The sequence below is a fragment of the Anguilla rostrata genome, chromosome 11 (assembly GCF_018555375.3).
Source record: "Anguilla rostrata isolate EN2019 chromosome 11, ASM1855537v3, whole genome shotgun sequence".
Classification (NCBI taxonomy): domain Eukaryota; kingdom Metazoa; phylum Chordata; class Actinopteri; order Anguilliformes; family Anguillidae; genus Anguilla; species Anguilla rostrata.
This window is the reverse complement of record NC_057943.1, coordinates 13,310,624-13,451,885: the sequence shown is the minus strand read 5'-3', so window position 1 is coordinate 13,451,885 and position 141,262 is coordinate 13,310,624. Positions and strand designations below refer to the sequence as shown.

General features: G+C 41.8%; 9 protein-coding genes, 2 long non-coding RNA genes and 1 other non-coding gene across 37 annotated transcripts in view; 8 read left to right on the top strand and 4 right to left on the bottom strand.

The window, feature by feature from the left end:
• Positions 1-28,711, top strand: part of nol4lb (nucleolar protein 4-like b) — a 104,146-nt gene extending 75,435 nt beyond the window's left edge. The window contains exons 6-11 of one of the 2 annotated variants that reach the window (XM_064298037.1): positions 15,880-16,217; positions 18,311-18,490; positions 18,654-18,842; positions 20,219-20,338; positions 20,854-21,058; positions 22,730-28,711. In XM_064298037.1, the coding sequence (XP_064154107.1) occupies positions 15,880-16,217; positions 18,311-18,490; positions 18,654-18,842; positions 20,219-20,338; positions 20,854-21,058; positions 22,730-22,947 (1,250 nt within the window). In that variant the 3' untranslated portion in view covers positions 22,948-28,711. The remainder of the gene's footprint in view (positions 1-15,879; positions 16,218-18,310; positions 18,491-18,653; positions 18,843-20,218; positions 20,339-20,853; positions 21,059-22,729) is intronic. The other variant, XM_064298038.1, reaches the window with a different exon arrangement.
• Positions 28,712-30,826: 2,115 nt separating this feature from the next.
• srms (src-related kinase lacking C-terminal regulatory tyrosine and N-terminal myristylation sites) lies at positions 30,827-42,122 on the top strand. 2 transcript variants are annotated; one of them, XM_064298035.1, is made up of 9 exons: positions 30,827-31,508; positions 32,849-32,970; positions 34,072-34,238; positions 37,409-37,556; positions 39,730-39,888; positions 40,311-40,492; positions 40,624-40,780; positions 41,266-41,325; positions 41,414-42,122. In XM_064298035.1, the coding sequence occupies exons 1-9, from the start codon at positions 31,162-31,164 to the stop codon at positions 41,590-41,592; spliced, it is 1,521 nt and encodes a 506-aa protein (XP_064154105.1). In that variant the 5' UTR covers positions 30,827-31,161; the 3' UTR covers positions 41,593-42,122. The 2 variants fall into 2 exon arrangements, with proteins under 2 accessions (XP_064154105.1, XP_064154106.1); XM_064298036.1 differs by having other exon boundaries at positions 30,835-31,508; positions 41,266-41,599.
• Positions 42,123-42,258: 136 nt separating this feature from the next.
• Positions 42,259-55,918, top strand: ptk6b (PTK6 protein tyrosine kinase 6b). 2 transcript variants are annotated; one of them, XM_064298033.1, is made up of 8 exons: positions 42,259-42,820; positions 45,563-45,684; positions 47,378-47,541; positions 47,876-48,044; positions 51,720-51,878; positions 52,415-52,596; positions 54,016-54,169; positions 54,712-55,918. In XM_064298033.1, the coding sequence occupies exons 1-8, from the start codon at positions 42,411-42,413 to the stop codon at positions 54,888-54,890; spliced, it is 1,539 nt and encodes a 512-aa protein (XP_064154103.1). In that variant the 5' UTR covers positions 42,259-42,410; the 3' UTR covers positions 54,891-55,918. The 2 variants fall into 2 exon arrangements, with proteins under 2 accessions (XP_064154103.1, XP_064154104.1); XM_064298034.1 differs by lacking the exon at positions 42,259-42,820 and adding an exon at positions 43,010-43,028.
• Positions 55,919-60,186: 4,268 nt separating this feature from the next.
• On the top strand, positions 60,187-65,037 carry LOC135233980 (uncharacterized). Its single transcript, XR_010324002.1, has 4 exons — positions 60,187-60,433; positions 63,269-63,364; positions 63,737-63,838; positions 64,176-65,037. It is a non-coding gene; the product is annotated as an uncharacterized LOC135233980 (long non-coding RNA).
• Positions 65,038-66,368: 1,331 nt separating this feature from the next.
• Positions 66,369-71,517, bottom strand: ppdpfb (pancreatic progenitor cell differentiation and proliferation factor b). Of its 2 annotated transcripts, none has more exons than XM_064298032.1 (5): positions 71,338-71,517; positions 69,403-69,499; positions 69,064-69,141; positions 67,013-67,109; positions 66,369-66,753 (listed from the first exon to the last, which is right to left on the bottom strand). In XM_064298032.1, the coding sequence occupies exons 2-5, from the start codon at positions 69,455-69,457 to the stop codon at positions 66,627-66,629; spliced, it is 357 nt and encodes a 118-aa protein (XP_064154102.1). In that variant the 5' UTR covers positions 69,458-69,499; positions 71,338-71,517; the 3' UTR covers positions 66,369-66,626. The 2 variants fall into 2 exon arrangements, with proteins under 2 accessions (XP_064154102.1, XP_064154101.1); XM_064298031.1 differs by having other exon boundaries at positions 71,342-71,516.
• A 248-nt stretch (positions 71,518-71,765) lies between these two features.
• Positions 71,766-71,837, top strand: trnae-cuc (transfer RNA glutamic acid (anticodon CUC)). Its single transcript has one exon. It is a non-coding gene; the product is annotated as a tRNA-Glu (tRNA).
• Positions 71,838-72,730: 893 nt separating this feature from the next.
• Positions 72,731-85,099, bottom strand: tpd52l2b (tpd52 like 2b). 17 transcript variants are annotated; one of them, XM_064298020.1, is made up of 10 exons: positions 84,903-85,099; positions 82,666-82,823; positions 82,214-82,362; positions 81,615-81,674; positions 79,676-79,723; positions 76,970-77,071; positions 75,357-75,383; positions 74,797-74,841; positions 74,462-74,516; positions 72,731-74,315 (listed from the first exon to the last, which is right to left on the bottom strand). In XM_064298020.1, the coding sequence occupies exons 1-10, from the start codon at positions 84,919-84,921 to the stop codon at positions 74,310-74,312; spliced, it is 669 nt and encodes a 222-aa protein (XP_064154090.1). In that variant the 5' UTR covers positions 84,922-85,099; the 3' UTR covers positions 72,731-74,309. The 17 variants fall into 17 exon arrangements, with proteins under 17 accessions (XP_064154090.1, XP_064154080.1, XP_064154081.1 ...); XM_064298010.1 differs by having other exon boundaries at positions 72,731-74,309; positions 74,468-74,516; positions 84,903-85,098; XM_064298011.1 differs by having other exon boundaries at positions 72,731-74,309; positions 74,468-74,516; positions 74,797-74,838; positions 84,903-85,098.
• Positions 85,100-85,149: 50 nt separating this feature from the next.
• Positions 85,150-87,426, top strand: LOC135233981 (uncharacterized). The gene is made up of 3 exons (XR_010324003.1): positions 85,150-85,266; positions 85,985-86,115; positions 86,345-87,426. It is a non-coding gene; the product is annotated as an uncharacterized LOC135233981 (long non-coding RNA).
• A 1,467-nt stretch (positions 87,427-88,893) lies between these two features.
• Positions 88,894-99,951, bottom strand: trim101 (tripartite motif containing 101). 4 transcript variants are annotated; one of them, XM_064298006.1, is made up of 11 exons: positions 99,459-99,820; positions 97,088-97,251; positions 96,687-96,861; positions 95,661-95,756; positions 95,172-95,405; positions 94,744-94,766; positions 94,505-94,629; positions 93,758-94,008; positions 93,017-93,382; positions 89,992-90,110; positions 88,894-89,298 (listed from the first exon to the last, which is right to left on the bottom strand). In XM_064298006.1, the coding sequence occupies exons 1-10, from the start codon at positions 99,801-99,803 to the stop codon at positions 90,006-90,008; spliced, it is 1,884 nt and encodes a 627-aa protein (XP_064154076.1). In that variant the 5' UTR covers positions 99,804-99,820; the 3' UTR covers positions 88,894-89,298; positions 89,992-90,005. The 4 variants fall into 4 exon arrangements, with proteins under 4 accessions (XP_064154076.1, XP_064154078.1, XP_064154075.1 ...); XM_064298008.1 differs by lacking the exon at positions 89,992-90,110 and having other exon boundaries at positions 88,894-89,302; positions 97,088-97,236; positions 99,459-99,951; XM_064298005.1 differs by lacking the exon at positions 89,992-90,110 and having other exon boundaries at positions 88,894-89,302; positions 99,459-99,816.
• A 1,321-nt stretch (positions 99,952-101,272) lies between these two features.
• Positions 101,273-122,649, bottom strand: LOC135233978 (dnaJ homolog subfamily C member 5-like). Of its 2 annotated transcripts, XM_064298030.1 has the most exons (6): positions 122,450-122,649; positions 121,610-121,637; positions 109,490-109,621; positions 108,345-108,558; positions 107,284-107,455; positions 101,273-106,074 (listed from the first exon to the last, which is right to left on the bottom strand). In XM_064298030.1, the coding sequence occupies exons 3-6, from the start codon at positions 109,597-109,599 to the stop codon at positions 105,971-105,973; spliced, it is 600 nt and encodes a 199-aa protein (XP_064154100.1). In that variant the 5' UTR covers positions 109,600-109,621; positions 121,610-121,637; positions 122,450-122,649; the 3' UTR covers positions 101,273-105,970. The 2 variants fall into 2 exon arrangements, with proteins under 2 accessions (XP_064154100.1, XP_064154099.1); XM_064298029.1 differs by lacking the exon at positions 121,610-121,637 and having other exon boundaries at positions 122,450-122,646.
• A 1,550-nt stretch (positions 122,650-124,199) lies between these two features.
• gid8b (GID complex subunit 8 homolog b (S. cerevisiae)) lies at positions 124,200-128,666 on the top strand. Of its 2 annotated transcripts, none has more exons than XM_064298002.1 (5): positions 124,200-124,333; positions 125,072-125,199; positions 125,367-125,563; positions 125,827-126,024; positions 127,683-128,666. In XM_064298002.1, exons 2-5 carry the CDS (start codon positions 125,082-125,084, stop codon positions 127,854-127,856), a joined length of 687 nt encoding a protein of 228 aa, XP_064154072.1. In that variant the 5' UTR covers positions 124,200-124,333; positions 125,072-125,081; the 3' UTR covers positions 127,857-128,666. The 2 variants fall into 2 exon arrangements, with proteins under 2 accessions (XP_064154072.1, XP_064154073.1); XM_064298003.1 differs by lacking the exon at positions 124,200-124,333 and adding an exon at positions 124,444-124,596.
• Positions 128,667-128,829: 163 nt separating this feature from the next.
• slc17a9b (solute carrier family 17 member 9b) lies at positions 128,830-140,716 on the top strand. The gene is made up of 13 exons (XM_064298004.1): positions 128,830-129,724; positions 131,163-131,360; positions 132,124-132,263; positions 133,088-133,187; positions 133,314-133,444; positions 133,775-133,871; positions 134,594-134,690; positions 135,398-135,485; positions 135,592-135,626; positions 135,856-135,971; positions 136,439-136,494; positions 137,101-137,130; positions 137,535-140,716. The coding sequence occupies exons 1-13, from the start codon at positions 129,594-129,596 to the stop codon at positions 137,708-137,710; spliced, it is 1,395 nt and encodes a 464-aa protein (XP_064154074.1). The 5' UTR covers positions 128,830-129,593; the 3' UTR covers positions 137,711-140,716.
• The last annotated feature ends 546 nt before the right edge of the window (positions 140,717-141,262 follow it).

Sequence of the window (141,262 nt, the reverse complement as noted above, 5' to 3'; positions counted from 1 at the left end):
TGTGTGGGTGCATGTGCATGTGTGCTTGTGAGTGTGTGCGTGTGTGCTTGTGAGTGTGTGCGTGTGCGTGTGTGCTTCTGAGTGTGTGTGTGTGTGCTTGTGAGTGTGTGCGTGTGTGCTTGCGAGTGTGTGCGCGTGTGCTTCTGAGTGTGTGTGTGTGTGCGTGTGTGCTTGTGAGTGTGTGCGTGTGCGTGTGTGCTTGTGAGTGTGTGCGTGTGTGCTTGTGAGTGTGTGCGTGTGTGCTTGCGAGTGTGTGCGTGTGTGCTTCTGAGTGTGTGTGTGTGTGCTTGCGGTGTGTGCGTGTGTGCTTGCGAGTGTGTGCGTGTGTGCTTGCGAGTGTGTGCGTGTGTGCTTGTGAGTGTGTGCGTGTGTGCTTGCGAGTGTGTGCGTGTGTGCTTCTGAGTGTGTGCGTGTGTGCTTGCGAGTGTGTGCGTGTGTGCTTCTGAGTGTGTGCGTGTGTGTTTATGACTCTGGCATTGAATCTCTTGTATGAGGCTTTTAGCTGTGAAAGATTTGGCATCTGCTGACAGAAAAGAGATTCGCCTTGTTCCCCCACCCCCTCCCTCTCTCCCCCTCCCTTCTCTTCTGTTCCTCTTCTCTTCTTTGTCCACCCTCTCTCTCTCTCTCCCTCCCTCCCTCTCTCTCTCTCCGTCTCACTCCCTTCTCACTGTGAGAGGAAGATGGTCCCTTTAACACTGCACATGTACTCATAGGCCCTTCCCCCACCCCTCCGCCCTCTCCCGCTCCCTCTCTCTCCATCTCCCATTCCCTCCCACTCCCTCTCCCCCTCTCAAACGATCAGTCCAGGAGGAGCGGCCCATTGTTAAAGCCCCCTCTCTCTCGCCCTCACCCATCTCTCTCTCTCTCTCTCTCTCCCTCACTGTCTGCCTCCCTCTGGTCAGATGCCAGGGAGCGTGCTGCGTTGTACTGTACACTGCTGACACCCAGTCTGTCCCGCTGTAGCTAACCCCTGTGCTGAGGGAGGTGCAGCTGAACGTACGGGGAAATAGACGGATCTTTAATGATGGTCCCTTACCCAGTGCTTCCCACTTCACCCTGGGTTGCCCATTTCATGATTATTGGAAATCATTGGCAGTCTAGAAAAATGACAACAAAAAGCAGAGAATGAATTGCTATGTGATTACACTGACTGGGGTTAGTGTCTTCTGAGTTATACTAGTACACCGTTCACCCCCCTCCCCCCCCCCCCCCCCAAGCCGTGCCTGATGCAATATTAATTTAGCTTGATCAAAGCGGAGTAAAATGTGAGGCAGTGTGTGTTTAGAGGAGATGCTGTTCCTTCCCCCTTCCCTCTCCTCGTTAGAGAAAGCCTGGCAGCGCGGGATGAGTGGCAGTGAGTGGCGGAGCTGTGGCGTAGCAAAGGAGCATGGGTAATTAACGCTTGGTTCTCTTTAGCGCAGAGGAGGGGGCGAGCTGCTCAGAGGCGATGGTACAGTCTTCTCCTCCATTTTAAGCGATCCTGTACCAGACGAGGAACGAGCAGAAGACCGGCTTTGAGCTGTTCCAGTCCGGCATTTTAACAGCCATTAGCTCTTACCCATGTACACTGATACTTGACCTTTGCCACATGCTTCATTAGACTGTTTGCTTGGATGTTTTTTTGTTTATTTTGAAGTGCAGATAAATGTGCGTTTCACCAAATTCCAGTTGAGATGAAAAGACAAAAGCAAAAAACAGTCGTATTTTGTTCTTCACAATAGTAAGAACAAAATCTAGTGGGAGTGACCACTGTAATTTTAAGTTGCAGTGTTTGCTTTGTGAATGATTTTGACTTATGTAGTAACCCAGGATGTAAAATATTTCTCTGCAAGCAGTCAGTTGGTGATAGTGTGATATTTAGTGATATTTCATGTTTCATAGTTAATGGGTGCCCTGTAGTTTCATGCTTTTGGGACCGTGTAAGCTTTGCTAGTCCCTTCATAATTCTTAAGTTTCTCATTAAAATTTGGCACATGGTTATGCATTGCCTTATTGGATGTCTGTTGTTATTAAGGGAACCTTTTGACCTGGTTGTGTAGAGTCATTTCAAAGCAAGATGTGGGCCCTAGATAACGTATGAACATATAGGCCAAGCCTTTTCTGAAAAAGAAATGCTTACTTGTCCACGGAAAACAAAAAAATCAAATCATGAGGATTTTTTTATTGACTTTACATTCATTGCTGTCAGGTTGAGGTGAATCTCTATATTTGTTCTTTTAAAATGCTGGAAAAAAAACTCCTTATGACAGGTAGCTGCACAATGTAGTCCAGACCCCTCTGACTGTGATCCTGGGCATGAATCACAGCTGATGGAGGCTCAATCAGCACATGGTTATGCTTTGCTTTTATTGCACTTCCTGATGGATGTTCACTTGGAGGTTATGGCACTCAAAAAAGCAGGGCTTCGTGATTGTGTGCGTATACTGTACAGTGTGTGTGTGTGTGTGTGTGTGTGTGTGTGTGCGTGTGTGTGTGTGTGTGTGCGTGCGTGCATGTGTTGTGTTTCACCCAGAAAATTAGAAAATGTTTTAGGATAGGTGCTGACAGGGGGGTGGGGTTGCTGAAAAAAAGGAAGTGCTTTTCTTATGGGGGGAGAAGAGCCATGCTCAAGAGGAGATACCTGTTTTATTGCTTACATACATACTGAAGTTACCCAACATCTGTGCATTTCACAGCATGTTCCAAACTGCCCGGTGTCCTTTATCAACATTCTGTGTAAAGGTGTTGTCTATAAAGTTAGCATTTTAGATTGGTAGCTACAATATCGGCTTGTTGCGAAAGGGTTTAGCTGAAGCAGGATACGTGATGCTAGTCTCACCCAGGAACCATCTGAAGGTGGCATCAAAGGCTGCTGTATTTGAGGGACTGGAGTCGTACAAAACACTAAGGAAACCTATTTTTCCTTAATACCCATTTATTTATACACATTTAGGTCACTTGTTTAATTTGACTTACACAGAAGACTGTGGCATAGTACTATGTTATTCAAAAGGTCATTTTTTTGTCTTACGTTAGCCATGTTACTCCATTAAAATTTAAGAGTGTCCCCCCCCCTCATTTGAGTCTAAATAATTATTTTCTTGTTCATGTAACTGATGTGGTCTTCTTAAATATTTTCACCAAAAGACAGAGGTGGAAAACATTTAGGCAGGTATTATTGCATCATGTTAAAAATGTTCAGTCCTTAACATTCTAATCCCGTGTGTGACAGTGTGCTGCAGGCACCTTATGCGCTGCTATGTTAGATTCTGGTTTCTAGTGCAGTAATTAGGCTAGCGATTGGTAACACCATTAAGCGTTTTTAAAAGATGAGTCAGGTTATCGCAAATTTAAACATAAGCCCGTTTTCTTTTATGACAGAATGCAGTGAGCACCTATTTCTGTGTTACCCCCTTAACGTTAGGGGTGGCGCTGGGTAGATTAGAGGAGGTGCAGCCCCTCTCCTATAAAGCAGTGGAAGAAACCCTGCTGCATGCGTATGTGTGCTCATGAGCGTGTCTTTGTTGCTTAGCCAGTGTATGTGTGGCTATCAGTCAGAGTACTGCAGTTAATGCGCGCTGTGTGTGTCTGAGTGCCTGTGTCGGTGTGTGTGTGCGCTTGTGTACTGTATGTACTGTATGTGTGTGAGCATGTTAATGAGTGCATGTCGGGGTGTGCAGTGTGGGTACAGACAGACCCTCTCTGTGAGGCTGAATGAGCGCTCTCACGGCCGGGAGGCATGTGGCCGCAGAGCTTGTGATTTGTCATCCCCTCCTCTCTCATTACCGATTTTCCTCTCCTCCGCCGCTGTGCCGTCACTTCACCAGACCATTAAATGGCCTTTTTGTCTTTTCCCGTTTTTAAAGGACAATAATGTCTATTCAGTTGGGAGAATTAGAACCCCCCTCTCCTCTCCTCTCCTCCCGTCCTGTCCCGTCGCGCAGCTCCAAACGGGCTCGGATTCGGGCCCCCGTCTCCAGCGCCGCTGCGGGCCCCGATCAGCCGCCCGCGCCGCGGGGCAGCTCAGCCGGGGGCCGCACGGCGAATTAGGAGGAGAAAGGGCCCGAGCGCGTGTGCTGGCGGGCGGGGAGGGGAGCCGAAGGGAATTGGGTTAAAGGCTGGCGGGAGAGCCGCTCCCCCCCGCGGCCCGCCCGGGTCAGCCCGCCCGCCCGCCCCATTGTCTCCCGCTCCGCGCCTGCCCCAGTATCCCATTAGGAGTTGAACGGCTGCCCGGTTTCCGCATTTGCGGCGTCTGGCCGGGCTGGAGTGTGTAATGCCGCACGGCGTGTCGTTGTTCTGTTGGTGGTTTTTCTCCCCGTCGCCGTGTGCACCGCTCCGCTCCTGTGCCGGGCCGTGGGGGGGGTGGGGGGGGCGAGGCCGGCAGACGACGGGCACGGTTGTGGTTGCGGTCAGGGCTCTGTGCCGCCATTTTTTCCAAGCAGCGCATGCTCTTCTAAGTTTAAAATTTTTTGAAGCAGGTTAATGCATCCCTGTTGTTAGATGTGGTCCTAAATGATTTTTCCAGATAGCTCATGATTTTCAGGAGCAAATGCTCCTAAACTGGGAGCGCTGTAGAGCCCCCACACTGCGCTGGTTGGCGCCTGCAGTGGATCGCCGCACCCCTGCCTCCTCCTCCTCCTCCTCCTCCTGCTCCTCCTTCGGCCCCCCCCCCCAGTGCGGGACACGGCGAGTGGGGTACTCGGCCGTCCCCAGCGCGTCTGGCCCGCGCGTCTCTAGGAACAATGGCGCGCTTTCTGCCGCTCTCTGAGCTGCTTTTGAGCGATGTGCGGAGAATGGCGAGCCTTACACAGCTGCGCCACACAGAACTCCTGTCTTTTATCACTTTGGAGGGCTTTGTCTCCTTGCTGGAGGTTACTGTCGCGCCTGCAGCACTAGGGCCCCCTCTTTAGGCAGGGAAAAGAGGGACCGGGCCACCCCACGCAGGGGCACGTACCAGGGGCCCTGTGGGGGCCCTGTTTCACCACACTCTCGGTGCGGGCCCTTACTGTGGGGGGCCAATTAGAGTAAATGAGGAGAGCCTTGTTCGATGTGAAATCACACTTTTCAAAGAGGCTGGTTTCTAGAAGCAGTGGTGAGAGGATTGTTAATAAATTGCTTTTTTCTTTATTAAAAATCTCACTGGGAGATGTTCCTCCCTCTAATTACCCTGCTTTCCTTTCAACCTTCCCTTTCCCCTCCTTCCTTATCCCAAACTGGGGGACATCCTTTTTAATGTGCTTGACTGCAGTCTCTGTGAACAGAGATGTATTAACTTTTTTAAGAGTAGCTCAAATAACTAGGGAGTATCCACTCTGAGTTCAGCAGTGCCATTAAAACTGTGAGCGTGTGTGTGTGTGTGTGTGTGTGTGTGTGTGTACGTGCCCACGTGTGTGTGTGCGTGTGTGTGTGCGTATGTATGTGAGAGTGTGTGTATGGGTGTGCCTGTGCCTGTGTGTGAGAGTGTGTGTGTGTGTGTGCCTGTGCCTGTGAGTGAGTGTCTCTGTGTGTGTGTGTGTGTGTGTGTGTGTGTGTGTGTGAGACTGTGTGTGGGCGTGTGTGTATACAGTATGTTTCTGTGCAGATGGGACCGTCTCCTTGCAGGTCTGCTGGTGTACAGCAGGTGTCAGGAGTGAATATTATTGGCCCTGTCAGTGGGTCTGAGACAGTAGAGGACAAACTCAACAGGAGGTCTCCACCTCTCCCCCTGTCTCCTCTGCGCCTCCTCTCTCCCACTCAGCACCCCGGCCCCCTCCCCCCCCACACCCTCGGCAGCGTGGCGGTGCCCGTGCTCTCGCTGTCAGCGGGGGACAGCTGTCATTGGTTCACAGGGAGGGGGCTGAGGATTGGCTGCGTGGGGGAGAGAGAGGGGCAGCAGGGGAACGGCTTGTTGCTATGGGGATGCCATCCCTCTCGCAGGCATGGGGAGCAGCTCGTGCCGCTTCTTAGCGGGATAATCCATTGTAATCCCGCGGAGGGGAGCGAGCGCCAGCCCCCCACCCTGCCCCCACCCCCTGCCTCCCCCGGGGGAGATTGGGGAAGTGGGAGTGAAGGAATTAGCATCTGTTACTGCTCGCGCTCAGGTCAGCTCCACTGAGGGGGAAAAAAAACCCTCTTCAAGCTGTCAGAACGCACTTGAGCCGCAAATGAAAAATGACAGAGCTGCCCCGTCCACCCGCCGCACCTCACCCCCCCCCCAACGCCTGCCGCCCGCACCTCTACAGCCACCACCACGGCCCTCCGCGATCGCTCTTTAAGCGATGCTTACCGTCACTTTATTAAAGGCGACCATTTTTGGAAAGTAGCGGATAGCATAGCGAACGCTGCAGTGGCTGTGTGGAGGTCAGTGATCCGATATTGACTGGTAATGCCTTGCTTCGCTGTGGCTTGGCTGTCAGATGTCGCGGGGTGTGTTTGAGAAGGTCTGTCACTCAATCAGCGTGAGACGCTCTGGAGAATTGTTTCACACCTGGTTGGGGGGCGGGGTGGGTAAGGAACTTCCAGAGCTTCGCTCGCCTTCATCAGCGATAGAGATAGAGAGAGAGAAAGAGAGAGAGCAGAAAATGAATCCTTGAAAAGAAAGAGAAACTTGTACGTGTTCATCTCAGCCCCTGGCCAGAGTGTGGGGTTGACCAACTCCCGATTCCTGTGGCTCTTATTTATTTAGTGAGGAAATGCTTGAGGTCACTCATGGAGACTAAATCCAGCTTGTGTAAAGGGGTCACAGCTTCTTACCTGCTGACAAGTGCAACACCCCACAAGCACACGCGCGCACACACACACACACACACACACACACACACATACACAAACACACGCGCACCAGTACTATAAACACGCAACTCTCTCCCATACACATGGGAAAGAATAAGCACACAGATCACAGTAAGTCACCCCCCATTGTCACAGATACAGCACACCTGTGATTTGTGCTTTGGCAAAAATACCAAACACCCCCACCGTACACTCCACAACCCCCCCCCCATATAGCCACAAATAATATCTGATGAAGTCGGGTAGTCTGGCCACTCTGCTCCCTGCTCTTACTAGTCACATCATGTCAGCCTGTGTTTTTCCCGCTTTAAGCAAATATTCCCTGTGTGTGTGTGTGCGTGCGTGCGTGCGTGCGTGCGTGCGTGTGTGTGTGCGTGCATGCGAGTGTGAGTGCGTGTATGTTAGCTCGGACACATGCAGTTGAGCAGTATTTTTGCGTCAGAGTGTTCATACCTCAGTCTGTCTGATGCTCTTGGACGGAAACTGCTTTAGGCTGCTTTGCTTTGTTTACATGGCAAAGCGGCATTTAATTTATTGCCCCGTTGCTACATTAAAGAAACAATCCCCTTAATTAATGCCAGGGTTTAATCTGCCCAGTTTATTTAAATCAATGAACAAGAGCCAAACTACAATGGAGGCATCGATTTATTCCGGGTTCCCTGTTCAGATTAGATCATATTGATGAAAATATATTCATTTGTTCATGGAGCAGGGCGAGTCGATGTATTGCTCAGCTCTTAATTTATGCATTGTTGTTTTCATCCCTGTCGCTGGTGTTAATGCAGAGGGCATTCCTCACATTCAGTTAAATCTCAGCAGATGATGTGAGATGAAGGAGGACTGGAGTACGCACCTCTGTCGCCGGAACGCCCTGGGACTCGTTCTCCCGGCTGGCAGAATGAAAGAGGCTGTGTCATACCTGCTCGTGCTCAGGGTGCTACGGTGCGTTCCTGCTGGGCAGACTGTGTTATAAACTCAGTGATTCAGCAGTGAGAACGAGCTCTTCTTCAGTGGAACAGAGCTGGCATCTGTTGCTCTTGGCACAGATTCATTATAAGAGAAAAGCGTGTGTGTGTGTGTGTGCGTGCGTATGGATGAGTTAGGATGCACTCCGCTGTGTGTGTGTGCGTGCGTGCGTGCGTGTGTGTGTGCGTGCGTGTGTGTGTGTGGTTGAGTTAAGATGCACTCCGCTGTGTGTGTGTGCGTGCGTGTGTGTGTGTGTGTGTGCGTGCGTGCGTGTGTGTGTGTGTGTGTGTGTGTGTGTGGTTGAGTTAGGATGCACCCGCTGGGGTGTGTGGCGTGTGTGTGTGTGGTGTGTGTGTGTGTGTGTGCGTGTGTGGTTGAGTTAGGATGCACTCCGCTGTGTGTGTGAGGGGGTGTCAGTAAAGCACCCGATGCAGTGGTCTCCTCCCTCTGTCAGTGGCGTGCTGCGCCGGGTAAAATATTGATGCACCCACCCAGCCGTGTCCCATGAGCCTCTGCTCCCAGCTCCTGCGCCAGCGTAAAAGGCACAGGCGGTTTTTTAGGATGTGACGGATTGTGTGTGCGCACGTGTCTCTTTCTGGCTCTGCAGTAAGTTCAGCTGGGGGGGGGGGTGAGGGGGGGGGGGCGTGTGAACCCACCCTACCTTCACCCCCCCCCGCGCTGACAGAGACACTCTGCGCTCTCCCCAGCGTTCCCAGCCTGCTAAACACTCCCATGTATCAAAGTGACAGTCACGTTCCGCAGGAGCCCAGCCCACACTGTCAGCTCCAGGGAGGGGGTTTGATGGGTAATTCAGGGATGGAGGGGGGGAAGGAGGGACATTTTGGGGCGGAGAGTAAAGGGGTGGGACGCGAGAGGGGAAAGATGGCGGACGTGGCGTTTGGAGGGAGGGAGAGGACTCTGTGAGACTGAGAGCAGGGAGGACTGCAGGAACGGGAAGCAGCTGGACCTGCAAATGAGTGTGAAAATCAGCCCGGTCCCCATGGAAGCTCTGCTTAATTTGAGGTCACAGTCATGAATTAAAAATCAGCCTGTTACTCGGCTCTCTGTATGGTCTTTGATTCCATCGGCAAATTGCGGCACTTTATGGTAATGATTGGTTAACCAGCAAGGAGTGCATCACGCTACCTTACGCTAAACTGAAAAGAACATCCCATTCCTCCTCACAGTAAGACACACATGTATGTACATGCACACATGCACGCACGTACACACACACACGTACACACAAGCGCACACTCACACACACGCACGCATGCACACAGATACACACATAAACACACACGCATACACACGCACGCACACATACACGCACACGCATGCACACACACACACACACACACACACACACACACACACACGCACACACACATACACGCACACGCATGCACACAGATACACACATAAACACACACGCACGCACACATACACGCACACGCATGCACACACACACACACACACACACACACGCACACACACGGAGCTGGACAGTGCAGGGATGGCAGGCACACAGCTCCCTGTCTCCCACCTGAGAGAAGAGCCCTGCCAGTGCCTGTGTACTGTGATCAGTCATCCACAAAGAGTTTTTTCTCTGAAGAGTAAGATTCCAGCGCGAACGTAATAGAAAGGACTACAGCAACAAGAAATCACAGTTTTACAAGTTTTCTAATTGGATCAATGTTGGACACACTGCCAGTGGATAAAAGGTGATGGCACTGTGATTTATACTCCTTTATGTCTGTAAAAAGCTGCTGTTAATTGGTATTGATGGCTTCCATCTGCAGTGCAGGCAGCATCAAACGGGGGAAAGTGTGTGCTGTTATGGGAGTCTCACAGCTTCTCTCAGCTGCCCCGCGCGTCACATCGTTTCAGCGTCATCAGGAGGAGCTGAGAGGGTTTGACTGGGAGCACGAGACTGCGCGGCAGGGAAGCGCGGGTCCACCGAACGGCGAAACGAACACAGGCCGCTCGACCACACGCCGCTCGAGCGCGCGTGAGCCAGGGCCAGCTTCGAATGTTGGGCTGGGACTGTTCCCCGTTTCTGCAGCGTGACGCAGTTTGATGATCAAGATGGTAGTCGCCCGAGGGACAGGGGGCTGCCATTTTTAACCAGGAAGTGAACCCAGAGGCCTTTTGTTGTCAGGGCAGCCGCGCAGAGCACAGGGTGACTAAACCCCTGCGTCATTTTCAGGGGCCCTGATTAAAGCTGCCTCCTCACCGCAGAGGTCGAGAAATTACCAGGGGCCCGTGAAATCTCGAAAATTCCAAATACAAGCATAACATGAGAGCGGGGAAAATGACTTTCATTTCCATGCAGAGCAAAATAGTAAACACGGACTTGCTTGATGGTGACTAATTCTGCTTCTCACAATTGTAAAATCCATGGAAGATAATTGTAAATGTGTAGTTGTATCTCTAGAAATATGTGTTTTTAGGCTTTTCTGTATTTTCTCTGGGATTGGCTTGTTTGTTTTCACAATGCGATTATCACCATATCAGATTAGTGGACGGACAGTACCACAGTAATTAGGACAATGCGGAAAGCGCAGTGTGTTAGAGGAAGTCCTTTATGGATAGAGCACTGTTTGTCAGTGGTTTGCAGGGGGAAAATGGCCACAGAAATTTCCATGTGCCCACCAAGTGTCAGAGGGAGCATTTATTTATCACAATGGTCTGTATACCCACCAGCCAATAGAGCAGCAGTCATTTTAGCTGATTGGGGGTTTGACTTCATACATATTCAATCTGGCCATTGTTATGTGTTCTGGGAAGGGCTTATGCAAATGAGTTCTGTGGGTCTACCTTATCAGATCTATCAGAGCGGCCTTCATCGCGCGGGGCGGCGTCGGGCCGCTGAGGAAGAGCGCCCAAAAGCAGGCGTGAGGTTTGCAACGAGGCGTGAGGACGGCGGGCGCGGTCAAGCGGTCCAGCGGCTGCTCCCGCCGTCTCAGTGAGGGGAAGGAACGAGAGAAAAAAGAGTTTGTTTCCGTGTTCTTCTTCCTGGATGACACTCTTCCAAATGTCACAGGAACACGCGACTGCGGCTAGCAGGCTCTCAGGTCTGGAGAGGCCGGGCCTTGGAGAGGAGCTCCACACCGGCAGCCCCCTGCTGTCACTGTGGCTCTCAGCTTCATTCAGAGCGCTGCCTGCGGTTCACACGCATTCACTTCCCTAACGTAACTTTCTTACTGATACTGAAACCCGCATCGTTTTCCACCGCACGGTTCCCCAGTGTACTGAGCCACCAGTCCCCATCGAACCATGGCCATTTGTGAATCATGTGTTCAAGAACAGCCGAATCTTTGTGAAGATAAATATTATTATAAAATGTTAAAACCCTCCACTTAATTAGAACCTGTGAGTCATTGTGTTATCACTACCGCAAAGGTTGTTGTCACCATTAGCATGTCAGTGCGTAACTTATTTTTAGGTGTTCTGAGGATTTGAAGTATGGATGAGTTTGACATGTTTCTTCCATTTGACAGCATCAACAACAGCATTTAAGTCATTTTCTCTCTTCCTTCGAACTTCTATATCAGTCCTCATTGTCGGTTCTTCTGCACTTGTATTTTTAACTCAGTTAACTCTGCCTCGTCCCCCATTTAATTTCAACATTAAACAGACAACAGACATATTCCTGTGTGTGTCCTCAGTGAGGACCTCCAGCTCCAAAGGGTTTTTTCCTCCCCCTTTGCATTAATGCCCCTCGCCTGTTTGGTTGTGGTTCATTGGCTGTTTCCATTCACATGGTCGCAGCATATGCAAATTGTGTGTTTTATTGAGGGCGGTGTCGAACTGAATCGCGGTGAGGGATATTTAAATTGGCTGTCGGCGGCTGACATCATTAACATAATTGTTGATAAATATGCGGCAGTCGGGCGGATGGCTGGGCAGGCTAGTCTCTGTCATTGAAAGCCAGGCTGCGTTCTTTGATGTTTCTATCTCTTAGGCAATTAACAGAAGCATATTTCTTGTCACACTCACAGTTATTTTCATATTTTTGGAGGAAAAAGTGTCAACCTGTCGGCATAGATGACAGTGTGTCCTGTGCGGTGTTTATTCGAATAACAGAAACGCTGCCAGTTAGATACCTGGCTACCACACTATTTAACGCTTGTGATGTGCAGCCTTGCTGAAAGACTAAATATACGCTGAAAACGTGTAGTTTGTGAAGTAAATGTGTAATTTTACTAATAATATGCATTATGTTGTCAACAGGGTGGTGTGAAAGTGGTTTTTGGATTCTCTCCAAACCAATATTTGATATACAAACTTGTTTCTAATCAAATGGTCTTGTACCCTGCTCAGTGAAACATAACAATAGTATGAATGTATAGGTTTATATTTCGGCTCTCAGGCACCAATTTCCTGCTTTCGGTAAGTGATTTTGTCAAACACATCTGTGCTAAAACCTAAGCGCCTACTTACTATATCCAAACTAAGACGGTTTATAAAAAACAGTTGAGGCCATCTCAAAACCTGTACTGAGTTTGCTCATGTTTGTCCACAGGCTTAAATTTTCAAGGAAATGCTTGGCCTTTGTTATTTGTGAGAGCCTCTTTAGTCCTGAAGGGCAACAGGGGTCTGTTTGTTGTTTGGCCCGATGCTGAGACGCTGGAGACACACAAGGACAGTGTGGGCTTTGTCCTGCTCCTCTGTCCCAGATACAGCCCGTGCCAACCCCCTGCCCGGCTCTGGGTCTCCAGGCGAACTCAAGGCCGCCGTGTCTGAGTGTGTGCCTGTGTTGTTGTTGGGAGAGAGAGGCAGAGGCACGAGCACAGAGCGCATGAGCTTCCCCGAGACGGCGCTCCGCTTTCTCCCAGCGGCAGCGGGTGGAAGCTGTGCCCTGACGAGGCTGCTGCAGCCCCAGGAACACGAGACGCCCCTATGCTGGAGGAACTTGAAAGGTTTTGGGTGGAGTGGAGGGAAGGGGGCGGGGGGGGACCCTGTCCCCTGTCAGCCCGCATGTGAGGAGCCGGTTGTGGGAAGCGCTGGCCTCCGCTCTGGCTGCTGGAGCAGGTTGCTGATTCAGTCGCGGCTGTATGCGGGGCATGTCAGGGAGCGTGAGCCTGTGAGCGCGCTCTCCTGCCAAGTGACACTGTGCCCCCCGATGTCCCTGTCCTTGCCGGGTCTTCACAGAGACGCTGAATATGGATGACTCCCGCGAACGAAGCACTCGCTGGAGAGCAGGCGCCCTCAGTGCCAGGCTGGAACATTAGGCTACATGCTCCTTATCTCTGTTTCCTGTGAAGGTGGGCAGGCATAACAGGAAGTGCAGGCCTCTCCACACCTACATGGGAAATTGTCTCTGATTTTCACTCACAGAGGGGACCCTTTCTCTCGCTGTGATGGCTGGTTTATGTGGAAGCCTTTGGGCTTTGAGTTTAAGTGTGGAGAGGGTGAGGGTGTATGTGCGGCCGGTTCCACTGCGCACCTCTCGCCTCTCTTTCCTGCTCCCTTCCTCTCCTCCCTCTCCCCCCGCTCTGCCAGCGGTGACCCTTCCCCCTTCCCCCCCGCCGGCGCTCTGGAGCAGTGGGCCGGTGTTCCTTTAAGAATAAGAATAAGAGAGAAGGGTGCCTGATCCCACACAGACCACGGTGCTGTTCCTGAGGGGGATTTGTGTAGAGCTGGCAGGAATTAGGCTAGCCTTGCTCTGCGCGCATGAATACTTTTTATACTCTAATAAATAAACGGCTGCCTCCACTGCTGTTGTTCCCCAAAGGCCGATTGCTCTCTCTCTCTCTCTCTCTCTCTCTCTCTCTCTCTTTCTCTATCCTGCTCTCCCTCCCAATCCTTCTTCCTCTGCATCTCCATCTCTCTGTCCTCCTTCCCATTTTTCTCTCCAGCCCCCTCCCTTTCCGTCTCCGTCTCCCGCTCCTTCTATCTCTCCCTCGCTCTTCGCTTCCCTCTCTCTCTCTGACCTCTTCTGCGTCTCCCCCCCCTCTGACCTGCTTCCTGCCTCTCTCTCCTCCCCATTCTCTCTCTCTGACCTCCTCTCTGCCTCTCTCTCTCTTTCAATCTGCCTCCCTGTCTCTCTCCACTCCTCTATCTCTCTCCCACTGACCAGCTCACGGCCCCCCTCCCTCACTCTCTCAAACTCGCTCTTTTCCTCCCCTCTCTCCCTCAGTCTTCTTTCCTCTCAGCTCTCTCCCTCTCTCTCTCTCCCTCTTCCTCTCAGCTCTCTCTCTATCTCCCTCTTCCTCTCAGCTCTCTCTCTCTCCCTCTTCCTCTCAGCTCTCTCTCTCCCTCTTCCTCTCAGCTCTCTCTCTATCTCTCTCTTCCTCTCAGCTCTCTCTCTCTCTGTATTCATGTCAGCTCTCTCTCTCTCTTCCTCTCAACTCTCTCTCTATCTCTCTCTTCCTCTTAGCTCTCTCTCTATCTCTCTCTCTCTCTTCCTCTTAACTCTCTCTCTATCTCTCTCTTCCTCTTAGCTCTCTCTCTATCTCTCTCTCTCTTCCTCTCAGCTCTCTCTCTCTCTCTCTCATCCATTGATCTGCTCTCTGGCTCTCTCCTCCCCTCCCTCAGGGCTTTGTAGGGCTGACCCCAATACTGCCCTCGCCGCACGCGCTCAGAGGACAGCACGTAGCCCTGAGCCCAAATCTGCACACCCAGCCAGCGCCGCACGCGCGCTCTGTCGTTAGAGAGAGAGAGAGAGAGAGAGCGGTCCCGCCCGGCCAGCCGGCCCAGCCCACATCTGTCAGCCTGAGGAGGGTCCGAGAGAGAGAGAGAGAGAGGGTCCGAAACCCCTCCCCCAAGCGCTGCCCGATTGCAGAGGAGACTGCGGCCCCCGGCCGGGCTCCCCTCCACGGGAGCGGAAGGCAATGACCACAGCCATCCATCAGCTGGGCGCACTGGCAAAGCAATGCAGTAAATGATCACTTCTTTAGTAGCTGCCTCTCCTCAGGTTGAGGCCCTGGCCACGCGTTGATGGATGGGGAGGAGAGCGCGCGTTTCTCCGGAGGAGGGGATGGAGATGGACGGGGGCGTGCGGAGGGAGACGGACGGCCTCTTCTCTCTGTCTAGACGCGCTGGTCTTGGGTTTCTGCGTGAAATCTCTGCCTTCGCGCTTGTGATCAGAACAGGCGATACTGTGCACATTCCGTCCACGCTGGGAGTTAGCGGCCGAGCCGCGGACACGCTCCCCTCGCTGACGCTCGTGCTGCTCGGAGTGCTGACACACTTTTAATGAAGTCACGCTGCATTATTTACTCGCTTAACTAACGACCTTCTTCATCGGGTTTGTAAGCCACTTATACGGTCGGGTTCTTAGTAGGTTCTGTTTTACCGTGAGGCTTCGAGGTAGAGCAACAGTGCCCTCCGTTTGCCACGGGAACCTCCAGGTCTTCTTCGCAAGCGCACCGCTGCGGTGAGCGGCCGCTGCTTCCCGCCTTGCGCTCGGCGTCAGTCACTGTGCTTCTCGGCGGCCGCGCGGCGGCTGCCATGTCCTGGAGAGACGTGTGGGGATTGTGTGTCGCGCTCTCTGTACTTTAATCAGCGCGCTGTGTGCTCATGAATAAGCACCCTATTATTGGGGGCTGGCCCCGCTCCAGGCTGGATCTGTTTAATAAACTAATTCACAGTAACTCTTCCCGCAGCATGGCGGACCTGCTCTCCGCATCACGCCTTTAACACTTCACTGAACCCAGTGTGTCATTCACCGGGCCCCTGCTGCAACCGTAGAGCACGCAGCGCCCTCTGCTGCCCCCCTGTAGCAACTGCATTTTTTTTTCCTTTTTTCCAGTGTGGGGTCCAGGGCGGGCTGTGAGTTGCTTGAAAGCACGTCCCATAAATAAGCCAGCAGTCTGATGCCCCGTGCTCAGTGAGCTCTGGAAGGCCCAGGGCTTTTGTGTGTTGCCGTCCTTGAGACCGTGTGTGCGTGTTATCGCTGAACAGACTGCTTGTGTTGTTTCTCTGTCTCACTGTGTGTTTTGTGCCTCAGTAGGACTTATGTAAGTGTGTGCGCATGTTAGCCTTGGTAATCAGTTACTGTTGAAACATTTCAATGAGAAGGGTTTTGTATTTTTCGCACTGCCACTTACTGTACAGTTGATGGTGTCATGGTTCGCTCATCCGGTAGGAGAGATATCTGTTCTTCATCGGTCGTTTCCCCTGCTAACCCCCGCTCTCTCTGTTTCCCTCTCTCAGACGACTCCTCTTCAGAGAGCGGCAGTGGGAATGGAATGCACACCCTGACCCCTCCCTCAGCGGGCGGGGCAGCTCCGCCCGAGAGCGCTGGGGCGGGGCCTTACAGCGAGGTGAACGGGAACGGGGCGGCGGGGCCCCTGGATTTCAGCACCACCTCCTCCTCGTCCTCCTCCGAGGACCAGCAGCCAATCAACCTCAGCGAGCGGCTGCCCGCCGGGCCGATGCTGGGCCCCTTCCAGCCCGACCCCCCCGACGGCTTGCGCAGGAAGTACCCCGGAAAACCTGGCCAGCCCGCAGACCTGCGCCACGACCGCGACGTCAGAGACTACGGCAACAAGGTAGGGCCAAAGCACACACCCTGACAGAAGATTAGAGTCTGTGTGGTGCACTGTCAATGTGAGATTATTGGGGGAAATTATGAGGTCATCATACAAATGATACAATACTGCAGATCTTAGTTCAGACATATTCAGATAGATGCAGCATTCAGGTGTAGTGTTCATGATATTTAGGTGAAAAGCATTAGAGTTGTGTCCTAAAAAAAGGTTCATCTTATTTTTAAATATGTACTAGCTTCTCCCATGGTGTTTTCACTGTTTTTTTATTTTTATATCAAATGAATCTAAGCAAACGGTGTCAACTGTACGGCTGAGATATTCATGTCTTGCGCAAAAATATAACTGCCACACTCACTCACTGTCTTACTCTGTGTCTCCCCCTGGTGTTACTGAGAAATGAATGTGGAGGACTGATTAACTCCCTTGCTTTATAATTACAATAATGCTGTAGCTGCAGAGGTTTATAGTCTGAAGGACATTTCAAGACGTTTTATCTCTCAGTGCTCTGTGTACCAAATGAGCCATAGGCCATTTTGATTCACCGTGCTGATGTCCGAATAGCTAGCATGCAAGCTGCTCCTGCCAATAATAACTTATACCTCTGATCTGTGTTAAGTGGAACTTCACAGAAGGCTGATAACTGACTATAACATTCAGTATAGGTGTCTCGCTAGCATTTGCTATAGTAGACTCGCAGCTCAAACTAGCGGTATTTTCTTCAGGCAATGGGAAAACCCGCTGGGAAAAGTCTTCGGTCAGGTCTGGACATTGTGGACAGAAAAAAAAGTTTTATTTTTGACTGAACTGCAGTAAGGATGTTGAAGTAAAAGCTCACTTTCTGGAGTTTTTGATATTATTTCAGTTTTACTATATATTTTAGTGGCAGTTCTTTTCTCTCGCAGAAAGTTTCTCACGACCTGGCAGTGACACAATGGCTTTAATAGGGGCTTCAAATGGATTTGTCATTTAAAGCAAGAAAATACACTTTAAGTAACTCTAAAGCAGCTAGTGCAGTGACATTTATGCCTCCAGAGCTTGTATGCGTGTATATTACCTGATTAATATAAAAATACATTTAATCTTACATTTGGTTTGAACTATTTCCTATGAAGCATGCAGCCAGAGAGCACTGCACTCAGGAAAGAAGTGGTATGGCTTCCTGTGTCAACAGTACTACACATGAGAGAAGTGCTTCAGAGCAGCAGCAAATGGTACTGAAGTGTATTTTCTTGCTTTAAACCGCAAACTCGTCATTGTCCCAATATGAATTGTTGTAAAGCTGGGAGGTCGTTCAAGAATTCTATAAGCAGCTAAAATATCCTGCATACAGTACAAATACTGATTTAGCCAGTCAGAAAATAGTATAAAATAATATGAAAAACTCCACTCTAAAGCAGTGCGAGTTTGAATGCATTTCTGTGCTGTGCACTGGCACTCTTATAATGGTTTACTTCCTCAGGTTTATAAACCGTTGAAGTCCCCTCAGACGTAATTGTGTTTTCCTTTCTGTTTGGATTAAGTTTACAGCCTTATTAAGATCCACTTAAATTTGTGACACTTTATTGTGATCTCGAAACAGCTCACATTAGTAGAGGCGAAAAAATTCTTGTTGGGAAATTTCCTCAATTTGACAAAAACTGTTTCTAGAAGCATTTCTAAAATCAAGTTAGTTGTGCTTATCAATTCAACATCCCTGAGAAAAATAGAACAAACATGAAGGAGCTGGAAAGCCTTTCTGACATGTCTGGATTTTGAAAAGAAGATGGAGGAGCGGGCAGTGAAAGGAAGTGTGTTTGTATGAAGCAGCTGATGAGCAGGCAGGAGTCTGCATCTGTTGAAAGAGGAAAATTTGAAAAGACTTCATTGAAAGTGAGGCCTTTGAACACAAGCTCATAATGCTACCTGTCCTTGAGGATTTCTTTCTCCAGGACAGTCTGAGGAAATGAAAATGGTCAATCCAAAAAAGCTTTCATTTTGGATTTAGATACTCTCTTGTGGATCTTGTCGATGTGATTATTGTTGACGCTCATGAGTAAACAGAAATGTAATTTGTGTGTGTGTGTGTGTGTGTGTGTGTGCGTGCACGCGTGCAGTCTCCTCAGTACAGCTCAGGGAGCTATGACTCAGTGAAGATGGAGACTTTTCCAGAGGACCTGACCGTGAACCGGGCACAGGCTGCAGATGATGATGATGATGACCATGATGACCACGATGACAGCGACAAGATGAATGACACGGAGGGCGTGGACCCCGAGCGGCTAAAGGCTTTCAATGTAAGAGTCCTGTAGGACCACACTGGCCCTTCCTGTCATCTTAAATCAGAACGCTCAGCTGGTGTTTGCTGAGGGTTCAATATTTTTTTTAAACTCTTGCTATCTCTCTCTCCTCTCTCTCGCTCTGTCTCACTCTATGTCACTCTCTCTCTCTCTGTGAAAGATGTTTGTGAGGTTGTTTGTGGATGAGAACCTGGACCGCATGGTGCCCATCTCCAAGCAGCCCAAGGAGAAGATCCAGGCCATCATCGAGTCCTGCAGCCGCCAGTTCCCCGAGTTCCAGGAGCGCGCTCGCAAGCGCATACGCACCTACCTCAAGTCCTGCCGTCGCATGAAGAAGAATGGCATGGAGGTACGGTGAAGGAGCTCTGAATCGCATCTTACCCCGGCCATTGGTTTCAATTGAGCCATGCGTCTAAATCAAGGCAGATATCACTGCTAGCCAGCCAATGAACACATTACAGTGCACTTGTTGGCTTAAGCCTGAAAACCTGGGCCCAAAGTCATTGGTCACAATTATGGTCTCCTCTCTAAAATGAAAGCAAAAGTGCCACTGGGACCAATGTGAGTGCTGCTGCTGTAATTCTGAGACGTGCTTCTCTCATATACTCAACTTCAGCAAATTTTCTCTAACACAGATGAGTGAGGAGACATTTTACTCGCACTTTGCCTTCCCCAGTGGTAAAAGACTCAGTCCCTTCACACGGTTTATAATGAGGATGGAGTTGCAGGCCTCCGCACTGTCCCATTCCCTGTTATCTAGCATCACAAGTCCACTAAGCTGTTCATAAAACAATCCAGTCTTGTCATCCTCACCCTAAAGATCACATACTGCAACCCGGAGCTGTTACCCAAATTCTCCTGTGAACTTTTGTAGGATGACAGACATTAGAATTCAGTTCTGGGAACTGCTGTGCCACAAATGGTCCAAACACTTATTTGATGTGCTGACTGAAGGTATACATTAACAATAGGATACCAAATTCAAGTAGCCTTTTCAGTCCATGTGGACAGCTGATAATCAAGTGCAGGGTCCATCCAGCTCCAGTATGTACTGTGCTGTAGATAATAAATATGCTCAGGAGTGCTATGCTATGAATTTAGTCATTTTAGGACAAGCTTTATTGTGGGTGATTCCAGACTGAAGGGAAGGTATATTCCTATGAGAAATCATTGCGATGGAGGGCTAAGGCTATGTAGCACATGTCCTGTCATCAAAATGTAATTCATATCTAAATAAAAATGTCATTATCGCCCAGCTACAGAGTTCATTTAGAAATGTATTCCCAAATTCACAGTGACTGCCTTGCGTTGCATTTACTGAGAACAAAGAAATGAGCTGAAACTAGCATCTGCTGCGGCTGAAAATTGTTCATCAGTGGCCCCTCGTGGCTAGCTCATTATTACAATCAGCAAGCGAATATGAGGAAATGATCTTTGGGAAAAGTAGTTTTTTTTTTTGAAGAAGGGCTAGCTCTTACTGCAGTCATTCCAAGTATCGGTTTCTGACAGCCCTCAAGTTGACGCAGCGTTACACAGGCATTACAATCACCGAGCGGCTTCACTGAACGTGCCCCTGCAAACGCTTACAGGGAGAACCCACTTGTGCCCTGATGGTTATTCCTCGTTGAACCCACTCCTGTGAGCACGCTGTAGAGTGAACACACTCCGCACTCCACGCTGCGGGCTGCCGGTGCGTGCGGCTCACTTGTGCTCCTCTCCCGTCAGACACGACCCACGCCGCCTCACCTCACCTCCGCCATGGCCGAGAACATCCTGGCGGCCGCCTGCGAGAGCGAATCACGCAAGGCCGCCAAGCGGATGCGCCTAGACGTGTACCAGACCCACGTAAGGCACTGTGGGTGTGCGTGTTTGTGTGTGTGTGTGTGTGTGTGTGTGTGTGTGCATGTGTGTGCGTGTGTGTGCGCGTGTGTACGTGTGTGTGTGTGTATGTGTGTGCACGCGTGTGTGTGTGTGCGCGTGTGTGTGCGTGCGTGCGTGTGTGTGTGCATATGTGCGTGCGTGTGTGTGTACGTGTGTGAGTGTGTGTGACTGCGTGCGTACTCAGCTGTGTGAGTTTAGCTATTTTTTTAATCACATATAGCAGCGAATCTAGTACAATGTGATGCGCTTGTCCTAAAATCTGTGTTTTGTATGTGATGTGCATTTTGCATATTCTGATTTGTGTAAAGTCACAGCAGATGCATTCTATATACAGGGTGCAGATTTTAGGAAGGGTAAGTCTCCCTGGGTACACACAAACCTGTGATGCCTGGAGCACGGGGAGAGCAAGTGTAGCAGTGTGGGTTTGACTCTCCCCCTGCCCTCCCCTCCCCTCCGCTCCCCTCCCCTCCCCTCCCCAGGACGAGCAGATTTCACTGGACAAGCCGAGCTCGCGGGAGCCGGTCACCCTGGCGCACTCTGCGTACTCCCTGGCTGCCTCGGCCTACAACCAGGATCAGCTCTACATCAACGGTGGGCTCAACTACAGTTACCGTGGTTACGGAGGCCTAGGTGCCAGTATGCAACACCCTGTCTCCCTGACAACCGGCACTGCACAGAGCAATGGTGATTGCATGTTTCTTTATTTGGCAAGCAAAGTAATGCAAACAACACACCAAGGCTTTCCCCAACTCTGCCCTGACAGCTGCCTGTGTATGGTAGTTTATGCTTAAGTCAGGCCTCTGGATTAATTAATGGTGTTGGAAACATGCAGTCTTTGCCAATTTTGTCTTCAAACTAGTTTTAATAGAATACAGATTTGGCTCGTTACCAATTGCAGTGTGTCCGATTTCTTTGCTGTCCACAGTCATGTGGTTAGTTCACCCAGGTATCCATACTTTTAGTCATTCAGCCACAGTATAACCTCATTGTCATAGACCGTATTACAGAAACAGAAAATTGTGGTTGTCTGACTGGATATCCAACTGAGTAGATGGTCCTCAAGTTAATTTAAAGTATGAATTTCTGATGGAATGCTTGATTCTGACAGAATGGGGCCAATTAAAGGGCAATTAACAGTTAATTGCAGCGTTGACAGGAAGGAAAACTATGATGCACAGGGCAGCATCAGGATTGAGTTTAGTAATGCCTGAAGTGGATTTTTTATTTTTTTTTTATTTTTTCATATTCACGAAAAAAGAAACCAACTGTATTTTTTTTTAGTTCTTATACAGTGTGAAGAAATGATGCTTACTTTGTGCCTGAACATGACTGAATGGTTCCCTGGGCGGTATTTAATGAGTCAATTCAGAACTTCTCCCCTCCAGAGTATTTCTGGTATTGTGCAGGATTATATAGAATATACTATTCCATATAGGAAGGCGTGTATAGTAGGGGTTTCAGTAATCATTTCTGACAGGGGTAAAACTCATAATGCTAATAATTAAAGTTCAGTTTGGTAATAAGAAACATTTTTTATCTTAAAACCTACTTTGTTATGAGTACTGTTGAGTTTATCAGCCTAATATCACTACTGTAGCTTGCTTGGTTCTGTAATTAACTGCGGGTGATAAGTGGCTAATGCTGAAATTCCCCAGTGACATGTTTCTGTTGCCTGTGATTATATTAACATCAAAGTAACATCATTTTGATAGTGTAGCATAACGTTTTACGAGGCTATTAAAGGCATTCAATAACCAAAATATAATGTGCAGTTTCAGTCAAATTAGAGCTTCTTTTTAAAATCAGAATTAAATAAACTGGTGACAACCATGTACTGGCTGTTGTACATTATGCTATATCATCAAACATGCACATTTCAGAATAAACAGTAAAGTGAATGCTTGTGAGATGTGAAGTGGACCAGCATGAATGAGAATGTTTCATTCCAGCACATTCATTGATCAGGGTATGGTACTCCAAACGTTAACATTTTTATATGTTTAACCTAAAAGCCTATATGGTGACGGTCTGTATATTTAATATTTATATTAATCAATAAGGAATTATTCTAAAGATCCTGTTCTTAAGTCAGTTGTAACCAGCAAACCCTTTAAATACTGGCATATTGGATCAATTGTGTTTTTAATGGGAGATGAAGATCAATGCGTTTTTTTGTGTTGGCGGAACTTTTTATATAAGAGGGGTTGTGCAGAGAGGCGTTATGTTTTCACTTAGAGGCAGACGAGTATGTGCCATTGTTTTAGACACTCTCCCTCAGTTTGTGAGGGGTAGTGGTGTTCTACTGGTCACACTGTTGGATCCCTCTCTACATCTCTATGTGATCTCTCCCTCCAGGACCCACTGACCTCAGCATGAAGTCTCTTGCGTCGAACTCCTCTTCGTCCAGCTCCAACAGCCACGGGCGGGGCGGGGGCAGCGGCGGCGCCTCGGCGCAGCTCAGCCCCACCGAGATCACCGCCGTGCGCCAGCTGATCGCCGGCTACCGCGAATCGGCCGCCTTCCTGCTGCGCTCGGCCGACGAGCTGGAGAGCCTGATCCTGCAGCAGAACTGAGCTGCGCCCCCCCCCCTTCCTCCTCCTCCTCCTCCTCCTCCTCCCCTCTCTCTCTCCTGCCAGACCGCCCCCATACCCTACCCCCACCCCGGGACTACCTCCCATCCTCTTCGTCCTCTTCTTCCTCAGCGCCCGCCCCTAGAGAGAAGGTGCACCTACCCCCCATCCCCCCGCCCTTTGATGTAGGCGCAGAGGGAGAGAGAGCGCCGCGGCGTAAGAACTGGGCCCCTTCTGCTCTTCAAGGTGGGAGCGCGGGGGGATTGCGCGTTTCTCCATCACTGTAAAAAAAAATAGAGGAAAGGAAAAAGAGATGAAAGAGGAGGCGCGGGAGCTGAGCTGAATCTACCTAAAGGAGGCGTGGGGGTGCTGAACGCTGGATGCCGCTGGACTGGGCCAGGGCCACAACCCCGCCCCCTTCCCCTCTGTCTCCTGACACTCTACGGTGCACAGCGCTAGTGAGGTTTAAAAAGTCCCCTTCACCAATCACCCAAACCCCGTCCCCAAAGCAAAACACAGACTGTCCTTCATTTCCAACTAAAACTTTCCTTAATGACACATATTTTTAATTTAAGTTAATTTGTTTGTTTTAAAGGCCATTGAATTGAATTTTGTTTGTTTGTTCCTAAGCCACTGAAAAGGGTGTGACTTATCTTAAAGATAGCACTAACTACATGAAGACACTTTGAACAGAGGCTAAGGAGATGAAAGAAAAGAGAAAAGACAAAGAAAGAGTGAAAGAAGAGAGGAACCTCTTGCTCGCTGTAAATAAGCGCTCTCTGTGTTCTGAAGCACTTTCCCGTCACACAAACCTCACCTCCCCATTGAGTAATAAAGACTTTCCCGCCGGGAATAACACTTAACTTATGCATATTGAAACGCCATTTTTTCACATGGAAATACCTCAAATGTACTTACTGTCCCTGTAAACCTACTTTATCCCAGCTGGTGTTAGAAAGCAAGAGTTTTGTTGTTTTAAGAAGCCCGCTAAAAAAAAAAGCAGCTCAGTAGAGATTAAAAAAATAAATATTGTTTCTGTAGTTCAAGTTTAATCTTAAAAAGTCTTGTTTGTTCAGATTATATATGTATATATTCAAACCGTACACAACGGCAGAATTACATGGATAAAGATATGAATATTGAAATTGAAGGGCTGGGTGTTAAGACATGTTTTCTGTTGGAAACTGACTTTTCCCTGCTGAGAATTGAGACTTTTTAGGTCTCTTTGTTTGTCGTCTCTCTAGTGACACGGTGGCCTCCCCAATCCCGCAAGGCCAAATTTAACCCCGCCCCCCAGCCCCCCAACGCACCGCACTCCGTGTCACCCTGTCCCTCTCGGAGTCTTTCTTCCCCCTCTCTATCTCCCCGCCCCTTCCTCTTTTTGTCCTCAGTTCAGTTCAGTTCAGTTCACTTGTGGAATTTACGGGGAAGATACTGTACATCTTTGTGTTCTGACTCTGAGATGGCCATTAACCCATGTTGCTGCTATGGACCGGACTGTTGCCACAGACCTGTAACCTCAAGCCAGGACACCAGCCTCCGGCTGAACCAGAGCACCTCAGACCCATGCAAAAATGCAAAATGGACAAAAACAAAGACAAAAAAAGAAACTAAAAACTTATCATCCCAGGCTTTTGTTTCTCACTGCTTTGCACTCTAGGTTTCCTCTAGCCTTTTGTTGATTTCTAGGGCTGTGTTGTGATTTGTCTTTTGTTTTTATATTTTTGTGGGAGGGCTTGAATATCTTCTCTGTTCTAATCCTCAGGCACCTCGTGCAGCCTCACATAAGCACTGGCCTGGGCCTCCTCCTCAACTGGGGTTGGACTGTGCCTCCCTCTGCTTTTACACTGTAGTATGGCCCAGGCCTCCTCCTCATCTGCAGTCACTCCTGGGATTGGGCTGTGCCTCCCTCTCACCTGCACAGTCACATTATAGGGTTGGACTGTGCCTCCCTCACCTGCACATTCATTATAGTGTTGGACTGTGTCTCCCTCTCACCTGCACAGTCACATTATAGGGTTTGACTGTGCCTCCCTCACCTGCACAGTCAAGTTATAGTGTTGGACTGTGCCTCCTTCTCACCTGCACAGTCACATTATAGGGTTGGACTGTGCCTCCCTCTCACCTGCACAGTCACATTATAGGGTTTGACTGTGCCTCCCTCATGCCTGCACAGTCACATTATAGGGTTGGACTGTGCCTCCCTCATGCCTGCACAGTCACATTATAGGGTTGGACTGTGCCTCCCTCATGCCTGCACAGTCACACAGGCATCATCCAGCCCTCCTGCTCATCTGCAGTCACACTCCAAGCTTCTCAGATTCCACTGGTGACGGTTTTATCTTTGAAAGAAAGGAAAGAGTCAGTGTTTCTCTGGAAGGTAGGCTCATTGGGCTCACTTAAGTGTCACTGTAATTTGCTCCCTTTTGCACACTGAAGCAGCAGCTCTGTGATGGGAGACTGTTTCAGGGCCAAATCTTGCACTGGTGAGGGATGTCCTACTGTAATGAGCAAGAGTATCGCAATGCAGTTGATAATCATAGCATTCATGGTCACCTGCAACATATTAACCAAGATAGGCTACGAGACGTTAACGTCCTGTGGAGGTTGGTTTGTAAGTAATCATTATTACTGCTGGCAACTTGAAAAAAAAGCCCTGGTGTGAATTAAAGCCATTTTGGGGATTCTGCAATTGGTAAGGGAATGTAGGTAGGCTGTGAGCTAGCAGGTCAGTGGACCAGAGAGATGCCTGCTCACAGACCCTAAGTCACAGTCACCACCTCTGTCCTGCAGATATGTGCAATTCCAAACCTCCACTTTGAATTCAAGTTGATGCGTTATGATATGTATTAAATATCTATGTAGAAAGGACCTGAATAGAAGTAGAATTCCCGAATCTTTAGGTTGCACGATTGCGAGCCGTTGACTTTAAGACGCTGTTGCTGATGGCACACACAAAAGAAATATGCAAAATGAGCGCTCAGAGGCTAACCCTCTCTGTGTTTTGTTATTGCTGTGATTATATCCAGAACGAGCAGACTCGCCCGAGTGCACCTTTCGGAACGGGAGCGGTTTCGACAGAGCCCGTTCTCAGTGCGACCCCCCCTCCCCCCATCGCAGCAGTGCATTTTGGGAAGTCTGAGTCGGGTAGACTGACGTGGAAAAAGAATGGACTTGTACATTTTCCAGGCTTCATTCAAACTCATCAAATGTACCACTAAACGATATGAACGGGTACTCTGGTGGAGGATACCATGCCCTTCACCAGCCTTTTACTGCCTTTATATTACTGTACGCAAGGCCTCTGAGGCTCGTGTGGAGCTCAAATACTGCTGACTTTAGGGGGTTCGCAGTTTATTTACTGTGTATTCTGAAATAAGCTCACATTGGCATTTTTCAGGCTCAATACATTCCTAGGCAACTCGTCTTCGTCTCTTTTTCCCTCTCCCTCGGCTCCCCCGTCGTCCTCTGTCCCCGTTTTGCGTCCTGCCAAACTAGACGGCGGTGTTAGGGGAGATGGGAAGTCCTCTGTAGTGAGTGTGACCCCCGCTCTGTTCCGCAGAACTGCACTGTGGGTGCACTGGAGCAACAGAGAGACAGATCCTGCGCTTTTACAACAAACGGCTGTCAAGCACTGCTGATTGATCTAACCTCACACATCACAAAGCCCTGTTAAGGTTTAAAAAAAACAAAAAAAAAACAGAAAAAAGGATTGTGATAGATATGCATTTGTAAAATAGACAAGGGACAATGAAATGTATCTGTGGAAAGATCTTTATATGTTAAACGGTTTACAGGCTGTTGCAAAAATAGCCTGCCCCCACCCCCTCCTGAAAAAAACATCCTCTGGTGTTTGCTTTTCTGTTTTTCATCAACTTTAAGAAAACAAACTGTAAAAAAAAAAATAGGCAAAAGACAATCTTGGAAAGGTGTAATTTGTTCACTGTTTGATTTCAGTTCCTTTTCTGTGTGCAGCTATTGTATACAGTGTGTCTTGGAGACCACAGAGTATTTTAGCCATAATCAGAGCATTCTTACTGGACTTCTGACTCTTTGGGATCGGTAGAGCACTCACACTGGCTCACCGTTTACACATTTTTATCTGATTTCTATTTTTATTATTATTACTATTATTTTATATATTTTTTGTAGTGCAAGTAAGTGGTCTTTTCAGAAATATTTTGTACAATACCAACGTCACAAGAGAAGTTAACTGTCAGCCTAAACATTCCAAACAAGGATGTCGACACATTTAGCAACCAACCTGACTGGCATCATTTAGGAATGTGGGGTTACCCAGCATGCAGTTTTAGCATTTCTCAGGATGGAGAGGACCTGCTACTGCAGGACAGTGCCACCACTTAGACCACACACATTGTAGTGCGGTGTGGGCCTGAGTGCAGCCAACAAAAAAAAGATCCTCGCCCTCATCCAATCAGAAGGCTTGGGCTCTCCAGCTTTGGTGGCTATTGGCTGTTGGCTCCTTGAGTGGACATAATCAAGTGCACAAAGGGCAGCCCTTGACACTGAGAGACTATTCCACAGGAGCACAGGCCACACATGCAGGTGTATTGCTGGTCAGGGTTCTTGCTAATGAACACATACTTTATCTGCTTTGGTCAGATGTATAGCTCAGCAAAAAGAAAAAAGAAAAAAAATTAAAAATGACCTATCTTTTTATTTTTCTATTGGGGCAGTGTACAGCTACAGTCTAATCAAAATGGTTTCCGACCATAGTCTGTTTCATTTTATAATTTGGTGGTGCTTTAGATTTTTCTGTCTCTGTTTTTAGGTTTTCCTCTTTACCTACCAGGAGCTGACGTTCTTATCGCAGTTTCTGTTTGTTCCTAATTCCAATGTGAAACTGTATTTTTTCCTCCTGATTTTGGACTCAGTGGAAGTGTGATGTTTACATGTACAGATTTTTTGCGATTCTTTTTGTTGTTTTGTTCGATTATGTTTTTTCTCCTCCCCCTTTCCCGCTCCCCCAAAAACCTGTTATAATTTAATCTGATACATAGTACAGGGAGAGGAAATGGGACCAAGTCTAGATAAGGTTCAGTTCATTTACATTGGAGGAGAAACCGACTTGTTGTATATGTGATGGAGCTGTGTCCTTGGCTTCTGACAATTACTCTACTAGCCAATTAAGTACTTACAAACCAGTGGCTTCACAAGAAACCAAAAGCCTGGTGTAACCACTAGCCTTCACATTAATAAAAATTTTCTTCAGTGAATCATAAGCCATTTATTGTACATTCCCTGAATAGGGTTCACTAGATTTAAGAAAACAATGGCATACAAACCTCAGGTAAAGGACCACAGTTTTTAAACATACGTCTTACTGAATAAAGGCCCATTTCCCTCTTTGATACCACATAAATTATATCAAATAATTATTCTTTTTTATATTTATTGTGTTATATATAACAGTGGATACTTTTTTTCCAGTACATGTGGCTAAATATTTTAATTCTTTAGAAAAGTGTTGATAAATATATATGTGAAGCAACAAAAAGAAAAAGAGAAAAAAAAAATCAACTTCTGTTTGTTTAATGCGAAACAGCATGGGCAGTTATCTTTTACCTTACATATCACTTTGATTTATGAAATACCAATGATTTGAAATGAAGCTTTCTTCAGTGTGATGTCACTGCTAAGGTAAAAACGTTGGTTTCCAAACATAACATTGTGACTCTTTTCTCCCAAGCTGTAAGTCACAAAGCTAAATATACTAATAAAACAGTGTGCTATATATCAAACAGAATCAGGAATATCTTGTCTTTTGTCATGTTTAATGCAGAATAAAGTTTTTTTTTCATACTTCATTCAATCATTCAAGGTAGGGTCAGAATATATATTTTGGTGACTATTTTCAGTCCACGTTTCCAAGTCCAAACAATGTGTTATACCCATAGAACAGAGTCAGACCCTGAGTACAGCAGGCATAGGTACAGGTGTTTATGTGTCTGTGTTCACATTTGTATGAGTATATGTCTGCTTGTCAGGATAGGTCTCCATTCCCTTGCAAATAAGTGACTGCATTTCTAAGATGAAAGTGAGTCAAATGGAAGCTGAATCTTAGACCCCACTTATTTTATTTTTATTCACCACTTAGGAGACATTGACTGAAATTTAAACTCCGTAGTTTTCTCTTTATTCAGCATCTTTTTTGTACATTGGAGGCAACATTTCAAATGTCTTGCATTCAACACAACTAAGAAGTGAAAAACCTTTGAAGGTTTTCTGTAGGGATTAACCTGATAGCAGGCACAAAAATAATGTACAGGCATATCATCATATTGATTAGTACTGTTCCTCAGGAAAGTTGTATTTTTTTCATGGGCACAACAGAACAGTTCTGCACCAACAACTGGGCAGTAAGGCTGATGTCTGTAGTTGGAGAACTACGTCCAGTCAGCAGGAGAGATCTTAATTCCAGCTGAGAGTGAACAACAGGAAATAAGGAGATGGGGGGAAAGTGGGGTGCAGAATTTGAATGTGGTTGAGGAACAAATTGGAATTGCGTCCTATTAAACCACCTCCTATTAAATATTCATTCATGTGTATCACAAAACGTAAAACTGACACAAAGTGCTTGTGGTATGGAGAAACTACAGATCGCCAAACCTGCCAAACAAACTGATACATCAATCATAGAAATAGTGAAAGGAGCACATTATTGGGAATAAATTAAAGTTCTTCATAAATCCAATCCAAAATAAAACACTGACGTAAATAAATCCATAGAGACCACGACACAACAAGAACACTGTGAATGTGTGTTATTTGTTAATGTTAACTTGGGTCGTAATATTCACCCATCTACAGCAGCAAAAAATAAACAAGACAATTCTATAAATGCAAGCAAATGCAATCGAGAGGCGTCCTTTTGTTCTGCTATTTGGGTCTGATGACTACCCTACTGCTCATTAACATTTTAACAAAATAACAAAAAATAAAGGATTTTTAAAACCTTTCTTTTTTATTATTTTAACTGCGTCTATGATTAATTTATACATGACATTTAATTCAATTTGGAGATCGTCACAAATAGGCTACTTGGCTCAACACTAATAAAATGGCCACTTTTAAAGTACTTGGTCTTTCTATTTTACACTAGTCAACCTAATTACTTAATTATATGTCACCGTTGCAAATATGTCGTGACAAGCGCAAAATGGCAACTCTTCATCTGGATACCGAGTAAGCCTACCAAGTCTCTGTTTTTTTTTTTTTTTTTTTAGGAATTAAATTATGAATCATCGATATCAATCTCATCACGACATATAGTTATTTTTTCACTGCAGACATACCTACTTAATTTTTTTTTTTACTGGTATTCAGTCAGGTAGGCTAAAAGATAAAAATAAAAATGGCATATACAGCACTGCCATCTAATGGAGATTGGTGGAAACTATTAGGCTACTTTTAGTGAACTATCTAAAATCCAGTAAACTGGCTACAGTAGCCCGCCTATAACGTCTCACCTATAAATTATTATGGAGTACATACAGAGCCAGTAGCCTCGGGTACATTCAAATAAAACAATGCAATACAGAAAGTAGGCGGACAAATTCGCTGAAATTATGAACGGGTATGATCTATAAAAAATGTCCATAAATATGACAAAAATGACTGTATTCGTTTAGGGACTGCAGTTAATAAGAGGATTCTGCAAGATGGGGACCAAAGCTCTAACGTTAATTGGATCTGGAACAGAAAAGGTAGGGATTTCGATGCAAAAAGCACTAGCCTTTATGCTATCTATAGGCTACAACGTGACAAAATTATCAGTAGCCTACTGTTTTACGAAATCAGTCGCTACATTTGTTAATAGCTGCATTAACTATACGTTCATTTTTTCATGAAAAATTAGACAGTATACCGTTAAAGCATTCACTTTTGTTGTGCTTTATCAGAATTGTGCCCGAACAAAATGTCGTTTCCGCATTCCTGCAGCCGTTCTGTATCCATGATCCATCTCAACACAGAACCGGTTTCACCTGATTGTCAACACCACTGTTTTAGGAAGCGTAGCTACTGCGTTGTCTATGCGAAAAAACTGGGACATGTACATCTGACATGTTTGGCGGATTTGTGTAGAATCGAAGGCTGACTACTTTTTCGATTTACGCTTTGGCTTGCCTTGCCCTACGTAAAACAACATTCTGGATTCCCTGTGTTGCTCATGTGAGCCAAAGAAATCGTATTGGGATGGAGCACTGCTGTCGGACTTGCATGCCGTGTTTGAGCAGATTATGGAACTGTATTTGGCCTGAATTGCAATACCCGAATACTACACGACCAGCAGAAATTCGCACAGTTTCAGGTGATATCCGAATCCCATCTCCGAAGAAGAAGCCGACGCAACTGTATGCGGCTCTGTTCGATTTTGAAGCTCGAAGTGAAGAGGAGCTCACTGTGAAAGAGGGCGACAAATTATCTGTTATTGAAAAACGAGGAGATTATGTGCTTGCCAAAAAACTGACTGGTTCTCTGGAGTCTGGTTTGGTCCCAGCTAATTACGTGGCATTACTACGAGATGAATTTGCAAATTACAAGTGAGTAGGCTGCTTGCACACATTGCCTTGTATAATAGCTAGCCTACTATTATTTATTGGCTGTAGTTTAGATTCCACGGAAAGTAGTCTATGAGTTGTTTGCGGTTAGCTAAATGTTTGAGTTCTTTTTAGGGTATTAAGTCATAGTTAAGTCATAAATTATAATTTTTGACTTCCACTGTTTTGTAGGCTACAGTATTATGAGAGTTATTGGTTGAGATCATTGAAAGGTTGCTGTGCATGCCATGTGGGCTAACTAGGCTACTCCAAATGTCAAAATATGTTGATGAGTTCCTTTTGTGACTGACTAAAAAACAAATAGGCTACGCTTTCTGGCGTTTGTTATGTGATGGTTTAAACATGGGCCTATTAATTGTTTTGTTTTGTTTTCCAACTGACTTCATAAACATCTGTCATTTGCTGTCTACGTGTATGTTAGCATTTTGCTCACAAAGGCTGTCGGAGTGCTGACAACGCGGCATCTCCTATATCCTATGTTCCAAATTGCCATTATTTTCAATTGTTTATCTGCTGTAAAACAACCTCGGTTGTTAGCCTATTACATATTAAGTTTCGTCAACCAAACTATTTAATTAAATCCCACGGTAATCATTGACTGAATGGGGAACAATTCTATATGAATTTGTCTAGGAGTAGCTAGTAGTTGCCGCCGCACCTGAGTTTCAGTGAAACTTGAATTTCGTGGAACTCTGCCAAATAATTTCGCGCTACCTTTCAGAAAGCAATCATGTTTCTTCTCCTGCCTTGAATAAAAGGTTTAGCCTAGTCATGAGGCGTGTCATTTCTGGAACACACTGTTTACAGAGTGCCCCAGATATAGTGTGTCATTAATTATAATAAACAATTAAAAGTCAATATGTTTATAGGAAGAAGACATTTGTTGTATCTCTTTAACAGTGTTGCCGGGGTTCATCTTCTAGTTTGTTTATTTGTGTGTGTGTGTGTGTGTGTGTGTGTGTGTGTGTGTGTGCGTGCGCGTGCGTGCCTGTGTGTACACAGTCATTCAGCTGCATTGGATATGGTTAATCACCTTGACAAATACGCTGTTGGAAGGGTCCCCCTAATTCAAATTTCTGTGGGCTGAATTAAGGTGTAGTATCCATTGTTGAGGTGTAGACATCTGCCATTGTAGTAAATTGGCTGTTACTTGACCTCTATGCCCACATCCCTCCTCAGTTTTACAGGTAATGAATGATTGGGATTGAATGTGCAGGGGATTGAACTTGTTCACTATTATTCAGAGATTGTTTGTCTCTGCGGACCTGACACAGACTTGGGCTCTAATGGATGTATTTGTATGTTTTTTTTCTTGCTTCTAGGTGGTACTATGGGAACATCAACAGACAGAAGGCGGAGAAGCTGCTTCTGGCTCCACAGAACACGAGCGGCTCCTTCCTGGTGCGGATCAGCGAGAGCCACAGTGACGAGTACACCATCTCGGGTGAGTCTCAAATGATTCTTCCAGCTGAGTGTTGATTGCATGATTTTAGGCCAAGGCACACACAGAAGAACAACTGACCTAATGTTTTATATTGAATGGTTACTACTGGGTGAACAATAAATCATTTATCACAGTATTCTTCCCCAATTAAAGATGCATTTAGCTGCTTGGCAGTATTATATAGTGAGGCCACTAGGAGGCAGAGGAGAATCATTTTTTTGATGAAGTCAGTGGAGGCCTGGCTTAAGTGTTAAATTCAATTTGAAGCTTTATTGATTTGTCTGTTTTCAGGTGCTGCAATGAGTTCAGAAAGTGTTAAGTTTTGTCACATCTGAGTGGGGTACAGATTCATATCTTAAAAAGAGAATCGTACTACAAAAGTGAAATGAGTACTCTTACGGAAATGGAAAATGTAGGAAATATTTGGAATTTTCTGAAAACAGTAAATAGCATTACTAAATATGTTTACCCATTAATATAGTTCATAGCCTTGTATGCATTAAGAAATATATTACAATATATGAAAGTGACAATTATTTTTATATTTGTCTCATATTATGAAGTGTTCCTATTTACATTGTGAAGAGTATATATGTATATATATATACATATATACACACACACACACACACTCAATATTCTTGAGGATATACAGCAAATACGAAGCTTTAATTATTCATATGATCATCTAGTCTTAGATTCACTGCTTGGCCAAGTTGGGTTCTGGCACTGTATTTGCTTGGCTGTGTGTGTGTTTTTATTAACCTTAAATGCAGGTTCTACTTTCAGCTGCTTTCTTTATAATAAGCAGATAGAGGTGAGCAAGGTCAGTTGTTACACCCCGAATTTCTCCAATTAGAGCCAGCCTAGACTGTTTTGATCATTATGACATTGGTCGAACATGGTTCTCGTTAGAGAAATGAATGATTCTACAACTGTCCTCACTGACCTGAAGTAACCTTGCTGATTTGGGATGTATATTAGTGTTATTTTTGAAGATAATTCAAAAGGAGAGGGTCTTTCAATAATTTCTGGAATAAGAGGAGGGGAGGGAATACAGAATTCAGTGCTTATAGAGACCATCTGCCTTTTGTTTTACAGTCAGGAATGACGGCAAAGTCTTCCATTTCCGAGTCCATCGGACGTCCATCGGGGCCTACTATGTGTCCGATAAGGTGTCGTTCGCTACGCTGGAGGAACTGGTGCGGCACTATCAGACCCATTTCAAGAGCCTTGGGGTACCTCTGGTACAGCCATGTGCACAACCGGTACGTCCAGTTACAACCATGACCGTCTCCCAGTCACACACCCTACCGTTCCCAGTATAAAACCAGCAGCATTCCTGTTGACAGATTAAGTAGTCTATAAAACAGTCTCAGGTCAGCTCATATACAACATGAAAGAATAATATGATACCCTTTCAAACCTGGTGGTATATTGAAATGAACCGTAACCTGGATTATGATGCACAGCAAGCACTCTACAGTAAAATTACATCACATGGATTCCACAGAACCGTCACTGAGAAACTTCTCCTTTGGAATAAAAATTTAAAAATGGCCTTTTAATCAGCTGAAACCAAAAAATACTTTTATCTAAATTTTCCTGGGTAACAGCCCTACTCGGAATTTTTGAGGCACAATTTCAGGGGGAGCGTTTGCCTCCATTTGGGGTTTCATTTGATTTTCAGGGCTGCCGCGGTAGCGCTGATTAGCCTCTGTATTACTGATGACAGTAATCATGCTGTATGTCCCTGGCTAGCCGTGATCTGCGATTTTCTTTTCTCTTCCTTTTCAGGGGAGACACTGAAGCGGAATGAGAAAAAACGCAATGCGCAACTGTGAATTATGCACTGCTGTCTGCAGGGATAGCATAGCTGCCTTATTACCATTTCTAAACACTTTTCAACATATATTTTCATTTCCAAGCACATGATTTCAAATAGATGTATGTTAGTGATTTACATAGTTATTATGTATTGATTTCAACACTCGGTCCAATTATGTTCCAATCTTAAACTTATGCACTTTAACTATACTGTAGATTTAATAGATAACTTGGGAAGCTCAGACCAAGTGTATTCTAGTTCTCAAAACAATTTAAGTGATTTCTTAAAGTTGTCTAACTAGTATTTTTCTGGCCTTCATATTTCAATGGCAAAATTAGCAAACCCTGTGGTACAGGAACCACCTTTGCAGCCAACTGAGAAGATTACGTTTGAACAGTTCATTTTAAGATGCACTTGTATGCTGAATGTAGACTCTGTTACATTTGATTTTATGTTCTTGTTCTTGTTTAGAAATCCACTAATATGATTGCGTAAGTTATTATTATTACTATTATTTAACTTTTAATAATTATAATTATAATCACCAGAAAATATCAGTGAAGATTTTCTAATGATTTTTGTAGTAACCTGTTGCAATTTTTGATAATTGTGGGTTCACTTGGGAGTTAAATTGTCAAGAATAAACTTGCAGTTTGAATTCAGCTCACTTTGACTTTTCAGCAATAATCTCTAAACAATCAGCTTTACATGGAAACGCACACACGCACATGCACACATTCTTTTTCTATCTCTTGTTCACTCGGTATCAGTTTCACACGTGCACAATTACAACGAACTGTTGCACAGTGGCGATTATACTTGTGCTTGTAATAATGACAAAAATATTAGTTCAGTGCTGTGGATCTAGTTTGTAATGCTATTGATCTCATTTGCGTTTACTGTGTCTGATGCTTCTTCATGGCACGTTTTTCAGCTGCCCCGTGTTTGCAGCCTTCATTTCTGTCATCATTTTTAAAAATTTACCCTGCCACCCCCCAAAATATAGGAAAAATTATCAAACCCATTGCTATATTAAAAACAATGGGGATTATATCTGTATTACTTTACCCAAGTTATCATTTCTGATCTCAAGAAAAGAGCCTATTGTGCATATGTGAATATATAATAGCTATACTTACATGTTCTATGCTTTCCCAAATTGCGGGAGGGAAGATTCATTTGGTGAAAATGACACACTGGCTAATTATTCTGTTCTGGGACCATTTGCACTGATTTTGGAGAAATGTATATTTTTAGATATTTTTTAAAAATGATAATGTAACTGATGGTATGATTTGGTGAATGTGGCATAAGACAATGAACAAATCCTTTTTGTTCATTGTCTTAAAAAAAATGAACATATTCTGTACAATATGTCTTCTTTGACTTGCATGGACAGCTGGCTCTCTCTGCTCCTCAGTCTGTCTGTCACGTTCTTATCCAATTCTCTCACTATAAATTATTTACAGATCACTAATTAAGCAAGGGTACTATACTTAAATTCTGCAGCTATGAAAAATCATGTTGTATTATTTCTCTATTGACTAGATCTGCTACTGAAAGTGCTAGACAGGCTGTCCATATTTTGCTGCCAAATTACTTGTGATATGCATTTTCCAAGTTGGCTGGGAAAAGTATTGACTGCACAAAGCAATTTCAGTCCACAAAGACTGTTGTAGTTGTAGCTTCCCTCACTTCCATTTAGCTCAGGAAACATCAGGTCCTGTTGTTGGCCTGTGCCTCCAGTTTATCTGTTACATTACTCAACTCTCACCTGAGTTTCTACATTCACTAGATTATAGACTGTCAATTTTATTCACTGGACATATCAAACAGATTTGTGGAATTATATTATGACAGAAAATGACAGATAATGGCCATCTTCTTCCATTTAATATGCAATGAAAGACTAATTGGAGTGTATTCTCACCAAGGATCAATCATGGGATGGCAACAACCTTCATAATGCTTCTTGACATCCAGCTATGTATTGCTAATATTGATCTGATTAATTTGCTTCTGTCTAGTCTAAAAAATTAAGGAAAAACAAAAAGTTTTTCTGTGTTTCCTTATTTGTCACCAGTATTATGAAAATAACTTTAAATTGCTCCCACAAGTGGAAAATAATTTATTTGCCGAAAGGCCAAGTTAAGATATGTCTGTCCATCCTCCTTTCTAACTGACCCAGCTGCCGCATGTGCATATTGACTGTACTGGTTCATTCTCAAAACATTTGGCTTAAATGAAGCCACAACTGACTGACAGTAATGTGAGTGGTGGAGGAAGCAACCTCCACCAATTCTCTATATTTCCTGGACTTTCTCATGTCAAAAATAAATCACAGGCAGAAGAGTGAACCTGATAAGTGTTTTGTTCTTCACTTGCCACTCGTCCGATCATTTTTGGTTTAGTTTTGATGTGACAATGTCTCTGATTCTTAGAGAAGATACTGGACAAACGTTTTCACTTTTAAAAGTATGTTGTTATGTATCAGAAACCATTCTGTTGTAGCACTTGTAATGCAATTACAGTGGGGAAACGAGAAAATGTGTAAGAATGCTGTTAAATCTGGTGTAATGTTTTGCCGTTTCGTCTTCCTGGTTTCTGCAGAGAGAGCTGTTTGACATGGAACCTTGGGAGAGGCCACGGGAGGAGTTCGCCTTGCAAAAGAAACTGGGAGAGGGGCACTTTGGAGAGGTGTGGGAAGCCCTGTGGACCAGCGAGAATCAAAAGGTGGCAATAAAGATGCTGAAGCAAGGTGAGTTCTGTACATGTCCATGCCATGGCAGGTTTAACACTGTAGCAGGAAGGGTTTCCCTGACTGGTACTACTGATTGGCCAAGCATGTCTGATGTGTGCCCCTTTGGTTTGTATAAAAAATATATTTGCATTGCTGTCATTAATTTTCAATCATTCGTTTTGGTAAAATATATTCTGTACAACAACTGGGTGCCATAAAACAGTTTTCTAAGTTGGTGTGCCCCTTTCTCACTTTGAGCAGCTGCCCTTCAAAAGGTGTCTACGTGGCCCTGGCTGTAACTAATCCAAAAGCACTACTCATTGACATGCTTTCGCTATGCTTCCTCAAGCTTTATGAAAAGCCAAATACCTGCTCTGCTGGAGTATTTGGATTGGGTTTGCTATTTAACCAAACCTATTACTTCTTGTTCAGTATGACAGCCTGCATTGCAATATGACCACCTGCTGCCAAAAGTCACCACCTGCAGCTTTCACAGTTACTGTACATCCATTCACCCATCCATTATCTATACACGCTTATCCTGGTCAGGCTCGCGGGGGGTGCCGGAGCCTATCCCAGCTTGCATTGTGTGAGAGGCAGGAACACGCCCTGGACAGGTCACCAATCTATCGCAGGGCTATCACAGTTACAATTATGTAGAAATTTAGCAGCCACTGTTTGTCTCAGAATTAAGTGTGTTCCCTTTGGGTCTCAGAAGCAGTTCAGTGGTCACTGTTATGCTCAGGAAACAAGAAGTGAAAGAATGCCATTTTTATTAAGACTTCTTGCGGTGATGAAAGAGAAATCTGAGCAATTCCACCGTTATATTATTTCAGACAGTGAGTGGTAAGCTTCTGCTTTTTATATATCTATTACATTCAAATTGTACAGAATAATGTATGCAGATGTAAACATGACAATAGTATGAAAACATACAAGGAGGTTGTATCTTAAGAGTTCATTAAATTTGTTTTAGTTGAGAACAGAAAAAAATATGGAACAATAAACAGTTTGACTTTGCTTCCAAAAACAACAGCACAATGTTATGGAATGTTAACGCACATGAATATGCAGAACTGTTCTGTATATCCTGAAGTCTGGAATGGCACGTTATCAGCACATACTGTCATTCTGCTATTTAATGACAATCCACACTAACTTTCTGAGTAGCAAAGAGGGAGAAAGATGAGATTGTGAGCATCAAAGACTTCCCCAATTTCACAACCACCTGTCCTAGCCTGCATGGATAAAAATACTGAAGTTTAACTTGATTGCCGTGCTTTCTGCTACAAATTCAGGCACATTGTATCCTCAGTGTGTAGCATAGTGTAATGCAGAGCCATGTGTCTTGGCTTGCCTGCATTGCTGTAAAAGCCCCAATAAACAATCTAGGACTGGTCCTTACACTTACGGAAATGGATAATACTGAAAACATATTGAGCTGAAATATCAAGATTTAGCTCATTATATGTATGGGCAAATATAGAATATTATGACCACGTTTAGATATTGTAATGCAGTACTGTGAAACATATTTATTATATTAACATTATTATTATAACATAGTCCATATATTTACAATATATTGCGGTATATTCCATTTCCTTAAGGGCACAGAGACATTAAAGGCAAGAGGAGTGTATCAGAGATAGACATGTGTTCCAAGGAATAAAATAGAATTCAATGGAATAAGCTAATGTGCCATTGTGTCATTGCAAAACACAATGCTTGTTCTCAGCTGTGACTGCCAGCTCCAGGAAAATAGTTACCAGTTTCTCAGACAAGAGTTTAAGGAACTAAACTTCTTCCTGTTTTCAAACTCACATTGCATACTTTAAATTGTTGCTAACCTCTTCCCAGCAAACATGGCAATCCCCAGGCATTCCAATAAGACGTAAGCCCCATTGCTTTTCCTGCTCAGTCTCTTATTAGTGTTACACAGTCCTGACTACTCCGGACAGCCAGATCTTTGGTATGATTCATACTATTGCATTACCCCCCTCCCACCCCATGTTTGTAAATATATGTGTTAGGATCCTCATTCATATATAGACAAACTACAGCCCAAAGTATATTGTGCACCAGATAAATCACTTCTATATGGAGTGTAGAAGCCGTGATCATGGCCATGAGCATGGCTGGTAGGTGATGGTGTGTGAAGGTGACATGACTTCTATCTTTGCCACCACAGAGGACACCAAACAAGATGAGTTTGTGAAGGAGGTCCAGGCTTTGAAGAGCCTCCACCACCCAAAACTGATCCAGCTGCTGGCCCTCTGCTCCAGGGGCGAGCCTGTCTACATCGTCACGGAGCTCATGACCAAGGGCAGCCTTAAATCCTACTTGAGCTGTAGGTGTCTGAGTGTCAGGGACAATGACTCTCTGGCTCTCATGTGTTTTTTAAATGCCAATATTATTGACTATATGAAAATTGCTCCCTCAACTTTGCTGTCATTTTGTAACAATCACAGGAGACCCAAATTGTGGAACATACTTTGGATAATGTATGCATTGCTCTGTACGTCCTTATTGATTTTTAGATTATTAAAAAACACAGATAGGGCACTCATAAATGTGGAAAATAATCCCATTCCCGCGGAGAAAAAAATGGTTTTCGGTAAAAAGCCTGTATGAGACACAGTAATCCAACAAACATGTACAGAAAAGGAAAGAGCGATTGAGTAAATGACCATTCCTATGATGTTCACATCAAAATGTATAGGTATACAAATCTGTAAATTCTGGGAGTGTTCTGTGTTTTTCTCTTTCTAGCTCCAGAGGGACACGTGCTGACTACAGCCCACCTGATCTACATGGCCAGTCAGGTGGCCGAGGGTATGGCCTATTTGGAGGACAGGAGCATTGTCCACAGGGATCTAGCTGCCCGCAACATCCTAGTTGGCGATGACCTGGTTTGCAAAGTGGCCGATTTTGGGCTTGCTCGTATTATAAAGGTAATCTTTGGTGAAGCTCTGACTGCCTCCAAAACCCATAATTCACACATACATGTAAGGTGGCAGTGGTAGATGAGGTATGTTTTGTGGGGGTGATAAGTTTTCTTCCTTCATTTCCCCCCGTGCCGCAGGACAGTGTGTATACAGCCAGCAGGAACACTAAGATCCCTGTGAGGTGGACGGCGCCGGAGGCAGCCATACACCAACGCTTCTCCGTCAAATCTGACGTCTGGTCCTTTGGGGTGCTGCTTTACGAGATGATGTCACGAGGAAAAATGCCATATGATGGTATGTGTGTGTCCTGCTTAAACCCAACTCTACCCTGTAAAGGAATATCAGGGAGACGCCAATATACTTCACCACTGTGGCTTTGCATGATGTTGGAGTTTCTGTACCGTGATGCCTGTCCACAGTTACCTGTACAGGATTCACTTTGAAAATGTCCAAGTCAGTGCAGAGCCATTACTGATTCAGTGAACTTTTGTTTAAATAGCTTGCATTATATAAAGTGCTTATTCGCAGTGGCTTGCAGATGTAGCCGTTTCCATTACAGCTTCACGTTTTGTTTCTTGTTTACTTCAGCAATTGAGGTACCCTTCTCATAGGTACACAAGCAGTGTATTCACTGAGAAATTGGGGATGAGTCTTCTCAAGACCACTGACTGAGAAACAGAAATAGCAAACAATGCTTGTCTTTTATCTTGTCTGTGTTGGTCGAGGAATCTCTCTAGAAGTGTTTAGTTTAGTCCTGTTGACAGGCTTCTGTTTGACAGGTAAGAGTAACAAGGAGGTGTTGGAGATCCTTACTTCGGGGTACAGGCTACCCTGCCCAGGTAGGTGCCCTCCAAATATCTACCACATCATGATGGAGTGCTGGCATGCAGATAGTGCCAAGCGACCCTCCTTCCATTCCCTGCACAGCCAACTGGACAACATCTATGCCAGAATCTACTTCAAGACCATTGAGGTATAGAGACGGGGGAAGAGGGAGCAACTGCACTGTTACACACACACATCTCATGGAAAGGACTGTTCTACTGTGGATTGAAATATTATTTCTGCTGCCAACGTCAGCCTACAGTTGTATTGTCCAAATGTAAATTTTTTGTTTTTAATGAGGATATGTGCAATAATGATCTTCAGATGTTGACTGTGAGCTCAGAGGTCAAGTGTGAACGTGCGGAGGTTGTTCCACTTTTACTGTCACTCAGGGTCAGCCCACCCCGTCTCACAAGGTCAAAATGTCATTCATCAGAGAGTGCCAATGTTTACAGTTTCTAGTCTTGCTGAATGTGTACTGTACAGATTCCTGGAGGTTGGAGAAGGAGAGAAAGTGAGTGCAATGACAGGACAACTGTGGTCACAGGACATTTTGGGGGGGGGGGGACTGCTATGAAATGGTAGTGCTTTAAAACAATGGATGCATGGACGCCTAATAGGTGTGATATAAGGCATAGTTCTGGCAAGAGAACTGTCATTTTGTCCATTTCCCCTTTGTATTGCACCTACTGTATATTGTCGCAAAATTGTAATATAAAATGGACTCTAGAAATTGCAATTGAAATCTTATGAAGACGTGTCTTACATAATGATGTACTTTATCAGATTAAAGTTGTTATTTTTAACTTAAGGTGTTAGTGCTATTATTAAATCGTATATTTATAACGACACTCACTGAGTGTGTTGCTGAGTGAGTGCGTGAGTGAGTGAGCGCGAGAGATTTTTTGAATACTTTGTGTGCTTGCATTTATAACGAGTTAGGCGTGGTGAAAATAAGGAAGTTAAACTGCCTGGACTTTGATAAGAAGCGCTTTCGTGAGGTTTCACTTTAGGATCCTGTCTAGTAATCAGGTGCGGAACAGGTTAACCATATTAACTGCTCCGGAGGAAAGCACGGCGCGACTTCAAGTTATGTTCTATGGATGAGAAAAAAAAAACATGCCCTTGTCTGCGGACACTTTGTGAAAGACTTTTTGGCAGTTCAAAGGACGATGGCGTTGAAAATCGTGATGGCAATGGTGACAGCGAGTTTGGAGGTTCCAGTAAAAGAGACGAGGAGATTAATGTGGTGTCCAATCAACGATACGCACTGCGCCCAAAAGCATTACTTCCAAAGCCCGTGGAGAGTGATATTTACACGGCAATGTGGACATTCGAATCTCGAGCAGATGAGGAATTATCGTTTCAAGAGGGAGACCTGTTCAATATTATTGACCGGTCTGGAGACTGGTGGACTGCCAGGAAAGTTGACCGAAATGGCCGCATATTAGCAACTGGCATCGTTCCGTACAATTATTTGGCGAGAGGAGAATCTGTAGAGGCCCAATCGTAAGTACTTCGTTACTTTGTTTAAAAGTTTAAATTTTCGATTTTATCCATTTCATTCAATAAAATCGCATGCGAACAACCCCATTTCAAAACGCTTTAAATAGAGCATGGTTGTCATCCTTTGTATTTTGACATAAAATCAAAGTTGAAGTGTTAAGAAATATTCCGCTCAGGCCAGTGACTGATGAGGACGCGGACGAGAATACAGGTGATGTCTTCTCGCTTGTAGTTATTGCAAGGCATGTGGCTAACTTGATATTTATTGCGCAGTTTTTGTCGTAGTATTTCTATTTGCTGTGGTGATTTAACAGTTCTCATATGTTATGCGCTGGATTAAGGATTCGCATCAGAACAGCATAATCTGCTCACTGTTTTAAACGTGATAAAAGCCTGGTTGAATATTAAACTAGAAATGACTTGGGTTGATTTGCTCCTAGAGTAGTATGAACATTTTCTTGGAGCTGCCCTCCATACAGTCTCCTCCTGTCTTGACACGCTTCATGAGAATGAGTAAAAATGGTTGAGAAAAATAAACAATACACATATGATTTAACTTTTCTGCTCAAACTTTTGGGGAAACTATTTTCTACTCTATTCTTTTTTCTCTTTTTTGTGTAGGGGTCAACATTTTAAATATTTTTCCATTTCCCGTTTCACTGGGTATGAGTATGAATGCAAATGAATACAGAGAAGTCAAACATTTACACACCGGGAAGGAGACAAGAAAGGAGAAAAAATATAGTTTATATAATTTACGTCTTGATAACTGTGATGTTACAGGAAAGCTTCAAAAAATTAATATATCGTTATACATATTTGCTGAATACCTGAAAAAATGGTTTCTGGAGGGAAAATTTACAGGTGTGAATAAAACTTTTTGATAAAATTATAAAAATATTAAAGCTGATTTTTTAATGAGTTGGGTGTCATTTTTTCAAATAAGATTTGTCATAATTTGATCTATATTTTTACTCATTTCTTTGGCTGCATCCAATGACACTGTATAGATTAGCCTTGGTAAACCCCCAGCTTTTGTTTACAAAATTCTTCCATTATTCAACAAATCTCTCTGTAGCCACAAATAAAATATTTTCTGAACACTACTAATGTGAAGCTGAAAGGTCAAAGTGGCCCTCAAGTTTCATTTTAAACTATAACAATCCCCAGATATTTTACTATGTCTTTCACATGAATATTAGAGATACTACTGTCTGTGCATGATTTAATGTAACCCTAACTGTAAACCTGAGGCCTCTGAGATTATTTCTATAGCACTAATGGCTTTTTGAATTTGAGATTTGTCTTTTAAAAAGAGTGTTGTGTCATCCGCTAACTGGCTAATATAGATGGATCTATTAGCAATGACTGTTCCTTCTGTTACTATCCTTCAAATGAGAAGATAAAAACTGCATGGCCAGGAGACATAAATAGGCAGAAAGAGGACACCCCTGTCAGATGCCTTGGTTTAACTGAAAATGTTGAGTTGTTCCATGTTGAAGCTTAATAGAAGAGATTCCATCTTTGTAAAGGGTTTGGACGGTCCTAATGTACCCATTTCCAAAGCCAAAAATCTCAAATCTCTAAAAGTATGCTCCATAGTGTCAAAAGCTTTAAAAAAATCTAAAAACAGAATGAAACTGCCATCTAAAATAATAGAGTAATCAATTAAGTCAAGGACTAACCTAAAGTTATTTACAATGTGTCTCCTCCTCTTGAATTCGAGACTGTGTCTCATCGATGATGTCGGAAAGTCCATTCTTAATTATTAGAGAGAATAAGGGCAAGGACTTTATAATCATTATTTAAAAGACGAATGGGTCCCCAGTTATCAATATGAGGTTGTGCACATCCTCTTGTCACCCAGCACTGTTTGGAAAACCAATTAGCTTTCTGCTGAAAAGAGGCAGATGGTTGTTGACCTACACAAATTAGGTAGTGTATATAAAAAATACATAAACAGTTGAAAATATCACTAAGCACAGTCAGGGCAATAACCAAAATGTTGCTGAAGTCTGGAAATGTTTTCACATTTGCCAGGAAGAGGAGGCCTGTGCAAATTGCCCCTACACACTGTGAAGAACATGGTGAGGGAAGCAAACAAGAACCCGAGGACCACAGTTTCAAAACTGCATAGTTTATTGGGAACTTGGGGTTCTGAAGTTTCAAAATCAGCTGTTTGACACCACCTCCAAGTTCTTTGGAAGGATTACACAAAAGAAGCCCTTTCTGACAGCAACCCATAAATTGAAGCACCTGAACTTTGCCAAGCATCATTGGAACTACAGTCGTAATGTGTGTGCTGTGACCAGATGAGACCATAATGGATCTTTTTGGCCATGCACACCATCAGCAAAAGATGACTGCATACAAGTAAAAGCACCTGACACCCACATTAAAATATGGTGGTGGGTCATTGGTATTGGCTTTGGTATTAGGACTGGTTTTCTGCTAGTGGTTTAGGGGTTCTTGTTTAGATCAATGGCTTAATGACTTCACTTAGTACCAGGATATTTTAGCCCAAAACCTGGTTGCCTCTTCCAGGAGGTTGAGACTTGGCCATAGATGAATCTTTCAAAAAGAAAGTGACCCCAAACATACATCAAAATCAGCACATATGTTCGAGCCCAAAATATGGCTTATTGTCTGTGTTGTACATTTTTCACCCATTTTTTCTCATTTCTATGTAGGGTGGCAATAATTCTGGAGTTGACTGTATTTCCCTGCTTCTTGCATGGCTTTTAGGTGGTACTTTGGGAAAATTAATAGGCTTGAAGCCTCAAGTCAACTCCTGGCTTCAGAGAACGATGAAGGAGCATTCCTGGTACGGATGAGTGAGAGAGAAAATGTTGGCTATGTGTTATCAGGTGCGTATTTTGCAATTTCCCACCAATTCGTATGCAGGTTAAGAGGAAGTTTCTGATTGTTTTACTTACAGATAAAGTAAGGTAAGGTGTACTAGGAATGTCAAAAACTGCAAATTTACACTGTGTGACTGTGACAAAAGCTGGGAAATAATGTCCAGCGAATGGAAAATAGTTAACTGGCCTGTCCTAAGATACAGTGGTGTGAAAAAGTATTTGCCCTCTTCCTGATTTCCACAATTATTGGATATTTGTCACACTGAATGATTTCAGATTTTTAAAATAAATGTAATATTAGACAAAGTGAAACTGAGTAAACACAAAACACATTTTTAAAATTATTTCATTTGTTTAATGAAAAAAGTTATCAAACACCCATGTCACCCATGTGAAAAAGTAATTGCCCACTTAGTTACTCAATCAACCAATTAAGAGATGAGAAGAGAAAGAGATGAGAAAGAAAAGTTGTTAAAATATATTAATCTGAATAAGATTTGAGAGCTATTTCTAAGGCTCTGGGGCTCCACCGAACACAGGAACTTTTGTGAATCTTCCCAGGAGGCTGGCCTGCCAAAATTTCTCCAAGGGTGCAGCGACAACTCATCTAGGAGGTCACTAAAGATTCCAGAAGAACATTCAAAGAACTGCAAGAATCTCTAGCTTCTGCTAAGATCTGTGTTCATGACTCCACAATAGGATTGGGGAAAATGGGATTCATGGGAGAGTAGATAGGTAGAGACTATAAATACTCATTTCGCTTTTACAAAAAAGCACCTGGTTGATCCCCAATCATTAAGTTGAAGGGGGAAATTACTTTTTCACATGGGTGATATGGGAGTTCAATAACCTTTTTTATTAAATAAATGAAATTATAATTAAAAAAAAATGTGTTTTGTGTTGACTCAAGTTCCCTATCTAAAGAACTGAAACAATTCAGTATGACAAATATGTATTAATAGAGGAAGTCAGGAAAGGGGCAAATACTTTCAAATGCTTTCACAGCACTGTACAGTATAAGATGTTTCTCAAGTATGCATGTGGGTGCTGTCTTTGTAATGGTGAATTTCACGCTTTCTTCTGTACTGTAGGTTTCTGCTGTGGCTGTCAATGCACTTTCTACCTGCAGACTAAATATATTCATTTTTCCTCATTTTTAGATACTAAGTCTGTCATTTTCTGCATAAGGCAATCTCCTGCATCATGTGTACCCTACTAACATTCAGTCTTCCTGTGTGGTTTAGATGAAATTGAAACAGGGTTAAGTTTACATGACAGGGCATGTCACACTGAAACGGTATCAAAAATAGACTCAACTCGCTATCCTTCCCATTCGTATCTACCACATCAGAGATTTGTCATTCGATTAATTACCTGTGCTTGTATCCAAAGAGTCATAGTTCTCCTCTTTTTTACATCAGTTGTTACTGTCTGTTCAATGAAGGGTGCTTGTGCTTTTGTTGTGTGATTGGATTGAATTTGTTATTCATTCTACCAGTGACTTGTTCTTCAAAGCTTTCTATTCAGTGAGTAACAAAATATAGAAGTGAAACTAAGGAGGGTCTTTTTTAAAATGTTTATATAACCTTTCTTCCTTTTTTCACCAGTCACCTAATAGTGTACCATACAGCATAATAATCCGTTTGGAAACAATGGATTCTGTTCTGACCCCACCTCTCTTGTGCTCCTCCCAACACAGTTAAGGTACGCAATGAAGTGAAACACTTCAAAATCTATCAGGATGAGGAGCAGCTCTATGTGGAAAAAACTGAACGTTTCACCAGTCTAATGGACCTGGTGGACCACTTCAAGTCTCACCCCTTAGGGGCCTCTGTGCAGAGGCTTGGCAATGCTTGTGCAAAGGTAAGTCATGGAGAAATGGAGCACCACTTTTGACCCGGGAGGGGAGCTGTTAAAACATAGCTGGATGGATATTGCCTCTGTGATGGAGGCTTGTGTCGGTTAGGCTAGCAGCATCTAGGCTGAGCTTGGACACTGCATGGTAAGACCTGGTCACCAGCTTCTGTTTTACTACTCAGGTGACCATTTACATTCTTATAGGCCTAATCATTGTTGCCAAAACTGACTTTGTAATAAGTGTGGCCAAGCATTAGAAAGGATTAGATCTATGGGTTTGAATACTGAGCAGAATGTTGTAATGTGTGTGTGTGTGTGTGTGTGATATATGTTCTTGCAGAAAGAACCAAAGCCTCAAGACCTGTCCCACTCTACAGTGGATGCATGGGAGCTCCCCAAAGAGGAGTTCACCCTTGGGGAACTGCTAGGCAGTGGCTACTTTGCTGATGTGCACAGAGGGAAGTGGAAAAACCAAATCAACGTTGCCATTAAAATCCTGAAAAATAATGGTAGGCATGGAGTGTTACTGTGAAAGAGTGTTACTATGTTTGAACCGATTCAACCTCAAGTGGAGTAGACAGGGTGGAAGGACAGAAGATACAAGCACAGAGATGGCATGATGGAAAAGGGGTCATCCTACGATTTCTAATATCACCGGATGCAGCGTTAATAAGCGATAATATTGAGGGATAACATTCTATAGCTTAATTTTTTTTGTATGGTGTTCTATGACCATTGAGCATGGCAAGTCCTTTCCCTCTTTTCCCTGCTCCCCTACCTCTCACATCCTAGTAGTAGAAAGTAGGGAGTGTGTAAATGAGGAAAAGGCATTGGGACAATCGTTGAATGATTGGAAAAAGGAACGTACATGGTGACTTAACACCCTGCACTTAAGGATTTGGTAGCTTTGAGGATTGAGTATTGTTTTGAGTAATGTAAAAAAGGACATTATTTATCTACTTTATTTGTTACCATACAGTATAACTTAGAAATTCCTCAGAACATAAGATGTACCATCAGATGCAGACGTAGTGACTGTACAGCATTTCAAGAGGTGTGTGTCCAGGCAGTAGTTCCAAAATTTGGGTCAGGATGCCCTGGTGGGTCATGGGAGGTTTTGAGGTGGGTTGTGAGATTGCACGGGAAACTAATAACCTGAAGTGTATAAAGCACTTTCCATTGACATACATTCACACCAGGCAAAGTAAAAACTGCGCGTTGCATGCACTGCACTAGTTACAGTAGTTGTTTTGACTTAAATTAAGTGGGTCTTAAGAGGACTTGAAAGTTTATGAAACTAGGAGTCCACACAGAGGAACATTTGACATGTTTTAAAGGATTTTTGGAAACTTTTGCTACTTAAGTCAGTCCTTGTCCGCCACCCCAGTTATTTGGAAATTGACCATTTTTATGTATATGTTTGGCTTTGAATCTTTGAAGAAACTTTTAGTCTGAGAGCAAGAGAGCTTGAGGATTTTTGAGCATTAGTATTAAGTAAATATAAACATAAATATTACAGTTAATACTGTTACAGTTTAACATCCAATGCATCATAAATATACCATCTGGGTGTGATATTATTTACCTTTCATAATAGCATTACTAGCTTTGTAACTTAGATAAACAATAACCTTTCTGTTATTTAAGGATGCTACTTATTGTTTATAATGTGACTGCATATATATATAGTCATGCAGACCTGGACAGATATCAGTGAGTCATAAGAGAAAAGAAGCCAGGTTTCAGCACAGTAATTCTTTACTAGCTTTACTAGAAATAGAAAGATGTGACAATGAAATATTTCACTGATCCAGTTCAACAAGATCTGTCTAAGTCAGAGCAGGTATCTGTGACTTCAAACATACCTACTGTGTGTGTGTGTGTCGGGGGGGGGGGGGGCTTCGGGGGGGGGGGGGGTGGTATGTAGATCTGGTATGTTGGATAGCGTCACAAATATGTACTGGTTGGGAGGGATAGGGGATAGTGCTGGTATGTTGGATGACATACACAAATAAACTATGCTGAAGAGAAAAGACAAATCATGTTGTTATAAGTGTATGTAAGCAAAAGCCACACAAATTAGCATTTAAAAAATGTTTTTACATTTTGGCCAAAATTCCTTTAACTTTATAGAATGCTAAACTAAACCACAAGAAAGGTGACATGAGGAAAACTTTGAGAGTGATTATTTTTTCTGACCCATCAGTGAAAATATCAGAAGCAATAACCTATGGCTGAGACTTAGTCAATCATTGACTCTTATCACTTGGTAAATCAATAGGTCCAGGAATCCAAGTGCTGACTGTGCTCCAATGTGCATTTGCAACCATATTCATTGCCAGGTCAGTGGCACGTAAGTGCCATATTCCTTCTTACATTTAAAGGCATACTATGCAGAATTTTTTAACCTTGCCGTGGTCCTGTGTTTACAGTCAAAGAAGTCTCCTCTTCAAGAAGGTCCTGTGTTCAAATCTTGGCCGGGGGATTTTTTCCTTCCCGCCTTTCTGTGTGGAATTCATGTTTTCCCTGTCTCGTGGGTTACCTCTGGGTACTCCGGTTTCCTCCCACAATTCAAAGACATGCAGGTTAGGTTAATTGGAGAGTCTAAATTGCCCCTAGGTAGGACTGTGTGAGTGAATGGTGTGTGCCCTGTGATGGACTGGCGAACTGTCCAGGGTGTATTCCTGCCTCTCGCCCAATGCATGCTGGGATAGGCTCCAGTACCGCCCACAACTCTGACCAGGAATAAGCGGGATGGGTGTAACATGTATATCCATTGTATATTTTGGAAATCCCCACACAGCAATAATTAACGAGTCCTCTTTAACAGAACTGTGCATTGCGAACGCAAAAAAACGGCTCCCGTTGAAATTAATGGAGGCAATTACGAAGTTGCTTCTCGTTAGAGGAAGTGTGTCTTCGGCCTGAGAATGCAGCATTACAGGTCCAACAGAAGACAAGCCAACTCCGCGTCACTTTTCATTCCCATGGCGAACTTCAGCTGATGTCACTGAGGAAAAGCAATTCCAAGGTTAACTCTAGTTCCTGAGGAGTCTCGTTGTATTGTTGTTGCTTCTGCTGAAATCTGATCCTAAACCACAGGCTCTGTAGCCACACCCACCCCTTCCCACACAGAAACGAGCAGCACACTCAGGGACGTCCTGAACATATTTTAGAATAACAAATACGGTAAAAGTGCACAAATTTGTGGAGAGTGTGTTAAGACGGATATTGCCAATGCATCATAGAAATGCCTTTGCATGGTTATTAATGGCTAAAATCCCAGATCTGGCTCTCGCAAGAACTTGCCACCTAATCATCCCCTGATTTAATTGGCTAAAAAAGATGTTCTCTCCCTCCAGTGGAGCTGCTCAGTGGCCAACAATAGAGGATTGTGGTTGTACTGGGCAGCTCCCGGGTGTGAATGTGTATGAGTGTGAAGCAGGGTGTTGCTGCAAAAGAGCATCCGTGCTCAGCGAACCTACCCTGGGTAAATGAAGGTTAAATAAAATAAAAATAATAATATTTTAATAGTAAAAATCCAGCATAGTATGCCTTTAATTAATCAAGTATTTGACTGTTGACACCTATACTGCCAGATTAATGGCAGTTGTGTAGCAAGCAAAATTGAGTAAACAGATCCACTGACTAATTTCACTGAAAATTTTACCCCAATGCTTTCTTGGAGGAAAACAATTTTCCTTTGAAAATTTTGTATGTTTCTATATTTGTATCTTGCACTGTTGGGCTCTTTTACATGGCATTACTTCTTGGGAATTATATGGATTCAGTTCTTGATGCTACAAAAGAACTGGGCGTTAATTAACATGATCTGTGTCATTCTGGAGCACTATGCCTGTTAAATGCATGTGGACCTGCAGTCCTCTGCTGTGCAGCTGTGCAAATGTCCCTTTAATCCTAGTTCCTGACTCACCACAGAAAGTCTCACAGCCATTCTCACAGAGCGACAGTAGGGCCGTTAACCTGGTCCATTTGCCAAATTGCCAATAGGCTTTCTTGCCACCTAGACATCGCCTGTGATTGGCAGTGTTTACTCTGGCTCCTCACCTACGCTTGTGTTTATTCTGCAAGAGTTCTCAGTTAACCAGCTGCTATAAAATGCCTAGATCTAGAAGTGTTTGCTATGTCTGATCCCGAATGCTTTGCCGTTCTCTTCTGTCTAGAGGCCCTGAAGTACGCAGAGTTCCAGATGGAGACTCAGATATTGAAAAGGCTGCGCCACAAACACTTGATCTCACTCTTTGCCATCTGCAGCGCTTCGCCCCCCTATTACATCATCACTGAGTTGATGGAGAAGGGCAACCTGCTCAGCTTCCTGCGAGGTCAGTCTGTCCTGCCCCCCCGCATTGCTTCCTCCTGTCACTCATAATTCACCACGCTCTGGTCACTCAAACCTCATTTTCACGCCTGGTGAAAAAACACCAAACTTGCTTTAAGGGCAGAAAAGGCAATAAAAGGAAACATATTGCAACCTGCACTCAGTCAGGAAAGTTGCTTTCCGTTGTTTTCACGCACAATTTCAGTTTTCATTTTTCTCATCATATCCAGTGTCCATTAACTCTTCGCATCTCTTACCACCTGTTACTCAGCTTCAAAGAAGCTCAGTGCTTTCTTTTAATTTCTTTGCCATTTTGAAGGCAAACAAGCAAAACAAACGGCAGAAGTTGGAGACAATGAAGATTATTTTTAATTTGTTATAAAGGCAAATGATTAGGGAGCAAATAGCAGTTTGTCAGTGTGAAATATCAAGATTTGCAATATGGCTTTTCATTGCTGGATATTGAGCGTGCTGTGAGAGAATTCAAGATGAAAGGCAGCGGGCCTGGTGTCTCTGTCTCTCCTGTGATTTGCACTACAGGCCCAGAGGGAGGAAGCCTGGATCTGGTCAGTCTGATTGAAATGGCTGTCCAAGTGGCTGAAGGGATGGCCTATCTGGAGTCCGAGAACAGTATTCACAGGGACCTGGCAGCCCGCAATGTCCTGGTTGGGGAGAACAATATCTGCAAAGTGGCTGATTTTGGACTGGCTCGAATTGTCAAGGTTGTTCATAATTTTTTTGCTTGAACTATAATAGTGGTTACAGCACTGAACTATGATACAGCAAATATATGGACTGTTTAACTTTTGCTTTATATTTAAAATTGGAAGCACTTCAAATTGCTGTTGATATTTGCATGTGGAATGAAATTAAGACTTTTTATCACCTTTGGCTTCTACCATGGCTTGTTTGGGTGGCCAGCAGTAACAGTATATGTCTTTGCCTTTGGCCTTTTTTCAGCTTTATCAGTCGATTTTAGCACAGGTGCAGACCAGAACCATCAGCCATCATTCAGTCAGTGTTTGTCCTTAACTCCGCTATCTTTTCACAAGACTCTGAATTACTTTAACTTTCATTTCAAAGTACAAATACAGTACAAATAAGGACTTGGAGAAAATTGAGATAAACTATCATAAGGCCAAGAAATGAATCCTCAGCTGACTATGTCTTCCATGTATCCCCAACATTTTTTTATTAATAGTCTATTTAAATACATATAGTTTACATTAAAGCCAGAATACAAATGGCAAACAATAAGGAAAAAATCTATAACTTAGAACTCCATGCCTCATCGCTTTCGATTACATTACATTCATTTAGTAGATGCTCTTATCCAGAGAGACTTACAATGTAGGAGAAACATAAGTGTCCAGCGAGTAAATGTGTAACATCACTAAAGCACTAATGCGACTAGTATTAGCAATGCTAACCAATAAGGGGAAAGATAGCCAATGGTTCTGCTGTCCTGACCACTTTGGGAAGTTCAACCACTGTGGGCCCAGTATAGACAGTTATTATGACTGGGAGAAGCAACTACTCAGGGAGGGGACAGCCGGTTTCCTCAGGGTTGTGGAACAGCGAGATTTAGCCAGGGTGTAGGGTTTGAAAATTGATTAAATGTATCATGGAGCTATTTCATTTTCTGCCCTGTAGGCTAGCACCAACATTTTAAACTTGATTTGAGCTTTAACAGTGTAGTCAGTGAAGTGTGATCAGAAGGGGTGTGACAGGAGCTCACTTGGGAAGACTGTAGACAAGTTGTGCGGCTGGATTCTGTATTAACTGCAGGGGATTTAATGGTGCAAGTAGGGAGAACAGCAAAAGGAGAATTGCCATCGTCCAAGTGTGAGAGTACCACGGCCTGAACTAGGAGCTGTGCTGAGCAGGTGTCTATACCGGGTCAAAGAAGGAGAGTTGTAGCTCTTGAGTGTGGTCTTCTGTAGCATCTAGATTAAAGGAGAGCATTATTTCTTCTCCACCATACCCTATAACACTTTGAAAATACTGTCATTATTGTATATTGCATGTGTTATTACTTAACACTGAGTGTTATATTTTGCTTATTAGGTACTGTTGTACTATTTGGTCAAAACCATAAAAGCCATAGCAAATGGTCCCATACTGTTCTAATCCATGTTTAGGAGCCATTTTATGTAAGTGATGACAAGAAGATTCCCTATAAATGGTGTGCGCCAGAAGCCATCAGCCATGGACGATACTCCGTTAAATCGGATGTTTGGTCATTTGGGGTTCTTCTCTATGAAATATTCACCTATGGTGGAACCCCATATCCAGGTAAATGCCACACACTTGTGCATATCTCCTCTCTGTGACTGTAGATGGGAATGTGTGACAAAAACATCTGGAAACAGCCAAACTGACATGCCCCCTCAGTAATTTTGGGGAGTAATAAAGGGGAAGACTTTTTTGTGCAGATCATCCATTGAGGTCACTGTGCAATGATTTAAAAAAAATACATTACCAACGTTGTCCTGCAATAGCCTGCTAATCCCGTCTGGACAGGGCTTAAGTAATCTTGAACCACCGATGCATTCTTTGCAAACTTGCACCTGTTTTACATATTGTTAATATGTTATTCACTTTTTTCTATTATTATTATGTCATAACAGATGTTTATTTGTGCCATTTTAATCTTCTAATGTTTACTTATCTGTGGCTGGACTCCTCTGACAAAGAGACCTCAGTCTCAGTAGGACCTCCGAGGCTAAATGATAAAACAAAAATAAATGATATTAACGACTGTATGATATGAGTACATTTAGTCACATAAAGGGCATTGGTAATCTCTCTTCCTTGACTTGTTTCCTGTAATGTAGCCTACAACAACATGGAGGTATACCGGGTCATAACATCAGGCTACAGGATGCCTGCCCCACCCCAGTGTCCTGAGAGCATTTACGAGATCATGCTCTCCTGCTGGCGCGATGCTCCGGAGGATCGTATCAGTTTCAGCCTCCTGAAATGCACCCTAGGGAACGCCTATGAATTGGAATAGACCCACGGAGGACTGCAGTTATAATACAAGCCACATGGGGGCAGCAAAGAAAACATTCCGCGAGGACAGGAGTAGGCCCTCGTTCCCATGGATTAGAGCTGGAAGATGGGCCTTAGGGGGTTTCCCTTCTGCCTTTTTCCAAATTATTGTCAGTCATTTGGCATAAAGTGCTGTCAGCCTGTCCACTTGATTCTATTAGTCTGACCTGAAAACACCACTGCATTCCAGTCCCAGTCATATCATAACTGTATAGGTATTTTAGATAATAGATAGTGATAATTTGGTACACAAAGGATACCTTGGAAATTGGAGGTACAGGGAATTAGTTGACAAGGCCACAGATCTGACTGACATTGTCTTGTGACAGTTTAATGACTCGACAGTTTAACCGAATCATTTGTGCATCATGTATTGTCTCCAATATGTTAGTGTTAAATTTAAAAATGAATTGTGAGTTTTATTAAACACTTTGATGAAGAGGTTTTTATTGTTGTTGCTTTGTCAACTAATCTCAGTCATATCTCAGTACTGTATGGGCATTTTAGATAAGAGATTGCGATAATTTGGTACACAAAGGATAGCTTCGAAATTGGAGGTACAGGGAATTAGTTGACAAGGCCACAGATGTGACTGGCATTGTCTTGTGACAGTTTAATGATTCAACAGTTTAACCGAATCATTTGTGCATCATGTATTGTCTCCAATATGTTAGGGTTAAATTAAAAAATGAATTGTGAGATTTATTAAACACTTTGATGAAGAGGTTTTTATTGTTGTTGCTTTGTCAACTAATCTCAGTCATATCTCAGTACTGTATGGGCATTTTAGATAAGAGATTGCGATAATTTGGTACACAAAGGATAGCTTGGAAATTGGAGGTACAGGGAATTAGTTGACAAGGCCACAGATGTGACTGGCATTGTCTTGTGACAGTTTAATTATTCAACAGTTTAACCGAATCATTTGTGAATCATGTATTGTCTCCAATATGTTACTGTTAAATTAAAAAATGATTTGGTTAAATACTTTGATGAGGAGGTTTTTATTGTTGTTGCTTTTTTTGTACAGTACGAAATGTGCCTTTCAGCGATGTCCTGTAGTCAAAGAATTGATGGTACATCCCCGAAAAAAAGACTATTTAAAATTCCATGTGTTGTCTACATTAAAAGCAGCATCTGAATCAAGGTTTTTTAAAATAAGATTGCTGTTTCTGGAGCAATAGTTCTTTAAAGCAATAGATACTTTTTCCACTTTCTGGAGGTGAGAGTTGTATTCCCATAAACTGTTTGTCATATTCATAAATATATTCAGTGCAGTAAAATATATTTGATTCAGAACTGTTTCAAGGGCTTACATCCCCACAGATATGATAAAGAGTAGAACCCAGATTTCAAGGTTTTTACAAAACCAAACTGGAGACCATTTACAGCCATGAAATATAGACCATCACATCCTGCCAACCACCAATTATCTTTTACTGACAATTAGATGTTTCATTAAGACATCACTTTTGTTTCTGCCACAAGAGTGTACACCTCTTAAGAAAGAACCATTAACATCAACAATGGTTTTGTGAACAAATATTTACAGAGGTTATACGGATTTATGCATTTCAAAACATGGATATGTTGCTTGAAATAATGCAGCAATTTAGTCATGTTTGCCAAGCAAACTGGAGTGAACCGCCTGCTTTTTTACAAATCGTGGCAATGCTAAATTTATTAAAGGGTGTGGCTCAACTCCCCTTTGACTAAGCACCTTAATTATATTTTAAATGTGATTTATTTCTTAGGCATCATGGCTGTGCGTTATTAATTACCTGGGGGTGTGATGGGAGATGTAAAGATTTTCTATTGCTCAGCTTAACTCTGCTTGGCTGGTCAACACCAATGTGAGTAAGTGCAAATACTGCTCTGTCAGGAAATATGTCAACTCCAATGGAACTGCTTAGTGGCAGAAGCAGCTGCCCCAGAAACCAGTGCGCAAACAGACACAGACGTTGTGATTATAAAGCCCCCCCCCCCCCAGATAGTGCCATCTATTCCTGCCCTGACATGCTGACAGCTTGGGCTGCAGGAACCGGTTTATTCAGAAAACCTATGACTCATCCAGGATGTGCAAGACCTCACAGAGATTCTGCAACAATGACTTGTCACCTTTCAAAAAGAAGGTCAGGCCAAAATAAATGCATTTGCCTCCTGCAACCCCTTCTCACTTGTGTCTTGAGCCCAGAGTTTGTCCCACTTTATTTGGTGGGGGTGGGCGGGAATGATGGTGACGTTCGTGTGAAATGTTTGAGGCTCGGGTTGTGGAGTTATTTTTGCCAGAGGTACTCATGTTGCTGTTCATAGCCGTCTGTGGTACCGCTGCAGGAGGCTGTGTCACCTTGTCAGTGCATTTCCAGATGAGGACACGGTTTCATTCCAAAGACAAGCATTCTAGAGATACTCAAGGGCTTGAGCCACTTGGGCAGTGGTCTAGTCTTGAAGATGACTCTAGAGCTGCAAATGTTCACCATTTCCTAACAATAACAACAGTCCCCATCAACAGTGGTGTTCCCCAAGGTTGCGTGCTATCTCCTGCATTATTCTCCATTTACACAAATCAAATCCAGGAAAACAGCAAAGATCTCACTCCCATTAAATATGCGATGACATGGCAATAGTTGCATGTCTTGACCAGAAATCACCACCAATTGCATACTTACAGTACATCCAAAACTTAGTAGCATGGTTCAACAACAGCTTTCTTGACCTCAATATCAACAAACCCAAAGAACTATGTCTTGGAGGAATCACCACTGATGCCACCAACATAAAAGGGCAACAAGTAGAGCAGGTCTCTAGTTTTAAATAACTGGGTACCGTCCTGGAGAACCTTACCTTCACTGAGAATTGTAACTCAATCTACAAAAAAGCCAGACAGCCGATTGTCCTTCTTAGGAGACTCTGGAAATTTAATGTTGCTACCCCTACATTGGTCTTGGTGTACAGATCTCTTATTAAAGTGTAATGACCTTTAATATAGTGTCCTGGTATGGAAATATCACTGTGCGCAATAAATCAAAACTAGCACAAATAATAAACCAAGCCAGTAAAATAATTGACATTAAGCAAGCACCACTGCAACACCTATATGGTCTTGCCATGAAAAGGAAAGCCCTACATATCGTGGGTGACTGCTCCCATCCACTTCACTCGTCGTTCCAAAAACTACCTTCTGGTAGGAGACTAAGGGTCCCACGGGCAAGGAGAACCATGCACAGAAAATCATTTGTCCCCTCTGCAATCACTATCCTCAATAATGGACCAACCAGAGACTTGGGCATGTGGATGTAGCTAACAGTAACCAGGAGGTGTTATTTGAAGGACTTGTGGTGTTGTTACTTGAAGGACATTATAGTGACCTTATGGTTGTCCAATGTTTGCTGTTATGTTTTTTAATCCATGTATACCTTTGTCTGTGTCACTTGCAATGAGCATTGAACTGAAGGAAAATTTCCATTTTATTTTATATTTAATGGACAATAAAGTTTTCTATTCTATTCTATTCTTATTGTATGTCACATTGGATAAACCCATAATGCCAAATAAATTTAATGTAATGAATGCTTTGCCTTTTTTTCCTTTCCTACCTTGTGGAATCTTTTTCACCTTTGTGCAGAATAACCTTTGAACATAACACTGTAAGGCAAATAAAAGAGATGTCTGAGCATGCTCAGCAGAACCTGCTCCTGAATGCTGAAAATGCGACACTAGCTCTGTTTTTAGCTTGTTTTTTAAAACTCCCCGTTCTAATGTTTCTGCAAATCTAGGCCTATATATGTGCAGGCCCCAAGCCATTTGCGTAATGGCATGCATGAAGTTTGAATACAGTTGAATGATTACAAGTGGTGAGAACAAGCAGATACACAGAACAAAATAGTGAATTGCTTTATGCTATCTGTGTCATTGCTGCATTTTTTATTAAATCAATATTTTATTATTTTATGTCTCAACAGATATAACCATGAAACTGGCCTCTCTGGTGGATTTATTTATGCATTAGCTCACTTCCCTCTAAAGAAGAGATACTGATTATTGTCAGTAATAATCTACTGATTATACAGTGATTATTATTTAAAATATAAAATGTTCTCTGTTGATAACCTCATTGACTACTTGGTGCTGGCCAGAAACAGATGGGCTCTTCCTCTGAGCTTATTTCTGCTCAAGCTTTCTTCCTGTTAGTGAGGATGTTTTTTTTTTTTGCCACTGTTGCCCTAGGCTTGCTCTGAGGCGGTCTCAGGGCTGGGATCTACATAAGGTTGCTTTGTGAGAATTTGGATTGTAAAATGCACTGTGGAATTTAATTGAATAGTTAAGCTCTGAGGCACAAGAGCCAATCACGCATGGACATATTTTAAGTTACACCTCTGTATTCCCGGCACCAGGAGTGTCTGGTGGGGCAAACGCAGAGTGCTCTAAGCTGTGCTGAGAACATGAGGCATGGGGTAAAGAGTGGCTGGTTTCATACCAGGGGTTTCAAGGTTGTTAAACCAAAGTCTAAAAAGGTTTGTATTGTGTTAATAAGTGAAACATTATGAAAGCACTTAAACACATGTTCAGCAACCTAATTAGGAGCTTATAAATTCACCTCAGGCTTTAATTTGATCAGTTAAAAATATACAATATAGCACAATAAGCACAATGGGAATTTTATTCTTCATGGCATGCATAGCAAGTTCTGACATAACGTGGTGTAAGATGCTAAATAATTCCTCTTAACATGAGAAGCACCTAATTAAGAAAAATTAACAGCTTGTTAAAATTCTGGGATTGAAACTGTGGTTGAAAGGTGTTTCTCCAAGGGTTATTAAATTACTGCAACCAGACAACAAAGCATTACCCTGGTAGAAATTCCAGCAACCAGCATAAAATGATTCTACCTGGAACCCACTTCTGCTATTTCAACCATGTTGTTACCAGCTTGACCGTTTCAACCCAGCTGGCCCAGCTTAGAAGCAGGCTGGAACCCAGCTGGAATTTCCTCAGTTGAAAGAAGGCCACTCTTGTGATATTATTAATGTGGGCCTGAAAATATACTTTTTCAGTAAGTGCATACATGGAGTAATGAAAAAGTCTTACTCTTTCTCTCCTTCATACAACCTGCAGTCATCAGTAGTGAGCAGACGTGGAATGGGAACACAGCTGGGTGTGCTTATAGCTGGAGGCATCTTAGACCCAGGGGCAAGCCCTCTCTCCTCAACACGACGTTGCTAAGATCCCTCCCAAAGGTCAAGTAGTATAACAGTACGTCTCCTCAGCCAATCGAGCGGCACTATCCCATGTTAATTCCACCAAGAGACACACAAGGAGCGCTAGTTTAATGTGCACATCTGCCAGAGGGGACGTGCCCTGTCCTTTGTGGTTTGATAATTTCTTTCCTCTCCTTCTGTGATCTGTGTTTCACTGCTATCCTGTGTGGTGGGCAAGAGGAGACCGAACATAGGACACTTCACTCCAAAATAGATCACTGACTGAGAGAAAAAAGGGAAATTAGAGGTAAGTGTTTTTTCTTTAATTTTCCCGAATTTCAAATCTGAGTTGTATGAAAGCCTACATCAAATCATTTTGCAGAAAGTACTTTTTCTAATGTACTTTTATGTGTGCTGTACAGCGATATGTGCCTTTTCACAGTGCATCACATTGTGTCCTCACTGTTGTGTCTGGGTTTTTGGTGAAAAAATGCAGCTGAAATGTTGTAGGCGACATTAACCAATGTAAGTGGCTGAGGGGAGCAAGTGACTCAGCTCCCGGCCTATGGAAAGCAGGGTTACTTTTTGTATGCTGATTACCCAGCATTGCCTCAGAAGAATGTGGGTACTTGTATTGAGACACAGATTTGGAAATACCCAGGTGGAATAAAATTAACTGGGGACAGTACTACTCAGGCTCAGACTAGAGCCATATGTCTAAGGATATGCCAGGAGGACTCTTAAATTTTCTCCTGTCCCACAACCTACTTTCACCATTTGTTATTCTGCCATCTTTGGATTTTATCAGACTGTTGTCATTGTGTCATACCCTCATTGGAAGTCCGTACCAGCAGCTCCAATCGGCTGTATAGAGAGCTGCTGATATGGCTTATCTCAAGGACAGTTACCTAACCACCATGGGATTTCAGCCATCAAATCTGTACTTTTTCATGAGACAGTATGTTGTAATAAAGGGGACTATATGACACAGCAACTTAAATAATAATAAATAAAAAAGAATTATTAATAATAATAATAATAATAATAATAATAATAATATAGTAGCAGTAGTATACATTTATTATTATTATTATTATTATTACTATTGTTCTAGTGAAGCTGATTCTTGTTTTAAACAGTTAAAACTAATAAAAGACATTTTACACAATAGTTATGTTTAAAATAGCAACCAAAAGGATAGCCCATTCATCATAAACTGTAATGTGTGAGAATTCTGAGAATTCATTGACAGACAGCAATGGGAAATGAAGGACCTTTGCTCTACATGTACCAGATACATTTTTAGTTACAAGTTTTTTTAAGGTTGCGCAACATGAAGCGCTTCTGTTACTGGGTGAAAGCCAATAGCCTTACAAGTGAATCGAATTTCAGAGTGAAAGGATAAAGCTCTAAATTAAATGACACAAAAGATACACGGGTTTCTATAAGTTTGTTGCAAAACAGGACCTCAGTTTTTACAGCTTGTTCTGTTTTGTATAGAGCCAGACTGAAGAAGTCTCTGAAGTTGAAATCGCACCACCTTTACCCTAATGGCCAGCTGGCATCTCTGGTCTTTCGTCAGGTTCAAGAGTCCTGTTTAAGTTTTCATGTGTGTAACATAAAACTGAATAAATTTTTTAATCACTGTATAAATGGAGAAACAGGATGATTCACATTGTTGAGTAAACAAAATGTCCCCATCTTGCCGTGACAAAAACAAAATCACTCCAGCTGCTGGGTTCCAGCTCTCTTCTAGGCACACATTTTGCTCAGCTGTCAGGACTGATAGTCTCGACCTTTCAGCCAATTAACATGTAGGGCATTGAAAGACAATATCACACCAGATTCCATTTTCTAATTCAACCCAGATTCCAATCGCTGTAATAACAGGCAGAAATCAACAACAAAACTCCTACTTATACCAGGAGAGATGCGCAGTGTTGATTTCAACCATTGGTGTAAATTTCTAGCAGCAGCACTGATTTCCATTTTGATCACTGCAGTCTGGTACATTCTGACACACAAAGCACTGTTAAATATACTGTTGGGGTTTGTCACGTACATAGGTAACTGTTTTTCAGGTTTTAAGCAGTTTTAAGCATTCCATTGGACCATATCCTGCTGACATATTATGTTCATCTTAATGAAACACAGCAAACTAGTTCTCTGGTATGTTAGAATATATGGTATGACTTTTTTTTTTTAATGCAGGCATATTATTGGATTAACACACTTCTACTAAATTATTTCAAAACACTTATTCTTGTTTATTGCACTGTTGACCATTTTAATCATATCTTCTATCTTCCTATGTACACACTTTCATGTTTGGAGAGTATTGATTCCTTTGACATTCATTAATTCTATTCCACATTTAATAATTATTACCTTTGATGCTACCTAGGACTGGAATGAACTACCCATCAGTATTAGGAAATTCATCACTGCACCATTTGGTAACTTGATGAGTATCATACGCCACCTCTTACATCAGTCCTATCAACTTGAAAATTTACACTTATTGGGCGTCATTCACAAAACCTTTCTTAAATTATTCTTACTTTTGCTCTCAAAAATGTTCCTACGAGAAACCAATATGGAATTCATGACACATGTGCAGACCTTTGCTTTTGCGCATGAGTGTATGAGATAATGAATGCTGATTGTAAATTATATGCGCAATACTGTTCATGTGACTAGCATAGGGAAACATCCTTGAACAAATTCAGATAAGAAAAAAAATGACGAGGCTTCATCTTGTAACTGCTTCGTAAATTTCAGCACACGAATTGTACTAAGCTTTTAACCAGCAAACCCCAATATTATCTCCATATGTAAATTATTGTTTGTTTTCTCTTCATACGTAAAAATCTATGTCATTATTCATCTACAGTCTTTACATGACTAATACGTAAGTACATATCTAAATATGGAACGAACTGTCTTCTTAGGTCTTTACCTTAGCTGGCCTAGTACAATTCACAGGCCTAGTACAGTTCCCTGGGCACCTGGAGTTGATCGCAAATATACTTTGCAAGCTTGCACCCATGTGTGAACGGTTATTTATAGACCATATCTCTGTTATGGCTCTGGAAACAAACTGTACCTTTGCTCAATGAGCAACTTCTGTTTTTTTTCCTAGTACCTCATTTGTTTCCAGAGAATTGGACTGGACTTTGGGCAATGACCAGCATCAACGCTCCCGCGTGCCTGGTTGCGCGTAATCAGTTCTACAGAAGTAAGCTCTGTCACAGGCTAGCCATTTTAAAACCACACATTTTTTGTCTAATATGTAACTACAGACACCAGAAGCTGGACTTGTGTTACCTTTTGCAGCTGTTGAAAGACCACTGTTTATCTCCGAATTCACCCTAAATCAACGCAATACCTTTTTGGCTGGAACACTATGTTCCAATTCAGAAGTTACTTCCTGCTGTTTCACTTGTCGTGAACGAAACAAATACAATGTTTGAGAACTCTAAATTGTGCATAACATTTCATAATCACCAAATCCGGAATAATGAGTTTATATCTGTACATGTGATGGCTTTGTGACTGTAATGCCGACATACCTAGAAAAAAAATGTATGTAATTTACTGTTTTGTACAGACCATGGTCCGTCAACCTCAGGGAAACCTGCTTATGATCATTGTGCAACACAACCAACACAAAGACAAGTAACGGTTTGGGTGACCACATCCACTCATCAAGGTATTAACATTAGTGGATTGCGTTGAAAACATGCCCTTAAGCAAAATGTTTTATTTTTTGTGTGACAAACGAAATTTTCTTCCTATTAAAAATAATAGCACATGGGTTTATACCCTTCAGCCAAGTTACTATCACTCTGCAGGTCATAGTTGGTATATTTTAATGAGTGTGTGTGTTTGTGTGTGTGTGTGTGTGTGTGCGTGCATGTATGTAAAAATATACATTAATGTAAATGAAGAGAAAAGGAATTGCATATGTAAATGCTTTTTCTAACTAACAGCGTGCCATTCAATGCATAGGCTTATTTAAAGCTTTCTACCAACTACTTCCCCCCCAGGTCTACCTGTAACAATGGCGCGAGGATGGTGGATCAGTGTGATTTTGGGCAATCCATCGCCTACAACTAAACGCCTGAATCCAACTGAAAGGGTGGTGAAGTAGGAGAGCTTTCCATAAACCAATGCAGTGGGAATCCGTACAAACGGGGACAATACTAAGTACCCTGTCCCCACTTTTTACAAGCGGGGGGGAGAAAAGAGAAAAGGCCTTTTAAAAAAATCTAATTTAACCTAAATGTCCCCTCTGTTGCTGTTGCTTTGCCTCAGTTTCAAAACCCTGAGCCAGATTCTTCAATTGCATGCACATGCAACAGAGGAAAAGTAAACTGTATTTTTTTTTTCTCCCTTTGGACTGTTGCCATGCTGCTGCTGGGAACTTTTTTTTTCACGCACGTATCCAATCAGAGTCACTGAAGCCCTCCCGAGGGCCTCTCTCTTCCATCCCAGGACCTGTTGCTAGGAAGAGGAGGGGCGTGTGGAGCAGAAAAGAGTCAGCACTTGAGAGAAGCGTATGGCATTCCCTCCGCTGAGCAGTGACCTGGAAACAATGCGCTAGAAGCACATCTTGTAATGAAATGGTGAATCATTTCAAAGCCTGCGGGCAAGGCTTCTTTGTACTGTTGTTTACGCGCCTCGTTTTTTGTTTTACGTGTTCTGTCGAAGATGACTGAGCACTGCCTCTCTCATTTATATAAGAAATTCCAGGCAGCTGGCCTCCTCGTCGGGAGTTCAGTCTTGACCTGAATTCCATTGAACCGTGTGTGTTTGAAACCTTTTTTGCCAATACAAATTGGATGAATGTTGTACAACTTAATGTAGCAATTGCTGATTTATTTTTCATAAACTTGTGTAATTGCATTACATTGACCTTACCTTCATTTTTTAAACTGCATTCATGATTTTAACATCTGTAACTAAAATGTTCACAAAAATAATTTGGTTACATAAGTCAAATTTCAGTGTTACATTTGAGAAATAAACTAATTTTAAACAGGGAGCTTTCCAAAATATAAACTCAAACCCAACTGCATAATGGTTTCAATGTGTTGTCGGTTGTATATGGTGTCCAGAAGGGCATTCTATGTCTTCAGGGTGAGTAGGGATGTACAATCGTATCCGAAAAGGGCCAGTGTAGGTGCAGGTTTTTGTTTAAGCCCAGCACTAAGACACTTGATCTACTTATCAAGGTCTTGATTGACCATGATTAGTTAATTAGGTGAATCTGGTGTTATAGTGCTTGCCAGGCCGAGGTGACCAAATCGCTCAGCTCATGACCCTGGACAGTTTGTTTATATAAGGCTATTTTTCACACCAAGTTCATACCCAATGGAATGCATTGTGCTTTATGTGCACTTTTCAGCCAGCACAGATGTTCTTGCTCAGTGCACCCTGTTTTACAGAAAGCACCACAACTGCAGCACTGCTTGCCTTCTGCACATTATCAGTGCATCAACCAAGTACACCCTGCTCAGGGTTTGCCCCTCCCTCTTTTGGCAGGCTGTGTCACCTGCACTTCCCTGAACAACACCGGTGGTCCAGATTCTTCTGTTGATTCTTGGAGCAATAAAGGGTCAGGGCTGTGGATTGTGACAGGGTTCTAACAGCCAGTTAAGAGGGGTAAAAATGTGCAAAGCCTAACACCAAAACATTTACGCATAGCCAACTAGCTGTAAACATATAAATTGCAAAGCCAAGTACCCAACAAGAAACCTGTGTGGCTGATGTTGGGTAGGTATCCAGCAATATTTGCGCATTACACTTACGCATTTTTGTAATGATCTCCCACGAACCCAGGGTCAGAAGCGAGCATACAGAAAGCACACTTATGGATCTCAGACTGCCAGTGTACAAGGTGGTACGGTCCCCTTTCATGGACAACCTACTCTAAACAAACATCACAGAATAATATACCATTGAGTATCATTTTCAAAACTGTACTGGAATTTCACTTCAGTGCCTAGATCACTACCTTGAACCTCAGGAGATCACAGATCCATTGTAAGAAAGCGATTGAAAGTTTTCTTTGTATCCATTGCACATTTTTAACTCACGACCATTGTTCACATATCCATTCAACTGTGCCCCAAATGATAAAAACGAACACAAACAATCCCTTCTTTATTCTAAAGGGGAATTCAGGATTCTCCTTATTCCAGTTTCACAGAAAGGAAAAACTTCAGAGAACACAATGATAAGCTGTTTAAGATAACTTTATTCACTGGTCAGTTTGGGATGACAAGTGAAAATATGAAAACAGATAACATATCCATTAAGGTGTTATATGGGAATTTTATTTTTAATTTTTAATTTATTTATTTTTTGACACTTTGTTTAAAGTCATGAATAAAAATAGTACAAAACAAAACACAATAATAATAAATTCAGAGGCCTGTACTAAAGGTAAAAACTGGAGTCGCCTCCATCGCCTAGCGTTGGTCTTCGACCCGAGTTCAGGAGGGTGGGGGGTTGCTTGCCTCAGCCTTCCCAGACTCGCTACTCTCACGGAGCGGATTCTTCAGTGCCATCTCCTTGGCAACGCAGGTCACCTGGCCATTGGTCACACTGTACACTCCCGCCCTGTGAGGTGCCATGGGAAGAGCCAATGAGAAGGACAGGCTGAGGACATTACAGTCAGATAGATGGCAGAGAACAGTCTTCACCTAACCACCCCTACTCCTCCCCCCTTAAGATGAAATCTCACAAGCTGCAACATCAGTTAGGAGCCACTATTTGTTTTGGAAAATTTAACTTAAAACCCAAATTAGGCAGTTGCAGGTAGTGTGAAACCAGAACTGGATGTGTCAGCTTTTCTTTCCAGCTCTTTCGGTGTACTCACTTCTGTTGGGCTTCAGTCAAAGCAGTTGTCCCAGGCTGGTTGTGTTTCCCAAAGAAGAAACTAGACCACCAGTGCCCAGAATCTTGCTTGGGCAATCCTGGAAACAAAGGAACATACGAAAACAATTCACAGCAGAGTAAAATTTGCAGTCACTCGCTACGTTTGCAGGAAGCCTCATATTCCATGTCTAATCAGATTAACAACCCAATCAGAATAAAAATGTAATAGGTAACCACCTCAATTGGAACAGACTATCCCATTCTGTCTGAAATTGCATTTGGTTTGAAAGGGGTGGTGTAAACCTTCTGATAATCCGATCAATAGGAGAATGTTACCAATGTAAATGCTCAAACGGTGTGAAAGTATATTCTTTGCGAAACGCTCTGACTTTGCTGAGTGCTGATTTGATCAAACGTGATTTGATCCCATATGCTAATTAGACAAACAAAACGCACGGTAAATGAATGAATTTCAAAAGGCAAAAGACGACAGTGGCATTGGGTGTAAACACCTTGATAGGTGGGCACTGCAGTAAAACTGCTCATGAGCTCATCTTCTCCTGTTAATGACTGTAGGATAATTATATTTCGTCAGCTGGCTCATATGCAAGAACACAATGCAAATATTGACACCCACCATACAACGCACATATAGAGATAATTAAATAAATTTGCATTGTGTACTAAAATGCCAGATCAAGTTAGCCAGAGTTCGGGGTTCTGCGCATGTCAAAAGTTTTATTCTGATTACATGCTTACTTTAATCAGATCAACGTGCATGTAAATAGTTCATTTGGAATCTTCAATCGGAATGAATGTATTCAGAATGATGAAACATTCTGCATGTAAATGTGACTAATGTTGGAATTTCTGAATGCTGAAATCACACACTGGCTTGAAACTATATATCTTGTGTATCACTTGCTATTACAAGCTTCTATGAGCAAGGATGTATGGTAGGTTAGAGAATTTGGATATGGACAACCAATGAGCAGGTTCTATTCAGAAACAAAATGTTCCCAGAAAGTTTGCCACCCCCCCGACCCCGAAGCAATGGGAGAAAAACAGGAACAAGATGGAAAAACTGGACCGTACACAGTGTACTGACTTAACTGGGTGACTGAAGCACAACCTGAAGTGGTGACACGTACTGTACCATGACTCATAGGATTGCAAAATGTGTGTGGCACATCCATCCTGACAAACTCTGTACAAGTTAACTCATCTAGTGGAACCCTCAGAAAGCATTCATTTTAGAATTCTCAAGTAGCATTCTATAGCATTACAAACATAGCCTCAATTTAAGTGATTTTGGAATATACTGATCCTTGTATTCAAACGGTATTACTAGTGTGGTCACTTTTAATTAAACTGGCAGTTTGGCAAAATACCTTGCTGTAAAAGATAATAGCCTAATCAATTAAATAAATAGTCTTTTTTAAGGTCCACTTACAATAGCTCATGGAATGACAGGTTGGCAAAATTGTATAAACGAATAAAAAATCGAATAAACGCTTGGACAGTAAATATACCAAAAAATGCTAATCAAAGACAAGGGAAAATGGAGGAAAGGCTGGAGTGGATGGGGGATGAGGCTGCTGGTCACAGCTAATAGTACAGTAATGACAGAGCCACATCAGCATCCCGCTCAACTCCAACACTAAACAGAACAGCCACACTCCACACGCGGGCAGACATCTCGTCTGAAGCAGTGAGCTCTCCCACACAACATTAGGAGGTGACGTTTACAATCCTAACCGCACACAAAGTCTTTTGTTTCTCAGTTTTCTCTCTTACAGATTGTCATCGTCACATTCCAACATCAACCCCCCCCCCCCCCCTTCCCCCGCATTCCTCCACAAATTAGAATTATGGAGCTGTTTGCAGGCTTGCGTAAAGCACTATAAAGCCTGCCAGTGTTCTCTTCCACATTATAGAGCAACAATAAGGGAGAGGGAATCACTATTTCCAAATGAACACTTCAAAGAAGTGCAACTTCAGCATTTGCACTCCTAATGAAAAATGCAATGTTGAGCAGTGCGTTAGCCTAACCTGGATGGTGTGGAATGACCTCGCCAGTGTGCTCTGAGCTGCCGCAGGAGCTGCCGCTGGAAGTGGACCCGATGCGCCCTGCAACAAATGAGCAAACACGTTTGATTCCAATCAGAATCAGCATAGAGTACATTATCCATGCATATGGATTTATTCATGTTCAGAGGTAGCTGAAAAGAAACTGTGAATGTTTAAAGGATTTATGCCGGAAGTATCAAACTAACTAACAAAAGGCCATCACTGCCACCATGCCACAAGCCCGAGTAAACACCACCTGGTAGGACCTTGTGGGACTAGATTCAACTTCGGAGAAGATGGACACCCTTGCGAGACACTCACTTCTGTAGTAATCATGGGTAGCAACAAGTGAGCCGCCTGATGGAATCGCTGCCATTCTTCCAATCTCCTTTAGTCAGCTGTGCGTAGATGAAAAACACTGGTGACAAAAATGAGGGGGAGATTAACAGGAGTCCCGGGTTTGGGTGCCCTTCAATAAAGCAAATATGAGATCCCCTCAGAAAAAATAATTAATAGCTTAGCCTAAACCCCACCCCACCCCCACCCAAAACTGGTACCTTCATATTGTTTTGTTACCACGCTGCAATTAGCTAAGAGTCAAGACTTTGTCACTGCATTTCAACACTGGTTCTTTGATCGGCTTGAGTTCTTTGTGGTCTTGAAGACAAGACACCACTTATTACAATCATACCTATTTATCATCGGAGTAAGTGCTTTTTTTAAGGAACAAAAATGCCATCAACTGACAAGCCTTTTCTCACCAACATACAGTATATAGGTGATTCCAGTTATGGTAGATGACGGTGAATGTAAAGGTAAAAGTGTATGCATTTCATATTCTAGTGTGGACTCTGATATGCAAATAAGAAAAAAACACTGTAACAACAAAGAAAGCAAATATAAGATATAAAGTTCAGTGTAGTCATTTCCAGTCTGTACAATAGACCACCCCTTGCCTGATATATGAGTGAATAGGGAATAATCTGAGTATCACTTGGTCTAAACAATTTTGAAAAGATAGGCAAATGAAGATTTTGAGTGGTGTTACTTTGTGTTTCTTTCAGTCAAATATCAGTGACTTTCTGTATCAATTACTTTGAAAAAAATACAATGCAAAATAATAATAATAATACTGACTACCCACAAGTCAGTATGGACATTATCATCGCGTGGTAAACTCACTTTCAATCGACAGCCTAGGGCAATGGACCACCCTACTTTTTAATGTAGGGTTGCCAAATACACCACGAACACCAGACATACTGTGAAGCATAAAACCTCAAGCTTTTCCGCTTTCCAAAGCCATGGCTAGTCAGTGTATCTATTCTTTTGGGTAATTAAATGAAACAGGAGGGAAATTCCTATTGGTTGCACAGTTGTGAAGAGCTGCTTTACTTTAAATCCAGGCAATAATAGTTGCCCAAAGCTGCACTCCGTGCTCTAACAGGCACATTTCCGTTCTTTCCAATGGAGCACCTCAGGTCAAAGGACCAAACACCAAAATTACAGGTTCTTGACCCCCTGAAGACGTATGGTACGCAAGGAACCCCGCAGGAATGAAGTGGAATAAAGGGGTGCAATTTCATATTGACTGAAATATATCTGTATGGCTGAAAAAAAGTTTATTTAATATAGCTATATGCGAAACAAGCTACACGTCAAAAAGTGTTAATAGTGTAGCTCACGTTAAGGCATAGGCGTGCAAAAAATGAGAAAAACTGCAGATAGGCGATACGTTTATGAAAATTAAGGACTTCAGCCATCTTAAAACTCTTTCATGCGAACAGTCACCGTATTTTCTACCTTTGAAAGAATGCTTAACATTAGACAAACACAACTTTGAATCAAAGAGGGCGCCTTCATTTTTTACTTCCAAAACAGGCAATACAACAACTCATTGCACATCAAAGCAAAAATAACTAGGCAGAACAGTTAAGTATCGAATAAGAAATTATTTCACAAAGCTTGCTTTAAATAAATTGTACTGCTAACTATCTTGCTAGCCAACGTATACGTGAACATTGATTAAAAACGTTATCTTGACAAGCTACAGTGGTTGTCAAATCATTTAGACAAAATAGCTAATTTCGTATTTTTCCTCATACATTTGAGAACCATCAACCAAGCATCACTCATTCATTTAGTCTATCTAAATCTAGCTCACGCTAGCAAATAAGAACGATAGCCAAAATCTAACGTAGCTAACGTTAGTCTAGCCTAATTCACAAATGAACAGACCAACACAGAGACTGAAACTCACCTTTTTTAAGTAGTCTATTGGTGTTGGATAAGCAACTCAATTCAGTCGGCGAGGCTCAGGGGGAGTAAACGCTAGGCGACGGGGCCCATTTGAAAGAGAGATTTTGGGTAACTAAAACCCTCCACGTTCTACTATATCAACTGCCACACTTATTTTTATCGGTAGCGGACTGGAAGAAGCATTATTTATATGTTCGCTAGGTGACGTCAGGATAAAACCTGCCAGGACTAGGCGGAGCCTGGACCAGATTGACTGGCCACGCTGTTCACAGAAAAAAAATTTGAGTAGGTTTTTAGAAATGTTTTTCCTTTAAATCGGTGTTGTATAACCACATTTTAGTTACATCAACATCACGAAAATGCTCAGATAAAAACGTACTGCTCTAAAAACTTTGAAAACAGGTAGGTGATTAACACTGAACATATCCCTGGTGGTCTAGTGGTTAGGATTCGGCGCTCTCACCGCCGCGGCCCGGGTTCGATTCCCGGTCAGGGAATAACTATTTTCATTGATATTACATATACTTTATGAACACGCAAATAGGTGTTAGTTCGATAACTCAATTAAATCGGTGATATTTGTACTACCATAATGCAACTGTCAGATTGTACTTTCGGAGCAAATGTGAAGCTCACTATACAGTCTAATACCACCACCACAATCTAATTTATAGCCATAAATCCTATTCTTTCTAGATTTGTACGAATACTACAAACCGTTACACGCATTTCTCAGTCACGTTTCCGAATCTGACAAAAAAAGTTCGTTTGAGTCTGAGATGGCGTTACCGTCAGATCCCCAGGATTTTTTTTAGTCTCTGCGTCAGACCCCCAGCAACACTGTGCTCAGCCAGCAGACTACTCGGTGGCGCATGGCGCCATCTGGTCTCCAACCAGGTAAACTGTAAAAGAAATCAGCGATTTCCCATTCCCATTCTGAAAGCTTATTGATGAGATTTTCGGGAACAGTTGAATTTCACCACTTTCTCCAAACACTAAGAAGCACCCAGCACGTTTGCTTGAGTGCGAAAAGCGCCGGCCAAACATTGACTGCAGACCCATTATGATTGTATAAGAATTTGTTAATTTGTAATAGGAATTTGAATTCAACAAGCTCTATTCGGTCGTGACCATATAACTACTACAATTGTGGCGACATTTAACAGTTACGTAAGCCGATTCAAGACTGCAATCATAACATCATTCCACCGATAAAACCACCGCGGTATGTCCCTTTAAAAACAGCTGTTTTAAATCGCCAGGCCAAATCAGCACAGACTCCGACATTTAATGTAAAAGGTATGAACAATGCAAACTTTAAGCACCTACAATAAAAACCTAATTCTAAAAATAAAATAAAAACAAATATCTGCAGTTATAACAAGGCACACAGGTTTAAAGGAATGCTTTATTGATATTCAAACATATACGACAGAAACAAAATGATAATTGCTTCCAATCCAAACAATCTGATCCCTTTAATTTCTACATCTATGCTTAACAGATTAAAGCTATTTTCATTGTGTCTACATAAGCTAGAATACAGTTAATCAATAATATATGTAATTTTTCACCCTTCCCATAGTGTTTATTTTTTAATGTCAATTGCAGCTCTACATAAACTAGGGACAAATCAGCCTTTTCTTGTTATTGGCCAAATTTAAGTGGATTATGTACAGAGACATTAGTAAACCAGAACAGTCAACAAATATTGGCAGCAGGTTTTCAATGAAACAGAAATCACTAAAATACCACAAGAAATTAATTACCTAAATAATATGACCTATAAAAGCAATCCATAACACACAAATAAAGGAAACATAACAAGGATAAATAAAACACACTATCCCAAAATAACTGAACAACACGTAAGGTGGCCAAAAAAAAAAAAAAAAAAATACAATCTACTTCACGATAAAAAAAAAAAGTGACTGTGCTACCAAATAGACTGTAATTTGTGTACAACCCTTAGGCGGATTTCATTAATGTTATGAATGGTTTGCTAGAACCCCTGGCATCTATCAATGGTGAAAAGGCTGGATAAGTACACAATGGAGACCCAGCTTAGCATAACTCACAGGTGGCACTGGTAAGGAAAGGGTGGTCTGTGTATTTATCATTAAAATGGCAGCTCTCTACATGGCGGTTGATCTTTTCTAAATATGGCACAAAGCATGCATCTGAACCTACAAAAACACAAGCGGTGGCCTTATCCCTTTCAACACTCGAACATGGAAAAAGAACAAAAATAATGGGAGAAGTCTTTCAACTGTCTTTTCAACCACAGGTAAGTGCGGAATTTTATAAGGCTTGAGAGTTTAGATTCCACATCCACCTGGTGTACAGTATAGCATTGTGTCACATTGTACTTTGTGGGGAAAAAAGGGACATAAATTTTAGCTCAGCATGAGAGGATTTTGGATACAAAACTGACATTTTACTTTTCATATTTTTAAATCCATTTCACATTCTTTAAAGTTTTTTTTTTTTTTTTTTTTTTTGGTTTTTCTTTTGAGTCCCCCTACCTACGAATGAATGCCAGTTGGCAGTACTGTTTAAATATATATTTATGTATATATTTATATATTGATAAAAGTTATGTAAAAACATTATGCAAAGCAGTGTAAAATAGTTTATAATACAAAATGGTTAAACATTTTTACAACTTGTGGCGATATGATATAACCCTACTTTTCTTTGCAGTATAGTATTTGTACAATGAAATGGGATATGCCATGCTTTAGTAGATGAGGGGGAGAGGGGAAGGAAGTGGAGGGGTTGATCAGCTGAGAGCATATGTGGTGTAAGGTGTGTTGATGGTGGGGGGTGGGGGGTGGGGGTTCTCAGTGATGCAGTGACGGCACAGTCCGGTGATAGGCGCTTCAGAAGGGAGCATTGTCCTGAACTGATTTCGTTTCAGCTGGGGACTGGACTCCTTCTCCATCGCCTCGGCCGCCCACAACCTTGTGCTACAGGTCCATCAACAAGAGTGCAAAATGCAAAGTCAGATTTAAAACAATGGAAGGTTTCATTTATTTACTTTGGTTTTTGATTTAACTTTTAAAATTGGCATAACGTCCAAAAAACATTATTGACAGGTTCTTTTCTCTAAAAATTCTAGCCTTACCTTGATATTTCCAACTTTGTCCTCGAAGGATTTGAATGTCGGGGAGTTCCTTTAAAGGAGATATTATTTGAAGTTTAAAAATGTACAATTTGAAATTTCAAATGGCTCTCGAAGAAGAATGAAGCTACGTATACTCCAATTCGAATAAAACGATAACATTCATACCACAGTGATGGCAGTACCGAAAAGTCATACATTAACAATGGTCAGCCTAAAAGCGCATAAACGTGCTCCATTAAACAGATTTATGTACATCAAAGGATCATTAAATTAAGCATTCCACGTGAGAGCAAGAAAGAACTGGCCACTAGGTCTACCAAGTACTTTACCTCATTGCAGGCATACTTATTGAATGGCGAATGGAGTAGTTGCTACTTCGAAAGCATTAAGGAGACAAAGAAGTGAGGGTTAAGACAAGCAGAAACATTTAGGACAGAGGACAAAGCAGCAGCAGAATCACCCCCCAAAAATTAATAGCACAAGCAAAACCTTGATTACAAACAAAATCAGGTAAGTAATCATTTCTATTGCAAACCGTGAGAGTGAGTGATAATTCCACAAGGACAAATACCCCTACGGCCATCTTAGTTAGGGCATTCCATTTAGGGAAAATATGCATACATGTAACAGATGCAAAATCATTTCCTCAATCTACATTCAAAAATGCAATGAAAGTTCAAGTTGCGTTTAAGAGAATGAATCAAGACATGCTCAACAGCCAAGGAGGGCTTCGGTTACAAAATTTAAAAATTAGATAAAGCTAAAATAAGCGGGGGGTAAGTTTTTGCTGATAATTCATAAAAGCAGTGCTTAACCTTGACTGATAAAAGAACATTTCAATGGTTTTTATTGCCTTCTCATCTGTGTTATGGCACAGTTTTTGTCTTACCCAAATGAATGTGAAAAAGGTAGAGCTCTGTAGAACCCAAAGGCAGCAATGAAAACAAAGAAAATCAAGGTAAGCAAACAGCTTTCAGCTGTCAAGCTAAAAAAGATGCAAACCACGGCAAAACATGGGTGTTGCAAAATTCTGCCCGAGGCTGCACTGGGATGCACAATATACCAATACATTTCTCATTTCAAGGCTGAGTCCAAAGGGGTTGATCGGAGTCCATCAACCATCAAAATGTCTCTTCACCTCTTCCCCTTTGAAGAAACTTTGGTCTTTAACCAAACCAACCGGAACCTTTTCTTAAATCCATACAATGGCTTCTGAAATAACACCGAGTGTGGTCAATGGTAACAAATGATAGTTGAGAGAGACGTGAGAGAGAGAGGTGATGGATGGTGATTGTCAAGGCAGCTTTGAATGAGTCTGATTCAATCAGGGCCCTTCCAGAACCAAATAATTCCATATCAAAATGAATATTTGGTTCAAGGTTCTATGTAATTTACATTAAATGCAAATCCAAATACTGTCTGGCGGGAGTAACAGATGTAGATATAAGGGACAGCTAACTAAATAATCTACAGCTAGAACAGTATACTCTTTATTGTGGATAAAAAATACTTTTTTAATGTTAAATGGATTTGACTCCATTTACTATGGTCATCTAGACTGTGCCCACAGACCAATGACTTGACTCAAATCATTAAAACGATTCTGTTTCTAGGAAGAATTTCACAAGGGCTTCCTGCCTTTTCGAGCTGCCGTAAATGCATCAGCACTTATGTAGACCACAGTCACGCTTCCTGGTGACCAACTTGGGAGATCGGCATGGGTTACTGTTGCCAGGCAACTGAGCATTGCTCCACAGCACCTGAATGGTGTGGTGTTTGTGCAATGCAGAGGCAGGAACCACGACAACACCGATGTTGCTTCAGTGGTATGCTAGCTGCTTTCTCAACACGGATCACAAAAGCACCTATGTGATATTTTATTCAAAATAGGGCCCTTAATGAGGATGTGGGTAAATGTGTACATCACAGACCACTGTTACAGTTGGTCCAAAAACACTGGGCATCTAAATGAAAAAAAAAACAGTTATCCATTTTACCAATGTCAGCCATGATTTAGATGAAGGAAAAACACTCATAAATAATGATAAAAAGAACAAAAGTTCAAAAGTCACAGATGTAGCCATCATGCAGCAGGAAGAGGAAATGCTGTTGAAAGGCCATTAACTATAAATGAGCAGGACAGGAAGCCGGGAAATCATGCACATGCCAAAACACGTTCACTGAAGAACACTGCTGCTGAATACGAGATATACCAGTACAGATGGAAATATACCCCAAAGCCATTGTAAGACAGTGTAAGACTGTTAGATTTAAATGGATCCCAAATGTTTTCACATTAAAAGTGCTTAAGACTGTAAATAACAATGATTTCGTAGTTATTTTCAAAGTTATTTCTTCTTAAAATATGAATCGAAAAAATATATTGTAGAAAAACACAGACGCACCATATCTTTATAGTAAAATTTTTTTTAGCCTATTTGTTTTAAGTATTGAGGAGCAAGTTGTGGTCATTCCAGCTGGAAGGGGATGGGCATACAGTACCTCATGTCTCCCAGTTTCTTGCTGATGGCTGTGCCCATGGTGGACAGGGCAGCAGACGTCTTCTGGCCGGCCTGAGTTAGTGTTTCCTGAGTCTTCTTATACCTGCAAGTGGAAAGAGGGAGACACGTGCACATTTAGGGATGACAGGATGACATCTAATAGAGAACAGTGTGCAGTGTTTTACCGTCAAAGCCAGAGAAACAGCATTGGTCAGAAAGGGGTTAATCTGCCCGTAGACTAGATGAAAAGCCACTGAAAGTTTCAGAGCGAGAGAAGGGAACACTGCAGAAAAAGCCATCCAGGCCACAACAGCAAACAGCCTATATAAAATACCTACGCAAAGCCTATAGATCTGAACTGAAAGTCTAAAGTTAAATAGCCACAGTGGAGGTCAGTGCAGCTGTACATGGATTTATCTTTATCTTTATCTATTTATCATAGTGCATAGCTATATGCACTATGCAGATGTTGCAACCACACATTTTTTTTAAACATTTAAAGACTCTGCCGAATAAGTTCACTGTGAAATCTGTTACAAAATATCTTGGGAATGCTCATATTGTGTATTTTGCATATGACAATAGACCTTGGAATCAAAATTTGCTGATGCAGAATATTAATTTAAAGATATTGTGTGCATGATACGTTTTGGATATGTCTCAGGTTCAAGGTTCTTATTATTCCTTTTATGTTTCTATTCATACTCGAGCAATGTGCACAGTGTCATAGAACAGTGCACATTAAGACAACCAAGCTGGTGGTTGAGTAGGTGACTCAGAAATGCCCAGGCTCATCGACAGGACACAAATCACATGGAGGTCGTGCTGAGATGCAGCTGAAAAGCTGCCAGGAAAAACTCACAATTGCAAAATTGACCAAAAAAGGAAAATGGCACATCTACTTTCAGGACAGGCATTTTTACCCAATGGCAAAGATTATATCATATTTGTAATACTTTGGCATAAGTTGGAGCATTTACTTCCAAGATAAGGAGATCTCCGACAGTGCCTTTAAGACATTCTGCTTTTAAAACATTTCATTGATATGGAGGAAGAAAATGACTGAACGTTTTAGAATTTTTATTTTTTTTATTTAATACCCAGGATATGACATGATAAAGACCCCTGTGAAGGACCCTCTGATGAAGCAGAAAGTTTAGGAAGTCTAAGAAGTACAGATGGAATTTCAATCCATAAGAGGAAAGCATTTCAATAAATTTCCAGTAGTTTTGACTTCCCAAAAGAAGTCATAGTTAAAGATCATCAAAAATTACAAAACATCTTCTGAAAGGCACAAAATTACAGCATCCTTGGGACATTTATTTTACGTGTTATTTTACGTATTTTTACATTATTTTTATTTTACGTAATTTACGTGTATTACACAGGAAATAAATTCAGCATAAAACCAACATTTATGGTTGCACTGAATTCCATCTTGAGGGACTAAATTTACCATTATTGTTTAAGAAAATGGTGCCTGTGTACAGAATCAAATCAACATGAATGTATGGTAAAGCTCAATTTAAAATAATTTTGTTATCAACTCTAAGAGGAAACTCAATTTTTCAACATCATGCCACAGTTGTTTCACAACTCCTCAAGGCTCCTTTATCTTCAGCTAAGGGTGTATTATCAGTTCAAAATCCACCCTGCTCTATCCAAAGCAGCACTCCTCCCCTCCCACCCCAAAAAGAAAAAAAAAAACAACCAGGTGAAAAATATAAAAAGGGAAATAATGTTTCACTGTGGTGCAAGATTATGTACATGGCATGTTCCCTCTGCTAAAACCACCATGACTACAAGGATTAGTCGGCCAGACCATTCACACCTTATTTACTGCACCGATACACCTAGCAGAAGCCATTGGGAAGAACTTCCCTATGGTGCCCCTCCCTTACCTACTGTTACATGTTTCCTAGTTTTTTAAGGGAAGGCTCTTACATACAAACTCCATAACAGAAAACTCTGAAAAAAGTTACTGCAATATAAAAAGAAATACACTTCTACTTAATAGATGACACTGCATTAACATAACTTAACACCCCATTGCAACACCACTAGACACTACATTACATCTGCTACTACATGTAAAATCCTTCCATATTTTCAAATGTCCTCTGCATAAATGAGGAGTAGGATGTGGGGGAGTTCCACATGTGTAGGGCAAGTTCCAGATAAAGGAAAGAGCAAATGTCAAGATAAACACGAAACAGCAGCAAGTCCTCTTTCCAAGTCTGCTGAAAAAGCACTTCTTTAGCACAACCCCCCCATTGTTCTCTGTCAATATTTGATTCTCACCTCAGTCTCTGAAGCATTAGTTACATTACCTCCTTAAGTACACAAGCTTCCCAGCCCAACTTATTCTGTGAGCTATGCATGATGCAAGCTTAATATGAAGTTTTTAATAAAAGTATTTGTACCTGACCCACTGCAATAAACACTGATGATGCTGCCAGCTATTATCAAAGAACACTGATGAAATACAAGTTAATTATTTAACAAATATTAACAGTTTTTGAAGAACAAGCGACCAAACAAGAAGGGTGAAGGCCCCCACAAAGCAAATCCATGTCTACTCCCGTCCAGGAAATTTCCAAACCCTTAAAAACCATAGAGATTCTGATCAGCAAGAACAGCCAGACACAGGAAAACAGAGCTTACACCCCTAATACGACAGAAAAGGACGAACGAACAAAAAACTCACGCTTCACTTCGGCTTATGTCCTCCAAAGTTGCCGAAGCTGAAAGATATCTACAAACATACAGTGCGACATTAAATTCACAGGGCTTTTGAAAAGAAAGTGCAAAGTCACTGAGATGATAAATAATACACATAGTGCAAGGGATCCAACCAGAAATACGTGATTTCAACATCAACACAAATGAGCAACAGGCGATGATTAGCAATGTTATTGTGGAACCGTTGGACTTTCATTGACTGTTTAAGAAACGTGGGTCCCCATTGCAGAATGTAGGGGGAAGGGGCCAGTTCAAAGATAGCAATGAAGCAATATCCCATTACACCTCTTACAAATCACACAGGTTAATGTCCCAAGCTACAACAACAGCTTGTTTGATTAGTTAAGACAATAACATGGAACGAGACATTAAACACATTAACACCAACGAACCAGTGCTAGGTGGTTGCACGGACAACACCTTAACTTCTTGTTGACCATAATGTTAAAGCAATAGGCACCTTATGCAGTAATGAAATCAAGCTTAATGTGTCAGTTGACTGGTAGTGGCAAAGCATAAAATAATTGCATGGGATATTCTGATAAGCATATCAGCCTGCCCCAAACATATTCTCCAAACCCTGTTCAAGCAAACAGTATATCAGCCGGACAAAACGCACAGTGCTGAAATTCTGTTTATCATTTTACGCTTAAAAATAAAAGTTAAACTGTCACCCTGTCAGCAGCACAATGTATAAATAAAATGTTAGAATACACACTTTTTGAACTTTCTAAGCCAAACAGCAGATAGCCAGACGATACACATTTAAAAGGCCAGTGTGGTAACTGCTATGCAGCCACTCTTGGTTAGACAGTAGCAGACTGTGCACATCGGACAGACAGTTTCCATCTCACACCCTTATCGTCATCGACAGCCTGCACATTCTGATCCCTCTCTCTGAATGGGTCATGTGACCACGCACAGCGTACTCTTGACTCTCCGCATATGGAAGAAATGCTTCTTCCACACATTCCTTCAGCCTCCATCAGCCAATAAGGTGCCTGGCTGTGGTTTGACAGGTGCTAACGAATCACCTTGCATACTATGAAGCAATCACACCCAGTCACAACCAAGTACCCTGCCAAGCCAGCCAAGCGAAAAAACTTTCATGAATGTCTGATTGCGTAACTTTTGAGCAATGCTTAGAATTTCTTTTTTGCGCAAACATTTTTTAATTCAAGCAAATCAATGGGTTATACAGGAAATGATTCCATTGTTTACCTCAGTGTTACTATGAATGCTAATCTGGTTGTTATTATTATGTCATCGGATACTTTAAAAATATTCATGGATCTTGTAAATGAAAGTATTTTTCAGAACATTTTTGAGAATGCTTTGAGTATTTGGGAGAAGAAAGTTAACCTGCTTTAGAAAAGGAAAAAGGAAACCAGGGAAAAGAGAACAGGGAGAGCCAGGATAAATCAGATTAAAGTAACTGCTGAAGACAGGTCTCTCCTGATAGGGAAAGTAGTTCTCACATCTCAACAAAGCAGCTTTCCTAGCACACAGCCACAACCACCCCAGAAAGCAAACCTAAACACCCAGTACCTTGCACCAGAAGAGCTGTAATAAAGGTAATGTGGTTAGGGGGTTAGTTTGACTGTCCATGCAAGCCAACACAATATGACCTCTAAAACCAACAAGGATGCAGTGAGACCTGACCCATACAAACTCACATTATACGCATGCAATCTTCACTTTACCATGGCTTACTTTACACAAAAGCATTATGGAATTATGTGGCAGGTTGCTGGAGAAATTCTATGTCTACTGTTACAATTATGAGGTCATAGCCTTGAGAGTCAGGTCTCAGTGCATCCCCTGCTCCTAAGCCTAGGAGCAGAGGTGGGGTGAGAAGAACACAGCAAGCAAAGCAATGCCTCGATGATGCAACCCAAACTCACAAATCAGAACCGGCAACTTTCTCATTCCACTCCCCGAGTTTCTCGGTGGCTTTCACATAGCTAGAAATAGAGATCTGGTTAACACAAAAGGATTGTGTCTTTTCTGTCCCATAGTTCCCAGTAAATTGTTTTTGAGGGGGGCTGCGCAGTTAGAGCAATGAAGTTTTAAAAAAAGGCAATGTGCATTACGTTGAAACTCACACAAGGCCAACCTCACTCAATTGTTAAAGTCCAAATTACCTCACACTGATAAACAAATTGCGTCGCACAGCAAGTTCCGAGGAATTCATAATGATGGGGAAAATTGATGTTTTTTTGGCTGGCTCCAAAGTCCTGAGGCCAGTACAAGGAAACTGTGACTAAAATTTTACCCTGCCTTACTGGTGTTCCTGTTTTACTGTTCAAAAATAGCCTTAAAAAAGCAAAAGGTCCTGGATTCAATGGTGTCATATAACGGCAAGAACACTTTTCGGCAGCGACAGATAGCAGACCTGAGAGGGACATGCTTCAGGAGCAGGTCTACCTTGAAAGCCATGTCTTTGGCAAGCTTCAGCCAGTTTAACCGGATCAGCACGCAAGTTTCTTCATAGGGTACTTACGCATTAGAGGTCTGGACGTCCTGCCAGCCTTTGGTAATGTTCTGTTTGAACTCATTCAGGGGACTTAGGCCCAGTTTCCTCTTGAGCTCGTATGAGTGTTTCTCTTTAGCGGAGAGCACCTGTCGCAGGGTGTGTATCTCCTCCTCCACCTGCAATCACAGAATGTCAACGTAATGCCATTAAGCTTAATGTCCTGAAAGACTGTACAAAAAGGACAGAACTGACCTACCAGGCAACTTAGTCTACAAGACCCCAAGCGAAATGTCCCATGCTAGTACCATTGCTTCGACTATCTTTGAATTTATTTATTCATTTATGGCTTGGAGATCTTACATATAATACGGGGGGGGGGGGGGGGGATTTCCAAGATTCCCCGTTTCCTGGAACCCTGTGAAAGGGACCGCAGATGGAGACATGGGACCAGTGGGCAGCAAATTAGACCATAACCTTACCTTAGACAGCTCAGTCCTCAGCTCCTCTGCTTCCTCCTCAGTCAGGCCGAGGGGCACCGTACTGGCAGCATTACTGGCGTTGCTGGCAGCTCCACCCACTGGCACGTCTGTCAGAGAGTCCACCCCCAGGCCTTTGTTGGGAGAGTTGAGGTTAATGTCTATGACATAGCCAGGACACAAGCACAAGAAGAGAGAGATGGAGAATGCATTTCCATGAACTGATACGCAAAACTCTCGGTCTAAACCAGGTAGGAACAAACATAGTCATACAAACACCCAAGGGCTTGCGGATTTGTAATGTAACACCAGGCCAATTCCACTGGGGTTGGACAGGAGTTGCTCATCCCTGGCCTTAAGTTATAACAGAATCAGCACAGGAAGTGGCTGCAGTTACAGTTGCATTTAAGAATGACGCAGGCACTTTGTGCCCAGATGAAGTTTCCGGGATGCAGAGGTGATTAAGTGGAGGAGCAACGTTACTCTGAGTAACTGAGCCATTAGAGTCATTAGAGCTCTCACTGTGTCCAAGTGCTCTCACTACCTCACGGTCAAATTAATGCACAAAGGAACTATAAAAGCCAGACTCAGTGGTGAACTGGATCAGGAAAGCCAACAGATTGCTGAGAGCTTGGATTTTGGCAAAGACAGCTTGAATTTAAAAGTATCCACCACAAAAGCACAATGCCTGATGTGAGAAATTGTTTTATCAAAGGTGTGCTGATATTTTTTTAGCCAGTGACAAAAGTTATTCAACATAACCACTCTTTAGTTTACTTTATATTACGTTTACTATGTTTAAACTAAAAAACACTATTACGTTCAACACACGTGTAAAAAAACCCATAAATAAATAAGCTCTTTATCTTGCGTCTACACATCTTAAGAATGATTTCTTGTTAAATATTATGACTCTGGTGGCTGGCAACATGGGCGAAGCATCCCACCTGGCTTAGGCCATCAAGCATGACACTGCCCCACCCCTCTATGTCACACAGTACAGTAAATGGTTTTCCACGGTTTGCATCATATTTTCTTGACCATACGCGAAGGTTTGAGGGGAAACCGGGAGACATGTCACCCCCAGTATTTTCATATGAATTCCTAGACAACTAGACTAGTACGCTTGTTTGACTAGATTAAACTACTTCATACTAGGTGCGCCAGAAGAGAGTCTCCGCCAGTTTAAATTAAACTTACGCTTATGATCTTAATTAAGGCCAGCCAAATATGTGCGAATCGCTGTTTTCATATTTCTATGTGATTTGTGTTAGCTAGCTAGCGAAAAAGCTATAATTTCCTAATTTTCTAACTCTGACCTTTCATCGAAACTAGTCTAACGTTATCTAGTCACCGTAGTCTAGCTGGTTAAACTGACAGGCAGCGTCAGCACAAAAAGTAGACAGTTAGCGGGACATTAAATTTCAAACCCGAGCAGCGGACCATAATTTAGATACATCTATCACGCAAGTCAAACGAATTGTACGTTCATAAAAATTATTAGGTTGATAAGCAGATCGATGATTATTGCAGATAACAAGAAAATGCATAAAGCAAAACAGGAAGTAGCTAACGTTATCCAAAACAGCAAACGCCTAAAATACTCTATCCAGGCATTTTAACATATTTGAGAGTGGCCAACCACCCAAGAAACTCCAATTCGTAAGGTTAACCAGTGCAAATGTATTTTATTTCATTAGCTACGTCTAGTGCAAGAGTCGAGATACATAGCCAGCCAGCTGCGTGCCAGACCTGAAGAAAGCATATCTTTAAAACTCAGGATGACGTGGCTGGCTAGCTTCTCATACAGGTGCTCTTCATAGTTACTAGCACGCATTGGCTATCCAGCTGTACGTCTGCGTACAATGCAGAATAGGTAGATAGGTAATTTAAGTAACGTTAGATATTTACTGTCAAGAATGCTGCACCAAAGCGTTGTTTACGAACGAAAGAAACTAGCCTAGCCTGCTTTTAACCCAGTTCTCACACACGAAACGATAGCTATTCTATCAAAACAGTTTATCCTAAACAAAATCATCTATTAATATATAGAACAATAAATAACATTTGACAACATGGAACATATATACTGCCAAATGACGTTTGCGAAAGCGAGAGAGCGTCCGTTGCTCGGGCCCTCCAGCATTCATACCGCGTAGCTAGCTAGCTAGCGGTTTTCTCAAGAGAATCTACTGGATCTGAATAATATCTCATCTTAATATTACAAAGTAGGAGTTTACCTTGATTTGCAGACTCCATCGTGTAAATATATTAATTTCAGTTCCTCAACGTCGTATCTGAACGCAAAAGTTATGTCAGCTAGCAACTGCACCCGCGATTAAGCGAAACCCGAAGACTTCTCCCCTTGTTACACGGGCTTCTACAACAACAAATCCAGAGAGACAGACACGGCTAGGTACTCGCAACCTAAGCCAGCTCAGCTTGTCAGTTTGACGTGAGGTTCCAGCTCGCTTCCGGCGCAATCAGATGACGTTTACCATAGTTTATTAGCAAAGGGCCAAGCAACATTCTTGAACCTGAGAATTGTCTGCAATTCTTTAATAAGAATAAGAACAAAGGCCCAACAAGGAAAGAGGCACGCCAGTAAGTAGTGCACCTAATAATAATAATAATAATAATAATAAAAAATGTATTCCTATCTAAGAAATGATAAAACATTTCGGAAAATAATTATTGACCACTGTCTTGAAATTTAAAAACTCGTCTGGAAATCCACACCCTATTTTTTTCAGGGTTAATTTTGCACTTTTTGCTTCACAATTTAATCATTGTACAACTAAATATTAGGCTGTGCCAGACGCCTGCTGCATTATAAAGGCAAAGCACATTAAACAGTAGGCTATATGACAAACCCCAAATGGCCATCAGCTCACGGCATTATACAGTGCTTTTCTGATCGTAATTACTTTTTCAGGCAAAGTGAAAGCATTTGTTAAAATTGTTGGCATACATCTTATAATAGTACATTACAATACATACCAAATACATACCGAGTTTAAATGTTGAATACAGTGACATTTAGAATGTCCTCTAAACACACCAATGCAATGGCTATGGTCAGCTATGACTTTAAATGGGACAGTTTAGCATGTGCTTAAATAATACAATAAGCTGTTATAAAGTAATATATTAATAAAAGTTGTAAAACTGAGTGTGGTAATTGAACTGTAAAACAAGGATGACAGAATATGATCTCAGTGCTTTAATGTCTTGGGAGCAGTTGATTACTGGATTCTGTTTGTTCATGTTGGATGCAAAGCTGATGGATTTGACGTGGCTGACAAGCCTGCAGTCCCCACAGAATTTTCTGGACTTTGCATGCTGCCATCTGGGAAGGAAATCAAGACCAAATCTCTGCTATTTCTAGAAGACTTGTATAATTGAAGGTCCTCATGGGATTGAAAACGTCATCACCCGAGAGTTCATCTCAGTGTGTATATCATATGTACTGGTATAATATTGCAAAATAGTCAAAATCCCGTTTTGAGGGGAGATTATGCAGAATCTTCCAGGATATTAACATTAATCAAGTATTGTATTTCAGAAAACTGCACAAACCAGTCAGTCATTCATGAGATTTCAAGAATACTGTCATGTTCCATGATAAACAATTATTTCTAAATTTATAAGAGATTTTTCATGGTTTGTAGAATTGTGGGAGCTTACATCCCAGAGACTTCTGGAAGCTCCAGGAGTCCTGCACCCACAGCAGGATTGCGCCTTACTGTCTGGTCCTATATGCATGGGGTCGAGATATTACATCAACTATTCTGTCTGTTTTCTTGGTATACAACCAACTTGTTAATGTGAATTAGAAGCAACAATTTCATTGGGCAATGATACAGCTTCCAAATGCCTTCTATTATAGTTCATTAATTAAGCTCTTTTCAGAAAAACCATCTGTGGTGGGTTGACCATGGATTTTAATTAAGGCATTCTCAGCTCACTGAGTCACAAATCCCATATCTTGTCCTACGTCAGAAACATCACTCGAGACTGCTGATCTGTGGTATCAGGTCACAGCTTTGATAAAATTGGAAAAGGTCTGAAGACAACAACGTCAGTTTGTTTCTGCTCTGGCTCCTAGTCTACATCACCACTTGGCCCAAAGGAATAGTGTGTATCTGTGGTAAGCTATAAAAACAGGCCTGACATTCTTTGACTTGTAAAGAGATACTCTGGTTTTCTTTCTCATTGTGTGAAAATTGTGGACGTTTTGCAACTGGGACATTGTAAGTACATTTTGAGACCATTTCGAAAATAGGATGATTTAATGTGATAGGAATGGCTACACACAGCCCATTTAGAAATAGCTTCACTGTAGATGTTATTACCAAAGATCTGCATCACTTTAGTTAAAAGGTATTGATTTCATGGTATGTAGCCTAATGACATCTGTACTACATAACACCTGATATGCTTGAGACATATTGTTGGCAACACACTACAAACATGAACAAATTCTTATTTTAAGTGTTATGTTGTTTTATGGGGGTATGCTTGCTCTGTAATCCTTTAATAATATCCACAGACTATAAGTTATTAAATCACACAGGCAGGTTCCTCTGTGAAGCCTTTAGTGAGAGATAAGACTTCTCATCCCCTTGATTCAGTTATATTCTCACTTCAATGGCATGCCACAAGGGGGAATTAAGGCTTACACCACTGTTGGCGGTTTATGAATAGGTTTTTATGTATGTGGGCCACTTCCCCACCTTCAATCTGTTCTTATGTCAATTACATTATTTAATGTATTCTCAGGGCCTTTCACCTTCAGAGAAGGGAGAAAACGTCATGAACAAATTTCTTTTCCCAATTTCTGTGTTTTTCTGGGTCTGTTTATCATGGAACAAATGCCACCCGGTGGACATTCTTAAACCTCAAGACAGAAGACCTTCGTCCATGGACTACGAGCAATGGGAATTTCTTGAACCACAGATTGTGACCACCATTCGCTTCAGCAACTTGAACAACGACTCCTCCTCTGAAGAAGAGTTAGGCTCCATCCAGCCAACAAAGGCAAGCTCTCATAGGGCATGTGCTGTTGCCGGGGATCCAAACACCAGTTTCCAGGGAGATGAAAAAGAGAAGACACGCCTGAAGAGGCACAAAGCTAAAGGGAAACCCAATTCAATTGATCTGACATTTCACCTGCTCCGAGAATACCTTCAGATGGCTAAAGAAGAGAAGATGGCTCAAAAAGCTTTCAACAATAAAAAACTTATGCAAGCCATTGGAAAATGATCAGCATTTGTATCGGTTTATAAAACATGAGCCAAATCCGGTTAGCAGGCATATGATGTGAATATTTGTTGATCTACAGTAGTGTAGCGAATTGTATGAATTGTAATATTTCAAACAACATACTGTATAACTAAGGAAAGGAAATTGAATAAATATACCAATGCAAGTACAATATGGACGGCATAGAATGTTTTTTTGTTGGTATAATTCCGTTTTGACGGTATGAAATGAAATGAATAAAAATTGACTCAAATTATAGAGTGATACATTTTTGCCAGCATTATTATAGCCTATATCAGTTTTGAACAAATGTTGAGAATAAATAACATCAATAAATCAACCAAATGACTTTCTACTTCTATATGTGCTGGATCAACTGTCTTAATAACTGCATGTCATTCTCCATGAACTTGTTGATAACATACTTTTGGGTACTTTTTTAAACTTTATTTAAATGGGAATTTACACACAGAATCACCAGTTGAGTTAGAACTGAATTATATATATTATATTATGTTACAAAATGTTTTTTTGTCAATTCAGTAAAACAGTTTCTGAAGTCATCCAAATAAAAATGCAGGAAAAGCTTAACAGCTAAAGAAAACATTTGGATATTGCATGCTTTCCACTCATAGTAAGACTTCATAAATCACAGTCATACATGATCCATTAAATGTCAACACATGTATGTAAAAAGTCCACAATCACAGTTGTGAAATAACAGGCAAAAAATAAAAAAAGGATCTCATTAAGACATGCAAATCAATCAACAAATTTTTGCATTAGCATAACATTAGCATAGCCACAGGAAGACTGTCCTTCTTGGAGAGAAAACAATATTTGTTAGTTTAATGATACTAAGTTCCCCTAAAAAATATCACTGGCATCAGAAGCAGCAGCAGCCACAGCAGAAGACTACAATAGATTGCAACGGACAGACGTTCAGGAGAAGAAAGATAACGCTAATTTCCTTTTTGTTAGCTTTTATTCCATGAATGACCAGTTGTTTAATAGTATGTAACTACATAGCTCTTTGTTGAATAATCTTTCACAAAACAACATATTTTCTTCCCTAATTACTTGCATACAGCCTGTCAGATTCTTTGACAGTGGACCTTTTCAAGAACCTCTTCATGCCATCTTAACCAGAGTTCCATGCTCTCGTAAAAAAAAGCTCAGCTTGCCAGCACTGTGCTGGCATCTATGCCTGCCCATAGAGATGGACTGAGGACAAGCAAGGAATGCACCGCCCCCTTTATTTCTTCTTTTTGGAGAGAGCATTCAGCCAGGAGAAGGAGAAGATAAGACGGGTGGGCTGACTGACGGGGGCTGGTTTGGGTTTGTTTTCTGCCTGTACGGGACTGCCAGATTCTCTCTAGGAAAAAAAAAGAAAATGCAGATAAGGAGATAACTCCAGAAAACTCACAAACACCAGCTTCGCAACTGGGTGCCATACATAAACCAGTACTGTTGTAATGATACACAGCAGGTATAAGCAATGCAATCCACCATCATGCATCATATTATGACTACATATAGTTTATTGTGCGACTAGATTGATAACAGAGTGCAGCACTGCATGGTCATGTTTAATATTGTCATGGACAATATAGGATATATATGGATATTGCTGCTTCTAAATATACATTTCCTGTGGAAAAGATGGTAAAACCGTGAAGTCATTACTCACATTGAGGACACCTCTACTACGGAGCAGGGAGGATACATTAAACAAACAAACACCAAAAAAAAAAAAAAAGTTGCAAATGAGCAAATAGATCCAAATGTTCTCAAAGAGCAAAATCCTTGCGTAAATTTGATTCAAAATCCTTCTCACCTCTAAGAAAAATACTGAAAAAGGAAACTCAGCCTTTGGTCACAGCCCACAAACTACCATCTGGCTATATCTGTCTATGAACGGGGAGAAAATGCAATCTGCAGGAAACTTTGTTGTAGACCTAGATATATACGGGCAGTATCCACTGGTTCACTAAAGTTGGACAAAGGGTGGGACTAGACTCAAGGTACACCGCAGACATGCACTACCACTATCCATCTTGCTACCTGCCTTTTTTCTTTTACATGTCCAGCCACAAGGGGGGCGTGGGGCTGGGGTCAAAGGGCGTGTCAATGCTCTGCTCCATCACTCTCCCATCCTGGGTTCCCACTGCAGGGACCAGACCCTAAAAGAGGAGGGAGGGAACAGACATTGACAAAGCTGAACTTTATGAGCTACTTTGAAATGTCCCCCAGCTTCACCTCTTTCCCTGTCTCTCTTGTTTGTCCAGCCACACCACAATCCATTCCACAATCTCTTCTGTGAAGGCCAGGCTATGACCCAATGGCATTCTTCTCCTTATAATTTCTTAATCTTTCATTCTGTTTCAGTCCCTCTCTCCTATCCTCCCTTACCTCCCGTTGCCCTACTTTGCTGTCTATTGCTGAGTTGAATCTTTTTTCTTAACTTTTCTCTTTTTTTCTATGCTGTCCAGCTGAGACTCCCTGAATGACTGACCCAAGTCTCCAGTTTGTGTTGAGGTGGAAGATACATGACTGGACCACAGTGCCCATGATATCATTCTACAGTTATTATTAACAAGGTATAGTGGAGAAAGCTCAAAATGGTGCCTCAATCCACAAATGGTTCTCTTGCACCACACACAGAAGTAAATTCAGCTGAAAAAGGCAGCAGAAATCTGGACCAAGTTTATGTTAAGCTCAAGTTAAAACTCATCAATTAAAAAACCTTAAATAGTTTAAACATGATTACATTAGAACACATATACATAGGTTTTAAAAATGTGTGCAAAATTTAATCACAGAGTGTAATGCTTTTGACATGGCTGCTCAGCAGACTATTTTCTTGTCACCCAGCACAATGAGTATTTAGAGTTATACTTGCATTTGAAGTGCACTTAAGCAGTGACACTCTGCCACAGTTTAACGATATATTGTGCATTTCAGTGAGAAAGGAAATAGAATGGCACGTATTCTGTTTAACTTATTTTTGTAGTAACTGCTCATTTCACAATAGCTACTGGTTTATTCATATTTTGGAGTATTTTATACTATTTAACAAGTTAATTTTAATTCATTCTAACATGAAAATATTCTCATACTATAGACAAACATTTGTATCATAAGAGGACATTACTGAATGCCCTGACTTGAAGTGGGCTATTAAAATGAACTAGAGTGGTGATGTCTATGTGCCTAAGGGGCTGAAATCAAGATCCAGTATTAATCAGCGTGAAAATGAATACCACCAAATTAATCTAAAGCTGCCGACACTAAGTTATTCATTTATTTTAATCTGGGACTTTGAACCACAGTGAGAGACATTATCTCAAATGGAGGACCCTTGGAACAGTGGTGAATATCCCAGGACTGGCTGATCTGCCAAAACTAATCCAGGAAGTCATAAAAGATCCCAGAAGAACATCCGAAGAACTGCAGGCCTCTCTAGTGCTAAGGTCAGTGTTCATGATTACACAGTAAGAAAGGGACTGGGCAAAAATGGGATTCGTGGGAGAGTAGCAAGGTAAAAAACCATAGCTAACCAAGAAAAAAATTGTCGCTTGTCTCACATTTGCAAAAAAGCACCTGGATGATCCCAAAGCCCTTTAGGACAATGTTCTATGGACAGATGAGTCAAAAGTGGAATTGGTGTTGGTGGGCCTTGCTGCCTTGAGACCTGGATGACTTGCCATTATTGAAGGAACCATGAATTCTGCTCTTGTACCAGAACATTCTTAAGGAGAATGTCCAGTCATCTGTCTATGAGCTGAAGCTGAAGCATAATTGAATTATGCAGCAAGACAATGACCCAAAACACAAAAGCAATTCCACATCTTAATGGCTGAAAAGAAACAAATTAATGTTTTGGAGTGGCCTTGTCCTGACCAATGGAGATGCTGTGGCAGGACCAGAAACGAGCAGGCTCGAAAACCTACAAATTTGTCTGAATTAAAGCAGTTCTGCAAGGAAGAGTGGGCTAAATTTCCTCCACAGGGATGTTAAAGACTGATATCAAACTATAGGTAGTATTTGGTTGCAGTTATTGCTGCTACAGTTGGTGTGACCAGTTATTAAGTTTAAAGGGGAAATATCCTTTTTAAATGGGTGATATGGGTATTTGATAACATTTTTCAGTATATACATGAAATAATAATACATTTTAAAAAAGTGATTTGTGTTTACTCAGGTCCCCTGATCCAATATTACATTTTGTCTAAAGATCTGAAACAATTCAGTGTGACAAGTATGCATTAATGGAGGAAATCAAGAAAGGGGCAAACACTTTTTCATGGCACTGTATGGGCTATGGTGTGAAAAATGACTGGCAACAGCACACATTCTGGAAGAGAACCACAGATGTCTACACTCCCATGAAACGACTGTAGATTGCCAAATTAACCCCTTATTGAGATTAGTGTGGGGTTATTATCTCAAGTCTCAAGTACTACTTATTATTTACCATGCAGCAGAAAAATATGTGTGTGCATGTGCATTTTTAAAATTGAAGTGTGCCATCCCACCCACCTGACCCACTTCCTCCCACAATACCTTGGTTGAGTTATGGTCCATCAGGCCCGCCTTGCTATGTACAAGTGATGCACTGAATATGACCCCAGACCCGCTGAAGGATGATCACCAAAGCCACGATGTAAAAGATGAGGCTGACAGCCTATGGAGAGATGGAGGCAATGGAAAAACATAGCAGGCAGAAGCTGACAGCAGCACAACAGGAGAGGGAAGGACCTTCCATAAGTGCCTGAACAGGACTGAATCCATGTCTCTTGGTTGTTAAATTATTTACACCGCAGAAATGATAGATCTGTTCCCAATTGGATTATTTGACATTTTTTTAATGCTTCATTTCAGAATTGTGAAAATTGGAACATAATTTTCTTTTAGAGAACATGGCACACTTATAGACACCTTAAAGAGGTCCTTCCTTTTACTGCAACAGAGACTGCAGAGAGGGTGACTGAGACAAGGCAATGATGGCCATGATGCAGGAGTGACTTGATGGTGACACTGGATAGGGGAGCGAGGTTGAGCCGTATCTTGGCCAGGATAGACTGACCTGCGGGGGTGTTGCAGTCATACTGCCCCTGTTGACAGAGCTCTCCCCCTGCCCAGAGCTCTCTTCTGCTGCCAGGGACACAAACTCCCCACTTATTAACTGTCCACCTGGGTCCTCTGGGGCCACGGAAACAAAGTTGCTCCCCTTCCACAGGGGCTGGGGCTGGGAATCCCTGGCCTGCTGGGGTTCACTGTCTGAGCCCTCTACAGGCTCACAGGACATAGCCAGGCTAGGGCTAACAACCTGCCAGCTGTTGGATTTGTACCAGGTCGGGTAGAGCTTGGTGTCTTCACTGGCCTCAGCCAGCAGGCCCTGGATCTCCAAGTCCCCTGCATCATGCTCATCGTGCCACAGCTCCGGCTCGTCCTTGTGGAGAGATAATTCACAAAAGGACGGCAAAGAATCATATGACACAGGTAACACTGTGCTTGGGGTCTATTTCTCATTGGCCTCACAAATAAGAAAGAGAGCCCCACAATAAACCTGCCAGCACACCATTTTTCAAACATAAAAGCTGCAAGCGTTCTGAAAAACAAAAACAAAACATCATTAATTATTTAAATTAAAACATGAAAAATGTGATTTTTTGATGTTTTATCTATGAAGCAAAAAGTGAGGAAAAAAAATGTTTGATTGGCAAAAAATATATATGTCAGGAAGCGTCATTGTATGGTGTTATTGTGTAGCGCAGGGTTCTAGCCTAAATTAGTGAGCAGGCAGGGTGCAAAGATGCCTCTGTACCTGCTGAATGTTTAACCCCTCAAGTTTGTCATTCTGAAGCTCTTTCTTTGGGTCCGCACATCCCTCTGCCTGTCCTCTAACATCCTCTGATTCCCCCGGGAGGATGCCGGCCACACAGCTGTCCCCCTTTTGCTCCACCGCTGGCTCCGTCTCGGGCTGCGTCTCCGGCTCATGTTCCTGTTCCGGCTCTGGGACTGGCTCTGCCTCCTGCTCTGCTTCCGGCTCTGGCTCTTCCTCCACTTCCTCCTCAGCTGGGGGAGGACAGCAGGGCATCACCGCCACTGCCTAATTGTTTGCCTGGCTTGGGCTGCTCCAGACATCAGTTACTGATCTGGGAACAGCTCTAATTCTGATTTCAAAATTATGTGAGGAATACAGTACAGTAAATTGATTCAGTGTCAGGGTTTCGAGCCAGATTCTGGCTCAAACAATTTTGCAGTGAATAAACGTTCAGTGCTTATTAAATAAGTCATAAAACTGGAACAGTAAATATAGAATTGGAATAAAGAGGTATGTACACATAAAAAGAAAATGAGGTGTGTGTGTGTGTGTGTACAACATTCAAATTTGTATTTATCAGTTCTAAAGGGGCTCTAAATAAAATGAGCATGTCCATACACGCTCTCTAATAAGTACATTTATAATACAGGGCTAATGACATGTCACTGAGGAACATACCAACCATTAAAACCATCAAGTGTTTTAGATTAGCATGTGCCTGTTATATTCAATTTGATCGTCACCCACTTTTGACAAAGTCCAGCTGGTAGAGCACCCTCTCTTCTGCATTGAAGTCTACTTTGTAATGGTCCATGTTCTCAAAGCCTGGCTCTAGGGCCTCCACTGTGGAAGAGCTGGCAGCCTCGGTCACCCTGTGGGAGGGAGGAGTGGCAATGACAGGATAGAGGGAGAAAGACTTGAACCAATATATATGTAAGTTATGTGCAGTGGGGATTTAGATCATTCTGGAAAGAAAGGCCACTTACTTCTCAATGAGTGTTCTCGCATTCTAAAGGAATGAAAAAATAGAAAAATAACAGTTACTGTAAACACACCTATTTTTGCATTTGTGATATGGAATTCCCACTTACGTTAATGCACAGATTTTTATTGCAGCACTCATATTTGTAGCAGGTCCGTAAACCTAACCTTAAAAAACATGGGCCTTTCTACTCTACAATTTCACTAAGTTTCAGGTTTCCTTATCTTCCTTCACTGAGTTGAAGTGAAAAGAAGCATTGTTGATACCTCTAGCCAATCTAAATGAATTAAAAACGACTCACTTAAAAGATTTATTGAGATAAAACTGCTTGGTTTCTCCCTGATAGCTGGACGATTCACCAAGAATGATTTCTGAGAGCTGCAGCCTTGAGGCCGGCTGGTTGGGTGGGTGAGGGCATTCCTATGAGAGTACCTGTAAAAATGCGGCCATTTCAGGCTCCTCCATGGTGTGCAAGGCTGTCCCCACCAGTTTGGAGTTGGCCTCCACGTGTTCCCCGTAGGCCCGCACCAAGGAGCGGGTGTGCCCCGTCTTCTCCTCCTGCTCGTAAGTAATGCGCTGCAGCATGATCTTCCTGCGTTCCTCCAGTATGCTGTACATGCGATCAAACTTCTCACACAGGATCTGCTTCTGGGTCTTGCAGTTGTCCTTGAGGTGCAACAGTATAGATATTTGTCAAAGAGAAAAGACTTTTATGTGTATATATGTGCAGGATTATGAGTACCCCTAGGGGGAGGGGGGGCACTAAAAATGAGGTATTTTAGAGATTAATATATAAATGGCATTCTGTGGTGTTCTCTGTAATATATTGTAGGCAAACAGCTAGCACACTGATATGAAACTGCGCTCTAGAATTAAGGGTAGCTGCTTTAAAAATGTGCTTAAGTTTTTCTGTAAACACACCTCAATGTTTTTGCAGGTCTCCTCCAAGGCATTAATAAATTCTTGGATGTGGTCATTGACAGCAACCAGAGCATTAATCCCACCACTGAGTTCCACCTGTTGAAAGAATATGTTCATCATTTTGTGGGAACCAGGCCAGCACTTATTTTGACTAATGAGAAACTCTGTGAAATGCTAACTGGGAAAATGATGATACAAACTTGACTGTCCACTGACACAGGATCGGTGTCACCACGATTTGTATTACTATATTCTTATCCCTCGTGTAAGCACTTCACAAAATTCATATAATGACACACCGTAATTAGAATCTAACATTTCACTAACAAGACCACACAGCTCTAAAACTGAATTCAGTAAATCAGGCTGAGCTATCTAAGGATACTGTCATCTGCTTCCATGACAGCTTACCCAGCTTATGTAAAGTACACTCTAAAATACTGGCACCCTTGAACCTATAAAGTAAATGACACATGTAAGCTATGATAGGTTTATTTGCCATTTTAGTAGTTGGACACCCTCCCTTCGCTTCGCAAAGATAAATCAACTGAGTTGTCTTCTATAATGATTTATGAGATAGGTGAACATATTGAGGTGAGGGGATCTTATGTCTTGGTACTTGGTGGAGTTCACAATTCCATTTAACTTAACAAGAGCCCCAGGACCAGTGGATACAAACCACCCATGTAAGGTTAAACATTCACCACCATATTCCGCCATTGGTATGATGTCCTTTTCAATGTCCTTTCAGCATCTACTGTCGCCACCACTGGGTGTGCATGGCCAAAAAGCTCAGTTTTGTTCTCATCAGACCATACCACCTGGTTCTAATTGAAGCTAAGCATTGTTATGGTTATATACAGTAATAGTCTTATTTTAATCATGGGTGCCAATAATTTGTGAGGACACAGTACACTATATAGACCCTATTCTGATGCACTGACCCTGGATCAGCCTCAGGGCCTGGGTTGCAGAAGCAGTTTCTGAATTTATCTCTGGGGCCAGGAGGTACTCAGAACTACCCACCTTTTGCTGCTGGTACACATCATGCAGAGGTGCCACCTCACAGGTATTGTGTGCCCCAAACACCTTACAGAGGGAGCATGTGGGTACTTGGCAGGTCATGCAGTAGATGTTGACCTTCTCATCCTCATGCTCCTCACAGGTGGGCTGGCCTGTGGGCTTGGGTGGTGGCCTGGAGCTGAAGCCACAAAGCATTGTGGGTAGCAGTGAGTGGTCAATGTCAATTCCTTTGCTAGTTTTCATTCAACATTGCCCTTGTAGCTTAGTCATTTAGCCTGACTGGGCTCATTATCTTTCCAACAGTCTAGAGGGTATGAAGCACAGTCAAGCCCCATCCCCCCAGGGTCTCTGCATTAACTGTATACATCCTGTATTCTATGTGGTACATATAACAGGAAGCCTACCTGGCAGATTCTTGCTTGTAGATATCAATGATGTTCTCTACTAGGAGGTTTCGCTGTAGCCCGTAGACTCCATGGCGGTCCAGCACCACTTCATGTCGGCAGGAGGGGCACCGAAAGCGCCCCCCAGCGCCAACCATGTTACCCCGTGCCTGGAACAGAGATGGCTACATTTCTCACTCATCAAGCAGTTCTTTCCCATATGATTGAACTGGGTAATGTAAAGACAGGGAAAGCCTGTTACTTTGTGTTGGCTGCTCCTGCAACACAAATCAGACAGACAACTGCTGGATGGTAAACTCTGGTGCTACTTATTACCCAATCTCTGTTCTAATCATGAATTTCGTCATGCCCTGGACAGAGTACCTTGAAGCTCAGGCTACTGACCCCCCACTGCCGAGGAGAGGCCTTCACTCCCAGAAGGGGTTTATAAATACATAAAAACGGGTGGGTTTCCGTAAACAAGTGTGGGCCCCACTGGTGTGGCTTACAGACAGACACTGACAGAAAAGCCACAGTTGCTCTTCCTTCTCTCAGGAGAGATATCACGCAGAAAAGGAGAGAGGGGGCCTGAAATAGTCCACGCTGAAAGAAGAGTTCAGCTGCTCTGGTCAGACGGAGGTCTGGACCCTCACAGGCCTGAGTCACACAGGCAGGCAGGGATGCAGACACCTGTGGCAGAGACAGGATTGAGACCGGTTGTTTGTGTTTCAGAAGTGCATGTGCACACACAGAACTACTCAACAATACGGACTTATGTGCGGCACCCTTGGCCTCCTTGAAGCTCATATTCCTCTATCCTCTGCCACTCTTGTCTCTATTCCACAATGTTCCATCCCATCTAGCCCTTCCTCATCAGACGTAATTCATAGCAGAGTAGGGAGATGGTACTTAAAGAGGAATCATGGTGAGGGTGTCAGCATTTTCTGAGGAAGACTGAGCTGAGCAGGTGGAAAATGAAATAGCTGGTATGAGATGGCTGTTCGATCTCTCAGTATGCTATACAGTTAAATTATATCGTTTACTATATATAGCAGACAATTTACGTCTCCCATATACAAACAGCAGCCCCGATAACTAGCGACCCTGGGCCAGATCTGTGCCGATTCTGGCCAGAGTGATGCCAGGCTGGACTTGGCACACATCTGCTTGCTCTCTGCGAAAATGAGACAGGAAATTTCAGCCAGGACTCTTGACAAAAACCTAGCTGGTCAAAATGTTGTTAGTACTGCAGTCAATAAAACAGCTCATGGGAGCATGAAAGTGTGAGTGGGATATTTCTCTTTCCATGGCTAATAATTACTTGCTCATGACCAATGCTGGCTTTTGGGAGTAATCTCCAGTTTCTGCTCTAGGGACTGTAAATTAAACCAGAAGAGCAGGGGCGGGTTGGAACTGTGGCACTCAAAACAAATACCATGATGATGGAAGTTGATGCAAAAAAAGAGTAGCAGTCATTAAAGCTCAATCTGCTGTAGGTAACCTATGATTTTCTCAAAAGCCTCAACACCGGAACATTGGCTCCATTCTCCATTGTCTTTGCCACATGGACACAAAAGGTTCTTCAATGGAACTCCACAGCAGATATTTGGCCATGCACATGTGCTTGAACTGTGTCCCAATATAGCCAATGTAATCCACACACCTGTTTGGGATTCTAGTGCGGCTGTGTGGAGAAAGGCAACTCAAAGGGCAGTTAACAGGGCCCCCCTTTACCCCTTGGGCTGGATAAAATCCCCTGGATCTATGACTCTTTAGCAGCAAGATGTGGCCTAGAGAGATATTCTTCCCATCCCCTTTTGCACTTATTTATATATTTATTTATTCAGAAAAGCCAGAAGGGATCACAGTGCAGAAATGTCCATGGGGAGGGAATCAAACCCCCTACATAGAATTTATTGGACGGCGTGAGAGTCAGCCGCCCTGCGGACTGCACCACACATCTCTCCTCCCTGTTAAGAGAAAAGCACGCCAGACCAAAGTCCCCGGAAGAAAAACTTCACCAATCATTTAATAATTGGGGATCATGTATTATTCAAGATATCATAAAATATTAACGGCTAATCTTACCAATCAGAGAATTTAAATGGTTCAAGATGTTGCTGACACACAGAGTTGAACAAGACCCTGACTGATGTAGATCTGCAGTTCTAGGGCCAAGGCCACCATAATTCAATTTCACAATGAAAATTCAAGTAGGCTACTAGATACACAAAACACAATAATCATATGACAAGAAATACTAACTCAAGTGTCCACTATGAAGGTAACAGCACTGACTGTGTCAAATGTTTAAGTTTAAATCCAAACCGACACAAACACAAAGGCATACAAACAAACAATGAAAGGAAGGACAGGTCAGCGAACGCCTCACCTGGAAGAGATCATTGGCACACTTGCGGCAGAGGTTGTGCTGGCAGGGCAGAATGACCACAGGCTTTGTGAACACCTCCAGACAAATGGGGCATATCAGCTGGCGCTCTAGTGTGCCCAGAGCCTGGTCCCGGTGAAAGGGGCCCAGCTCCAGAGGCAGGGACATGTCCAGCCGATAGTGGAGAAACCGCAGCCGACAACGGTGCTCTCTGGTGTGTGTGCGCGCGTGTGTGCGTGTGCACGCAAGTGAGCAGTTCTGCGAGAGCAGCTCTGGAACCCCGTCAGGACCAGAGAAAAACGTTGTCAGCTCAGGTAGAGCTCCGGATCCCTCTTTGGGCACGCCCATTCGGGCCAGTGGGCCAAGCTTGCTGGAACAAGTGTGGGGGTAGTGTCAGGTTTCTGGCAGGCTCCCAGGGGCTGCCCCGGGCAGGCCATATTAAGAGACGGGTGGAATGCTGGTGCTCTTTCTCAGGTTACTTGCCCTCATTATCATTCAGGGCTTTAGAGAGGGTGAGCACATCAGCTCCCGGTGCAGCTGGACCACCGAAAGCCATGGTAAACACACACTGGCCAAACACACACAGGCACGCAACAAACAGACCAACACTTGATATTAACCTCTAAGCTGTGGTGGAAAGTGAATGCATCACCATCTGCCATACATGCATCCTTGGAGATGAAGCATGAAGCCGTTAATTATAATACGAGCAACTCAAAGTATGAGAAGTATGAAATAGCAAAACACGAGTCAATGTGGCCCTTCAGGATTTTCCAATGATTATTGTACAAAGGCCTCTAACTGACACGCCAACACAACCCTAAATAAAATTAAACAACCCTGGCTGTGCCAGTGCCAATTGTGTCATGTCTGCACCCTGTAGGGTGATACATAATTGGCCACATCATCACATAGAGACATAGTTTCTTTAGCAGGGTGTCTTCACCTTTGCGCAATTGAGGCTTTGCTGGTTAACAGGGCACCTGCGGTCCGTCTACTACATCCGCTGTGGAAAAAGTGCAGTTCTCCTCTGCAATGGCTATGCATCCCGTTTTGAGGACTGCAGTGTGAAAATAAGGGGCACGTGACTGCACGTGACTCTGCATTTATGGAGGATATAGCAGTGTTAATAGGGATTATCACAATTGCTGTAGTCAAAGCATGCCAGTCGTGGCTGACTGCACTGGACTCACGAGACAGCACAATAATGCAGGTGTTATTGGCAGATATGAGTGAGGCCTTTGATGCAGTTAATCATGCAACTCTGATGCTGTTTTTTTTGTGAGGTGAGTTCAGATCCTAGAAACATAGCGTCAACTCTTAACTACGTCCATGGAAGGACTCAAAGGGGGCTTCCCAAGACACAGCGACTGGACCCAAATAACCTCAGGAGTCCCTCAAGGAGGGGTTTTGTCCCCATACGTATTCATGCTCTACTGTATATGAGCTCCAGGAACACATTCCTTAATGACACTGGTTCTGTTGGATATGCAGACAACATCCTTCCATCAAGAAGCCTTGTTATCAACTCTCTTCCTTCAGATCAGACTATGCTGTTGGAAACCCAGCATCTGAACGAATGGACCCTGCAAAATGACATGACCATCATATAGACCCATGTATAGGCTTGAAAGTTGAAATGCTTAAAAATTGTATCTTGTTTTTTTTCTTACCGCTGTAAAGATGAGTGTATTTCACACTTGTTTATGCAAAACCTTCTTATAATAAATTAATGAATTATAATTGGTGAGAAAAGAAAAGGTAGATGGAAGCTATTATTAAAAAAATACATTTTTACACAAATGCACCAGAAAGGGTTTTTAAGCTTCAGAAACATTTATTTTACAACAGCAAATCAGATAAATTACTCATGTTTATTTTGGACACAGTAACTAACCATGCTAAAACATAAAACAAATACTATACTCATATTAACGTGTACTGTATGTGAAGGAGACCTTAACCATTAACTTCTGTGGAACAGACCGTTTAATGGCAACATCTAATTACATACCATTTAAACTACCGTCATTTATTAAAAACATAACAAAAATAAAATAAATAATGCATCATATTACCATATCACTATATTTGCACTATATAATCTTTTTTTAAATATTTATTTAAAGATTCTAAAAGAACATTTCTTGATCTGTAATCCAAGACAATTTGCCAAATACATTTTGCATTCAATCAAACATTGCATTTTTTTTCCAACATCTCAATGAAGCCACAGCAAGTATTTGAGGATTTGGGACAGGTATTCCACTTCAAATAATCACAGATGAGTAACACGACCAATCGAATCAAGGAAAAGAAAGGAAAGGCCGGGCACTGGGTCTCAGAATTAATAGCAATAAAAGGTTGCTTTATTTTTTTTGGTTTTAAAGACATACTGAACAAAGCAGGAAATTGTATGACAGAATGTTCATTGCTTTCATATGTTGCAATTCACTTATTGGCTAGTGGAAACAGTTTTTTAAATTTGACCAAAGAAATAGGAAGAAAAGCGCTATATGATTTTAATTTCACATGAAAAAAGCTTTCTCACGAGCAAAGATAAAAGGACTACGGTACCTTCATTGCATTCTATTTAGTGTATATGTCATTCTAATGTATATATGTGTTTATCTGTTTTAACAGCCCCTTCATGACTAAAGAATGACTTCCCCTTTTTTACGAACCTGCATTATGTGATTTGATGTTGATGATAAAACACACAAGCTATTGTAATGATACCTGATTGAAGACATCTAATAGCATGGGTTTCAGTTTAATACTGGTATGATTTTCAGTTTATTTACAGACTGGCCTTTTCAATCCCCTCTTCTATGACCACATAAGTGGCAGTTAAAAGCATGTCAACATTCTATTTGCAAAACACAAACTCAAATTGAATGAGAACACAAAAGACATTAATATTGATCCCTCCTTGTGGATGAAACACTAAAATGAAGGCTGGATTAAAGAACAATTTTGTCAATCATTCAGTATGCATTGTAAACAGCTTAAGTCTAATTTTCAGATCCCAGTACAAGACTCACATTGCACACTCCCCCCCCCCCCCGCCCCCCCCATTCCCCCCCCCACCAACCTCCACCCAAAACACACACCAGCAATGATTGTAATAATGTAATGATAGTATATATGATGAAGCGTCATAGCGAGAGTATTATTTTATCAAAAACTATTAAAAACACCCCGCTGCTCAAGAATATAGATGATGTTCTGATATACTTATCTTAAGTTATAGAATGCACAAACTTGATATGGAACATGCATTACCAGCACCTTACATGAGGAGGATAGCTCTGCATTTCATAAGCTGTTCTGTTCTTACGAGGACTCCAAAGGAAATGCATTAAATAAGATTGTTCTGGAGTACCACTGCTATTTCATCAAAGGTAAAGAAATCAAAGTCAATAATTTGTTTTGTGGAAGGAGCCTACCAGCTTTCCTTAAAGCTTGTCATTACTTTATCCATGCTATAGTGGTGAACTTTCACAGGCGCTCACCGACACAGATACACACTGGAATCTGTGCTTGGAGGACAAAACTGAGAGGAGCGAGGAGAGAAAAATAACAGCAGCACAAGCAAAGAACTGTTTCTACTGTCCACATCGATGCCCATATAGAGAAACAAAAACACACAAAGCAATCTCACCTAAACGCTGAATTTAGAGCAAGGTCTTAGGGTAGCTAGTGCTTTCCCACAGCCAGAAGACAATGAGCCTGCAATAATACAAATAAGTCCAAAAAGGATCACAACAATAAATTAATATAACACAGAAAGCAGTGCAAAACAACAGGTCTACAGTACCTTGACATTGCCTTACAACTAAACTCCATCTGTCAAATTACAGGCTAGTAGATTCCCTATTTGAACACTCATACCAAGAGTAAAATTATCAACAATAATTCAAGACACAACTCCAAAACATGGCAAATAATAGATACACAAATAATATTAAATATTTATTGCTCTGTGTTGCATCTTTCATGTAATGCAAACATGCTTCTAATTCCCTTTCACTCTCAATAAGTTTAAAATGGTTATTATTAGTCATCACTGTCTAATTTAAATGGCCATTGGGAGATATAAGAATTTAAAGACATTTTGGAAGAGGGGAAATGAAGAGACCATTTTGTAATTCGATTGTTACTGAACTGTCCCATACAGGGTGGCAACACAGACATTTTCATGGCAAACTGATTTGATCCATCTCCAGCAATAAGCTGTTAAGATAATATCTAATTACCTCATCCCAGGAAAAAGATGCAAGTCTGAACTGGATTGAAATCAGAAGATCTGATTAGGGAGTATGTGAATAGGGAACTCGCATGTCAGTCCCACAGACAGACGTGATGACTGGCTCAGATTGATCAGACAGGATTTCAACAGACCGACAGACAGGCAGGCAGCCAGACACACACACACACACACACACATTCCAATCACTAACCGATGCTTCACCAGGGGAACAGAATATCAGGAGTGATGGAGTTACTGTACTGATTCCAACATCAGAAGCTGGAAAAGTGCCACATAGACACATACTAACATACCATAATGCCTCCTACAGTATTTGATCAACCACACCTGGCAGGCAAACCTCCCCAGTACCATTTGAGACACAATGTGCTTTCCTATCACAAAAGCCTGTTTGTGGCAAACAGATCAAAACTACACTGTGCTCCGGTTCTATAGCTAAATTGGGTTAAACAGAGTGATGAACCACTAAAGAGTGTGATAATGACAAATTATTTATAAATATTTGTCTTTCATTGCTAGAATCAAGGAAATCTGAAGCTGGGTTAAAATGACTTTCCATAAAGAGATGGTGACAAGTAGGCTAGTCTTCTATGATACAGACATTCACCACCGCCTGTCCCCATCCCCGTCCCCATGTGTATAGGATAGGAAATTCTAGCAGGCTCTCATCATGAAACTAGAATCCTTTTGCTGACCTCATCTTAAAGAAGACATATGGTACTGCAGAATCCAGGTCAGTCTGAGAACCTACAGCTGTGGTGAACATAATATAAATAAGCCAGGCGCAAGGTGTCACCAATGTCAGGAAAACCAGTCTCAGTCTTAACAAACTGTCTCAAAAACCATACTCATGCCATTAAGACTTGGAAAATGGCTTGAACCGAAATGACACAGCTTTGAGGATATTGACAATGTTCTCTTGAGCAGGGAGTTCATATCCAATAACCAACTGCTGCATCTGTTACACCACTAAACTGAGCAAACATGAATTGGGAGAGAAAATTTCTTATGGCAAATGAACACTGAATATGTTTGATAGTGGCAAAGCAAAATGGGGATATACTAAAGCAATGGTGACTTGCTTCTATCAGCTAGGAGAACTCTATTTAAAACAGTTCTGCCTCAGTGATAAATTACAGTTTATTTAGATTATTTCCAATATTACCAGCTGCCTAAAGAAGAGGAACATTTAAAGAAGCTTATGAAGCTTCTGACCATCTGAACCGACCATTCTAAACTGTGCGTTCAATGACTTACGTAATTTAGACAAGTAGGAATATATTTCCAATAGGGAGAAAAAATAAATTAATAAAACTAAAACAACAGATAAGAAATAAGACTTGATATTCTGTAGGTATGATCTACAGCATTCATGGATTTGTTGATTTTAGCTACTGAAGGACTCTTGTTCCTTTTTTCTTACGGTGCAAAGCTCATGTAGAGAGGATGGCTAGACTATGGGGGTCACATGCAAAGGGGAAAAGATGCTGTGGGTTCCCACACACTACCCACACCTCATCACCACCATCATCATCAGTGGGGGGGGGGGGTTCACTCGGCAAACCACACCTGGCGTGGGTGTTCTAGGGTGTCAGAACATGAGCACTGTGCACATGCAGGTTGAGGAGTTCTCGTGACCAGTGCATTTCTAAGAAAGAATAAAAATAGAACACGAATGACAGTGGCCCATTCAAAGCACACACACAAAGGTGTGCATACAAATATACACACACAAATTAAATATACCTACATAAATATACATATCTATATATATGCATACATGTCTGTACACACATCCATACACACTTACTCGTGAGATATGAACATACATTTCGCACTTATGTACATGTAAAGGTAAACGCACAACTAAGATACATTAATATGAAAAAACCAAACCTAAACTGTTTGAACACTACATGCTACAAGACTATGCATAGGAGTGTGGGAGTGGTTTGCGGGGGGAGATGAGGGGGGTGGGGTCACGGGAGCAGTGGAGGTAAAAGGCCAAGAAACAAGAACGTGTTTCCCTTTCCCTAAACAAATATGCTGATGTCTGCTGCTTTCATGGCGGATAGAGATGTCTGTGAAAGCTCAGCTTGCATTCCGAACATCATATCTCTCCTTTCTCACTCGCTTGGCCCTCTCCTTCTCCAGTGTTGAAATGACCGTTTTTTTCACCCAATTCCTCTGTTCTTTTACTCTTCCCAGTGTTGGAAAGTGAGGGGAGCAGGAGGACGGAGGTCTAGTTGAAGCCGGTGTCGGTCCGGTAGCTGGCGTGGCTGTCGGCCGTCAGCTGGGTGGTCTCTGTGGCTGAGGAGGGCTGCATCATGATGGGCTCTCCTGCCTCTGTGGGGACAAACGTACACACAGGGAGGTCAGGAATACACAGAAACACACAACACACACCACACACACACACACACACACAACAGGACACATGCCACTGACAGTTTACACTATAGAAGTTTTCCATTCGAATCAAACTCATTTTGTTGACATTTCAATTATATTTGAATAGTTAAATACATTCCGGCAGCCCTACAAATCACACAAAACCAGTATCCATCTGGACAGTACAGACAGAAAACAAAGTCGGCAAAGCAATCATGGGTGTTTTCCTCTGCTCTAGTCAGCTATGTGGACAGACGCTACGCCTCACAGGCCAAACCACTCTTCTCGCATCAACAACAAATTCACTCTCAACGGGTTTCTCATCTGGTCCATATGTGCCTAATGTCTGACAGGCCGCGAGGGATTAGCCTGCGTGAGTATTAATTGTAGCTCTCCAGTGTGGCTGCAGGAGCTGTACACTGCCCCCTGGTGACAGCCAGAACAGACCGAAGGCGCTCATTAAACATTCACACCTTAACGGAACAGACAGAACCATCCTGAGACACTACGCAGCATTATGGCATTCTAAAAATATACACAATGGTACATCTCCCTCACTTTAAAAGATTTGCATATCCCAAAGATTTTGTAAATTCAAGATCTAAGATGTTCACAGACATTACGCTATATACATTTTACTTCCAATTACCACAAAAGGTTTTATGATAGCAAAGTAACTATTGTTAATGTATATATATATTGTTGGTATAATTAAAATGTGAGGTACTCAAAGGCTGAGCAAATTCTTTGCTGGGGTCAAGGACTATAGAATTTCTGCCTAATATGTCACTCTCATAGGTCACTGGCCACTGTATGGATGCTTGGAATATTTTCTTAATTAGTTAACAGTTCACAAATATAGGAAATTACATGCGTGTGATATCAAGCAACCATCTGCACATTGATTTTCTGCAGTTGTCGTGTTTCAATGTAAAGCCCTGTATCCATAAAACAGCTGTTCCACAGGAACACTCAGTACACCCAAAATAGCAGTTTTCAAATGTAGCAGGTCTCAAAGTGATGCTTATTCAGCGTGAAAAACGGAAGCTATTTAATGAGCCATTTTAAATGATTTCAGAGGGGCGGGGCGGAGAGGGAGAGCGGGTCGCAGGGCACTGGGGCCGTGCCTGAGCTTCGCTCCCCGGTGGGGCGAGCGGGCCTCACCTCTCTCGTCGGACTGGAGCTGGGCCTCCAGGTCCTCCGGGGACACGTAGAACTCGGGCTCCGGCTCCATGGGCGGCCGCGGTTTACACTTCCCACAGCAGCAGTTACAGCAGCAGCACAGACAGCAGCAGAAATAACAGCCTGTAGCCAGGCCGCAGAACACAAACAACGCCTGCAACAGGAGAGAAGAGGGAAAGAGTCATTACTGCTGGGATAAACAATGAACTCAAACGCTTACTGTATGTTTTGGCAACACTACACTAATGTGTGGTCATGCCCGCAAAGCATTCGGTATATGAATCTAAAGTTGAATTTTACAGAGAAATAGACTTCAGGTAAGGAAGAATAAAGGAGAAAAGAAGGGTAGAGTGGGGGGGGGCAGAGAGTGAGAGAGAGGGTAGATAAACGTACTGGCTACACCACGGTCTCTTTGGAGACAGAGCGACTTTAATATCACGTCAATGCTAATGAGGCATCGTGACTGGTCCATTTCCCACACTGCCGTGTGAACATGCCTCGTGTTTTCACACGAGAGGCCACGATATCTCAGTCAGCCCATCAGCAACCTCAACCAACCACTACCAAAGCAGGATGTTAGCTTGCATTTCGCTATAGAAGGGTCCGATTGTTCAGTGTAACTTGTGGTAACAACTTGACTAATTCATTCGGGGAACTATAAATTTTGCCTATTTCTCTGGTCTGGGGTTCTGCAATACCAGGCTACACACTATTCATACAGCACTTATGGATTCAAAAGCACAACATTCTTTATTATTGATTTACTATCTTGGTTAACCTTACATTACTCTGTGTGGTTTTACTGTATTGTTTGGTACATTCTGTGAAGCACTTTGAGCCAGACTGCAGTATGGAAGGTGCTTTACAAGAAAAGTTTGTTGGCAATTCTGTTAGTGCAGAATCACGATGTGACCATAAGAACGGCACAAATGATATCTAAACCTTGTGGCTGCGAGGTCTGGACTACTGCCATTTCTGCAGCACAGTGGGGGCGGAGCCCTTACCCCCGTACGCTCCTCGGAACGTGTGGAGGCCGCTCTTACCTTGGCCCACCAGCTGGACAGGACGAAGTAGGTGTTGACGTTCTCCTCGCCAAACTGCTCGGCCACGTACAGGCCCAGAGAGCCGTACTTGTCGTAGATGTTGCGCTTGGTGGGGTCGTTCAGGATGGCGTGGGCGTTGTTGATCTCCTTGAACTTGTCCGCCGCCTCCGGATTGTCTGGGTTCTTGTCAGGGTGGAACTTCAGTGCAAGTTTCCTGAAAAGGCGAGAAGGGGAGGAGGGAGGGTGGAGAGGGAGAGAAGGGATATCGAGAAGGGATAGCAAGTTTTATGCAACTACTGTAGCTCTGGCCTCTTTCACACATTGAAGGAAAATGAAGCAACACGCAAAGATTAAAGGTAACGAAGGTGTAAGTATTGAGGAGTGGTTTGCCGGTAGTTTGTACATTTCACTGACCTTGCAAAAAATACTACTAGAAAACATGTAGCCCATTAAAAACCAAACTAAAAGAACGAATGCTTTGGACCTCAAGGACCAAGACTGTAAACCTCATGCTCTAAGCCTGCCACATATCAAAGCCCTCTGCTTATTCCCTCAATACAGGGACCAAAAGCAGTAAAACCTTGAAATGCAACACAACTCACTGTCACCCTCTAGTGTATTCCAGTGGAGGAAAATCTGGGAAATCCACGGAAGCGCTCCTCCAAGCAAATCACCACAAGGGATATTTTCTCAGGTACAAGCAGAAATGTAACGCCTTTTCCTGCTGACTTTCTCACAAGGTGTCTCTCAAAATAGAGGTTTGCAACAAACGTTTCCTGATTAAATAAAGGTTAAATATAAAATACTTCCCACATAGATAATGGGGTAGCCACAGAAAAGTCAGTACTTTTCAGTGTCAAAGAAGGCCCAAGTGAAAGGGCAGATTGCAATATTAAATGTATAAACAATACAAGTACATTATTCTGGTATATATTTGTTACCAGAGCAGAGGGCAGTGTGTAAGTCTTAAAATAGGCACCGGGAACAAGGGAAGTACCCATCAGCACATGAACACCTCTGTCCAGTTCCCCAAAATGCTCTCCCTCTCTTGCCCTCTTTCTCTCTCTCCATCGCTCTGTGCATAAGCATTGGTTAGGCTTTGGTAGGGCAGAGCAGGATGGGTGTGGCTTCTCGGGCATGCTAACCTGTATGACTTCTTGATGTCATCTGTCGTGGCATTCTTGTCGACGCCAAGCACATGATAGAGGGTCTCTCCAGACGTGGAGAGCGAGCGTTGCCTCTGGTGTTCTGACATGGTGACTCACGTACTCGCCAGTCTGCAGAAAAGCATAGTGATGATGTCATCTGCGAGTGTGGGGTTTTTAAACCAGAAAAGCCACTTTCAAAATGTTGCCAAGTCATCTGCCCCAGAGGTTTATCAGCAAGTGTGGAAAAGGTCAACAGAGATTTCTAACAGATAGTACAGTGACACAGAGACAAACACGCAGACAAAAACAGAGAAACAATGAAATAAAATGGATGAGTAATGTACGCACACCGTAACAATAAAAGTGGCAGGGAGATAGAGACATGTTTCATTCAATTCTAATGAGGCCACTGCTGCAAAATAATACTAAAATTAAATAATAATATTATCTGTATTTCATATGTGAATATCACCTCTGTGGTGAGGGTACAACCATGCACCTTACACCATAAACAGGACCAAGATAAACTACCAGGGATCATTCTAAATAGTGTACACAATTTGTTGCAACTCTATTCTCAAAGGGATAGTTCACTTCCTGTTGTTTTTATTTGTTGGTATTATTTCATATTTAGTGTTTAGTTTCAACCAGCCCAGAAAATGTATTTGTTTGTAATCTAAAGCAAGCAAATGTGTAGGCCATTTCAAGTAACTCCAAAGCTGCTTGGACAGTAATAAAGGTTGTACTTTGTATTGCCTGATAATTATTTATAGAATCTTATTTTCAGTTGGGACCACTTCATATGGTTCATGTGACCTTAGAGACTGCTGCACTCAAAGAAAACAAGTGCCAACATGATAATAAAAGAGATATATATGTTTCTACCTGTGAATAAATTCTAGAAAAATAAAAGTGTTCGTATGTAATAATCAAGGTGTTCCTTGAAGTGTATTTTCTTGAAACCACACTTGCAAATGGCCCTATACCTGTCATTATAAAGCTTGCAGGCAAATCAAAATAGTACATACACTAAAACTTAAATAATATTGAAAAACAACACAAACTATAGATTTGACAATATGTTATGGCCATATATCAAAGGCAACAAACTAAAAATAAGTGTGGTTCAAATAGAATTGTAAGCCTTTTGTCTCCCTGCCCCCTATTAGGTCAGTGTGAGTGACACTCTCCCTGCATCTAATCTGACTGCACGCCAGAGGACATTATCAGATTAGCCACTTCCACTTCAGTGACTATGTGGCGGCTTTACTTCTGTGCTGGGGCCACCAGCAGCCACTGCAGGAGTGGCCCAATAACGTTTGCTGGAGAGAGCTGGTCTCAAACAGTGGCCTATAAGTCACCCCGTGTAGCCTGAGCAATCATAATGAGACAGGTCGCATTGTGTAGCCCAGGTAGGCTATTCGTAGTGGATAACACTGCCCTGTGTAGCATGGGTAATCAGAAGGACACAGGTTGTCCTGTGTAGCTTGTATAATCATAAAGGGACACACCCTGTGCCTGAGGGTTGAATTCACAAAAGAGGGGGCAATTGTGAGGGCTTCCTTATAATCACACAGAGCAAATATCAATGATAAAAATACATATAATGATTATTACCATAAAGAATGAAGTACAAAAACAATTTTTTTTAAAATAGACAGTTAGATTACATAGTTAGACAATAGATTACATCATTTTTGTGATTCAGGAATGAAAGTTCTATTGTTTATTCTGTTCAAAATGTTTTCTGTCGATCTTTAAATTGGATGAATTTGACGGTTATGATGTTGACCTAATAAGCTATTATATGCTGTGCACCCCGATTGGCATACTGGCTGTAAGCATGTGCACCGCTCATACAGGCACCCCATTTACACTGACAGCAGGTTACACGATCACGGATAATCTGGAATTATTATAAAAATTCAAAAGCGTTCAGATAGCATGAATGTAGCCTAACTGTGGCCTCCTATAATTTCTGGTGTGCTGTGAATAGGAAGGGAAGAGGTAGGACTATGAGGCCTGTCAGTGTACAATGACATGAGCAGTGAATATCTGAGTGTATTTTTCAATAAATGTAGGCTACTTGTATGCACGCCCAATCTAGGTCTTTTAAATCCCTGATTTGCAGCAATGCAGTGTTTTGTTGTTGAAAAAGAAGGGTTCTGGACAATAAATGGTCTAAATTACTGATATAGTTCAACCCTACAGTCTACATTTTTCAGTTATTTCAAGTGTCACAACAGCATTAAAATCATCACTGGTGACTGCCATCACTTTTGCATCAATAGGCACAAAATCAAGACTGACAAGTGATCAAACTGGTCTTTTCTGAAGATACTCAGTTTGTTGACAAGGTTGCAAAAGGCAAAACATGGGCCTAAAATAACATTTAGGCATTACAAGATGATCAAGGCTGCTACAAAACAATGCAAACACAATTAGGCTAGTTAGTTAGTTGTATTGGACAAGTTGATAAAGACCAAGTCTTACACTGTCAACGATTTCCATTTTGGTTCTTGATGAAAAGCAGTAATCTAACTTGACGAGTAATTCTAGGCTTATCCATTTGACCTATATTCCTACTACCCACACTGTTTTGCATAAAATATGGGTTAAAATTATGCCAGGCCCACATCCAATTACATTTACCAAAATTGTATATGTGATCATTTTTATACAGTAAGTGTCACATAGCCGTATATTAACATAAGGGATGCGCCAACCATCAGTGTCTGTTGATAATGAAAGAACAGATTTATTTGAAACATAAGTTAAAACAGACTATTAATGCCAGTGAAGAGTGATCTGGGTCAGACTTCTCTTCAGACAAGTTTACAGCCACGCGTTTTAGATTTAAAGATGTCCTCTCTACTCCCGAGTCATGACCAGACTGGAGCGGATCCAGTCTCTCATTAAGCCTGATTACTGACAGTTTCCCTGAGAATCATAGCCCTGCAATGCAGCCCTGGCCCCTGGCACCCCTTTGGCCCCACCCCCCCCTCTGCTGCACCATATGGACCAACTAAATCTTTTGCACCCCACCCCCCCAACCCATCTCTCTCCTCTTTCTTCTGTCTTTCTGTCTCTGTTTACACAGTAATTCCTGACTTGTTATTTTGTGTGAAATAAAATGCATGGGAAGACATTTTCCCAGCAGAATTCACAATCAGACCGTGTCATGGTCATTTTACATGACACCATGAAGCTCCTGGAGAGGCAGAAAGTCCTTTCTTCACTTTCTCTACCCACAAACAAATACTGTAGGGTGCCAGGGGGAAGGGGAGGGGAGAAGGACACAGAAGCGAAAAGAGAGGGAGGAGGGGAGTGTTTTGTCCTGACAGTGGCCTACGTTCTCTGACAGAGCTGTAGGAATCAGCTGCAGGAGCACTTCGGTTTCCATGACCGCCATTAGCGGCGTACGTTTGAATGAACGGGGCGGGCCTTCTAAATCCCAGACAGATGGCCCGGATTGTCGTGGCAAGGAAAAACAGGCCCAGAAAAAGGTGCAGTTCTCTTAGAACATGGCGTATTTATCGGCTTTGCTATGAACAGAGTCCGGCAGAATCACCAGCACAACCAGACCTACTCCCATCATGCAAAATTTACAAAGTATCAAGTATTTATGTGACATTTTGTGCAGCAGTGCAACATTTTTGTATTTTATAGATTATTTTAAATGAGCAACTTAAAGACGTGGAGATCCTTGGGTATCTCATGCTGCATAACACTGGCGGAATTCACCGACATTGGGCCCATACACGTCCACTCAGTAACTGAAAATGGCCAGTTAGGTTTTTGAGCCATCTGGCCCTTAGTTCATCAGTATGAGCCAGTTTCTTACACTCTGTGACATAAGAGGGCTTGATAACTGAAAAGAAATCAGACTGTGTGCAGCTGCATTCATGAAAACGGTAACTGAAAGAAATGCGGAATCTAACTGGAGAATAAATGCCCATCTAAACTACATTATTGTCTATATTGATTAATGCCATAATTGAAGAAATATTGAAGAAATTCTAATTTTGCTGAGAGCAATAAAACTGCTTGTTACAAACACTTAATTGCAGTTTAAGGATGACCTGTATAAACCCCCAGGTGAATAAAATTTCCCAAAAATTCCCATAGGACAAAGCACATAGCCTATGCTTCATGTTCAACTGTATTGAACTATGTACAGTCAGCAGACACACAATCGCATACTACAGAACAGCTGATTAAATTAGAGTTAGAATGCTACTTTGGAATAATAAAAATGCAGGTACCAAAATAATGGCTTACAAAAACAGAATATAGAAAAGCACTAGCAACTTTCAGTGCAGCAAAGGTTATTTATGAGGGGGGTGCGCTTTAACAAAGAGCATTGCTTAGATACCAAAAATAACCTACCATACACCTAATTCACAGATGCTGTCATTTTTCCATTCAAGCCTCAGAAATACCACTACCATGGTCTGTGTTATACACTAATTGCCTTCTCAGTTTCCATCAGTTTCATTTGCATGTGAATGTAGCAGCAACCTCTCAAGTGTGCTGTTTGAAATTTTGTTCGCGACATGCAAAATATTTTACTCTTATGGTAAACACTAAAATGTTTTTACTTTGTTATTGTCACCCTGACCAGCACCTACATTACTAGCTACCCATTAGCTTGCTAAAGGGCTGAACTTGCTAATTAAAGAAAACCTTTGCGGGTAACTAGCTGGGAAGCTAGTTGCATAATTTTGTATTTTGCCAAGCTAAATTAACTTGCTAGTAAGCAAGCACCTAATAAAGCTACAAATTTAAAGTTTTACAGCTTCGTTTCTTTCCCTAACATTTCACAGCCATTAAAGAAAAAAAGAGGTACTGCCCCCAATGACATCACCAAGTGCTGACAAGTGCTTTGGGCCCAGCTAACATGATAGGTCATAAATGTGTTTTAAAAGTTTTGTGAATATTAGATCTTAAAAATGTATAGTGTGTGGAACAAAATGTAGTACCAGATGCTCCTATCTCTAGAGCACAGGTGACAAACTCCAGCTCTGGAGGGCTGCAGTGTTTGCTGGTTTCTGGGGTGCACTGAGCATCAGTGGTTCATTTAAGTTATTGATTGGCTAAGGAATCACACACTCAAGGCCTTAATTGGTAGCTGATTGAGCAGAAACCACAAAAACCTGCAGACAGTGTGGTCCCCTTGGGATTCAGTTAGACACCCTGGCTCTAGAGCTTCTAGAAAGGAAAATTACTGCTTGTAATTCTGGATAACGGCTGGTTCTACTGAGTGTCAGTCAGCCTTATTTTAAAGGTCAAAGACTGAGGGGGGCTTAAATTCCCCCAAATTAAACCCCAAAAGAGGAGATCAGGACCTCTCATATAAAACAATTGACAACCGGTTTATTAGTAAATTACAGCCCTGGAAGTTGGCCAGACATGCCTGGTGTATAAACCTGGTCAGGCCCATAGACTATAAGGCTACGCGACTGACAAATGCGGCTAAATAGGTTGTATAAAAATATAATCTAGGTCCAGAGAAATACATTTTGTAGATGTACAAAATTTAGATGTAGCACCCTGGGAAGAGTTTTCTGAGAATAAATGAAAATTGGGTCCATCCTGTTCCTGGTTTCCCATAGCCCCAGCTATGCAGAAATCTCTGTGTGATCCTAGCAGAGCCGGGGCAGCTGGACATGGCAGCACTGTTTCCAGGCACAGGAGGGCTGTCAGCCTGCAACACTACCCAGGGTAACAGGAAAACACCCAGGTCCCCCCTGGCTGCTGTACCGACCAGATGTCCCACGCAGGCGCTGGATCCTGGCCGCTCTGCCCGACCCTCTCTGGCCCACATTTCACTGCATGTGCCTGGTTAGGACAAGCCAGGAGGGGAACAGAAAAGTTTCAAATGGCTGAAGAGGTTTACTGTGCCCTGGCAAAATAATCTGTACATAAGGGTGTTTCCACTGTACCGGGCAGGCTGTGTGTGAATGGCTGGATCGGGCTGTCTGCCTCTGTTACTGACATGCTCTTCTCCAGCCTACAGCAGTCTCTTAACAAGGGACATGTTGGAAAAGCAGACAAGAGGAACGCATTCATCCTTAAAGAGCAAGAGGCATCCATCCCTCAATGTCAGGTATCAGGGCATTCAGGGGATAGCGCAGGTTACTTTTGGGGCAGAACAGATTCAGACTGATGTACAAAAAAAAATTATATTTTTCAAAATATGTTTTAATATTAATAATTTTTTGCCAAATCATCACCTGGTTAGACAGCCGTAAATGAAAAACAAAATACCAAATGCTTGCTAACCTCCCTGAAATCCCTTTCTATTAATCCCTAGAAAGCATCAGGATTACAATGATTGCACAGGATGATGTAAAAAAACAGCCAAATCATTCTTCAGAGAGGAACCCCAGAACTTCATCATAGGGCAGCAGTAAATAGATGGAATCTCACAATGTAAAATAAATTACCAAATAATTTCATTGGGTTATCCAACTATCTCTGAGAGAAATAATTACAGACAATCCAATCCAATCACAGTTCCCCAATTTGAGTGTTCTCCTATTTCTCTAGAAACATACAGTACGATAAATACATAAAAAGTGAGGCAATAACATGATTCTATTAGAGTTGTTGCAGCTGCATATTTAATCTGCGACCACAGCACAAAATGCAGCCAGCCCAACATTCAGGCCATTTATCTCAGATCCTACAGTACAATGCCTCCATTTTGGTGGTAATTTCCTACACATTACATGGGACAGCTGCAGGCTTAGAGAAGTCTGAAAAACATCCCAGCAGGAAAACATATTGCTACTGCAGATGGTCGAGTGGCCTTTTCTGTCCAGAGAGTAAAATGCAGAAGAGACTAACCTTGTTCTGCTCCTAATTTTGGTGCAAGTGCACATGTAGGATATAAACATGCCTCATTTAATGCAGACAGTTGAGGCAGAAAAATGACACATATGCATGTCCTTTTGAATTAGAGCTGGGTAAGGAGGAGGGAGCAGCGAATCAGGCCACTTTATCACACTAAATTTCGTGGGTTTTTTTTGATGCATGTGACCACCTCCAGAGTGTGCATCCTGAACTCCCGAGGACCTTGTCCGCACCCCTCTTTTCCCTGAATGAATCATGTGCATCTCCTATCATAGAACATCTTCAGTGATAAACTGCCAGAAAGAGTTAAGGTCACTAATCTCAGAAGCTACTCTGGTGCCATTTTTTAAAAGAACCCACCCATACGGCCATTGCCACTGGTGTGTCATAGAGGTAATAAAACTTATTCAAAGACCTTTTCAAACAGTATTACAAAGTGTGCACTCCCAAGCATATGTACTCGGCCTACTATTCCCTTGCTCTTTCTAAAGGATTAGCCTAGGTCATATATACTGGAATCAAAGAAGAAGATACTTTCAATTTCCCTTTCTGACTGTTTCGATTTGGTTAGAATTTTACGGTTACAAATACTGAACAGGCAAGCATGTGGCATTATCTCAATCAGGTGCAGCTGTGGAGGAAAGCAGCAAACAAATCATTGCCAATGTGGGCAGGCATGTTTCCTTGACAAGGATGGCTTGAGATGGGAAAACGTAGGTTCAAACAGCATTGTTCCAGGAAAGTCGTTCACAGATTTACGACATGCAGCCCAACACTGTGCTTCCCTGCTGACAAGCATACGTACTACCTTATCGGCTTACGATGCTGTATACAAAAATACCATGAAAATAATGTATATTTATTATTTTGTGTCTGCTAATGCAGCCTTACTATACTGTAGCAGAATATTCTACTGTGTTAACAGTACCAGTTTATAAAAAGCAGGCAAACTTACTTAGTTTGCAAATTAACACGCAGATCTGCCCGAGCACTCCACAGGCTAGCCATATTTAGGGAAAGAACTTCCCCAATCTGCAAACATATAGGCTAGTAGCCTAGCCTAATGATGTTCACACCACCACATTAGACAATTTCTTGTTTGAGCAGGACTTGGTTGTACAGAATTTAACCATGAAAATATTTTTAAAAGCAGAAAGAAAGATTATGTTTAGACAGAATTATAAAAGTTGGTCAGCAGAGGAAATTCAACAGAAGGAAAAGAAGGGTCTGTTTCTGTCCTGTGTAACATAACATTTCTGATCAATAAAACGTGATAAGCCCCTAACTAGTAAATAGCTTAGAGCATTTAAACCTTTAAAAAAATAATTTAATTCTTTCCAGCTTCCCATTCTGGACAGAAATGCCCTGGGCTCCTTTTTTATCAAGTATCCCAGAACAGAGGTACTGGTCTAGATCACGTTTCTCTGGTCCATGTCCTAAACTTTCCCATTATGAAAAAGAAAAAAAAATTGATTGTACATTAGCTCAAATACAGACGCAGAAGTGCAAGTGTTGGATTCAAAATGCTAAATTCGTATTCAACTACTTAGGCTACATTATTTGAGGCATGCACTGGGTGCGCTTGCACCACTCTATACTATTATGATCAACCAGCATTCATTTTCGAAACAAGACCCTTATTATGGCCTGTTGGTTTGATATGCAAAAGTTGGATGTGAGAGGAAGAGAGTAGGGAGTGGTGACTGAGGAAAAGGGTGGTTTATTGGATGAGATCTTTATCACCATTTTCTTGCTCTTTACCAACTGCAGTGACTCAAGACAGAGATCAGTACTTTTTTCTATGAAAATTAAGGGAGGGAATGAGTGACCATCTTCCAGAATAATAATAATTGAATTAGTGAGCAACTTCTTACAAGGCTGAAGCTCACTGTCGCTCAGTATAGGCTACAAACAAGTTTGCCATTCATGAAAACAAGGGTACGGTGGATTTAAGGCTACCAGGGTTCTTTGGGTTAATGTGACAATGACACTCAACAAGCTACCAGTCATAAGCGAGAGATTTGACTCCCCTCTGAAGGGTGCTAGTTGTCTCCTGTAGTAGGCCTATGTGGAGGGTAGAAGCTAGGGTGTAAAACGGTAATTTGTTCATACAGCACTGATGGAGTGTACAGGCTCTGTTACAATGTTCCTGGTGTGCAGGAGCAGGAGGGAGAGAAGTAATTCAGGAGACACAATTAGCAGATTCAAATTGAAAAAAAAAAAGAAAAAAGAAAAAAAAAACTGCTGGGATAAATATAGTTCCAAAAGCTCACAGCTCTTGGTATTAACCTAAGTTAAGACACAGGCGTCTTGTAATAGGTGATGTAATGACCGCACAGTTATAAAAAAGGTTGTCAGAGAACCAAGATAACTTATATGATTATAAGGTCATAAGATAACCTTAGGTAGGTTATACCAAGATAGGTTATAAGATCCAAAGGTCAAAACAGTTAGGCTACATCAGTTACAAACAGGTTACATAATATCTAAGATTCATATAGACAGGAGTGGAAACCACATTTTCTCATGATCTGATGAAGGTCCACTGGCTGAAAGCTTAGCACTATTAAAGCCAACTTGCAATTCATCCCAGTGTGCCCAAGTTGTTTTCTTTATAAAACATCTGAAAATGCATAACAGGAAACAATGTCTGAACATGAAAGCATGTATTAATGAGTATCCCCTGATACCCTATCAGTTTACAGAGAGGTATTCCCCACTAAGAATCAATATCATACAATGTGATCACAAAGCTACGACCTCATGGACAAACACAGCTGCTCACAGGCTTCACCACTCCAAAACCAAAGCAAACATGTGCTGTCATTAAGAATGACAATGACCACATCACATACAGAGCCTGTCCAGGAAACAAAAAAATAAAGGAAAAAAAACTTATTACAATTTGGGAGCAAACTGACCCGACAGCCAGTCTTATTAACATGCTTGAAATAAATTTTAAACGATTGACTAAATCATGGGAAAAGACATGAAGGGCTGAGACCCCTTCATTTCCCATTTCAAACACACTTCATCATATAGGCTACCCGGCCTTCAGTACTACATTCAAGAATGGGACCACTGACGTTCCTTATATTTTTGTTGAATTATAAGGTTATTACCATTGTACAGAGGTAATCCTTTAACAACCCTAAGCATTACTCAAGTTTGCCATCCAAACCCTTCTTCTTGCCTCTCCTGTTCCAAAACATCCATTTAAGACATTGCAGCAAAAATAAATCCTACAAAACAATCAATTTGACAGAAGACAGATTTTCCAGTATTAAACCTTACATATTGGTAATGTGACTACACACTAATGTCAAAATGAACTAATCAAAGCTTATCAAAGTCTGTGGTGGGCTCTTAAACCCACTGGCAGGAGATGGCTATTTAACCACAGCACTCAAATTAATTAGCTAATGGTAGACACAAATCAATTGTCACCTTTGCTTGAACAACACATGCACTGTGGAATGTGGAACATTCTGCATAGTATTGCTGATGTGTATAGATCCTAAAATGAATGTTCCGTTTCCGTAAATGTCAAAATTTGACTGTTACACTTTGGAAGCAGCGTTACTGAGACTTAAAAAGGCCGCTACAGATTTAAGAATCATTCAGCTCAAAGTGGTCAGCATACTCTAGACAGGATTAAGCATTTTCGAAAACCATGTACAGACCATCTGGGTGGTGTGTTCTTTGCAAGTTAAGCCAAAACCCTTCTCTGGGTTGGATTTTAACTTATTTCATGAAAGAAAATGCATTAAACTTGTTGTGCTCCAATTAGATAAGTCAAACATAGACTACTGATCATTTCTGTTAAATTAACTCTAGAAACCTTTTAAACTACTAAAGTAAGAACATTTTTTTCATGATACTGTTCAGTTACTGAGTCTTTGAATATTTAAAAACTGTGAAAACAAATTTCCCCTGAGGGACAATAAAGTATTGTCTTGTTGAACCCCTGGAAGTGTCTAATGATGAGATTCAGCACAATAAACCTCTGAGAGAGGGGAAAAGGAATGTTTATTTCAGACCAATTTAACATTACAATGAAAATGAAAACAAGGAACTGGTTAAGCCTTCACAACATGGTGCAGATTGCACACAGTCCACTGACAACTTCCAACCATCCCACCTGCTATGACCTGCTCAAAACAGAGAGGAAGGCCTATTGTAAAAATCCACATACTGGCAACCAGTTACTTTGCACCCAACATTAAGAAAACAGTACATTTACTTGACATGTCACAAACACATTCTGTTCTATCTAGTCATAACACCAGTTTGTGAGCTTTCAACTTTATAAGCAATCTAGCATAACCAAAACTAGACTGGAATAAAAACAAGAGAGGCCTCTGAAATACTCACATCTGACAATAATATTAAACTGAATTTAGAAAGGCTCAAATTTACAAACAGCATTGCAAAATAAATAAACAAATCGTAAGACAGGCAGCGGGACAACGGAGGCAAGGACCACAGGGAATGGTGCCTGGCAGAACTTCTCATTAGCAGAATAACAATGAACGGGAAACTCGGGTCCAGGAGAAAGATGGACTTTGTTCAGACCCTGGTCAGCATTCACAAGGCTAATAAAATACTCTGAGATTGAAAATATAACTAAAAATGGCCAGTGACAGTGATGAGTGGTCACAGCTGGTCAATATTGGACCACATAATATGATGTCATGGTGACATCATGGCTGAGCACAACCTCTTCTCCAACTCGTTGACTCACCCTTCACTGACTCCTAGCCTTGCTAGTCATCTCTTCTTCAAACTCAAGAAACTGAAGCAAGCCCTCTCTCACACAAGAGAGGGCTTGCTTCAATCTATCACAACCAGGCCACAACACTCAACAACCACTGTAATAAATCAATGACAATTAGTAGATTTATTAAAGATTAAATGGGTATTGAAAAAGAAAAAACTAGAAGCAAAAGTCAAACGTTTGCACACAGATGATGGTGACAACCCTTTTTAAGTCTCACAATTTTATACAGCTTTTTCTGTGGGCTACTAGCTTATAACAGCAAGACAATTTATCTGAATAAATAATAATTTAGCAATAAGGTGTGTTTTATGCGAGAAGACAATGGGAAATTGAGTTCACTTGCTTTTTGCGGGGATTTGAGCAAAATATCACCAGATGAACAAATATAAAAGAACATTTAGCTGAACATCTAGAACATCTAGCTACATGGAGTTAGAAACGTATACATGAGATGGCGACTACATCCCCCACACTGTTACCTGTTCACTTCTGTGAAGCTGTACCCTCCTAGAGTATCAAGAGAATAATCAGGGGTGGTTACTTAGCAATGCGTTCTACTTGCAAAAATGCAATAGCGAAACAAGATACAAACATATTGCTACATTACTACATATAGCGTAATTACAGGCGCTAAGATCTTTACTGAAGAAAGCGTAACCTCGTTTGTATGGGCATAAAGCCAGTTTTGAAATGAGATGCACGGCCTAAGATCCGGATCTGGTAATACCACGCATAACCAAAATCACGAAAAAGAGCTTGGACTGAAAGGGATAGAATGAACGTGCAAAATAAATCACAGCGCAATCCGATTTCCTGGCTGTGTATATGCGCATTGGAAATTGGTGTAAAGAAACATTTATTTTTAATTTTTTTAAAGCAAATAATTCGCTGGATGGGTGAATACAACGCGAACGACACAATATAGGCTATACCCGGCATCAGTGAGGTGTCATTTTAAACCAATGAGGTTAGCTCGCTAGCTCGGTGGGAGAATGCGTCCCGCACTACAACACGATCACGAACAGATTTTAAAAGAACAGCGATAATCAGGCCAAAAAACTAACGACTGTACCCTGGATGTAATTTTACATTGGGTTATTTAAAACCCGCTAGTCAGGCTTGGATTTAAGCGCCTAATCTCTGCACTGCATCAAGAGCAGCACATACAGCATCCATATTGGTTAGCCTGCTACCTAGCTAGCTCCAGGCACGGCCAGCATAAAGTCAGCAGTAATCCAAGGACAGGGAAATGGCTATTTGCATGGCAGGGAGAACATATTTCACATTTCTTAGTTCATTTGCAACCGCTGGGCTCTTACCGTCTTGTCGAGTTCAGCAGGTAGTGGACTCGATGGGTTTTCAATTCAGTTTTGTGAACTATACCTGATTACGATCGCATCCCAAGAAACGGCACACACTCGTATACCAAGCTACACACACAAGCAGCCGCATCAGCGCTCTCTCTCCCGTTAGTCGCGAATTGACGTGCGCGCACCCCGGAATGAGAAAGTGGGAGGAACGGGGAAAGCCCGAATGACGAAAGCATACACCAGATATGGACAGATGGGATTAAAAAGAATAACAGCCCTTAATATGTAAAGAGGCGTTAGTGGTCGTCTGAACACGTTTGCATCGATAAACGAATCGAATTTTCAAATAGCCATTAGCCTCTGTTTACTCATCCATAGCTATACAGGTTACAGGAATTAAACAGGAAAGCTAGCCTATACATATGAAGCAAATTTACGTAGTTAACAATAATCAGTAAAGGAATGATTCGGACTGATATTAAGCTTGATACGTACAATGGAAACAAGCGACACAAACCTTTTGGTGCACTACATGGATTTTTATTCATTAAGAAACTGTTTTCTCAGCCAAAGAATAATATTTTTGGTATACATTAGTAAATGTGGTTCTGCAATTTGTAAAACTCGTTAACATAAATAATATTAAACATTAAAAATTAAATACATTGTCTCCAATTCTGGGAAGTTTTATCTAATGTAACCACAATGCTTCAAATGTTTTGCAGCAATCTCAATTTGGGGTGTGGAAAGATATCATATTGTATTTTATCATATAATGGTTACTTCCTGCAACCATTTGAAAGGACTCCTGCACACTGTCTGCTACTACCAAATACATTTATTAAATTGCAAAATTTTGGTCATTTAGTCTTTCTTTTTTCGCAACTTATATGTTACATTTCAATAAATGTTGATTTACAAGAATTTCAACATTACTTAATTACTTATTAAATGATTAATTAAATGAATTTACATGGTTATTTGAGATAAGATGGATATTTAAAAGTGTCATAACACTGAGCTCCGGGGACAAAATGTGAAAACCACAAATTTTAGTACTTGTAAACTGATGCCACATATCAGACAAACAATTTAGTGTTGTAGTTCTTTCAGTTTATATAAATTTGGATGATGCAAGCAAAATGGACAGTCTCTCTCCCCCCCCCCCCCCGCCCCATATTATTTCAGTTTTAGTTTTAAGGTTTTGATTATTATTGGGTCGTATTATTATTATTATTATTATTATTATTATTATTATTATAATTAACAGTAACAATAATTTTACTGTTTATAATAATAATAACATTAACAACAACAACTAAAATAATAATAATAATAATAATAATAATAATAAATAATATAATAATAATAATAATATGTGTTCACAATTATAGACATAAAACCTTTCGTCACAACTATAAACATGAATCCTGTATTAAAAGAAATCCTTCATTTTCCTAAAAACTGTCTGGGCCGAATGTACACGGAAACTGAATTAATATATACATAACAAAACTTAAAGTGAACTATCTTAAGTCGTCTTGGATAATAGCATCTGCCAGTCAAACAAGCTAAATTCAGTCATTTTCTTTCTCCAAAAGTATTATTGAATTAGACAGTAGTTGTACATTTAAAAAATTAAAAATAAACACACGAAAACACGCGTTTATCTCACATACAATTCTGTAGTTTTAATACTGTATACTGTACATCTCAATCATAGTACTGCCGAGGAAAGTAACATAAAAAGCATTGGTCATATCGCGTCATTTCCTAGCCAATCATCTTGAAACTCCAGTGAAATGTCGTTTAGTTCAGAAAGAAGGGTCTCGCGAGATTGTCCCTATTGCGGCCCTGTACTGATAGATGCTGTAGAAGACCAAGTATTTTCAGGTATCTCTTTTGTAATTGTATAGTTGATTAAAAACGTTAATTAAGAGAAATATTCCCATATGCTTAACACACTTATATTTTAAATCTAGCTGTTGTCATCAAATGTATCCAGGTATAACTAGGTGGCTTGCTATCTTTGTTGTTATGGGTTGCTAGCTAGCAAATGTAGCAGCAGCCTGCAGCCAGTCAGCTAACGTGAGCTAGCTAATGTTGTATGATCAGGTTGCAATGTTTTGGTTGATCATGTGAAACGCTTCAGTGAGGTATGTAACGTTTATCTATGCTATTGAATTTCATTCGCCGTTAAATTGTATTTAGCTAGCTATATGCAACGAACCATTAAGTAAAGTTTGTTGTAACTAGCGAAACACCAAGTAAATTAACTGGCTTTAACGTAACTTGCTAACCCTTACTTAATTTCTACCTGGAATTAGCTTGGCAGGCAAACCGCTAACTAGCTAGTTCCAGGTAAAGTCAACCAAAGGTGATCAAAGTTACGTTTGAAGCCAGCAAATTGGTGAATGACAACGTTGTCTATTAACTAGGCAGGCGGACGTCCACACAGTACTTGACGATGTATCTCATTGGCTGATGATGTTAGCCATCTTGCCTTCCCATACGGGTTGACAACAAACTAGCTATAGCTATATTGACCTGCCAGAGTTGGCATGCGTAGTTAGATGTTCGGTAACTGCTACTAGAAAAACACGACCGATGTTTTATCCAATTTCTTCGCAGACTATTCATTATGAGTTATGCCGAAAAGCCGGAGGACATCACGAAAGATGAGTGGATGGACAAGCTCAATAATGTGCATATACAGAGAGCTGACATGAACCGACTCATCATGAATTATCTGGTGACAGGTAGCTAAATATTTTTCAGAATTACAAATGAACATGGACTTCTTTGTGTTTTTTAAATAATAATAATTATTATTATTATATATATATTATTATTGTTTTTTTTTTTTTTTTTACTAAACAGTCTAACCCGAGAAGCCTCAAGTTTGCTGTGTGTTTTACATTTTCAGAAGGTTTTAAAGAAGCTGCAGAAAAATTCAGAATGGAATCGGGAATTGAACCCAGTGTGGACCTTGACTCACTGGACGAGAGAATAAAGATCCGGGAGATGATTCTTAAAGGGCAGATTCAGGAGGCCATTGCCCTAATCAACAGCCTCCACCCAGAACTGCTGGATACAAATCGTTATCTTTACTTCCATCTGCAGGTGAAGGCTGGTAGCTCTGGCTCCTTAATGACTCCCTAAAAATGGCTTTTGAAAAACAAAATGGCACACACACTGCACCTTAATCAAGAAGTGTATTCTTTATTTTGTCCTTTTTGAAATTTCTTTCCATACCTCCTCCACTTCCCATTCTTCCACCATTGCTGTTTACCTCTTTCCTCATTCCCTTCTTTATTTCTCACTGGCATCCATGTTCCCCTCCTCCTCTCCCCCCACACTCTTCCTCTTTTCCCTCCACCCTGCAGCAGCAGCACCTGATCGAGCTGATCCGACTGCGGGAGACAGAAGCAGCGCTTGAGTTTGCGCAGACGCAGCTGGCGGAGCAGGGGGAGGAGAGCCGAGAATGCCTGACAGAAATGGAGCGCACGCTAGCACTGCTGGCCTTCGACAACCCTGAGGAATCGCCCTTTGGAGACCTGCTCAACATGATGCAGAGACAGAAGGTGATAGAAAACAAGCATGGAACAAAGGCTGGGGGAGTGACACAATTTGGTTAAGTCTAATACTGTGCACTTAATACAGGAATATAAGTACTGAAAAGTTTTTGTTTTAAAAAGTTATTTAATATGAGGGTATAAGTCCTTTAGGGTTATGTGATTATTTCCTAGTGGGTATTTAACCAAGTACCTGAGGCATTTTTTAAAAGTGTTAGGAAACAGCAAAGTCAAAATGAAATCAGGAATGGCAATCATGTGGTCCAAGCAGCATATGGCTGAAATTTGATTGGCTTATGGTGGCCATATTTTTTGAGCATGTTCCTTGTAGACTTTAGAAGTTATTATCATTTGTTTGTTATAGCGCATACTATTGATGGAATTACACCAAACTTTGCAGACTTATGCCTAATGGCCAGTCGATGCCATTTATTAAGTATTGCATTCATTGGGTAGTTCCTTCACAAGTTAGAACTCATTTTATCAAGAGGCCACACCTATAAAATTCATTTGCTTACTGCGGCCATGTACTTTAACACAGAAACTTTTATTATGCTGGGATTTTAGATCTTCTTGAATAGAGTGATCTGTCTGTGAATTATCAAAATTTTAAGGTTCCATAATCAATATGGAAATAATAGACATGCTGATAATTCATTGCCTGAAGGTGGCCATCTTGTTTAAGCAATCAACTTGTTTATGTAGACTTGTATAGGACCTTTGACCAACATGAAGCATATAAAATATCAACTTATTTGGCCAGCTGGTTTAGGAGTTGTGACCATGTGTTTGCTATTGCGCCACCTATTGATGGATATTACACCAAACTTGTTTGGCTTAAGAATGCAGTGTGTTCATTCACATTTAGAAGTATTTTACATGGGTAGGGATGTCAGACAAATTGTTCCAAATAAAGACTTGCATCAATTAAATGTTAGACAACACAAAGGTTGTGAAGTGTTGTGTAAAAATCTCAAACAGATTTTGGGATGTTCTATGACTGCATTTGTAATAAATTTTGCGTAATTTATTCCTGTGTATGCATGTCTTGTGCACAGTGAATGTAAAGTATAGTGTACGTTTGTATTGCTTAACAAACACAGTTGGGCCTGACACAGGTTACTCTGAACACATGTACGTTTATACAGTTATTAATTGGAGAAAGTTTAATAAATTTTTTGAGCACCTTGTTCAAAGGCAAATTGCCATGCTCTACAAAGAGTTTAACTGTAGCCTTGTTTTTACGTACATATTTAGTTTTCTTACTTCTAGCTCACATTAACTTGTGGCTTTTGAGAAATATACCAGGCACTATTGGGATTAACAAATTTATTGAATTTTCATAAACATTGCTGGAAAGATGATCACCACTGAAATGAATAACCTTGTGAATTTCTAATTGTAATGTATTTTTCTTGAGACCTTTAAAAAGTATTAAAATGTACTACTTTTTATCTTTATGGTAAGTACGTGGCATGTCATGACAAGTATGAACTACCAGAAGTTGTTTGGTTCTTTAAACATATATCATGCTTAGGATATAACCCCCCCTAGTTGCATATTTCCACAGACTCAGACATCTGGTCATGATCTACAGCTTCAGTCTTACCTTACTGGTGATGGTATGTACTATTATGCACATACTTGATTTATTTTCTTTCCTCTAGGTTTGGAGTGAGGTGAACCAGGCTGTGCTAGATTATGAAAACAGAGAGTCTACGCCGAAACTTGCAAAACTGCTTAAACTGCTACTGTGGGCTCAAAATGAACTTGACCAGAAGAAAGTCAAGTACCCTAAAATGACTGACCTCAGCAAGGGAACGATTGAGGATCCTAAATGATCTGAAGACTGGTACAAGTGCACTGTGGGGACAACCATAAGGACACCTTTCTTCCTATTTATAATCAGTCGGGGACTGAACCATATACATACATATGTTTTGTTGCTTAAGAGAGATTTTAATTCCTTTGTTGTGTAAAATTGTAGGCCTATGGTTGAATTTTTAAGTGAAGACAGGAGGTTTTACTAATTAAAACTACTGTTTATTATATTTATAGATGACTCAATAGTAACTTCACTTTTTGTATTATAATTGTTTCGCAGTGTAATTTTGCCACCAATTTCATGTCGGCTGGAAAAGGGTAAGGATGAAAATATGCAAAAACACTATGGAGTATTTTAAGCTTAAATTAGACCCTGTGGTTAGGGGTACTACATTAGTTATGCTTTCATTATTCTGCCTCTGTAGGATCAATGTGTCATGTGATGTGAATGGCAGTAGCTTTAGTCTCTCACATTGGTCAAAAAAGCATGGTGGGGAGGGCAAAATTATGCCATTTGTTCAACTTTGACCTCACATAATCAAGTTAGCTTTTTGCTGAACAAAAGCATGCAGAATTAATCTTTTTGTAATATTTGTTATGAGGGGTACAGTGGAACTGCTTATACCCTGTGAATGTTCATAAGTTGTCAGTGCTTTGCAATATTTGTTTTTAAATTGTTTTATACAGCCGTTTATTAACTTTCAAATATAAAGTCTATAGACAATGTGATTGCTGAGAATGTAAAGACAAACAGCTACAGTAATTAAGGTTTTTTTTTTCCTGGCAGATTTACAGGTATGAAATAAAGGGTACTTTTGACAAAAAAAGTATGTGTGGAGATTATTTAAAGCAATTTGTTAGAACTGTCATGCTACTTTTAATTAGACGTGTATCCACGGAATACAGAAGTAGGCAAATTTTATTTAAAGTTATCACGAGGACTGAGATTTATTTATTTATTATACATTATTGTTGGCTACAGACATGACTGCAGACTTTTGTGCCACAGGGTGCCTCCGCATATATTTCAAGCAGGTAACCTCTAGGTAAGCATGGAACCAGACACTTCGGACTAATCGCAAGCATTAATGGCATTCCTCTGCAGTGGAAGGACAGAAGAGAAGCAGGTTTTGAGTCTGACCGACGTTGCAAGCTTGTTGCGATTAAAGGAAAGATATTGTGCATCCTTTATAGACGAAGGATTCCGAAGGTTATGGATACATCATTTGTTTAACGGTATTCGTTCTCTTGACAATAGTCTACATCTTGACGTTAGTTTTTGACGCTAATGTAGCAGAATCAGTAGCGAATATTTTGCCAGGACAGTAATTACCTTGCACAGACATGGTGAATGAATTTTTCATCTTTCATAGGGCAATACAAGGTGGTGTAAGACCTACCTTTTCTGTCTCGCTCGTGTTTTTGAAGCGGCTAAATTATTTGACTTCCTGATTTAACCTAACGTTGGCAGGAAGAACTGCGTGGCTGAAAAAAACTGACACGTGGATCAACACTCCCAGTACCAGGAAAATACAGGCTTGAAGTTGACTGTTTGTAGTATAGGCTATACGCCCATGCTTGCTTTACCTGAACCGCAGAAGGTGTAGCTAGCTAACGTTAGCCATTTAGCTGAAAAGATATGATACTGTATGGCCTAGAGAACAAATCATCAATATCATCCACAAGACGTCCTCGAACTGCTGAATTTTAGCCTGAAGGGTTAACTGATCGCAAACAGAAGCACTTCTCATTGAATGGCAATTTTACAAAAACATGGAAAGAACTCCAATCTGGATTTGGCAAATCTCAAAGATAACCCCCCAGACAATTTTGGTGCACTTGGATCTCAGAAGAAGTGGGGAGAATCCAATTCGAACTGGTCGAGGTAAGCACAAGTTAATTACGTTAGCTAGCTAGCTAGCTAGCTATCGTTAATTCAATGCCTTTTTCTTGTATAACACAATAATGCTCTGATGGTTAGTGTTATCAGGATGCAAAGCGATTATATCTACAGCACTTGGCTCCTACGCGCAGCTAGCCACCCCAACTTTGATGGTAATTAGGGTAAGTTGCTGAATAACAGCTCGGTAGCAAGTCTCTTTTTATTTTATTTTATACAGGGAGACGGTCAGCATCTAGCTTACATCATTCGTTGCCACGTTAAACATAAAGCCTATTCTAGAGGTTATATTCGCTAGGCAATAACGTTTCTTCGTTAAATTTCATTATAATAAATATTGTCAAACCATATGTACTTGCTAATATTTTCCATATGAGATAACATGGCTTTACCATTTAACCACACAACTAGCTAAAAAATAATCACAACGATTATTCGTAGAAGGAAATAGTTATTCAGCCTATATTGGCTGACGTTTGCTAGTTGAGTACTCTTTAGCACTCAACTCTGTGACCAGAGTTTTCTACTGTAGCTGTGATCCACAAATAAAAATGGATATCGCGTTATACTGGTAGGTACAGTAACGCCAACACGTTTTTAAACGTACCTATAGACTAGGAAATCTCCTACCAACTTGCTACCTACCAACTCCTGTAATATTATAGCATATATGATTTAGGTAATTTGCTTGTATTTCCCGTACCCAACTACAGGAATTGAATGAATATTTGAGGAACGATAACAACTAGCACTTCTGCCAGTTGATCTAAATCAGTAAATGTGCAGCTATGTAACGTTACGTGTGTCCGAAGGATTTATTTTTTAAGGACAGGTAGCTATGAAGTGACGTTTGCTGACGTGAACATAATTGAAATATCTAATTCTGAAAGTTGATGAAGTTATGCAATTGTTGTAATGACCATCACATGAAGCCTGTTACGCAATTCTGCACACATTAATACATACAAATCATCCATAAACCCACAAAAAAGGCCTACTGAACTTGAGCATCACTTGTATTACTGCAAAATCTGTATTACCTGTGTAAGAGGGATTTTACAAGTCTTAATAATTAAGATGTCTTCGTAGTATTAATTACGATTATGTATGAATTGCTTTATGAATAAACCATGGGTCAGCTATTGTATATTTTCTTTACTATATGTGTCTTCTTAAAAAATCAAGTCTAGGGGAAAGCTTGATTTGCCAAGGAATTAGTATAAAAGCCTTGTAATGACCATTCACTGTTTGCTGACTGACTGATTTGATTTTTCACCCTTGGTGAACTTTAATTGAACATCCCAGTATTGCGGCTTGTATAATATCCCATGTGTTTCATATTGATGAGGATTTTAACCAGGCTGCTTGCATTTTCTGCTTTGTGGAGCTCAGAGTACTGACATATTGTACTCTCTTTTTCTAGACCAGCAGCGCGGATATGGACGGTGGTTCTCTTGTTCGGGACCTGCCTGCTGTACTGTGCTCGGGTCGCCATGCCGATCTGCGCTGTCAACATGGCGGACCAGTTCAAATGGAGCAAGAGCGAGTCGGGCATGGTGCTGGGCAGCTTCTTCTGGGGCTACTGCTTTACCCAGGTCCTTGGGGGCTATGTCAGTGACAGGTGAGGCTAAAAGACTCACTCTTCCATCCTCTGTTAAGCTCTTCCCTCAAGAGTGTGGAACCTAACCTTCTCATCGAAATCTTCTCAGGTTCAGCAAAAAGTGTATTTTTGTTGTGTGTTGCGGTTTATACGTGACTAAGCATTCCAGGACACGTGGATGTTTCTGCAAGAGTATGCCGTTATAATTACTATTTATTGTTTAGGCTATATAACACTAAATAAACCCTGCATAGGGTTGTGCTTCCAAAATGTGCCCCTATCATTTTTTTATTGGCTTTAAAGAGGTATGACTGCACCTGGCATATGCAGTATGATCTGCTCTGGTTGTGTCATGTTTCACAATAGAAATTTTCTTGTCCTGTCATCAGCAGTGTTAAAAGTGTATAACTGGGGGTAAAGTGGTACATTTGTTTTTTTACAAACTACAAGAAATTAAATGGAAACGAATGTCCTTGATTGCAGAAAGGATTAAATGTGCTTCTGTATCCAGTTATAAGAGAATGCGATCTCAGAAGAAATCCTATGATGTCAATATTTTTTTTTTTTTTTTTTTTTTCTGGCCATATGTAACTCAGTCGCAATTCTGTTTTCTAGACTATTTTACAGAGAAAAAATAAGTAACAAAAGTTAGGATGCCTGGGATTTTGTACAGTCCCCAATGGAATGAAACACTGCAGTCTGAAGCGTAGGCGTTGCTTTATTTCTTACCATTGAACTGTGAGGTTTTGAAATGGCTGAATAAAGGTTTCCTGACCTGTTCCAGGGTGGGTGGAGAGAAGGTCCTCCTCCTCTCTGCCGCTGCCTGGGGTGCTATGACAGCCTTTACCCCCATTCTGGCTCACCTCTGCTCCCAGCCCATAGTTTCCATGACGCTGGCCAGGTTCCTTGTGGGACTACTGCAAGGTGAGATGGCAGCCAGCAGGGCACAGGGGCTACAGGTATAGAGGAGAGGGGAGCTGTGGGTACTCAGTCAGATGTCAAGGGGAGGTATGAGTAGCCATTCAATTGTAGATTTTAAATGAACAGGTGCAATTAGGCTGACACATTATCTGGTTTTCTGCTGTCTTTTTGTCAAGTTGATCCCTGTCAGTTGAGCTTATGTTTTTGGTTTTGGCCTTCTCAAAGATAAGTTATATGTAGAGTTTACTATATATCTTTGTTGGTTCCGTCAACACTGTACATTGAGATGAACATGGAGTCGATAGTGGTGCACAGTGGTGTCCTTCATCACAGTGCATAAAGTTGGAAGGATAGAAGTAGCATATACTTTTTAGTTTGTTTGGAGAAAACCTGATGCGATAGCATTGGATGGCTTTTTAACCAGTGAGCCTGGTTTTGTTCCAGCTTGCTCTAGCCTGTAGTTCCAGCTCTACACTGAAAGGATTATGTCAGACAGGGGGATATTTTGCAAAGCAGGTTTACTGGAGTAATCTGGATAACTCCACCCGGAGTAAAACCCGGAACCCTCCAAAATTTTGAACATGGACTGAAGTAAAAAAGAGCTGTTCTGCGTTTCATGCAGTGCAGTTGTCCAACTATCTCAGTAATCCTGCTGTGTGAAATACCCCTCAGGCCTTGAACAAAATTAGATCTACAGTGACAGTTAGGGAAACTAGCCTAACTGGTTTTGCATTCCTGGATCTACGAATCTAATGTACACCATGCAGAATTTCAAATGTAAGTTTGGAGGAGTATCAATAATATTGAGCTTTTTGCTTTTGTCTCAGGTGTTCACTACCCTTCACTGGCCAGTCTTTGCTCGCAGAAGGTTATTGAGAGTGAAAGAGGATTTCTGATGAGCACAGTAGGAAGTGGCTCTTACCTGGGGTGAGTTGGTCCGGCTGACTGTTACAGACCAACTGTTTGATAATATACATTCGTTCAAATGTCAGTCCAAAACAAAAATAAAAAGTAAAATACAGTGAAATGCTTATTTTCTGTTTTTGCTCTCAGAACCTTGGTGATTGGGGGTGTAGGCTCCCTGATGCTGGATCTCTATGGGTGGGAGAGTGTCTTTTACGTGTCAGGTCTGCTGTCTGTGCTTTGGGCCTACTGCATGTGGAAGTATCTATTAAAAGGAGAAGGTAGGCTTGTGCTTTTACGACTGTTGAATTTTCTTTACGACTGTTGACTTCTTAATCCTCCTTTCCCAAATTACTGTTTAAATTAATGCATATAATTAAGAGTGTCCAGTACTGAAACATTTTTGTTTCTTCATCCCATAATGCTTTTTTATAATATTTTTATACAATTGGAGGCCCAAGAGATTATACCAATGAATCAGCATATGTTATAGCATCAGTGTTTTATGTGGTTCTTTTCTCACTTCTTACATAACTCATTTGAAATACGAAAAAAAAAATACAAATAATTTTGTTTTAAAGGCTCCGTGTTTGTTGTGCTTGAATCTCCAGGTCCTATCATCACATTAGAGTCATTAGGTAGTGCTGGCGCACAGTCGAAGCTGTCGAAGAGACACTGGCTACGCTTGTTCAAGCAACCAGCTGTGTGGTAAGATAAGAGCAAAGACAGTGTGCTCTGTGTGTGCGTGTGTCTGTGTGTTTGTGCGAGTGAGTGAGGTAGTGAATGAGTTTGCGTAATGGAAAGATTTTCTGAGTTTAATGAATAGGTGGTATAATGACATGTATATTGTGCAGTTACACTGGCAACAGAACAGGATGATGACTTTTGAGTATAATTCTACCTCAGAGGTGAATGGTGGCCCACCCTCAGTTAGTGCATTATTTATGTGAAATTGAAAATGAAACCATTCAATTTTCACCCTTGAGGACTGGAGTTATCTGTAGTTTTATTTTTCTTTTATACTGAAATTGACTTTTCATAATCTTCCATGCATTTCAATATTTACACAAGGCCAGAAACACATTAAATGAGTTGCAGGGTTCTCCTGCCATTGGGAGAACACCATAATCTGAAATGTCTGCTGAACAGAATCAGATTTACTTTACCAGCTCAAGTGCTGTATTCAACTGCGAGATGCAATTTTGCAATTCGCAATGCAATTTTTAGTGGTGAATTCAGTTGAGTGGTAATGAATCAAGTTCAGTATAATGATCTTTGTTTGCTGTAGGAGGGAACTTTGGTGTTTTGGATGTCCTTGGGCAGGAGCCAGCCCTCGGCACACCATCAGCAGTTTGTGTTTTATTTATGCTGTCATGGTCAAAGGCCTGCCTCCTCATTCTCTTTTTTTTTTTTTTTTTTTTTTTAACCAGTGCTGTGATCATTACCCACCTTTGCACAGCCAGTACCTTTTTCACTCTGTTGTCATGGCTGCCAACTTACTTCAAAGATACATTTCCTGATGCCAAGGTAACATTCAATCACTTGCTAAAAACCTTAAGCTGTGATTTTGCAGTTAGAGGTCTGACAGGAGTAGCTTCATACAAAGATGTCACTGGATTCTAAATGTAATGGGGCATTAATAGGAAATGTAGTAGGAAAGGTCTCCTTTTCAAGTTTATGAACTCTCCTCAAAGAAACAGCTTTTAGTTGAAGCTTTTAGTTAAAATTACGGTGTAGTAGATTGTAAACTATTCATATTTGGAAGCAAAGACAGAAAATAAATTTTGCAGTTGTATGGAGAATTTGTTGAACTTTGCAGAAAGCACTAGTGTCAGCCACATAACTGCCAGCAGAGGACGCCACAATTACTGTATAGTGTGTAGAGGGTCCTGTCCTTCTACACCCTGCTCTGCAGTGGGCCAGATCACTCACAGACGTGGCCTATCGAGGCCATTACAGCTACTGGCTGCACAAATTGAATTACATGAAGAAGGAATAAGATGCCTTAGAAGATGGGTAACAGAAAGCAGATGACTTTAGCCTGAATTGACTGTGTGCTGATTCACTGTGCTCATTTGTGGCTAATTGACTGTGGCCTCAGGTATGAAGATAGTTGGAATTACTGTCAATTTAATCTCCAGTGAATGCAGGGAACATTGAACACATTGCAGTGGTTATATTTTTTAAAAACTCTTTTACTCTTTCACTCTGATCTGTGTGGGGTTGTCCCACAGGGCTGGGTGTTCAACGTCATCCCCTGGTTCGTTGCCATCCCCTCCTCCCTCTTCAGCGGCTGTCTCTCGGATCACCTCATCGGCCAAGGCAAGGGAGTTCACCCACTTTCCAGCGTAGCTCATTAACAGTGAATCGTTGAGTGTGTTGTTTTGTCTGAACGGCATGGCTCACACATTAACCCTCTCCTTTCCAGGGTTTGACACAGCCTCAGTCAGGAAGCTGATGCAGGTAAGTGCAGGGCCACTGGTGTTTTAGTCAACAGGACTGCCTATCCAGAAGGGCTTGCATGTCTTTGAATGCTAGGTCACTATGGTGTTTCAGATGACAACAGGGCATTAGCAGCGTTATGGAGTCATCCTCTCTCATCCACACTCATTCGGTCAGTTCAGGAACATGACGACCCCTTAGAGTCTGGCCATGAATCAGTTCTCTGTCTTTGTGTTCTCATCCCGCCCAGTTCTTCTCAATGGGTGTGTCTAGTATCTTCACCCTGTCCTTGTGTGGCACCACCACCTTCCCCATGGCTGTGGCCTTTGTGTCAGCGACCATGGGCCTCTCCACCTTCAGCCACAGGTACCTGCACTCTTCTCTCTGTTCACCAGTGCTGCTCTGCTGTAGTTCCAGAGGAATGAATAGAAAGGATTCATTTTCAGAGCAGTCCTTGAGCAGTTCTAACTACACGTCTTCTACCTACAGCGTAGGCCTCCGTACAGCATAGATGTATTCACTCGTGGAAAACATGCCTTACAAACTTACTTTTTCTGATGTGTCAATGAAAGATGGTTTTCAGGATTTTCTGAAATGACTCTTTTGGAGAGGGTAGATATGGTTTGTGTTTTAAATATTGAAAAGGCTTTACGATCACTAGCTGTTGCTTGAAAGGTTACATGTGGTTTTCATGTTGTATCGAGGGCATATCTGATGTTTCAAATCTGAGGCCCTAAAGGAAAAATAATTGAAGAGCCCTAATGTAGCGTGATCTCCGTTTTAATTGGATGCTAACATTCCCATACTGATTCCCCTGTGGTCTTCCCTACTAGCGGGGTTTCTGTGAATGTCCAGGACCTGGCCCCATCTTGTGCTGGAGCTCTGTTTGGTAAGGGCCATCAACTCTAGAGCGCTTACACATGTTGGGTGAAAGATGGGTGAACAATATTTGAATCCTTTTTGTATTCATGAACAGACAATTGTTTAACTCTCCTGTTTGTTATCGATGTATGATATCAATGGATAATTTCTGACTACTGTAGGGCATTGACAGTAGTGCAGTCATACACCAGGTTCCGTATTAATGGTGCTGGTGACGGGGGGGGGGGGGGGGGACGACTGCTCACTGCTGTAGGGATTTTTAAGCCCAGCCAGATGTCAGTGGCTATTGTCATGGGAACTGCCCATAATCATATCCTGTCTGTACACAAGTGTCCTGCCCATATTTGTTTTATTTTATTCTTGCCACTAAAATGTGGGTATATTAATATAACGTGTACAAGGCTTAAACGCTACAGCTATTTGAATACAGTTTGCATTTAAAATTTCCTACATTTAACATACAGTTAACATTTGTAGTTGCGCATAAGTTCATGAGGTCTTTTGTCTGAAGTTTGCACACTGGAGCTTTAGAACTTGCTTATGGTGAGGGAAATTGTGAGTTATATTTTAGAGCTTCAGTGCTATTTAAATATTTCTTTATTTTGCCTTTTAGGGGTTATGAATACATGTGGAGCATTCACAGGTAAGAAGTGTGTTATGTTCGTTTAAGTGCTCGTTAGTCTTGTTTACGAAGCTGTAAAAAAAAATTTTTTAAATAAAAATCATGAACTTTATCTTAAGCTTGAGACTATACAATCACTTCTGTGTTTCATTCTGTCATGCAGATCTTTAAATTTGAGTTGACCTATGTTTCATCAACCAGATGCTGCAATAAAGCTGTACTTTATTGTTAAACTGTTCTTTATAGCTGTAAGTATTGCAGCGTCCATCTGGCAGTTGTGTGCAGTTTGACGCAGTATGAAAACGGAACTTTCTTATCAAATTACCGTACGAGAGACCTGCATGTTTACATTGCAGGGCGTAAGCGAAGCAGTTTGCACCGCGCCGTGTTGCTGATCTGTGCTTGTGCATACGTGTGTTGTGCAGGAGTTATCATGGTGTACTTCTCTGGACACTTGATTGAAGCGACTGGCTCCTGGGCGTCGGTGTTCGCCCTCATATCAGTGGTCAACCTCCTGGGGCTCTGCACCTTCCTCTTGTTCGCTGAGGCCCGGCGTGTCGACATTGAGGTCAAGTCCAAGCATCACAACATTCACATCTGAGCACACGATGGGCACATTGCCCGTGGGATCCATAGGTTCTGTGAGCTTTCTCATCTTCTGACCCGTTAACCAAGGGGGAGGAAGTGGAGAACGTATCCTTCACACGACCAACTTCATCTCAACTACGTATGATTCTTTTGTTTTTTTCTCATTAATTTTGTTTATGTGGGTTATTCAGATGTGCAAAGTAAGATGGGGGCTGGTACTGCTTGCAGCTTTTGCTGCAGTTATTTTCATACGGTTTTTTTAATGGTTGGGAGATGGGGAAAATGTAGAACTTTCCTGCTTGTGTGCGCTTTTGCCTCTGTATGAGGAGGAGATTGTTATTCTGATGGAGATTGTTATTCTGAAAGCTTTGGGTTTACACTGGTGAGCGCTGCTTGTTGTGTGGAGATGCAACAAGGCATGCGCTTCATTTCACACCTGCAGGGCTGTCTCTGCAGGTGGGGCTGTGGCTTCCCCAGACCTGGCCAACTTTGAGTGGCATCTAATTAAAAATGACTAATTGCCTTGTACTTATGCTGACTTGCTGTAGAATTCACCTGCCATCCTCTCCTTAGCAAACACTGTTTCAGTTCAGTTTCTCATGCTCTTCAGAGATTCACCACAGTTCTCACAGAATGCCCCTTTTCTCCAATTCAGTGAATACAGTGTTGCTGTTGTCTAAAAAGTAGTTACAAGACCAAAGCTTTTTCTTTTTTTGTTAAAGATGCATGATGTATGCCAGATACCTTGATAGCAATGTTTTTTTGTTTTGTTTTTTTTCCTCAAATTGCATGTTTTTATTTAATCAAATACATAAGCCTTGTCTGCTCTCATCCTTTGGATGATTGGTTGGTGTTTAAAATGTTTACTGTGAAAGTGACCCCTTAATGGAAATTGGTCACATGGTGTGAGAGCAGTAGCTGGAGAGGTTGTGGCCCAACTGAAGTGAATGTGCCTCTTGTGCTGGTCTGGAGACATTACGTCCTCAGTGTGGAAGGCAGCTATTTGCCAGGGCAGGAAACACTCTTCTGAGTCTATGTTTGCCAACATTGGCACGGCCGCCACCTTCTGGCCTTAAAAACGCTTGGGCAGCTTGAGCTTGGATTAGTTTAGTTAATCTAATGTGTATGTGCGACACACATCGGATTTCCTTGCTCTTAGCAGCACGTATTCCTTGTGGGTTCAGAATTGTAGACATACAATTGCAAGACCAGACATTTATCATTTAAATCCTTAGTTGAATGTGTGCAAGGGTCATAATAGACCCAAATTCAGAATGAATTCTTGATCTGTGCTGGAAGCAGCTGTGATCCTGAAAAGCAGCGAAGCACTTGTCCATTTGGGATGCCGTAGTTTCTAAGCATATCAAATACAGCCTTTGAGCATTTAATTTATCCTAATGTGCAAGACTATTTTGTTTCCAGCTTCCAGGCTGTTTAAGCAGGGTTTGTGACTAAGACTGCAGTCTGCTCTGGATTGAACATTGGTATGAATGTACAGTGTTATTTAGCTTTATCCTACAAAGGGGCTCAGTTGGGTTCTTTTATGTGAAACCAAATATTGAATATGACATTACATCTTTTGCCAAATGAATATATTATTACTTTTGCATCATTTATTATTGTTATTATTTATATTTTTAGACCTATGATTTAGAAAAACGAATCATTTTAACAATCCTGAGAATTTATTTAAAATCACGCGTTTATTTAAATCTCACAAAGAGTGTAGAGGATTTCCCACTCAAGTTAATTTAGCTTGTACTACTCTTGTTCAGTCACACACTGAACTTGTGTGCATTCCACATTCTGCTTAAAATCTGTTGCTAAAACTATGTTCTTTCGCTTTATTATTTTGGTCAATTTACAAACCATGTAGCATTCAGTTTAGCACAATTTAAGACATTTGTAAAGTCATTAGTTTCATTGAGATTAATTGTGCCATTAAGGAACAGCTGCAGAGATGTTGTGCAAACTGAGTGTATGGATATGCAAAGGTACTGGAGCAGTCTTCTGTTTCTCAGTGACCCTTTTGAAAGGGATGAGCCAGATTACCCATGTGGCCTAGCACCATCTAGAGGAAGGAGCTGCACTATTGCCTGTACATGATGAAATGAAATGTTTAGACTATGAAATAAAAAACAACAGCGGTTCTCATATCAAACAAAACAAAATGAAAATATGGGGGTTCTGAACGAGAGAGTAAATCTCTAGTTTGATTCTCCGAGATGCTCCACTGAACTGTGTGATGCACACCTCCATCCACTGTATAGTATGTCATGGAGCAGAGAGCAGCTTCCTAGAAAGAAGGGCACATGATAATCTGGCCTACCCCTCTTTAATTAAGGTCCTTGTGTTTTACGCATCTTAAGGTACAGCTCATCACAGACATTATGCTATACTGTAGGTCAAATGACAAATATTGGTGGACCCTCGGTTACACAGTCCTTCAGTTCCTAGAACTGGTGGTGAATGTTACTGATCTCCAAAATTACTGTACTCTCGCATAGGTCACATTTATATAAGAAGCAATCAACGTACAAATGTACAAAAATTGTGATGTATCCTTTTTTGAAAATGTATGTATGTCTAGACTCACTCCTATGAGTGCAAGTATACATTAAATACATTTTGCATAACTTCTACATATCATTGCATTACCACACAGCCAGTGCTACAACTTTTTTCTTTTTTTGGGTGTGTAAATGGTCCAGTTTAGTTCCAGTTTTATTGAATTCGGCAAGAATTCAGAGATACACTTCTTCTCAAAGAAGTGTAACTTAACTGTGCACAGCAAATAACCAGAGATGAAGGACTGTAAACCACCAACTCATATTACATTTTAGAAGGCATTATTTTTCAACAAAAACATGTATGTACAATACAGAAAGCAAATAGATTTCTAAAATATTTAAGTAATGCAGTATTCTTTTTTGCTTTGGAAAATGAATTGTATTTATAAGCATATTTTGTTGAAATTTAAATAAAAATATATTTTATCAATGGTTTAAAAATGAAGAAATGTTGTGTCCAACTTTTTGACCACTTAAATTGCAACTAAAGTATCAGCATTATTCTTTTACTCTGGCTTTAGCAGGTCTTGGGTAGTATAGCTAGTTCATGGCTAGTTACAAGGGTAGGATTTTACACTGCTGTACTGTAACTGTCAGGTAGCAACATTTATCCTAGGTAGCTTCCTACAGTACACTCAGTGTAATGACAAACTAGTGTGAAAATGTTGATCCAATTTTCTTCTGCAATTATTATTATTATTATTTTAATTATGTAATGTGGGTACGGTATATCCAATTACAAGTCATTTGTGTTATGTATTAATATGGGAAAGTTATGATAATGGGTATAATAAAATTAATATGATTTTGCCTTTTTGTACTGCCATTAAATAGTCAGATGGGGGCAGCACAGTGCAAGAGATCCCGGTCATTGTAGTAAAGCTGGTTTAGGTGAATCAGGACGCGTTCCTTACACTATGTCTTTGCTAACAGGGCCTGTAGATGAGCTCAGAAGTTTTCGGGAGTATAAGAGATTGCACTTTTCAACTTTCCAC

Excerpts from the sequence above, each read along its gene's own strand:
- LOC135233978 (XM_064298030.1), bottom strand. The coding sequence starts at position 109,599 with ATGTCAGAACACCAGAGGCAACGCTCGCTCTCCACGTCTGGAGAGACC. Across the intron at positions 107,456-108,344 it reads TGTCCAGCTGGTGGGCCAAG|GCGTTGTTTGTGTTCTGCGG; the intron begins GTAAGAGCGGCC and ends CTCCTGTTGCAG. Across the intron at positions 106,075-107,283 it reads GCTCCAGTCCGACGAGAGAG|AGGCAGGAGAGCCCATCATG; the intron begins GTGAGGCCCGCT and ends TTGTCCCCACAG.
- gid8b (XM_064298002.1), top strand. The coding sequence starts at position 125,082 with ATGAGTTATGCCGAAAAGCCGGAGGACATCACGAAAGATGAGTGGATG. Across the intron at positions 125,564-125,826 it reads ATCTTTACTTCCATCTGCAG|CAGCAGCACCTGATCGAGCT; the intron begins GTGAAGGCTGGT and ends TCCACCCTGCAG. Across the intron at positions 126,025-127,682 it reads ACATGATGCAGAGACAGAAG|GTTTGGAGTGAGGTGAACCA; the intron begins GTGATAGAAAAC and ends TCTTTCCTCTAG.
- trim101 (XM_064298005.1), bottom strand. The coding sequence starts at position 99,803 with ATGGGCGTGCCCAAAGAGGGATCCGGAGCTCTACCTGAGCTGACAACG. Across the intron at positions 95,757-96,686 it reads ATGTGTACCAGCAGCAAAAG|GTGGAACTCAGTGGTGGGAT; the intron begins GTGGGTAGTTCT and ends TTCTTTCAACAG. Across the intron at positions 89,303-93,016 it reads TGACTGCAACACCCCCGCAG|AGAGAATCTGGCAGTCCCGT; the intron begins GTCAGTCTATCC and ends TTTTTTTCCTAG.
- ptk6b (XM_064298033.1), top strand. The coding sequence starts at position 42,411 with ATGGATGAGAAAAAAAAAACATGCCCTTGTCTGCGGACACTTTGTGAA. Across the intron at positions 42,821-45,562 it reads GAATCTGTAGAGGCCCAATC|GTGGTACTTTGGGAAAATTA; the intron begins GTAAGTACTTCG and ends CATGGCTTTTAG. Across the intron at positions 51,879-52,414 it reads CCTGCTCAGCTTCCTGCGAG|GCCCAGAGGGAGGAAGCCTG; the intron begins GTCAGTCTGTCC and ends TTTGCACTACAG.
- slc17a9b (XM_064298004.1), top strand. The coding sequence starts at position 129,594 with ATGGCAATTTTACAAAAACATGGAAAGAACTCCAATCTGGATTTGGCA. Across the intron at positions 135,972-136,438 it reads CTCTCCACCTTCAGCCACAG|CGGGGTTTCTGTGAATGTCC; the intron begins GTACCTGCACTC and ends CTTCCCTACTAG. Across the intron at positions 137,131-137,534 it reads TACATGTGGAGCATTCACAG|GAGTTATCATGGTGTACTTC; the intron begins GTAAGAAGTGTG and ends TGTGTTGTGCAG.
- srms (XM_064298035.1), top strand. The coding sequence starts at position 31,162 with ATGGAGCACTGCTGTCGGACTTGCATGCCGTGTTTGAGCAGATTATGG. Across the intron at positions 32,971-34,071 it reads TGACGAGTACACCATCTCGG|TCAGGAATGACGGCAAAGTC; the intron begins GTGAGTCTCAAA and ends TTTGTTTTACAG. Across the intron at positions 37,557-39,729 it reads AATAAAGATGCTGAAGCAAG|AGGACACCAAACAAGATGAG; the intron begins GTGAGTTCTGTA and ends TTGCCACCACAG.
- tpd52l2b (XM_064298010.1), bottom strand. Across the intron at positions 77,072-79,675 it reads GACATAAGCCGAAGTGAAGC|GTATAAGAAGACTCAGGAAA; the intron begins GTGAGTTTTTTG and ends TTCCACTTGCAG. Across the intron at positions 74,517-74,796 it reads ATAAGTATGCCTGCAATGAG|GAACTCCCCGACATTCAAAT; the intron begins GTAAAGTACTTG and ends TCTCCTTTAAAG.
- ppdpfb (XM_064298032.1), bottom strand. The coding sequence starts at position 69,457 with ATGGCAGCGATTCCATCAGGCGGCTCACTTGTTGCTACCCATGATTAC. Across the intron at positions 69,142-69,402 it reads TACCCATGATTACTACAGAA|GGCGCATCGGGTCCACTTCC; the intron begins GTGAGTGTCTCG and ends CATTTGTTGCAG. Across the intron at positions 67,110-69,063 it reads GGTCATTCCACACCATCCAG|GATTGCCCAAGCAAGATTCT; the intron begins GTTAGGCTAACG and ends CTTTGTTTCCAG.